This window comes from Peromyscus maniculatus, chromosome 3 (genome assembly GCF_049852395.1).
Source record: "Peromyscus maniculatus bairdii isolate BWxNUB_F1_BW_parent chromosome 3, HU_Pman_BW_mat_3.1, whole genome shotgun sequence".
Lineage (NCBI taxonomy): Eukaryota > Metazoa > Chordata > Mammalia > Rodentia > Cricetidae > Peromyscus > Peromyscus maniculatus.
Genome location: NC_134854.1, coordinates 155,679,841 through 155,824,019, shown reverse-complemented (window position 1 = coordinate 155,824,019; position 144,179 = coordinate 155,679,841). Strand labels below are relative to the sequence as shown.

The 144,179-nt window shown below is 46.1% G+C and overlaps 2 protein-coding genes and 2 pseudogenes across 2 annotated transcripts; 2 read left to right on the top strand and 2 right to left on the bottom strand.

The window, feature by feature from the left end:
* Nucleotides 1-46,264: 46,264 nt before the first annotated feature.
* Nucleotides 46,265-121,512, bottom strand: Emp1 (epithelial membrane protein 1). The gene is made up of 7 exons (XM_006976520.4): nt 121,362-121,512; nt 116,059-116,118; nt 75,418-75,616; nt 52,160-52,270; nt 49,442-49,538; nt 49,206-49,346; nt 46,265-48,515 (listed from the first exon to the last, which is right to left on the bottom strand). Exons 4-7 carry the CDS (start codon nt 52,235-52,237, stop codon nt 48,349-48,351), a joined length of 483 nt encoding a protein of 160 aa, XP_006976582.1. The 5' UTR covers nt 52,238-52,270; nt 75,418-75,616; nt 116,059-116,118; nt 121,362-121,512; the 3' UTR covers nt 46,265-48,348.
* LOC143272256 (non-histone chromosomal protein HMG-17 pseudogene) lies at nt 97,052-106,074 on the top strand (annotated as a pseudogene).
* A 5,279-nt stretch (nt 121,513-126,791) lies between the features above and the next one.
* On the bottom strand, nt 126,792-127,662 carry LOC121828245 (sorting nexin-19 pseudogene; annotated as a pseudogene).
* A 9,142-nt stretch (nt 127,663-136,804) lies between these two features.
* LOC102923172 (phosphatidylethanolamine-binding protein 1) lies at nt 136,805-138,175 on the top strand. Its single transcript, XM_015995427.3, has one exon. It carries the CDS (start codon nt 136,853-136,855, stop codon nt 137,414-137,416), a length of 564 nt encoding a protein of 187 aa, XP_015850913.1. The 5' UTR covers nt 136,805-136,852; the 3' UTR covers nt 137,417-138,175.
* Nucleotides 138,176-144,179: the final 6,004 nt, after the last annotated feature.

The following is a 144,179-nucleotide window of genomic DNA, read 5'->3' as shown; positions in this document are numbered from 1 at the left end:
TTAGATATGGCGTCTTCTACTGGAGTGGGGTCCACTTACCAGGGGCTACACTTTAAGAGAAAACTGTCTCTCCCTCTCCCAGCAGCTAACAGTTGACGATAGTCCCATGACTAGGAGTGGGATTTCATGCCCAACTGTCGTATCTATGTTGGGATTTGGTCTGGCTTTGGCTAGCACAGGTTTTGTGTATACTTTTTCAGCCAGTGTGATTTCATATGTACACCTGTCCTGGTGTGTCCAAAACACAGTTTCCTTGTAGCCAGTGTGCACACCCCTGGATTGTACACTCTTTTCACATCCTCTTCAGCAAATATCCCTGAGTCTTAGGAGGAAGAGGTTGCAGTATACATGCTCTATTTCAGGCTGAGGACTCTGTAGTCTCTTATTCTATGCACCTTGACTGGTTGTGGACCTCTGAGTTAATCAGCATCTCAGATATGGATTGAGAAGTTTCTCAGATGAGAACTAAGAGATGCATTTATTTATGAGTATAACAATAAGTCTTCATGAGTTGGTTTAATATTGTGTCCAATTAGCCAAACAAGAGTATCACTCCTCCCTTAGAGCCTATTACCAATCTAGTCATAAGTCCTTGACCTGATAATGGTGCCAGGTATGAGTTTTTAATCTTATGGAAAAAAGCTTAAATCCAATCAGAAAGTGGTTGGTTACTCCATGATGTTTATGCCACTATTTTACAAGTGGACATACTTTGCCAAGCCAGTCATTAGAGTAGCTCAAAGTGTCCAAAGCTGGGTATGATTGATGGCTATTTTTCTCCTCTGGTAGCCTGCATAGCACCTTCTAGCACTGTGAAAGCTATCCAGAAGGGATGAAGCTTCTAGGTCAGTACCAGCTTGATTTCTTCATGTTCTGTGACTTAGGTATATGATGTCACCCACAATCACATCTTACCATTGTGTTCTAGGGGGCAGCCAAGAGAACGGCAGTAGCCTGTGGTGTGTGGGGTCTATGGGATCTCAGTGACCAACTCCAGACAAGAGTAACTCGTTCCTAGCAGTGGGACTTTTGCTATTCTATGATGTATAGAGGAGCATTACTGCCCTGTGATAGATAAACTCCATTTTAACTCTCTCTCTCTCTCTCTCCTCTCTCTCTCTCTCCCTTCTCTCCTCTCTCTCTTTCTCTCCCTCTGTCTCTCTCTCTGTCTCTCTGTCTCTCTCTGTCTCTCTGTCTCTCTCTCTCTCTGTGTGTATGTGTGTGTGTGTGTGTGTGTGTGTGTGTGTGTGTGTGTGTGTAAACTTCTACAGTAGTAGGTTTTCATGTAGCTTTTCAAAAGGTCTTTAATGTTAGTTGTCCCTCTCCATATTCTCTGCTCTACCTGCCCTCTTCACCCTGACCCCAATTTAACCTTCCTATCCCCTTATTTCCTTTAAGGCAAGGATTGCCAGGCTTGCCTTGCCAGTGAGGAAACTAAGGTTCAAGGGATTTGACTAGCCTGTGCCAATTTTTGTGAGCAGTTGGTGGCTGAGCTGGGTCTGTCTGCCCTGCTGATAGCCATGCTGTAGGGCTGAGAGAGCATGTAAGGAACATGGTTCAGTCTGACACACACACACATACACACACACACACACACACACACACACACACACACACACACACACACACCTGACAGTCTGCAGACACATCCGACTCTCACTGGGGAATTTTTTCCAGTCAGGTGTGTGCAGCCTGGCCAAACAAGACATGATTGGGAACAATTGTGACATGACTTGGTCAGGAATGAGGAACAGATGGGGCTTGAGTGCAGAGAAACCCTCAGGGATCTGATTTCCAGGGAAGGAGACATGACCATCTTAATGATTTCCATCATGCTTTGGCAGAACAGCCAGAGGGAGGGTGACAGCCATAGCTGATATGTTTGGAAACAGCTGAGGCCTAAAATCACCCCCTTCCTCCAACCCTAAGTTATCTTTCTCAAGCTGATCTGTCCTGTATACTTGTTTTTGGTTTGTTTTTTTTGGGGGGGCGGGCACCACCCAGCTCCCAAATAAACACACGGAGACTTATCCCTATTGATGAATGCCCAGCCATAGCTTGGCTTGTTTCTAGCCAGCTTTTCTAACTTAAATTATCCCATTTCTCTTTAACTATGTGTTTGCCTCTGGGCTTGTTACCTTTCTTTATTCTATATAGCTTTCTTTCCTTCCTACTCCATGGCTGGCTGGGTGGCTGGGTGGCTGGGTGGCTGGGTAGCTAGCCATTGACATCCTCCTCTCCGTTTCTTGTTCCTTCCTCCTGTCTCAAACCTAGATTGCTCCTCCTATTTATTCTCTCTGTCTGGCAACCCCACCTATCCCTCTCCTGCCAAGCTATTGGCTGTTCTGCTGTTTATTAGACCAATCAGGTGCTTTAGGCAGGCAAATAACACAGCTTCACAGAGTTAAACAAATGCAACATAAAAGAATATAACACATCTTTGCATCATTAAACCAATATTCCACAGCGTAAATGAACATAACACATCTTAAACTAATATTCCACATCAGTCTTGAGTTTTGGAGCAAAAGGGACTCACATAGAAGAGGCGGAAACCAATGGCCAAGTGTGACTTCTCTCTAGGAATGAGTCCTACCCATGACTAAGACAGGCCCACAGCATTTCAGACACAGCAGCTAAATGGAAGTAAACTGAGAGAGGATGGGACAGGGGCTTTAGAAGGCCAGGTTCCTAGTCACTGCTACTTCCCACAATTGCATGCTCCTGGAATATCTCCCAACTCTTTCTGAGCCAGTACAAGGGAGCTAGGAGCCTTGTGTTTCCAAAACAGGAAGATTTTAACCTAAGCCTACCAAGCATTCTCTCTGGAAGTACCCTTCCTGGAAATCTAAAACAAACATGTCTTCATAAGGACTAGAGGGCTGGACATGGGGCCCTGTAGACAGCGCTTGCTTGACCTGCACAAAGCCCTTGGATTGATCCCTGGCACTATGAACAAAAGCCTGAAAGAAGAGAGGAAGGAAGAAAGTATAGACGGCAAGATGGAAGGCCTTCACCCCACCCCCACCCACCCCCCTGCTGAAAGTTCAACCCCTAATGCAGGGGGAGCAGGGTTCAACAGGGAACTGCTGGAATAGACTGGCTGCTATCTTTCCTCAGCAAGGAGGCTGAGGAATGAGTCATTTCCCTTCCCATCCTGCACTTCAGTCAGAAGGCATTTGACAGCAATTAAGAACACCAGCCCCTGACTCAATGGATTTAAACAACACAGAAAGGGATTTTCTAAGAAATCCGGAAACAGGCCTCTCCTGCATTAGCCAATTCACCCCCATCTTCCTTCTGTCTTTTCCCTCTGCCATCCCCCACACGGCACGGGTAGGACTCATTCCCGCAGAGACATCACTGGGTCCTCCTAGCAAACTTCGTAGAGTCATGAAGATGGCTTCTAGGCTTCTGGGAGCCACAGGCAGACAACGTAGTGTACAGTAGAAGAAAGTCAGCCTCTTCCAACGCATCTTCTTATAAAAATAAATGTTTCCCAGAAACTCCCTCCTGCCTCCAGTTGTGGCCGAAGAAGATTCAGGACTATCCAATAAGCTAGAGACCAAAATCAGAGTCCCATCACAGATGAGAGCTGGATGTAGGATTTGATAAGGATGACAAAGGTAAAGTTTGACTTCCTGGTGCCTTTTTATTGTTCTTCCTCAATAAACCCTGTTGTATAGCTAGGTGGATTATCACTCAGAGTAAAGACTCTATTCCTCCATGTTTCATTCCACCAAGACCTGCGGTCACGTGATTGCGTACTGGCTCATGAGACACAGGTAAAGGAGCTGTGTAGCACTTCTTAAAGGAGAGGAAGGGAGGGAGGAAACAAGGATTCAACTTCCAGCCCTAGGGGTTCAAGCCAGGCTTTCTACAGGCAGATTGGCTTTAATCTTGCCATCCCAATGGCATAAAGGAATAAGTAGTCACTTCCTTCCCTCTTCTACACATCTGCTAAGAAAACTGCCACTCGATTCTGATTTCCTCCTTTTTGTCAAGCATGATGCCTGGGTCTCCATCAGCCATCTTGTGTCATGAGTTTGACCCTAATAATAGGAGCCATAACTAAGGACGGTGTCGTGGTTGTCTTTTAACTGTCAACTTGACACAACCTGGAGTCATAGACGAACCTAGGTTGAGGAAGCTCTCAGATCAGATTGGCCTGTGGGCATGTCTGTGGAGCAACGTCTAGATGATGATGATGATGATGATTGATACTGGAGGACCTACCCACTCTGAGTGGCACCATCCCTAGACAGGTGGCCCTGCGCTGTCTATGAAAGACAGCAAGCACAAGCTTGTGAGGGAGCCCAGTGAGCAAGCCAGGGAACAGCATCTCTCCACGGTTTCTGCCTCTAGGTTACTTCCCACGGTGATGGAACCTGGAAGTTCAACCAAGTAAACCCTTTCCTCCCTGAGTGGCTTTTGATCAGAGTCTTTATCTTTTACAGCAAAGAAAATAAATAAATAAATGAATGAATAAGTAATTAAGTAAATAAATAAATGGAACCAGACTCCAGAGCCACTCTGCACGCCCTAAGCTCTAGACTGGGCATTATTTGTTTGCCTGATACTTCCCACCAGGACAGTTTCTAAGCAATACAGCACCAGTGGTGAATGCTGCACTACCCACTTACATTACTTAATTTTGTCCTCTTATTTTGAGAATTTATTAGACAGGATAAGACAGTGAGAAGTTTTGGAGCAAGCCCATCTGCACACAAATCTGGACTTTGCCGCTTGAGAGACAAGTGGTAATTAACTTAGCTCCTTTGGAAACAGAGCTGGGCATCCCTACCCACAGGAGCTATGTGAGTGTTGTGGTTTGAATGTGAAATGTCCCCCACAGGCTCAAGTACTTGAGCATTTGGTCACCAGCTGGTGAAGAAGGTTCTGGAACTTGTAGAAGGTTGACTCTTGGAGGATGTTAGTCACTGAGAGTGGACCTTGAGGTTTCATAGCCCAACCTTACTTCCTGTTTACTTTGTGATTCCTGACTACAGATGTATGTGACCAGCTGATTCTTGCCCCTGCCACCATGCTTTCGCCACCATGATGAAATTTATCTCCTCATACTGTAAGCCAGAATAAACCCTTCCTTCCTTAAAGCGCTTCTTGATGGGTATATCACCATAGCAATGAGAAGAGGTTGAGAGAGTGCCCCTGAGTGTCTGGTACATATAACCCATGCCCTATTCATAGAATCGTAAGACTCAGAACACACACAACCAAAACTTCCTGCTTCTGTCAGGGAACAAACTGGGGTCTTTAGAACTAGAGTCAAGGCCCCAGAGCATCTCGGAGGCTCCCCTGTTGGAAGACAGCTGTTGTTATTACCACAAATGACTCTTGCATCACTCGGTGCCCTGAGTAGCATCCATACCTTCCATGGGCCTGGGGCTCTCGGACTCTCTTCTGGACACAGCATCTCAGCCCTGATGACAGACAGATGCTCAGCCCGAGCCCATGCACGGAACCAGCACTCTTTTTCCTGGACTGACATCCTCAGTCACATCCTGTGGCACTACTTTAATGGCTATCCTATTTTTGGAAAAATAGATGGCTAAACATAAGCAATTTTCTTCTTAGAATTTTTTTTTGTCACTGAAGCAAAGTGCTCAGTAAATAAGAACTGATTTGCATGACCTTTTGTGTGACTAGCGACGTGGAATGGACAAGGTGATGGGCTAGGAACTTTCCTGGGCATGTTATTCAATTTCTAAACGATTGTTTTGTTGTTGCTGCTGTTAATTCCTGGTAGATTTCCACTGACATTAAAATCAACCACAATTTGGGAGGCCCCTGATGGCTATGACTGAGAAATAGAGAAGCAATTACAAACCTGCTTATGTTTGCTTAGAGAGGTAAAGGGAGCCTTTATTCCAGCACATTCGGCTGTGCGCCGTTTCCAGGAAACGGAGATCCCGTTACGCACCGAGCACTCCAGGGTATCAGAGTTTGAGCCATTATTGCTGCCTCACTGGGGGCCACAGAGCATTCACACTGTGCTGTCCAGGTCAAAACACACCCACGGAAATCAAGGGGAGTAGGGGGAGCCAGAAGTGACGCTGCATGCCTGAAATCTCAGCACTCAGGATGCTGAGGCAGGAGGATTTCTATGAGCTTGAGGTCAGTCTGAGCTACATAGTCGTTTGGGGGTCAGCCTAAGATATAGAGCGAGACGCTGTCTAAGGGAGAGGGAGGGGAAAGAAGGGAAGAGGAGAAAAGGGGAAGGGAAGGGAAGTGGAAGAGACGGGGAGGATGAAGTCCAGACAGGGCGGAATCTTAGATTCTCGCAGTGTCAGCACTGAGTGCAGACTCACCTGCTCCAGGGACAGTGGGTCCCTCGCTAATTGCTAAGGAAAAGCCTGTGTATTTTTCCTCAGAGCACAATCAGAAGGCTCAGTCACCCAGGAAACCTGCTTGTTGTGACTGTTCATGTAACTCCCCCCAGAGCATGATTGCAGAGCCCAGCAATGATGACTGACAAGGAGAGAACAAACAGAATATCACGATCCTTCCCCCCGGATTTCAACCATGCTTTCCCTCCTGGAACGCTGAGTGCCTGCGCCCTCCCTAGGGTAGACCCTAAGATGCTGTTACCCATTTGTGGATGAGGAAGTAGAGGTGTAGCAACTGTCCAAACACTTCCACGAAAAGCTTGTTCACGGGGATGGCAGTAATTGCTGCCATTCACCAGACCCGCCCGGCTTTCACAGAGAAACTGGGGTGTTGGTGGTGCTGTGAATTTTCTAAGACGGTCATCAGTGAAGGCACACCTAGCCTGTCAACCGACAGCCTGTTCACCAGGCTGTCTCCCTCTTCCAGCCCCACTCTTCTAGGATCACTACCCCAAGCCTGAGACTTCCTAGCCAGCATGCAGGAGTCTTGCCTCCCCCAGGGTCACGGTCAGAGATGCCAACAGAATGATCACCAACAACGCAACAGGACAGCACACTGTGTGATAACCCATGTGAATAAAGACTGCTGAAGTCCACGTAAACTCCCTCTCCGTATTGGCCCTGCCCAACCCCTCCTTCGCGCCATAGCCTCCCTCGCTTCACAAGATGAAAGGGTTTCCAGAGACTGTCTGGGGAATGCTGTGGGAATTCAAAACTGCTACCTCTCACCACCTCTCCTCTGCAGGTGTTAGCCTTCCTTCCTGGATATTAACACCCAAGGACGCATAGCCTGGGGGTGCGGGGGGGCGTGTCTCAGCCAGAGAAGGACAGATGAGGCGCCGCAGGGACCAAAGGATTCCATGGTCACTTCATGTGTGGCCTCTGTCAGAACAGTACAAGTCAGTCCATGCTACAGAGTGGGTTCCAGCGCAGCCTTAGCTGTACATGGCAAGATCCTGTCCAATAAGAAGGGAACGGGAGGAGAGGGAAGGGCAGGACAGCCATGACAGTGCACGCCTGTAATCCCAGCGTATCAGAGACGGAGGCAGGAGGATCGGGAGTTCAAGGCTATCCCCAGCTACACAGTGTCAGGCCAGATTAGGCTATACAAGACCCTGGTTCAGAAAAGTGGGGAGGACCTCTTGCCCGCTCTCTTCAGCCTTCTGCACTACCGATCGCTCAGAGAGCCTCTATAGTAAACCCAACCCCCTTCGTCAGAGACTCTCTTCACAGATCACACAGCCTGCCTGGCCTTACTATCAGACGCAAGGATCTTCCCAGGGCCCGGCATCCTCACAATAGACTTTACTTAGCCAGAGAGAGCAGTGCCAGCCTATCATCCCAGATACTCAGGAGATGAAAGCAGAAGAATTACAAGTTCAAGGCCGGCTTGGGCTTCAAAGCTAGTTCAAGACCAACCCGAGCAACTCAGTGAGACCATCTCTAAATAAAAAAATTTTCGGAAAGGCTGGGGTGTAGCTCACTTGCCTGGCATGCAAAGGCCCTGGGCACAGGGCTGATCTCTGAACTCTTTCACCTTTCACAATGCCTGGGTCAGTTCACCTCAATTTTGTACCTATTGTATGTTCCCAGTGAGGTCTTCATGCTTTCCCAAGACAAGATTTTCAAGTCCCTCAGGGCATATACCCTTGGTGGTGTGCCCGTAAGTCTCTGCAGTTCAGTGACATCTGCAGCTATTATGGCACAATGGATGCCCCATCCGCTCCCCCCACCCCATACCCCTGCAGCCAGCCACAGTGGCCTCAACACAGCACTCCATTCTGGACATCTTGGGATGGTGGCGTTAAGTGGATTTTCCCAGCCCTCTGTCCCCTCCTCTCCTTGCTGCTGTCTACATCTGGGCCTGGTCACTGTCAGCACTTTAGATGAAGGATTGAGAAGAATAAATGTGAGAATCTGATTCGTCAGTTTGCTGGTTTCTGGAAGCTGTGGTGGAAGACACATCGCACAATAAGAAAAGGCTATTAGCCATGGAAATCTGCAGATTTCAATTAACCTTACTTGTTGCAGATAATTGAGAATTGACCAAGAAAGAAAAGCTATTTTCTTTGCAAACTTCTTTTCATATTTAAAATTTTTATTTCTGATGTCATCTTTTTGTTGTTTTTTGTTTTTTTGAAACAGGGTCTCTCTATTATGTAGTCCTGACTGTCTTGGAACTTGCTTTGTAGATAAGGCTAGCCTGGAACTCAGAAATCCACCTGCCTCTGCTTCCCCAGTGCTGGAATTAAAGGCGTGCGCCACCACGACCAGCTTCTGATGCTATCTTCACGCTACATTGATCAAAACCCGTTATCAATTGGTACCCTCTGTATGGTATCAGAGATACATGGCTGGCACATGAACCCATAGGCTTAGGGCAACCTAAGATTCCCAGAGTCAGAAGGAAGTGAAGCCCACCCAGCCACCCCCACCTCCCTGTGCTGTTTGTGCCTATGGATTCCAGATTTGAAGTCTTTGAAGTTCACTCAACCCAGCAGGCTGTGTGTTCCTGCCCTCCTCCAGGAACTGATGCCCTTGAACAGACTGCTCGCCTCCCTGCTGTCCTTCCTCTCTTTCCTCTAGACTCCTGTGTGAAATGCCTAGCCTCTCTCCCAAGCCCATGTCTTCCATGTGTGACTCAAGTTCAGAAGAATACCAAAGGCCTAAGACAATGCCACTCATTCTGAATGGCCCGGTGCCTTCCACCAGGACCTTGCTGTGCCCTCCAAGAGAAGGCTAGATGTCAATCCAGTTGCTCTTGAAGAGTCGGGCACTAAGGGCAGCAGCCATGTGCACCCCGAGTTCAAATTCTGAAGCATCTTAGCTTTGTCTGTGCATTGTGTCAGCCTCAGCTTCCTCTCCTGGGCGGTAAGATTTCCAGTAGGACCTTCTCTGTAGGTAGGTTTACTCTGAAACCTAAAAGAGGTGCTGTATTGGCTACTTTTCTGCTGCTGTGAGAAAACACCATGACTAATGTGACTTATAGAAGGAAGGATTTATTAGGGCTTAGAGTTCTAAAGAGATAAGAACCCACCACCATCACAGTGGAGAAGCGTGGCTGCAGATTGGCAGAGCCCACCACCATCACAGTGGAGAAGTGTGGCTGCAGATTGGCAGAGCCCACCACCAGCACAGTGGAGAAGCGTGGCTGCAGATTGGCAGAGCCCACCACCATCACAATGGAGAAGTGTGGCTGCAAACTTACAGAGCCCACCACCATCACAATGGAGAAGTGTGGCTGCAGATTGGCAGAGCCCACCACCATCACAATGGAGAAGTGTGGCTGCAGATTGGCAGAGCCCACCACCATCACAATGGAGAAGTGTGGCTGCAAACTTACAGAGCCCACCACCATCACAGTGGAGAAGTGTGGCTGCAAACTTACAGAGACCACCACCAGCACAGTGGAGAAGCATGGCAGCCGATTGGCAGAGCAACTGGAGCAGGATGCTGAGAGCTCGTATCTTAAACTGCAGGCAGGAAGCAGAGGTAGCAAGCTGGAAGTGGTACCCGTCTTTTCAGCTCTCAAAGCACATCTTCAGTGACATACTTCCTCCAACAAGGCCACATCTCTTAAGCCACCCCAAACAGCATCACCAACTAGGGACCAAGTATTCAAACACCCGAGACTATGGGAGGTGTCTCACTCAGGCCACCACAGAAGACTACCAAGAGCCAGCTAGAAAATAAGTTCTGGAAGCGAGATGCTTTTTGCCAATATTACCAGTGTCCTCAAAGCCATGGTCATGACCCCAGATGCCACATCAGCTATCACCTGAGACCCACTCTGGAGGGCCTCTGGGCCTCCACTATCCTGGTTGTACCCTGGTGCTTTCTAGGGTTCTCAGTAGAGCAGTTTTATGATGTTTATACAGATTCCTATCCCTGCCCTGCAAGATGGAGCCTGCTGTTCATGGGTCTTAAAAGCCACTTCCAAACCATTGGCACAATTAGCAGTTAGGGATGCAGGAGCAACTACGACTGGTCCAGCTGATAGCAACTCCCTCCCTCAGGATGAGTTCTTCCCAGGAGGGTCCTCCATTCTCCTGCAAACAGGCTGCTAGGAGATCCGGCTCATCAGGCTTGTTGACAATCCCAAACATGTCTCCATATACTTAGACTTAATTACAATTAGCATGGAAATTAGTGCTCCCTTTAAAATTAACAATTCATACTTCTAGGACCATTAAAACACAGACCCACGGCCCTGCACAATCCTTCCAACCATTGCTCTCTCCCTCTCTGATTCTTTGACTTTCTACTGGGTTTTGTAGACAGCGCCATCTTCTGGAGAAGAACTCAGCTGCACCTTTCCCTAGTGGGTGGGACAGAGGGCACAAGCGCTGAAGCTTCCTCTTCTGGCCACAGTTCCTGTGCAAGATGATTCTGCTTTAGCTCTGCAATGGCTAATGGTTCCAAGAAGAAGGTTGGGGGGGGGGGGAGGAGAACTGCAAGAAAAGTGAAGAGCCAAACGTAAGATCCATAAATCAATCTCTCTCTCTCTCTCTCTCTCTCTCTCTCTCTCTCTCTCTCTCTCGTGTGTGTGTGTGTGTGTGTGTGTGTGTGTGTGTCCATCTGTCTGTCTGTCTGTCTGCTGTATGTATGTATGTATGTATGTACGTATGTACATATGTACATACGTACGTACGTCTGCGGCACCCATGCACACCCACCACATGTCAGCCTCCAGCTCTATTCACCTTGTTGATTGAGGCTCTGAGACCGGGAGCTCACTGATTAGACTGGCTAGCCAGTCAGCCCTAGGAGTCACCTGACTCCACCCCCTGGGGATGCAAGCGAGCACCCCCACTCCTGGGTCTTTACCTAGGTGCCAGGGCTGGGGATGAAGCTAGGTCCTCAGGCTCGCACAGTAAGTGCACTGCAGACTGAGCCATCCTCAGCTCTTGTCACCGGTTTTCCGTTCTTTCCAGCCACCTGGCATGGGAAGTGTCTGCTTTATTAAACTGGTATAATGGATTTTTGTCTTGATATAAAAATAATTACCAGTCTAGAAACCCTGACTAAATAAAATAGCAGAAAGCCCACAGGTAATGCCCAATAGTATGCCTGGCTCCCTCTCCCAGTTAGATCTTTACATTACAGCAGGAAAAAAAATCATGTTATGGAAAAGTAGCTCCATGTCTCACTGGGTCTGAAAAAAATCAGGATGACATTCTATCTGCTCTATTAATCTATAACTCCTATTTAAAAATAAATCGTCTAAAAACAATCTTCTTTTCCTAAAAAGAGATCTCTGATTACAATTCTCCTCCATCTAGGGTGGGTGGGGAGTGCTTGGCTTAGCATTTGTGGTATGTCATGCTTTGTATGTGAGTAACTGTGTTATTGCTATTTTAAAGTCAACAGAGTTCAAGTTCAACTATGTATGAAAATGTCACCATGGAGCCCATTATTTTGTACCATAACTAAAAGAAAATAATTTCTTAAACTACTAAATAATGATCAAAATTAGTAATGGTGGCAGCTAACAGATACAAAATCCTTACTGAAATATATTTTGCCAAAATTCTTGGCATAGTCATCTTTGTGCTAATTCGAAGTTATGGTGCTATATTATCCTCACCTTAAAGATCAAGACACCAAAGAACAGACAGAATGTATCGCCAGGATCATACAGGGGACTTGAAGCCAGCAGTGTGGATGACTTCTGAGACTCTGAATTGACCCGTGATGACACCCTTCCTTAGAGTAGACCAATATCTGCATGACGATGCATCCGTGAACTCTCTGGAAAAAAATAAAGCCACTCAACATGGAGGCTCTTTCTGCCCTCAGCTTTCCTATCCATTGATCTGCTCGTGTCTATCCCCAACCCTGAACCACTCCCAAACCAACAGTCAAGTCCTTGAAGACAGAGACAGAAGACAAGCAAGAGATGGAAGAAAAGAAGGATGCTGAGGAAGAAAGGGATGGAGAGGAAAAGGGGAGGGTGTTACTTAAGATTCACTTTTTTTCAATTATGTGTGTGTTGAGTCTGTGGGGGAGTATGTGCCCGGCAAAGCATGTGCCCTTGGAGGTCAGAGGGGTCAGGTGCTGTGGAGCTGAGATTACAGGCAATTGTGAGTGGCCTGGCATGGGTGCTGGGAACTGAACTTGGGACTCTACAGCAGCAATATGTACTCTTAAAAATTGTTAATCTCTCTCTCTCTCCAGTGCTGGGAATGAGAAATTTCAACTCAAGGTTCTTCACTTGGGGCCTATGGGGCCATGAGGGCTCTAAAATTATAAACAATGTGTCTCCTGTAAGGTTGTGTTTCTAGAGAAAAAATCTCTAGCTTTCTTCCCATCCTCGAAAGTGCTCATATCCTTGACAATACTGAGTCACCAACCTCAACAGAAAACAAAACAGGGCTGCATCAACCACTTTCCTTGTCCCTCTACTCTGGAGCACCTTCCGTTCAGCCTTCATCCTCCCTTTTGGTCAAAATATGGAAATGAGCCAAAAGGAAACCCAGAGAACAAGAGCACCTTTGGAACTGGCTAACATGCTCCTGTCATGTTCAGTAGTTAATGTGTCATGCCCCAGACATGACCTCAAATGTCATGAAGAAATCGGGCCAGTTCAGACAGAGTTAACTTTGGTTGAAGTTTTCTAACACTGTGTTCTAAGCATTATTGCTGTTGTCCCTGTGTGGTTGATTAGAAAAGGAAAACTGAAGGCTCTGGGAATGCAAGAGTCAGGCCAAGTTCAGGCCGACTCTATAGCATCTGCTCTGGGAAAGACAAGCAAGAACTAATCATCATATGCTTCTCTGATGACATTGGCAATTTGTCATAGGGATGGGCATGTGTATACATACTTACCTGGGACCGAGTGGCCAGGAAGATCCATCAGCTCCACTACTTCTCTGATGTAACAAATATTGGGGGGATTTCATAATTGAAGGATTCAACATCTTAATACTGCAAGGGTTTTTAGTTCCCGACTTATCCCACTAATTCACCATTTTACTCTATGAACTTCGATGAGCCATTCTCCAAGGTGGGCATGGGGTAGGTAGATTTAGTATATTGTCTTGTAATATTGTCTCCAATAAGCTCCAAGGTCCATGCCCTGAGAGAACTCACTGCCTAGCAGAGAGAAAGTCATGTGGGTACAAGAAATCATGACAGCACTGTGAAATAAGTACTGAGGGGCTGGAAGACGGGCCAGTAAGTAAGAACGTGTGGCACTAGCGTGAAGACCTGAGTCTGAATCCCCACTGACCCTGTAAAGCCAGGCAGGGCTGCAGGTGTCTGTAACCTACTGCTTAGGTTGGGGGAACCAGAGACAGGGTGACTGCTGGGACTTCCTGCCTTCCAGCCTTGTGTTTCTGTGAGAGACCCTGTCTCAAGGGAAGAAAGCGGAGAGTGATAGGGCAGGACCCTGTGCCTGCCTCTGGACTTCTTCTGTGTGTGCATGGGCAAATACACAGCACTTACATGTGCACACACACCACACACACACACCACACACACAGACCACACATACACTTGTGTATACACAGCAGCAACAGAACAAAAGGATGTACTGAACTGGGTAGTGGCATGGAGAAAGACCTTAGGAGAACCAAGATGTTTAAGCTGTGCCTTTAAGAATTGGGAGAAGTTAAGAAAAGGCATGGTGGCACACACCTGTAATGCTGTCGTTGAAGAGGCTAAGACGGGAGGGTCACAAGTTGAGGCCAGCCTGGGTTTGAGGTTAGCCTCAAAACACAAAAATCTAAAGAGAAAAGACTTAGAAGGGTTTTACAGGCAAACAATGCCAATGCTTAATGTTACTGAGTCAATAACATTATTAAGCCAATGCGTGATTCTTTTTTTCTTTGCTCAAACATCAGTCTCTATGTTTCTATGGTGAAAATAACATTTAAGTCAGGAAACAGAGTGAAGCAGATTGATTTCCACAAGATGGCTGAGCCTCATCCGAGCAGTTAAAGGTTCCCTAGAACAAAATACTCTGAGCAAGGAGTTCGGCCAGGATCAGCCTGCAGACTTGAGCTGCGACACTAGCTCTTCCTGTGTCCTGAACTGCAGGGCCCACTCTGCAAACTTGGGACTTCACAGCCTCCATAGTGCATAATCTAATTCCTTAGTATCCACACTATGTGCATATCAAAGCTGCTTTGCATCTCTGAAGAACCCTGATGGATACACAAAGTGACAGGATATTGTGAACGGCAGAGGGACCGCACACTGAGGCACACAGCAGCAAGACAGCTCCAGAGACCTGAACCTCCCAGCTCACCCTAAGAGCACTGGAATGACAGATGAGTGCTCCCATGCCCAGCTTTACTTGGGGATCAGAGCTGGGATGTTCACATCTGCATGGCAAATACCTTACCCACTGAGCCACCTCCCCAGGCACCGCCAGCCCCCCTTTTGAAAGAGCATAGATTGTTTCTACTTCCCTAAAGTAGTGAGATTCACTCCAGGACCCGTTCTAGGAGTCCTCGTGAGAACAAACAGAAGTCTCGTCCGCCACTATAGCGAGGGCTGCACAGTCATTCCGGTTGGGAAGCAACCTGTGGACCCGTCTTTTGCTGCCGTTTTAACACACTACCCCCAGGTGTGATCTAAGTCACCAATGTATATTTAAAAAAAATGGAACCAAAAGGGTGTGAAAAGATTTTTTTAAAGGGGAGGGGAAGGGAAGGAAGGAAACACTTTGTGCTTTGATGATTGGCCAGAAATACCCAAGAAATAGGGAGGCCTGGTTGCTAAAACCCCTACAGCTTCGTTCAATCTTGCCAAGTGTCTCTTCTCAAAGATTTGGGCAAAGGAGCAATTTGTTCATGAAGCATTCCAGCAGCCTCAGGACCAAGGACTGGGGTCTAGGGATTGATCCTCTGCCTGGCCCCAGCTCTGACACTGACCTGTCCCTGCCTTTGTGAGACACTCCCACTTCCAAGGTTCTGAGAAAGATGTCACGGGGGTAGGGTGGGATGATCCTCAGGGTCCAACTTCACTGCAGAGTCAGACTTTTACTGTACTGTCACCAGTGGCTCTGACGTCCTGTCATCTGACTGTGTATGCATGGCTTCAGGCCACTCATCTGTGCTCTGGACCGGTGACGTCTCCTTAGCCTTTCCTTCCACCTGCCCTTCTAATGGAGCTGGACAGCCATGCAAAGTCTGTGAAAATGAGGTTGGCCGGGAACAAATTGCTGTGCTGTACAGGGAGGATTTCAATGTAATTCAGAACTAGAAAGCACGGGACTCACATTGAGATTCTTCAGGCTGCAGATTCCCGCTGCTATTGGGAGAGGCATGGTGGCTGGTTAGGGGTGGAGAAAGACCAGTGGCAACCTTATGGGACAGCTCGAAAAGTGTTCCTGGTTATTAGCTTTATGTAATTGGATTCATTAAAGCTGTTTAAAGTATTACTTTTAAATTAAGTTTTTAATTAAGTTTACCCGACTCTGTTTCTTTAAGATTTATTCATTTTTATCATATGTGTATGATTGTTTTGCATGCATTTATGTGTGTGTACCATATGCATACGTGGTGCCTGCAGAGCCAGAAGAAGGAGCCCCTGGAGCTAGAGTTAAGAATGATTGTGAACAAGCATGTAGGTGCTGAGACTTGAACCTGGGTCCTCGGCAAGAGCTGCAAGGGCTGCTCTAGACCCCTGAACCACCCTTCAAGCACCCTAAAGCGTTCTTCTACAAGAAGTGGACATAAATATATATAAAGTAAGGTATGGCTGTACACCATGAAGGGACTGTACACCCCAGAGACCCACTGCCTCTAGCAAGGTCCCATGAGAAACTTTCCTAAACAGTGCCACCAGGTAGTGACCAAATGCACACACACACACACACACACACACACACACACACACACACACACACGCCTGGACGTTTGCAGGCCTAAGTCATCCCCTGCTCACCCATTAACTAGTTATGTACACAACTCTGGTAAGATGGTAAGATGAACATCATTAATTTGCTATATTTCTGTCCTGCTTGACCTGGGGTTCATGGAGGTCAGAGGTCTCTGGGCACATATCTCCGTTGTTGCTTTGATGAAATACCAGCTGGGCAGCAAGTATTCAGTCAGTGTGCTCACTGACTAGATGGGGAGACAGGCTAGAAGGAAGAGCATCCTACTCTCTCTGGTTAGGAATTCATTTTCTCACCTGTGACTTCACCCCACAAAAGGCTGTGGGTTGGCTCTTGGGAACTCTGAGAGGACCCCAAACTGGCCATAGGCCTGGTCCTACCTGAGTAGGCTTAGCTTTGGAGTCTGGGAATATGAATGTAGGTGATACACCCCTCGTGGGTACTGACAACTGGGTGCTGACATCACAGTGATTATTCAGTGTAGACTGCATAGACTTCACAGTCCCTTCCTAGCTCAGAGACCGCTGTAGGGTTTGGTCCTTGCCTGCTGAAGGGAACCTGCAAGTTCCAAGAACCCCCTCCTCTAGGGACACTTCTGTGTCACTGGAACCAGTACAATTCCCCATGAGGCTTTAGATGTCTCTGAATGTCGCCCCCTGCTTCTCTCCCCCGGGGCATCTTCGACTACTGTGAACAGTGTTCACATCAGTCAAGTTTCTGAGCAGCATGCATTGGTCTGTGAAGAATTTTAACCATTTGTTCCTGCTTTTTATTTCATTCTTTCCTAGGCAGCCCTGTGCTAGTGTGTCCTTTTGTGCTTTTTACAGAGTGACAAGTGGTACGTTTTAGAGACCAAAGGAGGAGGGAGGAACAGGACGAGGGGAGGCATGTGTCATTCTCTCCGCTTTCTATGGAGGCTGCCTAGAAAGGGCACGTAGGAGTGCTGAGTTTTTATGGGGGACTCTTGCTAACAGACCCCTCTGCAGCCTAGCAGTGGTGTTAGAACTGTCAATCAATGTTTCTAGCCCATCCCCCACTCCTGCTGAAGAGCGGTCCAGGTGTTTCATTGAATAGATCTCACTGGCCACTCTAAGTGTGGGCCTTGATTGAAACCATTCACAGTGGGCGATTCCGTGCCTGCCAATGAATTGGGCCGTCAGCTCAATCAGTGCACATCAGTGCCTTGTCCGTGAAAGTGAACACAACAATCAAAATGTCTGATGGAAAGAAAAATTATTGTAAGATGACCCCTCTCCAGACCTGGAAGTGTTCATCTTGATGGCTTCTGGGAGTCATTTCTCCATTTATTCCCCCCTCCGCTGTGTTCTGCCGGCACCCAGTATTCTGAGCTCAGCTCAGTTCCTAGTGCTGGGGACACCAAGCCATTGCCATCTTGAGTCTCACAAGAAAATAAATACACTCTAAGATATACTGTTTATCACCGTGGGACACAATCTAAGAAGGAAAATAAAATAAGAAAACACAGGGCGATGGGATGTGTATTTTCAGTAATTTAAGCAATATAGCCAAAGCCGCCTAGAGGGCAATTGCCTTTGGCTGAGGAAAACTGAGAAGGCTTCTCAATAATGGTGACATCTGAAAGAATCAGAGAGAAAATTAGAAAAGAGGCTTAAGGTGCAAGGCATTTGACAACGAATCGATGACCTAAAGACTGATCAGATCTGGAGGTGGCAAGGGACTGATGAATCAAAGGTTATTGAAAAGCGGCATTTGGAAACTGCAGTCCAGATATCCTTAGTGGATAATGAAATCAACTAAATGATCGCAATCCATTCTTCAGTGAAATAAAATGGATTAGAATAAAATACAGCTTAACGCCCATAGTAAGGGTGTGTTCGCTTTCTTGTTGCTGTGACTGAATACCTTATAAGAAACAACTGAAGGGGGAGGGGAGGGGATTGGCTCACAGTTCAAGGGTGCAGTTCATCATGGTGAGAAGATACAGTGGTGGGAGGGACTTCTGGCTGTGGCCGCGGAGGAAACACAAGGCTGCATAGTCACATTTGGATAAAATAGAACCGAGAGAGTAGAAGAGGCAGATCCATCCCACAGAGACCCACCTCCTCTAGTCGAGTCCTACAACCCAGCCTTCTACAACCTCCAAGACAGCACCAGCGAGGGGACCAAGTGTTCAAAGGAGCCCATGGGGGACATTTCATATCCAAGCCACAACAAAAGGTTAATACTATGTTGAGATTTTTTTGTTTCATTTACGTATAGGCTTATGTAAACATAGCCAAGCTATAATACAAATGTATATTTCCTCACAGTGGATCATGGTTTTGCACATTTGAAAGCATTAGCTTGGAAGTTTTAAATTTGTGTGAAGATAGGACTCTGGCACCACTATAGCTCACAATAATAATAGACATCAAAAATGCCCATAATTCTAAAGATGACTTTGAAAGTAAGATTTCTGCTAAATATCTACATGGAACAGTGCAAAAAGACAGCTGAGAGAGTGAGACTGCATGAGGGAAATGTCAACGCTAGCGATAAGAACTTAGAATTCATGTTCTGACAACTGGTATGTGAAGCTTCCACGAGGGGTGGCTATCTAAGGAGAGAGCGTGGCAAACGTAAGGGAAAACGTCAAAGGCAAAGCCTTGGGCCATGAAGACATTTAGAGGGAGGAAGAAAAGGTGATGAACAGTGAAAAATGAAAGGTCCGAAGGACAGGGGGACATTGGAAGGATGAAGCACTCAACAGAGAATGGGCACAAGCCACGCTGAATGTTCTGGAAATCTGGCAGTGAGGACCTAGATGACGAGAACACCACCTGACAGACAGAGCAGATTCCAGAACACTGACAGTTCTCAAGAAAATCATTTCTGCACAATGGTGAAAATAACGCCAGGAAAGTGAGACTACGAAAACGATGTGTTTTGGAATCAAGGGATGAATCTAGATGAGTAGATGAGCATCATTTCCTTAGATGTTGCCAAGGAGCCATGTTCGAGGTCACAGCCACCAAGGCTCAGCTGTCTCTTTACTCAGCAGCCAGATCTTGTTTTGAAGCCCAGATTCTTTTTTTTTCCTTCAAGAGGATTAACCATCAACAGCACCAAACAAGTACATCCCAAGAACCCCCCAAACAAGCTTACCTCAGTCAAACTTATTTTAATATTTTCAGTATTTGAAAGAACCTTAGGATGAGGGAAGCTCCCCACTCCCTGCATTTTTACCCTCTTCCCAGGAATGCAATGAGAATTCCCTCTCTGGAAGACCATTGTCTGGGAAACATTGGAATGGGGCTGAGACTGTACACACATACCCAGTCAGAGCTATAGTTTACTCTGAAATGTCCCCAACAACTCTTGTCACAAAGGCTTGGTCCTGAGAGCAGCAGGTGGGGCTGTTGTGAGAATTCGCTCTGCCAATGACTTTGGGGTTTCTGGCCTGATAGAGGCGTGATTTTCTCTGGGTACATGACCGCTTAAAACTAAGGAGAAGACACATGCTTGCTCTCTTGTGGTGGTCGGAGACCTGACTGCTGGTTCCATTCACCCCAGGCAAAATGGAAGGACTCTGCAACTAGATCTACTTTGTCCTATATCCGTGAGTCTGTTTTCCCCATAGCACCCATTAATAAATTGATACATATTCATATATGCACCCTTTTGGATCTCATTTCAAGTGGTACCCAATGTGATCTCAGCCCCACAGCCCATGACTAGTTTTTGTGGCATCTGCCTCCAGCCTCCAGGGTTCTCATTTCATAGAGCCTTTGAGAAGTGACCCAGTTGTGAGGGCTCTGACTTCATGAATGGGATAACCATGGCTTATGGGACTATTGGGAAATTGTAGACATTTAAGAATGTGGGGGAATTTTAGGAGGCTGGAAGAACGAGATCCTTGTGGGCATATCCTTGAAGGAGATATTTTGTCCCTGGTCCCTCCCTCCCTTGCTCTTTGTTGCTACCTAACCTGGGCAATATTTCTCTGCTGTGTGCTTCCTACTGTGATGTTCAGCTCATGCAGGCATAAAGGTGCAGAGCTGGCTCACTGTGGATTGGAAACCTCTAAAGCCGTGAGCCAAAATAAAGCTCCCCTCTCTCGGGCTGGCTTGTCAGATGCTTTGTTGCAATAACAAGAAGCTAATATGGGTGGAGGACATGAAGACCTTAGGCTTCTAAAGAGCAAAATGGAGAGATGTCATCATCGGGTCAAAGAATGTCTTGCCACTCATCAAACTTTGGCTGCCTTGACTCGGGAGCTGTAGTTGCAGGTGTGAGAAGTAGAAAGGGGCTCCATGAAGAGGACAGGGACCCCTGGCTAAGAAAACACACACCCAAGGGAGACTGTACCAGCAAACACCTCACAGATTCTAGCAGTAATGGTGTCTGCGATTCAGTCGGATTGTTTCTTCCCAAAACTATAGTTTTCTGCTGACCTCAAGGCTTCATTAGAAAGTCTTAAGCACTGAAAACTATGTCTAATAACTAGCATTTATTGAGGCTTGCACATGTCCCAGGTGTTCTCCTAAGTTCCTTCTATGCTGTTAACTCATTCAAGCCTCACAGCAACTCAGGGAGAGAGCTATTATTAGCCTTATCCTGGAGAAACTGAAGGACAAAGACATCAAATAAGCTGTCTAACACCATACAACTGGACACAGTCAGAGCCTGATAGAGCTAGAAATGGTCAGAGCCTGGTACAGGTAGTACAGAGCCTGGTACAGCTGGAAACAGTCAGAGCCTGAAACAACTAGAAACAGCCAGAACCTGGCACAGCTGGAAACAGTCAGAGCCTGGTACAGCTGGAAACAGAATCTTGAACTGCAAAGCTCACCTGGCCAACCACTACTCTCTAGCTATATGTTTCTACTGAAGTGGGGAACAAAGAAAGGACCTGTGTAATCCTTTGAATATGAAATGTCTCCCGTGGGCTCAGGTGGCGAAGACTTGGTCCCCAGCTGGTGGCGCTGTTTGGGAGATGGTAGGAGATGAAAAGCACGGTTGGAGGAAATAGGTGCTTGGGAAGGGACCTTTGAAGAGGGTCTTATCCAGGCCATTTCTACTCTCTAATCCTAGCCAGTGTGAGGCGTACTCTCCTGCATGCCTCTGTGCCATGATAGTCTCTCCTGACTCTGATCTGCACACTTGATCCAGCTAACATCAGGCTGAATGCTCTGAAATCGTGAGTCAAATTACATCTTTCTACCCTTTAAAAATTACTCCTTTGATGTACCTGTCCCAGAGGCAAAAAGAGTCTAGTTAACCTAATCAGCTAGAGCTTGGAGCTGGAATGGATCAGAAATCTTGGTGTGAAAATGAGGTAAAGAAGAGCCCAGCAGAAGAGACCTGGCAGAGTCCTGCAGCCAGCACATGGCAATAACGTTGGAAGAATATGAACACTTCCTAGGGATATCCAGAAGCCATTTGGAAGAACCCAGATTGCTGCAGAACTGTGGGACAGAGCCCCTCATGGGAAAATTGTCATGTGAAAAAGGCGGGTCCCGGCTCCTGTGCAGACTGGTCACCCATGCATGGCTTTCCACTGTGCTTAGACGTCCAGAAGAGTCACCAGTGTGCCAGGCTTGCCCACCATCTCCCATGTTCTCTTTGATGTCCCTGGAAGTACAATCCAGACCTTGACTCAGATTCTTCTCTTACTTTATGGCCAGCAAACTGACTGCCACAAGCCCTCTCTTGCTCTCAAGGCTACTCTAAGCTACGCATGCAGCCTCCTAAGGTCCTTTGCTCACAGAGAGATCATGAAATGTATCCACAGATAAACAGGCCACCACAAAATCAATTTTTCTCCACTAATAGAAAGAATGTAATGTAAAGATGACTTTTGATCAAGTCAGCTGAAAGCAGTCAGGGAAATATGAAATTTATATGAGCAATTTGCAAAGAGGAAGGCGTGCCAGGCTGAGGGCAGTTTCTGTTAGAGTGCCATGTGGTCACTTTGTGCCTTTGGAAGAGGAATGCCAATGAGAAACTTAGGTGTGGAAAGACAAGATAACTGCCTTCCCCCAACCCCACAAAGAAAATGAGCTGCTTATCAGGCCTGGTGAGTCTAGGGTATGTGGTCAGCCTTATTAGCATATCTTAATTGAGAATTAGACTGTCATCAGAGAACACATTGTAAGGCATAAAACTTGGGAGACATATAATCCATTGAAATTCCAAATGCACATCTGGTCTCCTGACTATTCCTTCAAGTGTTTTCTCCCTTTTTCTCTGCCTCCTTCATTATTCATCCACCTTGTCTTCTACCCTCCTGTTCACGGTTCGTCCTCCTCGCCACATTTATATTTGCCACGTATTTCTAGTTATCAGCACTCGTTCCTTCATTTCCATCCCATTTCTGTTCCATATTGCTTCATCCTTATCTCTTCCTACCGTTGTTCATTCTTCATTTTTTCCATCATCTTTCCCCTCCCCCTGCCTCCCTCCTCTCCTCTCTACCCCTCCATCACACTCACTGTTGCAAGTTCCATCTCACATAAAAATTAACTCACAATCAAGAATGCCTTTGCTGGTTCCAAATCCCGTTTGCATAGCATATGCTCTGGCACTTAGAATTGCCTGATTGGCTGCATCTCACAACCTGTTGCTCTAAGCCTCAAGTGTTTTCTTGACCCTCCACATTTCACACATCAGGCAGAATAGCATTATCCATTATCTCCTCAGAGCAGGGACAGGAGGGATACACTGTTGAATATACATGGCCATAACTGCGTCTATATTATGGGAGACATCACTCGCTTTCAGAGCAGAGGACATCAATCCCTGTCCTCTTATCCACTACGTGTATCCCAGTCAATCTGCACTTCCAAGCTCACCTGCAACTGCCCCAGTGGGCAATTCTTCCTCTGCACTTGAAGGACAAGTATGCAAACTGTTGAATTGGACTCAATTACAGTTTGACCATGAAATCTCTCTCACGGGTTGGTGTGTTGAAGACTTCCTTCACAGCCAATAGCACTATTCTGGAAGGTTGTAGAAACTTGAGGAGGTGGGGTCCAGCTGGAGGAGGTGGGTCACTGGAGAGCCTGTCTCCAAGTGCCATACCTTGTTCTGATGGCTTTCCTCTGCCTCCTGAGTACAGGGATTAAAGGCACCACCACCACAATGCTCTCTAGGTTTCTTTCTGATGCTCTGACAAAATACTTTGACCAAAGGCAACTTGGAGGAGGAAAGGCTTTGTGTGGCTTGCACTCAGTCTGTCACTGAGAGAAGTTGGGTAGGAACTCAAGCATGAACCAGAAATCATGGAAGCACACTGCTTCCTGGCTTTCCCTTAGGCTCATGCTTAGCTACTTTCTACTACAGTTCAGAACTACCTGTCCAGGGAATGGTGCCACCCACAGTGGGCAGGGCCTTCCTATATCAACTATCAATCATGGCAAAGCCCCAAAGAAATGTCCACAGGCCAGACTGGTCTAGACAATCCTTCAGCTGAGATTCTCTTCTCAGATACCTTTAGACTATATCAAGTCGACAGTCAAAGCTAACTAAGTTTGTTACAGGAATATATTGATATATGAAGTGCTTTCCATAGCATACATGCAGAGCTACAGGCATGGGTTGTATTTTATTCTCATGGGTGGTCATCTACACTGTTACAGTCATACCAGGGAGCGTATATTTGCCAGAAGCCTGATATCAATGCTGTACTGTCTTCTTGGGTTGTACCCAGAACTTTTGGAATAATTTTCCTACAAATCCACATAGGCACAAATGTGACCCAAGACTGATTCAGGAGCACTTTTTCCTTATGATAGTCTTGAGAATGCCAAGTTCTATTCAGAGACCTTAAAACAACCCCAAGCCTTAAGCCAAACATGACTTGCAAGGTCACTGGCCAACCAAGACAAACAAAAAGATATTATGGACAATCAGGGAGATGCCCAGTTAACTGATCTTCAAAATATCTAAGTTCAAGATTGGTCTAAGTTTATTCAGAACCCCCATAAAGTGTAGAAACTTGCCCCAAATCTATCAAATTTCAATTACTCTACACGGAGATATTAGGTATACATTGCACTAAACCAGGGAACTTAAGTGTTTCCTTTGTGGCATTTCCTGATTACTGATTCACATTATCTCTCTCTTTCTATTGGCCCCCTTTTGGGATAGAGCATGTCTATGACAAAAAACCTATGTCCTCATGAAGAGATGGACATATTAACCAAAGGCAGGCTCAGTGGCTTAGTGTCTGTCACAGACTGCCACCAATCTCCACAGTGATTGGATCTCCAGTTGAGATTGGGTTGAGGCCCTGCCTCTGCAGATATTCTGGAGCTAGCTGTCACTTCTGTGTTCTAACTAGGAAGGGGACCTAGTGACCAGAGAGTTGGTGTCTAATCAGACAAAGATGGAGAAGGTTGTCTTCCAAGTCAGGCAAAAATATCTTCCCCAGTGGCCAAGAAGAGCAGCAGAAGCCATGAGCTCTGTAAGGCTTGTCTTAGGCACAGACACAAAGACAGATCCAAAAATGTACTTCAAAAATATAATGCCTAAGTTAACTAGCACTTCTCTGAAGACTATTTAACTTTGGGGGTATGAGTTCATTGGCATTTACTGAAGACCTAACTTGTTGATAATATTGGAAATCAGATGTTATTCCAAATTTCAGAAGATAAAACTGAGTCAAAAAGAAAGATTCAGAATCTCTATGAGCTGGGAAGATTGCTCAGTGGTTAGAGCCTACACTTGGAATTACAGGTGGCTGTGAGCTACCCTATATGTGGGTTCTAGGGATGCAAACTTGGGTTCTATTAGAGAGCAGCACATGCTTTTAACCACTGAGATATCTCTCTCTCCACTTCCTGCATCCTCAAAAAGAATTTTTAATTGTTTTTCTTTTGGTTCTGTGAAGAATGTTGTTGGGATTTTTGTGAGGATCACATTGAATCTGTAGATTGCTTTTAATATCCTAGCCATTTTTCCAGCATTAAGCCAGCCAATCCATGAACATTCAAGGTCTTTCCATCTGTGTCTTCATCAGAGATATAAGAAGGTGCCTCGGGGGCGGGGGGGGGGGGAATTAATGTATGTAGTGGCTGAATCTCTCTGGCTGTTCTGTCCCTGCTGTGTGCTTTAGAAATTACTGACTCCTGGGTCTCAAAATTCACTAAGGTTTACATCACTGTTCATCTCAGCCACTTGTAATATGCAGCTCTCTTGAGAGACAAACCAAAGAGACAGAAAATTCAAGAAAAATTGTGCAACCGAACATTTTACAGGAGCACAATTTCTCAAACATGTTCATTCATATTCTAATAATACAGGTTTTGCACCTTGTCTTTAATGTCGGCACCTCCAGAAGACATAAGCTGGCCTCTCAACTTCTTCCCCTTCATTCTCTCAATACAAACAAAGAGTTTCAGAAATCATTATGCCATCACAACCCTAAGGAAGCCAATAACCACAGAATTCTGGGGTAGGTAATATTTCTACTATGGAGTAATTATGACTCCTTGAGTCTTCAAGGTGGTTCCAATGTCCAAGTTTCTGTCTGAGTATCACCGTGTGTGGCCTTTCATTTCTCAGATCAACCCCAAAACAAAAACTCCATCCTGGGCATTTACTCCTTTAGCAAATGTTAATGACTTACTATACACACACCACTGTTAAAATAAATGAACCCCACTGAACTGTGGTGGTGAACACATGAACAATGGTCTGTGGCACCATCTGCAGTGTGGTGGTACCAGGAGGCAGTGCGTGGAAGTCGGGGTTGTGAGCTGCCTTTGAGTCCTGTGGGACTTGGCTGCCTGGTGAGAGCAGAAGAGTATTTCAGGTAGAGAGGACACCCGGAGAGCAGCAGGGCTCCGATGGTCAGGAGGGCTCACACATCACTGCAGGAAGGTGGGGAGGGAGGGGGAAGTAGAAGACGATGAAACCAGAAAGGAGGTTGAACCTGGGCTTTGAGGAACCTGGGATGCCAGGTCAAGGAGTGTGGCTTTATTGTCCACATCACTGGGAGCTCGTGGATGCTTTTGAGCAGGATAGGGACCCAAGAGAAACATGACCTTGGGAAAAAGACGTTCTACTTGGAGTTGGGGGGGTGTGGAGTAGAAATCAGTTAGAAGCGGTTTGGTGCTGTTTGGTTGCTTTGGTTTGGTTTTTTGCCCAGGCAAAAGAAAACTAATTCAGAGAAGTTGTCAGGACCCTACTAGGACCAAGATAAAAGATCATAAAAGGGACACATTTCAGGATTGAACAGATATAGGGACCATAATTTTTGTGGTCTTAAACCTTTATCCAAACTTGAGGCTGGCGTCTCCCACTTTGAAATTACTTGTAAATAGCCATCAACATACATATCCTTCAGCAACATTTTCTACAACATGTTATTTCTGAAGTAAACCTGGTATGATGGTGCAGGCCTATAATCCGAGCACTAGGAAGCAGAAACAGGAGGGTCAAAGGCCAACCAACCTCCACTATAGGAGAGCCTGTCTCAAAAGAGGGGAAAAAATGATGTGGCCACCAGGGGGCAGAGTTGCACTAACAACTTTCATAGAGACCAAAAAAAAAAAAAAAAAAGCAAGCAGGCTTAAGGGTGTCCTCAAGACTCAGAACAGCACACAGGTGGGGTAACCTGAGGCCACGCGTGGTGATCATGACAAGAAGCCACAGCTAGAGGCCTGAAATTCTTACAATTTTAGGAAATGAGTTCACACAGTGAGAGAATGTGGGAAAAGGTTGTTTATTGAGCATCGTCTTCTGTTTCTATTCTGCACGTGAATTGTGCATGTGACTCCACAGTCTCATTTTCTCACTAACAAGGTCAAGTCTGAGAAGTTCATTATTTAAGGTGGCTATCTTATACCAAATACTCTTCAATACACAAGAACATGCTTGTAACTTGGCAGGTAGAGGGCGTGTGACGGTGAGTACTAACTGTCAAGTTGACAGAATCTAGAATTTCCTGGGAGACGGGCCTCTGGGCATACCTTGGGGGAATTGTCTTTATTTCATTAATTGGGGTGGGAAGAACTGCCCACTCTGGGAGACAACATTCCCTAGTTTAGATCCTGCTCTGTGTAAATGGAGAAAAGCCGAGCGCAGCCTGCATCTGTGGCTGTGTGCTTCTTGACTGTGGATGTGATGACCAGCCGCCTCAGGCTTCTGCTGCCCTTGCTCCACCCCTGCTGTCGTGGACTGTCCCCGAACTCTGTGAGCAGCAGTAGACTTTTCTCCCTCGTGGAAAGGGTCCTTTTTGTGTCATTGCATTCAAAAGTGGCTTTGTGAGGGATTTTATCACAGCAACAGGAAAGAAAACCAAGATGAGGGGCAGAGAACCCAAGGTCGAGTGGAGACAGACCACTCGGACACTGGTGGCTGTCATGAAGATGTTAAGGAGGTAGCTAACACAGAAATGGTGATGGGGCGGGACTTCATTTTACCATGGGATAAACAGAAGCCCCTCCCAGGAACTAAGTGGACCCCTAAATGCTGAGATGAACCAATCAAGCGAAGCCTTGGGGAAAGAGGGTTTGGGGCTGTGAGGATACCTCAGGCAAAGGCCCAGGCACACGGAGCTCTTGGCATTCTCGTGGAACAGAAAGGCCTGGGTGTGATGACAGCCATGTGGGGATGACTGGTGTGAGGCGACTTGAAGAGGCCAGCAGGGACAGGTCCTTGTATTGGGTTTTTTTTTTGTTTGTTTGTTTGTTTGTTTGTTTGTTTGTTTTGTTTTGTTTTGTTTTGTTTTTGTGTGTGTGTGTGTGTGATTGCAACCACATACCTGAAGAAAGCCACTTACGGGAGGGAGAATTGGGGTTCACGGCATGTGTAGTGGCAGAAGGTGCATTCAGCTGTGGCAGCAAGATGTGAGCCTGCTTGCTCATATCCAGAAGACCAGAAAGGGGGTGGGGGGGGACAGGGGGGAGGAGCAGTGCAATCAACTTCAGTCCCCATCCCCAGTGACCTCCGTCCTCCACTGAGGAGGCCTCACCTCCCAGTTTCCACACCTTTCAAAACAACCCCACCAGCTGGGACCGAGTGTTCAACACCTGAGCCTGTGGGAGACATTTTACATCCAAATCCTAACAGGCCTTGTAGATAGAATGAGGACTCTGGTGCATGTTTTAACAGATAACAAATTCAGCCTAGGCCCAGACTCATGCCCAGCGATGTGAAGGGAAGCCCCAGGCTCTGTTATAAAAGTACTTTGCCATCCACATGGACTGTTCAGAGAACAGTCTTTGAAGAGAGACACAATAGTTGTCACACCTGACAACACCTGGTGGGCAGTGTACCTGGGGAGACTGGAGGAGGCCAACATGCTGTCAGCTAAGACCAGAGAGGAGGGTAGGACAGCTTTGAGAGAGAGGTTCCTAGGACAAGCTCCACTCATGACACTTGTGCTTGTAACAGGAGGCAAGAGTCTGGTTTAACCTATCAGAGAAAAAATAGTTAAAGTATATGAGTCAGCTATTGCTGTGTAACAAAGTGCCCCAAAACTAGTAGGGTAAAATGACGTTAAATACTTAGGATCTCATATACTTTTTTGGGTGAGGAATCCAGAAGTTCTTGGCTGGGAGATTCTGTCATATCTTATGAGGTCTTGGTCAAGATGTCAGCAAAGATTGCTGTCATCTGAAGGCCTGACTAGGTTAGAGGGTCATGACTGCCATGTGATCCAGTTGTTGGTGACTACTGTGGTGGGGTCTTCAACCATCTTTGGAGTCTTCCTAGGCTTCTATGGCTCCCCATAACATGATAACTGGCTTTCCTCAGAGTGGGAAACCAATGAAGGAAGAAGGAGGTATAGTGTCTTTGTGACCTGAACTCAGAAGTCATGTTCTGACACTACAGTGACATCCATTGGTCACAAGGCTGGCCATATAGAAGCTACTCAGCATGTTGCCCCCCAGAGTGGAGATTCTGTGGTGATGATCTGGGACGCTGCCTTCCACAGGGAGTGAGAATGGGTTGGTGGGTAAGAGCACTTCAGTGCAAGCTTGAGGGCCTGCATTCAAATCCCCAGCTCCCAGTGTCATGTGTGCTTACAACCCAGGACTGAGTGACAGAGGCAGGAGGATCTCACGAGTTCCTTGTCCAGCCAGCCTAGCCAAAATGATGACTTCCTGGTTCAACAAGACACCTTGTGTCAAGACAATATGTCAGAGAGCCATAGAGGAAGACATCCAAAGCCCTGCTGCTCTGGCCTCTGTATGTACATAGTCCCATGCAAACATCACACACACACACACACACACACACACACACACACACACACACACACACACAAATATGGAATCTTATTCTCCTATCTCCTTTTACCCTCCCACCGGCATAGGAACCCATTACCACTGTTTCTTGAGAATAAGGTGGAGGCTCCAGGAACCTGTAGCTGTGGCTCACTTGGCAGAGTGTTTGCCTAGCACACCCAAAGCTCTGGGTCTGGTCCTCAGCACCACATAACCAGTGATGGTGGCACATCCTTGTAACCCCAGCACTCAGGAGGGGGAAGTGGTTCAAGGTCATTAAGACCGCGGGAGACCAAGGAAAGTAGGGAGGAGGCCAGTTCACAAGCTGTTAAACAACACAGTGCTCTCTTTGGGGGCGGGGGGGGGGGGGGGGAGAAAAGTCCTGGGCTCCTCGGTGGGAGATTAGGTTGGGGAGGGGGGAAAAGGCAAGTGAAATAAGCTCCCCAGAATCCCAGCCCTGGGGACCCTTGGGCAAACTACTGCCCCTCTTTGTGCCTCGACTTACTTATCTGTAACACAAGACTAATACTGGAACCTACTTAATAGAGTCCCCTTAAGGATGAAGTGGACTGGTTGTCAAAAAACTCATAGAATGGTGCCTCGCCTTCCATTTGCCCCGAGTCACGTGTTTCATAAGTAAGTCAGCGGCCTAGCCAACAGTCAATAAAGTCAATAGTATAAACAGTTCACTCTATTTCACACCCTCCGAGGAATCTTGATCTGAATTGGTTTTGAAACTATCTTTGTTCACACCAATTTTTACCTGAAAGTTCCCAGAGGATGAGGTTGTCTAGACTGCTCCCTGGTGACAAGGAGCTCGCAGCTCGGGTTTGGGGCGGTTTTCCAGCACCCATTGTGAGCCTGCAGAGACTCTCCTTTCCTTTCCAGGTCATATTTGCCTTGTGTGGCATCCAGCTCAGCAGTAAATGAAGGGCACACCCATGTGGTATTAATAGTGCTATTTCGGGTGATGATATAATGGCTTCCAGAAACACCAAGACTCCGGCTTTTGCAGGCGGGGCTGCTCCACGTGTCTGGGTGGGCCTTCCTCACCACAGGGTCCTCCTACCAAGAAGAATGCTTTTCTTGACATTGGGCGGGTAGAAGCCTCGGTATTTCCTAAGCATGATTGAGAACATACTGACTTGAGGGGGAAATGGGCCCTATGAGTAAAGACCCTCTTCAGGCTCCATCCGACCTTCCCTAAAGCCCAGCCTGATTTGGGATGATGCTTTCTTTCTGAAAAAGAAGGAGATGGAAGGGAAGGAAGGGGGAGGCAGAAGCAGAGGGATTGAAGCTCAGACAGGCATAAAAATATGGAGAGCCATCAGGACGGCTGGTTCAGAGGTCTGTTGATTTACATGTTGATATACTCAGAAATGCACCCACGGAGCATGAATTAGGTACCACCACTATTTCAAAAAGTTTGGAAATATTAATACATTTCAACCTTAAAATAACTTCACTAAATAGATGACGGAGTAGGGGAAGGAGGGGTTTGAATGAATGTACCAGCTCAATGGAAAAACACATGATTTTCTACACAAGAAAGCCTGCTAAGAGGCCACAAGCCTTGAAATCTTGCAACAGAACAAAAGCAGGTCAAATTTGAGTTGTTCCCAGTAGGACTGTGATTTTTTTTTTTTTACTTAGTATTATTGAAAATAAATATGTCATTTTTTTAAATGAAAGAATGATTATATGAGACTTAAATAATTTAACTGGTTTGCCTGTTTCTTAATTCACTAATAAAATAGGTTATAGGAACATGGCCATGTTAGATCATCTGTCCTTTTCTTGAAGTAAAACTGAATATCTTTCATAATGAAATTGAAAGTGTACATTGATGACTTTATCCCTCTTCTCCCACAAAATCTATTTTTATGAAATGACCTTGATCTACCTCATTTTGTAAATGGGCTTCAGCGACCTCCAGAGCATGTCTGACAGGCCTGAGCAGGTAGAGGCGCCTTGGCAGGAGAGCCCTGGCAACCCTGGAAACTGCAGAGCCCCAGCTGGAAATCTGCCAGTTGTCAACTCCCATCCCACCTGCAGCCTGAAATGGGGAGAGGCCGGCTGCGGGCTACACCAAGTCTTTCCCTGACATCTAGTGTCAGCTCCTGAAATGACAGGCTGGGAACCAGACACAGGAGACAGGAGCCAGCTAGCCTGGCTGTCACCAGGGTTGCAGAGCAGTGTTCCTAAAGGTTGCCCTTCATCTCGTGGCCTTGCAGGGTCCCCCAGTAGGCAGCAGCTGACTCGCTGCCTCACAGCTTGTCCACGACAGAAGCTGAAAGGAGGAACCTGGAAGATGGCGGGCCGTGCATCGTTTTTCTTCTTGCACAACACATGTTACTGACCAAACCCTGATGAGCATCCTTCATGCTTACTTACCTCTGGTTGAAAAGAAATCAGAGAGGAAAAAGAAAAATGGGAAGAGCTTCTAGCTGTGGCTCCTCAGCATTGCTCTCTCTGGTCAGGCTAAGATGAAGTCTCAGTGGTGGGACCTCAGATCCCTCTCACACTTTAGCCCTTTGGCCACTTTGGTAGGTGGGGCCATAGACACATATGCTGTGAAAAAACATTTGCCAATACCATGCATGCTTCTAGCAATGTCAGGATTGCCCTGCAGGGACCAGAAGAAATTCTGACCATCCAGGAAAATGAGACGCTAGTCAGAAGGGCAGAGGTGGAAGCAAAAGTCTCCGCCATCATCAGGAAGGATGGGAACCTGCAGCAGCCAGTCAGTGCTGTCTCCTGGCAGCCCCCATCCCAGAGCTGTTAACAGTCCAGTTCCAATCATGAGTCTCCTTGGATCGCATGGAACTTCGTCAATAAGCCCTAACAAACCAATAATGTAACAAAGGCGTCCCCTGCCAAGAACTGCCCTCACAGTTTCCCCAGACTCCTGATATTTCAATGTCAGCCAATTTCTCCTTCATCTGAAACCGAGATTCTTTGATCATTTTATTCATTTCGTTTGTTCAATGAATGTTGACTCAATCTGTAAGACAGACCAAGACATGAGATGGATGATAGATTCTGAGAAAACAAAGACGGAAAACATCATAGAACCAAACCCCAGAGTGCTTGCTATCAAAAGAGGTACACTTGCTGCTTGCTGCTGATTAAATCTTATCTCAAGAATTTTTTTAAGGACTAGGGGTTTAACCTAGTCCATCATGCATGCTAGGCAATCACTCTACTGTGGTTACAGTCCCATCCCTGTGAGGACCGTTTTTTGTCTGACCTTAAGTCATAGACCCCTCCCTAAGACATCATTTCTTTACCTTAAAACCATTAAGTCTGAAAGGCTATTGGGGTTGCACCCCACTCGATAATAATTGTTACACCTAATAGAATGGAATGCCCTCTTCTGAGTTTCCTTTTTAGTAATAATTGTTACACCTAATAGAATGGAATGCCCTCTTCTGAGTTCCCTTTTTAGGTTGGACAGGTGACCCTTCAGTCAAAAGGGCAGTGGAACGGGAGACAAGAGAGACTCATTCCTTCTTCAGTAACGTTAATGCCCTAAAAGACATGGTGCTATGATAGGTGTGTTCTTTCTGCAAACTTGTCTATTGAGAGTTTGTTCTAAAAGGTTCCATACAGCTGGTTCAGGTAAGTGTCATATGCAAGTGTGATATGAGCTGCAACTATAAAGCAAAGGATGTCCTAGCAGCATCTTTCAGGAAACAACAGTGTTCTTTTAAGGAAGGGATGGAGTATCCATAAGGAAAATCAACCAACATCAAAGGCCAGAAACTACCATGAGAACAGCCAAAAGCATTTACGGTTTGGACAGGAAATGTCTCCCAAAGGACTTGCACTGAAGGCTTGATTACCAAGCTGGAGGTGCTCTTTGGGAGGCCACTGGATCATGAGTGCATCCACTGATGAATTCATAGTGGTGTGAATGACCAGAGGCTAGGACCTACTTGGAGGAAGTAGCTCCTGAGGGCTGCCTCTTTGAAGGGTGCGTCTTGTCCCCAGGCCCTTGGTGTTTATGCTTCTTGGCATCCAAGAGGTGAGAACCTCTCTGTCACCTGTTCCCCCTACCGTGATGTTCTGCCCCACATCATGCCAATGGAGCCAGCTAAAGATGGATTGATAACTCTGAGTCTATGAGTCATACCAAACCTTTGTACTTTTAAAGTTGTTTCTCTCGGGTCTCATTTGTCACAATGATGAAAAACAAGCATAATGCTTCAAAGCCTTTTTAGAATTACTATTTTCCAGGTATGAATCTTCAGTACATAAAACCACCTGATGTGAGAGATGTCGAACAGATGCTTCTCGAGATTGAGATGGGAGCAAGGCAGGAGGTTCACAGGACTCGGAAAGCTCACAACTTAAAAGACACACATGGGCCCCTTCACAACAGTGTAGCTATCAGTAGCAAACTATTTTCGGGAAGAGGGGGCTCTTCGGAGGACCTGCCTACAAGTTGTGCAGGCATCTCTAGTGGTGTATCTATCCTGAGTCATCACTTATTGGTGGTACAGCTGCCTCGCGCTCCTGTGAATAACCCCAGTAAACTCAGGTTCACCAAGCTAGGCTTGGATGGAAGTTTCTTTGCAGTGTCATTGGTCCTGAGTCTGGGATGTTCATTTACCCACCCTAGGAAAAGCCATATAATAGCAAGACATGGTGAATTTGTTTCTAAAATGGTGGGGGTGGTTGCTTAACCTCACTAGGGAAAAAATGGTTTTAATTTTTTTTTTAATTTTAGCTTTCAAATTTGATGGCTCTGAAATGTATGTTTGGGAGCTAAATAGCAATGACAAATTCCACCCTTGAAACTTAGCTGATTCTTAAGGTTTGGGTGGGTGAGACGTGTTTTTGAAACAGTTCTTTTTTATCATTTACATTTATCTTATGACCCAAATGCTGCCCTTCAGCACAGCTAGTTGCATTTGGAATCATTAGAAAAATTAAATAAACTGAATGGTTGAAAAGAAATATGCAACTAGCACCAGGTAAAATGACCTTTTAAATTGGTCTCATAGATGTCCCCACATGTTTGAATATATATAAAGAAGACTACACCGTAGACCCAAGAGGGGAAAGGGGATTTAGAGACAACTAAGGTTCAGTAGCCCAGTTGGTAAAACAATACCTATCCTTCTCACTGAAGGCTTGTCATAACTCGCCTCAAAGTATCAGCTAGTATTGATTTCTGCCCTTCAGCTTCCAGAACAGCCATTTTTCATTGTCTATCTCTGAGAAGCCCCATGCCAGAAAAACCACTGCTCATCCGGGTTTCTCATAACAGCTCATAAAGAGCTATAGGCAAAGCGGGATCTCAAAGAACTTCCCGAGCCAGTTAGCTTTAAGGATCCATGGAGAGCCCAGTTTTCCTCTTCGGGGTCAAACAGTGCGTTCACATGTGGTCTGGTAGAAATCCTTCTCTACTATCAATCATTTTCTTCCCCTCACTTCCAACTTGGTTTGTTCAGTCAGCTCGGCATCATGGAACTTTCTAGACTGCCTGTGGTGAATCTATTTGAAGAGTCAACTAAACTTTATATGTGAAAATAGCAGCCCAGTCTTCAATTCCTTCACTCAGTGCATTCCAAAGATGTCCTGGTTTGCTCCAAGGGCCATCATCATCCACAAATGAAGTCTGTTTCTCTTGAAATTCATTTAACCCAGGGACTTGGCAGAACCACAGTGTTCAAAGAAGCTTTGAGAAATCATCTGGTACAACCTACATCTCTGAGTGAAAAGTCTAAAGCTGGGGTTGAAAATGGGTTTCTTCCTCAGTAAAAACTTCACCGTCTTCATAGAGATTTACAGAGTTCATTATGAAGGGTTGGGGGAGGGGTGGCTCAAACTCTACAGGAGAAATTGCCGTGGTTAATTAGTGATGGCTACCAGGGCAGGTAGAAGGTTGGCTCCAACCTAAACCACCCTGGAGAGAGCGTTGTCTCTTAAACTCATCCTTCAGTCTTCCCCCATCAAGGGCTTCCATCTTCTCTCGTCGTGGTAACCATTCCCCCATAAAACCCTGTCAGAGTCACGTTTCACCTCACTCTTCCCTCCTGGAGACAGCCACAGCCCTTTTTATCTTTTATCCTGGAACCTATTTTTCCAGCCCTTTAATCATCGCTGTTTCTTGTTTCTCCAGTCACTCCAATTTCTTCATCTCCCTTTGAACAGCGGTGACCAATACTGAAGACAGTGTTCTAATTCAGACTATAATGAGACTGATTCAGAATATAAAGGGGAGATCGCCTCTCAGTTCATGTTTCTTCATCCCCCCTGGGATCACGGGAGCTTCCTCACCACAGCTCTTGACTAATCTCTGTGTCAGGTGTGTAGACATCATCCTGGGTCTCTCGCTGATGAGAAGGCTGCTCAGAGAGGTTCAGCGTCAAAGTAAATTGCCCCAAAGAAGTCTCCACTAGGGTGGGGAGGACTAGGAAATTTGGACAAAAGCAAAGGATGCTTTTAAACTATTTTTAAAACAAAACCAGATGTTAAAAACTGTTGAAAAGGAAAATTCAGTAAAAGGCAATGTTTCTGAGAAGCAAATTTAAGCAGATTAGATATTGTAAACAAGCTTCATGGGATTCAAAATTAAAAGTCCAAGTGTGTCCCAGACCCATGTCCTGTCCTCCTGTCACCCTTCCATGCCCATGAGTGTAGGGTGTGAGTTACAAGTAACATAAACAGAAAATGCCATGCTGATTTGAGAAAGTTAACATCGGCAACAAGACAACTGAATTCCAACAGATGGAAGGAAAATGGTTCTCAAGAATGGTGACCCTGGATGGGGAGTAGACTCCATGAGTAAAGTGTTTGCCATGCAAATATGAGGACCTGAGTTCGAATCCCAAAGGCCCGGATAGAGTCAGACAAAGTAGCATACATTTGTAATCTCAGAGCTCCTATGGAGAGGGGACATAAGGACAGGAGGGTCTCTGGAGGCTTGAAGGCCAGCTAGCCTGGGGTTCACCACCATCAGACCCTGTCTCAAACAAGGACCAACGTCAGAGGGGTTCCCCCTAGGTATGCTGTGGCATGTCTGTACCCGTCCATACACACACACACACACACACACACACACACACACACACACTCACATAAACACACAATAGAAAAAGAAAAGATAGCCCAAAAAGACCTATGAGTCCTGAAAACCTTGCCTTGCCTGAGTTAACACATGGCGATACCCAGCCTCCTAGAACAAGACATCTTCAGTAACCTACAGGACCACTTTGGGAAGGAATCTGTCACAGTCACTGCAGAACATTTTCAGACTCGATCCCAAAGCTGCTAGCTAGCTTTCCTCACCATGGCAACCACCTTCAAGGCTGTTTTGAAGGAGGAGCATCTAGTTTGGACTCAGAGCTTCAGGGGGTCAGTCCACAGTGAGTTGTTGGCTTGAGGCATGCCTGACCATCATGGGAGTAGCATGTGGGAGAGCAAAGAAGAAGCTCACCTCAGGGTGGACAGGAATCACAGAGGTGTGAGCAGGGTCAGGACAGGTTACATGCAGCGCACACTCCCATGGATGCACATCCCGAAACTCGGTCCCACCACCTGCATGTCACCATTTTCCAATAGTTCCGTCATATTGTGAATCTACCAAGGGACAAATACATTGATAGGACAGAACCCTTAGGATCCAGTCACTACCCAGTGCCCATCAGCTAGCAGCCAAGACCCCGACTGCATGACACTGTGGGGGAAATTTATTTGCAAAACATGGCCATCCCTAAATGCCCAGCTAGTTTTCTACTACCATTGATCAATTTATGTTTTTATGTGTTTGAGTGTTTTGTCTGCGTTCATGACTGTGCACCACATGGGTACAGTGCCCACAGAGGCATGAAGAGGACTCAGATCCCCTGAAACTGGAGTTAGAGAGGGTTGTGAGCCTCCATGTGGGTGCTGGGAACTGAACCAGACCCCCTGGAAGAGCAGCCAGTGCTCCTAACCTCCGAGCCTCTCTCGAGCCCATTCTCCCTGAGACCTTGCTGAGACACTGTGTCTCAATCACGCCTTGGGTATTAACCCCTGGAGTCTCCAGCCCACCTGCTTTATCCGCTGTCCTCTTTTGAACCTCTGCCCTCAGCTCTTGCAGCAATCCGTGCTCTCTCCACAGTTTCTTCTCTTCCAGAGGAGCGCGTTCTGTCCTCTGCCAAATTCATCCTCCCAGAACACAAATTTCAATTCTGTGACTCTTTGCTCAGAAACTATTTTTTTTTATTTTAGACAGTCACCTGTAGTTCAAGCCAGGTTCACATTCAATAAGTAGTGTAGCAGGAATCTTAAAAGTTCTTATTAATAAAATCAAACCTGAGGCCAGTTATTGGGGTGAACGCTGGAAGATCAGAAAAGTAGAACAAGCCACAGCTAACCTCACCTGGCCAACTTCTCAGCTGATCCTGTTTCCTCAGACTGGAAGCCTGAGTTCTTATCCAAATGAATCTCCGCTGAACTACTTCTCAAAAGCCTGAAAGCTTAACCAGCTAAAAGCTTCTAGTTTCTGGTCCTCATGCCTTATATATCTTTCTGCTTTCTGCCATCACTCCCTGGGATTAAAGGCTCACTTTCTGGGATTAAAGGCATGAGTCACCATACTTGGCTGTATCCTTGAACACACAGAGATCCAGGTAGATCTTTGTCTCTGGAATGCTAGGATTAAAGGCATGTGCTACCACTGCCTATCCTTTATGTTTAATATTGTGGCTGTTCTGTTCTCTGACCCCAGGTAAGTTTATTAGTGTGCACAATATTTTGGGGAACACAATACCACCACAAGGTAGCTAACAGTGACCTTGAACTTCTCATCTTCCTGCCTCCACGTTCTGAGATTATAGGCATGAACGTGGAGAGCCAACCTCAGGCCTCATTTTAAATGCACGCTCCCAGGGGCACAGCTGGAGGAGAACCCGAGCAAACTGTTCTAAAATAGGAGCAGTATCTGGTGACTTCCACTGGGTGGACCGCCGTAGATGGTTTTAGTAGGACTTGTGACTGTCCTAAATTGTGTGTGTCTGTGTGTGTCTGTGTGTCTGTGTGTGTGTCTGTGTGTAGTGTGTGAGAGTGTGGTGTATGCGTCTATGTATGTGTGCATGTGTGTATGCACAGTGTGTGTGTGTGCAGTGTGTGTCTGTGTGTGTGTGTAAGTGTCTGTATGTCTGGTGTGTATGTGTGCCAATGTGCCATGACATGCTTGTGGAAATCAGATGACAATTTTTGGGAATTGGTTCTCCCCCTTCTCCATGAGATTTGAAGATTGAACTAAGTCCTTTGACTCACACAGTAAGTGCCTTTCCTGGGACCCAAATGCCATCCTGCTGGCCCAAATGTCCCAAACGTAAATATTTTGATGAAGAGAATCTTGAACTGAATTTTTATGATCCCAATGATGTTTTTAAAATGCCAAGGTAGAGACATCCTCTTCCCTTCTCTCTGCATTAGTTGCATTTCAGTTCTCTGGAAGTTTTGTCTCTTCCCCAGAGACAGTGAGTCCTAGAAGGAACAGTGTTGATAGCCATCACAACATCCACCACATCAGGCCCAGCACTTCACCCAGAACCACTCCCACGACTGCACTGAGCATGCTTGCCCGGCCTCGTGCTGGATGCCGAGGGTAAGAAAATGAAGGATGACTCCCCTGCCCTGGTGGAGTTCACAGCCTAGTCTATCTAGAGCGCAAACATTCTGGGAAAGACGGTCTGGTGGAATAGGAATGTGGTTTTTTCGTAAACACCAAGGCCCTTGCCAGGGCAGTCAAACTACACTGTCAGCCATCATGAATGTGCAGAGGAGAGAGGAACTGGAGGCAGGTGCCAGGCAACAGAGGAAGGAAGGACCACACATCAGGACACACCACCAAATGTTGTGTGTCTTTTACCTCAAGAGCTGTGCTGGCTAGCTTTTTTATGAACTTGATGTGAGCTAAGGTCACCTGGGAAGAGGGTTCCTCAGCTGAGAAATGCCTCCATCCCATTGGCCGGCAGGCAAGTTTGCAGGGCCTTTTCTTGATTCATGATTGAAGTGGAAAAGCCTAGACTGCTGTGGGCAGTGCCACCTCTGGGTGGATGGACCTGAGAAGTAAGAAAGCAGGTTGAGCAAGCTATGGAGAGCAAGCCAGTAAACAGCATCCCTCCATGGTCTCTGCTTCACTTCCTGTCTCCAGATTCCTTACCTGACTCCCCTCAATGATGGACCTGACATACAGAAGCCAAATAGAGCCTTTCCTCCCCAAGGTGCTGTTTACCACAGCCATAGAAAGAAAGTTAAGACGTAGGTTCAGTGAGCATGGGGACAAAAGGCAGCGGAAGATGTGTTTAGAGCTTTGAACTTTATCCTGAATAACATGAAGGGAACTATGAAGGATTAAAATCAGGCGATTGGCACAACCACATTTGCATGTTAAGAGACGCTTTGTAGTCAAGTGGAAAAATGATTTACATCAGTGGGTTCTGAGCTGTTCAGCCACTTTAAATAACTGTTATTCCAGGCCTGAGCCAATGTTGTAATAGCAAAGAGAATGGAAAGAAGGGGTGCATATAGAAATACTTGGGAATTAGAATGAATGGCAATCAATTACTAATGAGATGGGAAGAATGAGGGACAAGGAGGAGTCCTGGGTGACGCTTGAGTCTCTGGCTTGTCAGTCTATTCTGAGGCAGAAGGAGGGACAAAAGAAACTCATGGGTCCAGCTGAATTGGTAGTTCACAAAGGCCTGGATCCAGAAGGTTGACCTGAGTCAAGATGTAGATTTTGGATCCATTACAAGATAAATGATCATTAATTGTATAAACTTTAAGCAAACCCTGTGCAGAATGCAGAGGTAAACTAGATAGAAGACTTAGAAGGGGGTGGAGGCTACAGTTTAAGAATATTCACTGGATGTTAAAGAAAGCTACTGTTGGTCAGTCCTTAAGAGGACAATCAAATTGTGCTGGGTATGGTGATGCACACGCTTAATCTCAGCACTCAGGAGGCAGGTGCCTCTCAGTGAGTTCAAGACCAGCCTTTGGTCAACAGAACAAATTCAACCAGGGCTACAAAGTGAGACACTGTCTCAGAAAGATATATATATATATTTGTCATATATATATTTGTCATATATATATGTGTATATATATTTGTCATATATATGTGTATGTGTGTATATATATATATATATATATATATATATATATATATATATATAGAGAGAGAGAGAGAGAGAGAGAGAGAGAGAGAGAGAGAGAGAAATTATTTACTGGAGCAGATGCACACAGAAGAGAGATAATGAGAAACCAGGAGTCAGGCAGGCAATGTCTTCATAGACTTGAACTTCTAAGGCTCCCCTCAACCCTCTAGCCATACCCTCCCAAGAACAAGAAGTCCCAGGAGTCAGGCCAAAGGACCAGATGTACCTTCAACCTTGCTGCCTCCTTCCTAACTATATTCTGATTATCTAAGACCCAAAGTTCCCTGCCCAATCACCACTCACAACACTACCAAGTACACAGTGTGCACACTCCTAGCTCAAAGGACATCAATTGAATAATGGTCCTTTGAAAGAAGGGGAAGGGTGAAGACTGGCCTGGGAACATGCACACACATGCAGCTAAAGCCCCTAAAGCTGAAGACTGGAACAGGGATACAAGCAATGAAGAAGGTGAACTTCCAGCCAGAGACCAATAACTGCACTCCCCCCCTGGGAACCCCGTTTTCCCCTAGAAGTCCAAGGACCCTGAGTATTTTAAATTGGGTTCTGGTCTTCTTCATACACTTAAATGTATGGTACATAGGCCTCTATGTGTGCCCTCATCCTCCTTAGCCCCACACAGGACAGGGCCTGGTGGAAGCGAAACAGTTGACGAGAATTAGAGTCTTAAAATGGAAGGAAGCAAGTTTTTCATTTGTTTCTTTTTTTGCTTAAGACATGAAGAGCATAATCATATCTGGTCCTCAAGAGAATGCTTCTGGAGGGGAAAATGATGGAGATGTTGGGAGACAGAAACATGTCTAAGGAGATCCCTGAGAGCTAAGAGAACACTGGATGGTGGTGGTGCTGGCTGCTCTGAGCAGCCTCCTGAGTCAGGACAGGCAGTGCTGAGAGACCAGAGGCCCAGGCCAAGGTCAGGGAACAGGTGGCTGGAAGGAGCTTCCACCAACAGTTAATAATTGTCTGCAAGCAGCTTTTCTCTCCCTCTCCAGAGGCTCTGACAAGTACTCAACACAATGAGATGGGCAGAATCTGAATTACCCCAGGGAAAGATATTAGTAGTCATTTCTGCTACGCTGTGCTGATATGCATTCTGTGGCGTGGTTCATGAAAAGAAATCTGCCCGAATGGTTTTAATGTTTTTTAAGATAGGATGACTAAATGTCAGATTCATTAATGTCATCCAACTCACTCAACAAAGCAAGGACTACTATAACTCTCAGACTTAGCCTTGCAGTAGCTAGTTATCTCAAAGCTATGGCAAAATACTCAAAACAAGTACAATTTTGACTCACCTTAAGAAAGGTAAATACAAGAGCTAAAAGTGGTTGATTCATGACAGCAATCCCAGTACTCAGAAGCTAGAGGCAGGAGGATCAGGAGTCCAGCCTTAGCTATGCAGTGAATTGGGAGCCATCCTGGGCTACATGAGACACTGTCTCAGAAAAAAATATAAATACATATGTGCTAAATGTCAGCATTTCAGAAGACAAAAAAAGTAATGAAGCAGAATTAAAAATAGCAAGATTTCATAATGTCCCAAAGCTTGTAAATTATAATGCTGAGGATATGGTGCTGTTCAAACATGCCTAAATGATCTGAATTTAAGTGATCCATGTATAAATACAAGGGAGGCAGCTAAGAAGCTGCAGTCTCAGAACACCCAAATTCCAGCATCAAAAGGATGAAGGAGGGAGACGTCTCAATTCGGACAAGGTCATGCTGAACACCACGTTCTTCCGTATTTAATGGAAAACTAAACACTCTTCTGCCTTACTGTAATCAAGACATTCGCCCTCCCTCAATCAGACACAGTCAGCTTCCCACGAGGGCTCGGAAGGGCAACAGAAGAGTCTAGTACTTCATCTAAATCCTATCCCACTGAAAATACACTGAATTTCCAAAGTAGATTACCAAAATCTTTTTAGCCCAGACAGTAAGTGAAATAGTTCTGAATTTTTATGTATTTGTGTCTTTGTTTGTTTGTTTATTTATTGGGAGACAGTTTTGAGACACAGTCTTGTTTATGTCTCTTGCTGGCCTGAAACTCAACTATGTAGACCAGGATGGCTTTGAACTTGTGGCTTCTGCCTCTGCTTTCACAGTTCGGGACTATGAGCACCACTCGTGGCTCGTACCCACCATGTTTAAGTCATTTAGAACTCAACAGCCCCTATTTAGCTCTTATTACAGTAAGGTCTTTCACTTGCCACTTGGACAGTCATTCTTGAACTGTGGGTCACTTTGTAGGTTCTCATAGATCCGATTCACTAGAAGACTGAGGATGCGCCTGCTGTATGATGTCCGTGTTGAGTTAAGCAGAACGGTGCACACCTGTAATCCCAGCATTTGGGAGACTACAGACTGCGTGCTACCGTCTAGTCTGAGCTACACAGCAAAGCCCTGTCTCAAAAGAGCAAAGGGCGCAGCTCATTGCTCCTGAGGTGGGAGAGCATCATGAGGAACTGAAGAACCCAAATCCCTTCAACCCTCCCTGAGGTAATAGTCTCTAGCCTCCCCCTCCACCTGGCCACCCCCCAGCCTCCTATTGTTCTATGTAAGTATGACAGCAATCCCCAGTCTAGATTGGAAGCTGGAGGGAGACAGAGATACACATCTGATTCTTCTTCTATGTTCCCAGCAGGTGGTTATGGCTCCTATGCCTAGCAGTTTACCAACACACATCTGAACAGTCACACCTCTGCTCCAAATGTGGGGCTCTCTGTGGCTCCTAGAGAAATAAGGCCAGGTAGGAAATCTCCCCACGGGATCCATGTCCCCACTGCTGTGTGCTGTGTGTGTGTGTGTGTGTGTGTGTGTGTGTGTGTGTGGCGGGGGTGGGGGGTGTTCTCTCAACAACCAATTGATCTAACAAGTCACACCACTATAAAAATGGCCAGCACGCCCCCTTCCTTCCACCCACCCTCCCTCCACTGTCCACATCCCCCCCGTGCCCTAGAATGGGCCTATCTCAAACTCACGGAAGCGTTTCCGAGGGACGTTTCATCTGCATTGGTATGCTCTGGTGTTTCTTAGCGGACACAGGAGAGCCCCGCTATGTTGTTGGATTATGGAGCCCTGCACACCACACATTTAGCTCACCTATGCCTTCTTTCTAGGCTCCTGTGAAGTTGTCCACTGTGGCTGAAAGCCACTGGGATTTCACAAAGGACCATCAGGACCAAGTCCAAAGCTGAGTGACATAGTTATCTATTAACCATGTGGCACCTGGTGTTTATCATCTCAGTGAATGGGGTGCCTGTGCCTATGGACCTCATTCTTGAGTGACAAGGGAGATCTCTGTGACTCACCTTCTTCACACTCCTCATTTGGACCTGCATATTTACTTAACCACTTTAATTCAAATAGACTCTATCTGAGGCATTTATTTGCTCAAATATTTATTAAGCACCTTTATACATGGAAATCTGAAAACTTTTGCAGGAAAACATTCATATCTTGCGATCTCACTACCATATAGATCTAAATATCAGCTGGAATCATGGAGGTGTCTGCTGTTTAAACTTTCTTTAAATCGTTTCTAAAACAGTTAGAAAGCTAGCACACCTCGTGCTGGATAAGCAGGTACCCCAGTGATGTCTAATTTTATATGTCAACCTGTCTGGGTCAAAGTGTCTGACTGTGGAACCAAACGTTATTCAGAGTGTCTCTGGGAATACATTTGGGGATGAGTACGACTTGGGATGGATTTAAGCTTAAACAGATTGCCCTCCATGGTGTGAGTGGGCCTCATCCGATGAGCTGAACACCTGAAGAAAAGCACATCTTCAGAGGAAGTCCTGCAGAAGATCACTCTGAGGTGTGAATTGCTGTGTTGGCTCTTGTGAGTTTCTTGCTGGATAGCCCTCTGGCAGTTTTTCCTACCACACCCTGTCTACCACCCCAATTCTTGGAGTAGAAGATGGCATCTTGGGAGTAGAAGACATGTTGGGTGGCTCTAAGTGTTTGGTAGTGACTGAAGACCTTTGTGGGGAAGGGGTAGACAGTGAGGAGAGTCAACGTAGGAGCTGGAGTGTATCATGGGAGGAAAAATCTCTAGGAGAGCTAAGTAAAGGAAGTATGCCTCTTATGAAGATGTCCTAGAAGTAGCCTAAGGGATCTTATGGGCAGCCAGGGCTGATAGGGCATACCTATAATCGCACCACTCAGAAGAGACAGAGCTCAGAGGAATACAAGTTTGAAGCCAGCTAGGGCTACATAGTAAGATTCTGTCCATCACCTCCCCCGCCCAAAAAAAAGATGTATGGAGGCATCACAGAACCCCCTGCAATTTGATCTGCTAATATGAAATATACTAAAATGTGTGTGTGTGTGTGTGTGTGTGTGTGTGTGTGTGTGTGTGTGTGTGTGCACTCATCCATCTGTGCACATGTGGAAGCCAGAGGTTGATATAGGGTCATCTTGTTCTATTGGTTTTCACCTTACTTTTTGAGACAGGACCTTTCACTGAATCTGGAGTCCTAACCATTTTTTGCTAGGCTAGCTAACCAGTTAGCTCTGTGGATCTACCTCAGTCTCTACCACCTGCTCCTGGGACTCGACGTACATTATTTTTTATGGGTACTGGGAATCCAAGCTCTGGTCCTCATGCTTGTACAGAGCTGTCTTCCTAGCCTTTTATGTTGAAGTTTCATTTTCAGGTTTCATGGTGTATTTCTTAATACTTATCTATTTTTCTTATGTGAGTGTTTTGCCAGAAGAGAGCACTGGATGCCCTGGAAATGGAGTTACAGATGACTGAGCCTCCATGTGGGCACTGGAACCAATGAGCCATCACTTCAGCCCCTCACAGTATATTTTTTATGTGTTTCTGTGTTTTTTTTTAATTATGTATTTTATGTACATTTGTATTTGCCCTGTATGTACATCTGTGTGAATGTATCAGATCCCCTGAAACTGGAGCTATGGGCAGTTAGGAACTACCATGTGGGTACTGGAAATTAAACCCGGTCCTCTGGAAAAGCAGCCAGTGCTCTTAACCATTGAGCCACCTCTCCAGCCCCTCTGTAGTTTTTTAGTGCAAGACTATAAAGGGCCAGAAGACTACCTACCAATAAGTCGTATTTACCATACTAATGCTGATACGACAATGAGTACAAAATATCTGCCATCGTCAATGACAGCTCTGACTGCTCGCAGAATGGAACCAATCTTGCCTTCAGTCACTGAATCCAGGCAGAGATGTTCCTGTTAACACAATGGGCTTCTGCAGAGAGGAAGTGGCACGGCCCTTGGGAATCACTGTGTACCGTGAAGACACACTTGAGGAGCTGGCTACTTCAACCAAACTATGTAAGTGCCTCATTTCTTAATGTCATAAGCCATTCTTATTAAAGATGATAACAACTTCTTTCTAATCTACTAGCTTATGAAATTCCATTTTTGCCTAAGAGGTCTAATTAAAGCAAGGCAAAGCTATATTTAATAACATTCAGTTGCCTGAAATAATTATTAAAGAAATCCTTGAGGTTTTACCAGAAAGTAGTTTAATGTCTCAAATAAATGTCAAGTTCCCCAAATCAAACCAGTAAGAAATTTAATGAGGAGGAATAAATGTCACCATTCTCTATATCTTCTCATTTAAAAAAAGAAAACAGTCACACAATGTAGGGAATCAGAATTTGTTTTTATATCCCTAGAGTTATAAACATATGTATCAAAATATTTACAATTATAGTATATGAAATAATCTATTAATGAAGAAGCCCGATACAGTACTAGAATAACCCACCAATGCAATGCAAGTTACATGAGACGTAAATGTCACAGAAAAAAAGTAAAAGACGAGGGAATGCATGGCTCACTTCAATCAGAATTTAGCTTTTTAACAAAACGTGACTATATTTTCTGGCTACAGCTGTCTGCTGATATCCTTCTCAACATAAGACAGCCTTGAATATAATTTGGTGATCAAATTATAATTTAAGAGTTTATTATCCAAGTTTTTCCTGGCCAATAACTCTACCCTCGGCCCAGCAATTTAGTAACCCACCTTCCACATTCCCTTAAACGTAATACACATAGAGAAATATACTTAGTAATAGTCCCTTTACATAAATACCAGCAATTATAGCAAAACAACTCCCCCCAATAAAGAAATGTGTATAAGAAATGGATAAGCATACCCCTAGGAAAAGGAAGGTAGGCAAGATGTCTCAGACTCTTCCTAGGGGTAGTCATCTAAAGGCAGTAAGGCAAACAATGTCTAAAAAGAAAGCCCTTTCGGCAGAAATCTGAGATGGCTTGAAATAGCTGCTGTAAACAGAGCTCTGCCCACTGAACCAGGACTGTGACACTACTTCTAAGTCTTACATAGGTGTGCCCATGCGGGCCCAACAATTCAGCTACCATCTGACTGGATACCCCAAGAGTTTTTCCTATCTTAAAAAGAAACTATCTGCCCGTCACCTGGACTCTATTCATCTCATGGGATTAAAAAATGTTTTTCCCTGAGAGCAGGCACTCTGTTCTTATCATAACTGAAATGTAGTATACTTGATACTCCATAAGCAGACAGCACCTTCTCCCTCCCGCCCCCCACCTCCAGGGCTTGTTCTTTGGTTTAGGTTGGTGTATGTTTTAATTGGCTTCCAGAACTACCATCTTCATTTGGAAAACAGTGTGGGGAAATCTGTTGAGAGGGGACTATTTCAGCCAGGGTCAAAGCTACAGTGACCACTGAACTTAGATATTATGTTCTGGTCCCCAGCATTGGTCATTATCAGACAGAACTTCCACAGACGTCCCTAATTCAGAGGAAACTTTACAGAATCATATGCATCCCTTGCCTATTACATTTACAAGAAACATTGTGTGCATTGGGGGAATCCTAAAACCACGACCTCACTATAGCACTGTGATGGGTGTGCCCTTTGACCCTACAGCTTGTGGGGATTTTCATCTTTGGCTCTAGAGAAACTCCAGAAAAGCTGCCTTGGCTTTAAGTGAGAGTCCACAAGAGGACATCCACATGAGGGACATCTCAGTGAGGTGTGACGGAGGCTCTGCCTATCTCCACCTATCTCCCAGGTCCTCCAGGGTAAAAACTTCTATTTCTTGGTTAAGTCAATCCCACCAACGTGGCCTTATAAACCATCTCTCTACTCTTTTGTCAGAAAGTCTACCAAACAGGGGCAGTGGCTGCCTGGCCAAAGCTCCCCCACCCCCCACTAAAGGCACTTAGGATCTGAATTTGGCATTTGGCTTTAGGTCACAGGACCCGGTGGCCTCCAGGCTTAGCTTTCTCAGCAAAGAGGCAGTACCTGCTCTTGCCAGGACTTGGACCACTATCAGAGCCTGGTGATACACGTTTGGAAGACCTCAGTGTGTGACCCAGCAGTCATCCTCAAGAGCGGAACCAGAGGTATGGCAGCTGGTGAGGCCCCAAGTGGTGTTATGTAACTGAGGACAGATGGGGCCATATTTGGTGGCTAGAGGAGGACTCTCTGGTGGCCTCAAGGAAGCATCAGCAGAGTAGCCAACACCTTTCTTCCAAGGGCGGTTGCTTGGTAGTAGAGAATCCCACCCCCAAGAAATGGTTTGGGTTTGGGCCTCTCCCACTGGTCCTTCCCCTCCCCTCCCCCCTCCCTTCCCTTGGTTATTCCTACACAGTGACTTCTGCTTCCCTCCCAGATTAAGCTGCTTCCTCCTCCCCACTCCCACCCCCCTAGGCCCCCATAAGCTTGTTCGGTTTATTTCTTCCTCAGGACCATATAGAGAATGCCAATAATGAAAGTGAAGCAGAAGCAGATCCAGGTCAGGATGAAACAATAGCCGTGGTGGCCGCCATAGACAAAGTTCCTGTCGCTGTGGGCATAATGGTGAGTGTAGATAGACACCCCGACCAGGATGCAAAACCCTGCAAGAAAAAAGGCACTGTCATGGTTGGCACCAAAACTGTTTTTGTTTTAGATCCCACTTCCCTGGACAACAATGGAAAAGGGAACGCTATTTGTTTGTCCCTAAAAGGTCTCTCTGTTGCTTTGCCCAGAGTCAAACTTGATGGTGTGTTGGTAAATTGGAGATGTCTGGGCTCTCATATCTGCACTGCTTTGTGTGTAATGAAGACTAAACCATGGAGCATCCTGCTGGCCACCTGCCTTTCCCACCTGGACCCTGGTATGTCCAGGGATGGTGTTATGAGAGCAACATGGCCTTTTACCAAACTGGGTGTTTCTGGGAGGACAGAGAAGATGGCGCCTCGCAGTAATTGTGCACATCATGGCACTAGCTGCACTTTTCTGAGGACCCCCACCTTCTTACCACTTGGTGGCTCCTAGGGGACATTAGCTTTTGAAATGATGAAACAGAAGGGAGTTGTTAATCTGAGCAGCAATAGCCAATCAACAGACAACTAGAGGAGAAAATAGCCGTGACTGGAGCAATGAATGATGGAAGATCTAGAAAAACATTTCTTGCATGGCTAGGGATGTGTGTAGTTCAGTAGTCAGGTATTTATTTAGCATTTCAAGGCCCTGGGTTCAGTCCCCAACAGTGAAAAGAAAAAAAAATGCTTCCATGTAAAATAGACTCTGCCCTGGATACTCACAGCACACCAACATGGTGGACCCTGAGAGGAAGAATCGGTTTCCCTTCTCCATGGTGAAGAGCTGGAACACGAAGACCACAAGGGAGATTATAGAGAAGATGATGGAGAGGATCATGAAGGCTTGCACTGCCTTGAGAGCATCTGTGAACACAGGGCCAGAGCAGGAGCATTAGATACTGAGAGTCTGGACATCTGAGCACACCCACAGGGCTAGGCATTGACGTCTGCACTCATACCTTCATTGCCGTATATCAGGGAGTCATCACAGCTACCCTGAGTACAGTTCTTCCAAAGCCCTACAGAGGATGATACATCAGAGGAAACCATCCAGACCTGGAACCAGAGGAGATAGAGTCAATTAAGAATTGCTCTTCTGCTTTCAGAAGAAAGCATCATCATGTGTCAGGACTGAATCTTAACCAAAACACCCTATGCAGCTGTAAATATGGTCAAGCCTTGTGTCTCTGTAGACATTAGATCCAAAGTCATAAAGATTCCAAGAGAGAAAACTGTGGGCCAGAAAAGAAGTCACCTTTCCTCTTTGGATTTCATTACTCATGATTCACACACACACACACACACACACACACACACACACACACACACACACTCACACACACACTCACACTCAATCACAATCTCTCACACACATACCCACACACTCACTCACAATCACTCATACACACTCACTCACACACATACATACAGCTGAAGAAAGTTCACCATACGGTTTAAAATTCTGAAGTTCTAAGGAACAAAACCTCTGGATGAGGAAACAAGCATTGAATGTGTGCAACACACTTTAAAAGACTCACATTTAAGTTCCTAGTTAATAAGAAAAAAAAAAAGTCAGGCCTGGTAGCAGCTGCCTATTACTCTGCCTATACATGGACACAGGAGGCTTCGAGGCTCAAGGCTTCAGTTCAAATCCTAAGTTTGAAGCCGGTGTAGGCTACATGAGTCTCAAAAGACTAAAAACAACAACACAGTTAAGAGCATCCACTGCCCTTGCGAAAGGACTGACGCTCAGTTCCCAGCACCACACCAGGAAGCTCCCAACCACCTGCAACTCCAGCTTCAGGGACTGCATCATCTTCCCTTGCTCTCATATGCGCATACCCACACACATACACATAGATCTTTAAGAATGAAAAGAAATCTTTAAAGAACAAAAAACAAGGAGAAATGTCCAGCTGGAGACAACTAAGAAGCAGGAGGGCTACTCGGGAAACAAGAATGAATCTCTACAGAAGGATCAGACGTGGACAGTCACAACATGCAAAGTCATGTCATATCAAAATAGTGCATCCAGGGCTTCAAAGCAGGGCCAGCTAAAAGCACAAGGATGACCAAAATGTATATCCCCAGGTTCACTGTGGTGCCTGCATCCCTTCTTGCCCGAACCAAGAAAAACAACTCCACTCTGAAATAAAAAATCAGTGCAGAGTTTTGTCTGCACATGCACGTGCTAAAACAGGAAGCCGGAGCATGCACAGTCGCCTACTCTCCCTGATGTGGGGCTGACACTGTGTGGATGCGAAGCCCTGTGGGCATCTCGTAATACAGTTTGAAGTTCACCACACTGTTATCCTGCAAGGCATAGGAGTCAGCATTCAGCACTGATAAACTACAAACCGGGAGGAGGCAAGATGGGCTGGGGCTGTGTCCTCTCTCATAACATTTAAACTAGCCTAGCCTGTATTCACACCCACTGATGCTTGCAAAGCCCTTCTCTCGGGACTTTAAAACTTATTCACGCCTTTCATCCCAGCACTTGGGAAGCAGAGGTAGGTGGATCTCAGAGTTTGAGGTCTGCCTGGTCTACATAGTGAGTTCCAGGACAGCCAGAGTTACAAAGAGAAACCCTGTCTCAAAAAAAAACAAAACAAAACAACAACAAACAAAAACTATTCACCTTTAACTGCAGCAAGGACCGTAGCCCATTCTAGAACAATCATTTGTCTCTCTAATGATTGGCGCCTTAATTTCTATTTTTGTTTCTTTGTTTGGTTGGTTGGTTTGTTTTTTTGTTTGAAACAGGGTTTCTCTATGTAGTTCTGAGCTATCCTGAAACTCACTACGTAGACCAGACTGGCCTCCAACTCACTTAGATCCTGCCTCCCACGTGCTGGGATTAAAAGCTCGAGCTACCACTCCCAGAAAAATGTGTAGCCCAGGCTGGCCTCAAAATCATGAACCTGTTGCCTCAGCTCCTTTCAAGCAATCTAATCATCACGTAGGCCTAAAACGAGGACAATACAAGCAAATAGGGAGCTGAAAATGACCACTAGGGGTCAGAGTAGCCCTGGGCTCGGAGAGCAAAGACCAGCGATCTCCATATGATCGGTTTGGTTTTTGGTCAGCGGGAACTGAGTTAGTTAATCCTGCCAAGTTGCATTTCACACACCGATTTCCACTCAAAACTTGGATTTGTCAACCTAATAACCAAAGCAGTGTTCTTATTCTCACAGTCATCTACCTGGTAATCACGAACTTCTGCAGGAGGGGAAAGGCTGGCGCACATAGATGCCTTTAACTTCTGAACTGGGAGAGCATGTCTGTCCCGCAGGGCGCCTTTGCCAGCCATTCTGCCAGGAATGCACTTTCTTCCACTTCCCTTCTTTCTCTAAGGGGAGCCCCACCCACCTACTCACCCTCCAAATGCACCCAACCTCCACCTTTGGTAGAGAGGATCATTCTAGAAGCTGAAGGTTCCTCCTTGTACTTCCCATCTCCCAGCACCCCTAAAATCGCACTCCCCGGATACTTGCTTTGTATACTTTGGTTATTTCATTGTTTGATGTATGAGTACATGTTGGATTTCCTCCACAGCTAAGCTAGAGGGTCTCTGCATTTTGATTTTAACACCCTACCCCCCCCCATTTTTCTAAACATTTTGCAAAAATATTCCAAAGACCCTCCCATGGATGAATGAACAAGAGCATGTGACTCACATTGGAGATGGTGGAGACAAATAGCATAATGGCAGCGGCGATGTGGACCACGAAGATACCAGCCAGTAACACCAACATCTTGGCTTTTTGGTGAGTCGTGAGCAGAGAGTTCTGAAAACAAAAGACAAGGGAGACCAAAAGGTTACCGTCATGCTAAGTAAAACAAATCCCACCTTCTCACTTCGTGGGCTCTCTGTTAACATGAGACTAGTGTGACAATTTTTAAAATTCAAAATTGCATCAAAAATTCCTAAAAACAGCTTTTCACTTATCCTGATTGATAACCCTAAGTGCCTAGTCATCTGTGTAGAGACATGTACTTACTTCTGTTTTGTTCCCACATGTTTATAGATTCATCTCTCTAATATATTTATCTATCCCCCCTTTTTAAGAAAGGGGGAGTATTGTATTTTTCTAAGAGCTGCTAATGTTTTGTTTGTGTTTTAGAGGCCAAAAGTAGGACTTTGAATTTTGAAAAGGATTTTGTCATCTCCAGAGCTCTGCAGAAGCATCATACACTATTCTAGTTTGCGTAAAGAAAGCATCCATGCTCCCAGCAAAATGCTCACCCAGAAATTTGAATAGAGATGATATGTTCTGCAGAAGAAGCCACTATGACTCAATGGCCATAGAGAAAATTGGCTACTAATTTGATCCCGGATGAGACGTAAAATGGGGGAGACACTACTTCTGTTATTGCAATGCTCCTTGGCATCCAGTATTATGACAACCTAATTACAGTGTAATGGTCTGATCACTTACTGATTTAGCGTTCCAGACTAATATTTGCAACACCTGAGCCTTTGGCCCTGTGTGCCTCTTGGTGGAGATGCTGTCTAGGGGCGTCTAGGGCCATGTCAAATTTCCTATGGCTCAACATGAACAGCTCTGGGACTTCAGAAGAGTAAAGCCTGAGATAACACCAGATGTGCCTCTTACTAGCATGTCATGTTTATCCAACTTCAGTCATTTAGGACCCAGCCCAGAAGACAAATAGATGCATAAATCACTGTTCAGAAGACTAGGAACTAATACAAATTAACAATGTGTGTGGATCAACAAAAGTACTCAGCTCTGATTTCAGTAGAGACCACCGATTGTAAAAACTAGAAACGAAGGGAAGTGTGAGGGATGCCGATGGAGGAGCTGTTCTGACTGATGTCAGCTGCATCATCTCTGTGTCATACCCATGACAGTTAGATACAGAGCCAGCCCAGGGAGACATCAAAAGGAAAGGACCAGAGCGGATTCAGCCTCTAGGCAGGGAGTAGGTGAGGATGGCACAGCCTGGGAGATGGTGGCTGGTAGCCTGCAATTGCTCGCTTCCCCGGCTCACTCCACCTGGTGTAATTGCTGCTTTGAGTGTGCTTCAGCCACTTTCATGCCACACTAGGTATTTATTAGAACACCGATGCTATCATTATTCTGACATTTCAGGTGTCTTTTATCTCCTCTTGCTTTCTCATTAGGCACTCAGAAACAAACATAATCTACTGCACGCCCAGGTTCTTGGTTCTTTGTGGACACTGTTTTCCACTCTGCAAAACTCTCTTCCCACTGGCTACTTCCCTTGACTGGGGGGAGATGGTGAGAGAGGCAGAGAATGTTTCTCATTTAACTATGAATAACAAAGTTGATGACACTTTCCTGCTGCCTCTGGGGATAGACTGGAACTCTCAAGTCTGTGAATCCTCTCTCCCACATTCAAGGTCTCTGTTGCCTTACTGGAATTCTTACAGACATCCACAACTTCCCGCTTGGCTTTCAGGGACGGAGAAAAGTTGTGTTTTTGTGTGTGTGTGTTTTGTTTTGTTTTGTTAGAGGTTGTTAGAACGATTCCAAGTGCTTTGATCTCTGCCTCAGTTTCCTCATAGATGGGGTGGGAGGGTGAGGATGCCAATTATACGAGGAAGTGTGAGGATTCAACATAAGTGAAACACCTCACGTTGCGGCTGGCACCGGGCGGGTACTAATAACGGGGTTGTCATGATTGCTGTTATTGTTGCTGTTTTTCTTCTAGGAAGCAGAATAGCTGTTACCAACCCAATCAAGTTACTCAATCACAGGCAGCACCATGTCAAGCACAAGGAATAAGACGTTGGCAGGCTGGTTTACAGCATATGGCTAACGTCATTTCGGTCCTCAGAAATTGTCGTTTTTGTCCAGTCCTTGCCGCTTGAGAACGCTAAGAACACACCCTCCAGAGTCACCAGAGAAAGTTGGTTTTCCTAAGCCCATTCCTCTGACATATCCACCCTCCCTCCCAGGCTTGCCCAGAATGAAGCCAGCTCAAGGAAATGACAAGATTTAAATAATGGGTGCTGGTGTTCAACCCTCCTTAACCCTTTAATGACTTTCTCGTTCCTTTTGCTTATAATTTACAGATAGCTCCTTATAGTGAGAAGTGGTTAAGAAGCCAAGAATGGAATATAATCCACCAAGTGAGGCCTCTTTAAATGAGTTGCCTGACGGGGATGGGTGGGGAGGGGGGATGGAATTCAGGAACCTTCCCGCATCCTTGGATGCCCTGGGACCCTATCCAGCAGAGTCCATCTTGTTTCACCCCACTCACATCCAGTGACCCCCATCAAGTCCTAGAAGAAGCAGGTCCTCTCCCAGCCACTCCGGCTCACTTCTCACCTCAGCAGAGGCCCTAGTTCTTGTCACCTGCCTACTGTCAGGCCCAAGAGCAGGGGAATCAAACTAAAAAGTGACTCTTCTCTGATTGGGGCAGGGGGGGGGCTTCTTTTCCCTATGGTAAGGGAGCAAAATATCTCAGATCAATGAGTGCTCTTCATGAACAAGACACACAGTCCTCCCTGCTTCTGGCTGCTGTGTCTGGCTGCCATGTCTGGCTGCGGCGTCTGGCCGCTGTGGAGGCTGTTTAGTTAGAGTTACTCCATAATATATATAAAACTTCATCTTTCCATTGTCCCAAACTTGTCAACTTTTATCAATGAAATCCATTGTCTGCTCACAGGGGCTTCCTTTTTGTTTGTTTGTTACTTTTTGAGACAGGGTTTCTTTGTATAGCTCTGCCTGTCCTGGAACTCACTTTGTAGACCAGGCTGGTCTCGAACTCAGAGAGCTCCCAGCAACTGCCTCCAGAGCACTGGGATCAAAGGCATGTGCCACCACTCCCAGCACTTCCATTATTTTTAACAGCCCTCTTCCAAATACTGAGAAACACAATGGAATATTTTATGAAATTTCTGTCTTGGATGACTGAAGCTGGAGAGTTTTCTCTCCAGGCCCCGCCAAGCCCCGGCAGTCCGACAGCCCACTTATAAAATAAACACTCAGACGCTTATATTATTTAAACTGTTTGGCCTAATGGCTCAGGCTTCTAGCTATCTAGTTCTTACATCTTAAATTAATCCATTCCTATAAATCTATACCTTGCCACATGGGTTGTGGCTTACCGGTATCTTCACATGCTGTTTGTCATGGCGGCGGCTGGCAGTGTCTACCTCCGCCTTCCTGTTCTCTCCATTCTCCTCTCTGTTAGTCCCGCCTATACTTTCTGCCTGGCTACTGGCCAATCCATGTTTTATTTATTGACCAATCAGAGCAACACATTTGACATACAGACCATCCCACAGCATGGTTTGCCAGCCTCTGTATTACAGAGCCTATCTGTTGCCCACTCAGTCGAGGACAGTAGTCTCAATCTGTGGGTCACAATGGATTGTGCATTTCCAATATTTATATTAAAATTCATAACAGTAGCAAAATTGCAGTTATGAAGTAGTAGCACAAATAATTTTATGGTTGAGGGGTCACAACAACCTGAGGAACTGTATTAAAGGGTTGCAGCATTAGGAAGGTTGAGAACCACTGATCTAGGAAGACAAAACCCTTCAGGTCTTTATGGAAACTACCAGTGGTGGCTGATGAGTGGGTATTTGAGAACGTAGCAAACAGCAAAGTCCATTTTCTTGAGACTTCCACCCACCATGGTCTTTCGTAACTGGTCCATTCAAGAAATAGGACTCAGAATGTGCCCCACTGATGTGGCACTAGCCTAGCATGTCCAGAGCCCTGAAACTGGTCCTCAGCACCAGGACAAAAAAAAAAATTCCAGAAGTATTTAGACAATGTTGAAAGCACGGGCCGCTACAGCTTGTGTCTCACTGAGGCAATAATGGAATTTTCCCTGCTATTTCTCCAAAATGCTGTGGTTGGCATTCCCCAATGGAGAACACATGCCTCATCCTTGATGGTGGACCAAACCCGGAAGAAGAGACCACAGCACCACAGCTCTGGATGGTAGCCCTCCCTCCCCTCTTGCTACACAGACAGACCCAAGGTGTGTCATCTATTGTTGGGGACTCCCATACCAAGAGAGTGACTCCTCATGCTGCTTTTATGCTCCCCAGTGTGGGCCACCACACCTGGTCAATTCACGATGTTTTGAAAGGCTTAGAAGTGCAGTGGTTTATGTGGACACCAAGAACACTTCTCTTACACCTTCCCCACCCGTAAGCACAGCAGTCACCCCATCTGCACTGTGTGATTGGCATGGGTGTGGTCAGGGTCGAGGGAAACTGAGAAACAACCAAAAGACATGAACGGCCGCACTAGAAAGAAGTAACTATTAGGGGAAAAAAAGGAATCAGAGACTTGGAGCCAAGTACAACTGGGAATAACTCTGTAGTCCAAACTAGACTCAAACTTGTGGTAACTCAGCTTCTACCATCCTGAGCGGATAGAGTTCCACAACTCACTTGAGACGAGTGAGACTCTTGCCAATGAGACAGTCTCTATGGATGGCAAGATGGTACAAGATGCCTTCCTGGGACCATGTCTGTGGATTTGGCTGGCTGAAACCAGTTTAGGCACTTCTGGGGGTTGGGGTGTCTAAGATTCTAAGATACCCATTCCTGGTTAGAAAAGAGCAAATAATGGTTCAGCTGCCGCTCCTGCCTCTCCCGGATTTCCTGCCCAAAGCATCACAGTCAGGTGGGAGTCTATCCATATTACCTTGCACTGGATACCTAATAACCCCCTCCCCCCCCATTATCAGGATCCTAGCCTGGACGCTGGCATCAGCCCCTCCCAGGACACTTTCTCTAAATTTCCCCTCCCCGTGCATTCTCTGTAGTGGCATTGGGTTATCTGACCATGTTCCTCCTCAACCTACGAACCTCCATCCTTCCAGAGCTGAGACAAGCACCAGTCACCAGGAAATGAGGCTCCAGGCCGCTGCCCATGGAATCCTGGGAATTTGGCTTCCAAAAATAAAAGCTGCTTTTATGTCCTTCCCTGAGTAATTACCTATTAATTTTTCACACCCAAGCTCAAATTCTGCCTCCTCCTTCTTTCCACAGGTCTGAAGCAGGGTTCTTTTTTTTTTCCCCTCCTTTATGTTCTAGCCCTTGTTCAGTCCTAATAAAGGCACTAATGGCGGCCTGCCTGGTGACAGAAATCTTTATGGACATGTTTGGCTCTCCCACCCTGAGGAGTCTGAGTTCCTAAGGGCAGAGTCTATGACAGGTACTAGATAAACCTCATAAATGAACTAAGGAGCGCAATATTTTCTTCACTATGGAAAAATAACAGCAAAGTGACTGAAGGCCTTATAAGGGATACAGATGTCTCCCTTCTCTCTTTTTTTATGAAAGTTTTTCATTTTTATTTTATGTGTATGGATGTTTTTCCTGAATGTATGTCTGTGTACCATGAGCGTGAGTGGTACCCATGGAGTCCAGAAAATGGTGCCAGATCCCCCGGAACTGGAGTTATAAACAGCTGTAAGCCCAGCTAAGTGTGTGCTGGGAATTGAACCAGGTCCCTTGGAAAAGCATCCAGTGCTCTTAATCACTGAGTTCTCTTTCTTTCTTTTCATGTAACATATACTTTAGTCCTCTATCATTTTTGTAAATTATTTGGTACATGACTACAAGTATGGGTTGGGCAACTTATTATACACAAACTTCATATTATTTATTTCCATTTAACTTTTATAACTACTTTTTGTTAAGTATAGAACTTCCCAGGTAAGAGCTTTAAAATTGCTTCCAAAACCTACAAACTCAACCTGAAGAACTATGCAAATCACAATCTCCTTCTGCCTAGAGCACTACCTACTGATCAAGGTCCTACTAGAAAAGTCCTTCCAAGTCCAGTACATCCGGCCCATGGAATTCAGGCATCACTCAATTGGTAAGAGTAAGTGCTTGCCTAATACAGGCATAATAATCCAGCCTGTCTAATCTGCACACACCTTTAATTCCAGCATTTGGGAGCCAGAGGCAGGCAAATAAATCTCTGTGAGTTCAAAGCCAACCTGGTCTACAAACTAAAAAAATAGTGCTTGCCTGGCACTCAGGAAGCCCTTGGTTCAATCCCCAGCACCCACATACGCAATCCCAGCTCTTGGGAAGTAGCGGTAAGAGGATCAGCCACCCAAAGCAGCTACATTGCAGGTTCAAGGTGAGCCTGGGCTACATGAAGCACACATACACACACACACACACACACACACACACACACACACACACACACACACAGCCCAGTCCTGAGATTATTCTGCTAGAGCCTCCTCTGCTGCGGGCCGCAGAAATATATCATAAGAACTCAGCTGGTTATGGCAAAGTCACTACCTGGAAGGATCAGGGAATTCCTCCAGAGGAAGCCAAATCCCAAGGAGTTTTTGGTGTTACTTGGCTTGTTATATATCAGCTGTATTCTGTTATGAAAATCATGTGTGCCTTCATAGTTTTCCCAATTGACTTTTCCCTAAGAAGAGCTAACAGTGTGGACTGATCACTCTCTGGACATACACATTCCAGGCATTTTGAGAACAGCCTCAGGAAAGGCCTTCTCTGGAATCAGATATCTCCCCTAGCCACTTTCAAGGGCTAGGGGAGACATCACCCAGGTGGTCACCCAATTTCCGAGGATTAACAGTGATAACAGCCCACAGGCGAGTCTCCTGACTTAAGGTAAATTCCACAAGGAGACACCGCCCAAGTCAGGTAGATCATTATTGATAGCATCCAGCCAGGTCCATCACCGGATGGAGGAAAGTACCTTATCAGAGATACCTCTGTACTTTCTAAGAACAGACTTAAGCATCCAGGCCACCTGTTTGAAAAGGCCTGGTGGATGTGCTAATTAAGCTTAACTTCCTCCTTTCCCAAACCTTACCTCCAGTTCCAGATCTCCCTTTAGCTATCACCAGAGGCATCTAGCTGTACACAGGTTGCCTAGAGACTGAGCACACTTTCCCCCACCCTGCAGAAAAACGGCAGACAGCTTGGACAGATAGGAGCCACAGGAAAAAAGAAGACAGTTTTATTTTCTCCCATTGACCTAGCAACTTATAGATCTTTAACATCTTTTACCAAACACATTTAAGACGCACGTAAGACCCCTCTTCTTAGATATTACCCATATTTAGCCTTTAGTTAATTCATTAGTCACTTCCCCTTTGGGTCACAAATGGTAATTAACAACTAGTGCCCTTCTTTGTAATTCTTATCAACCCTCCATTTGATCCTGATAGCGGACAATCACTGTCTGAGGAAGTTCAGGCTGAGTGTCCTGGGTGGAGGGGAGGATTGTGATTTTGGGGAGATATATAACTGTAAATAAAGCAGAGGACAGGGAGGAGAGAAGAGAATGGAAGAACGAGATGGGTAAGAACTTGAGAGGAACAAACTGAGATGGGGAAAAAGTAGATTGAAGGGCTACAGGAGAGTACTAGAGGAACGAGATGGAAGATGAGGAAGAGCCAGATGAGAGAGAAGGAGACGGGAGAGGAGATGATATGGGAAGGAACAAGATGGATGAGAACCTAGAAGGGGCAGAACTAGATGAAGGAATTAAGATAGAACCTAGAGGGGACAGTAGATAAATATAGAGAGAAATCAGACAAGAAAGGAGCTAGACATAAGAACAGAACTGAAGCTGTGTATAAAGGATGTTATGCCAGAGGAATTAAAGCAAGTGGACTATGGAACTCAGTGTGCTGAGATTATATTTCCTGATAATAGTTCTCGCCGTTAGTAGTTCTCTCTCCTGAGCCCCTGGGATGTATAATATTGAGGCTGGTCCCTCTAATATTATACAAGACCTGGCGCCCTTGGGTACCCAGTCTCAGGAAGAGTAATCTACCAAGCACACTCAAAAAGCAGTGGTGTGCTTGGCGGAGGCTGTCCAGAGACGAGGCAGTCTCTCCGGGGAGTCGTAAAGGTGACCCCTGAAGTGCCGGCTACCGACGGACCTCACCAAAGGTGCTGCAGACCGGGAGGAACCCCAGGCCTCTTTGTGGTGAGTAGTTGAATATCTCCCTTCCCTATTAAGAATCCTTGCGGACAGGCGGTGGTGGCGCACGCCTTTAATCCCAGCACTCTGGAGGCAGAGCCACAGGATCTGTGAGGATCTCTGTGAGTTCGAGGCTAGCCTGGTCTACAGAGTGCGATCCAGGAAAGGCGCAAAGCTACACAAAGAAACCCTGTCTAGAAAAAAAAAAAAAAAAAAAAAAAAAAAAAAAAAATCCTTCTTGCACCATGAGTCCACGAGTCAAAAGAGAATCAGTTTTTGATAGAAATTACAGGACACAGGCTTGCGACGAAAGGCATTTCAGTCAGCTCTAGTCTGTTTACAGGCTTAGATAAGGAAGCAAAGACTATCTTAATTCCATAAAGCCCCCCCCTAAAAAATGTAAGGAAAGATTTAGGAGACCCCTAAAAGCCACCAACCTTATGAAATTGATTTACCATCAGAATATGATAAGCGGCAGAGATTTTAACCCCTCCCTTTTAGGGAGAAACCTGCCGTTACTTCATTCAGGGTCTTACAAGGAGGTAACAATATTCTCACACTACCACACCTCCTGAGAGCATAAACCAGAGCTAATGAAGTTCACTATGTTCTCCATAGTAGCAGCAGCGTCCTGCTACAAACAGCCTTTTTTGCTAAAACTACTGGAATCTAAGGGTTAACTTGAGCCCTAAACTTGCCCTGCAGCTAACTAGGAGCTCCGCTCCAGCAGCCTTCATTTAAATTAACGCAAGCCTCACAGCCAGTGCCGATTTAAAAACCAATGGCAACTCGCAGCTCTCCTAAAAAAGTGTCTCTTTCTCTCTCTTTCCTTTTTCTGGGTTGACTATTAAGTTCTTGGTAATTTACAAAAATCTTGGCCAAGTACAAGAACTTCAGTTAACCCATTTCAAAAAAACAGGCCCTGGTTAGGGGACGCCCTACTACGACCTGTATGGATTCATCAGACCCCTGAAGACGTTTAGGGGTCGGAATCCTAAACATCTGCCTTCTTCTCTCTGAACCTAACTATCTGCTATCTGCATCTCAGCTCACTTGGGCTCCACCCTTCTCCTCACCTTGCCATTCCCGGTGGCTATCTGGCTTGATACAGACTGGACAAACAGGCTGCAGCTGCTATAAAAAAAAAAAAAAAAAAGAAAAAGAAAAAGAAAAGGAAAAAAATCCTCCTTTGTTTTACTGTTTTATTGTGCTTATCTCATTTCATAATACACCTTAAAGGATTTATTAAATTGCTACTCTCCTCATACACTATATTTTTGAATAAGAGTTCCTGTTTCTACATTACAATAACTTCAGTACAAACTTAATATTTTTAAGGCTAAACTGACAGGTATAAAACCAAAGTTCTAAGCTTATAAGGGCAACTAACTTATAAATTGTTAAGAATATGTTTACTTTAATTAAAGATAATTAAGAAATAAAACTTGTTGATTGTTTGGCCGACCTAAACTGTAAACTGTTAAGGATAAGTTGTATTTAAGCTATAAGCTATTAGAAATAATTTTCAGGATACAAATTAAAACTTGATCATCATAAATGATCAAATTCCCTAACGTATACAAAATCATATTTATGTACATGCTATGTATGCTAAATTTCATATAATCAATTCATTACTTAGCCCCCTAGCATTTAAAATGTTTAAGCTTTGGACAAAACTGTCATACCCTTTATTGCCAGGGTTTTTTCCAAACTATGCTTTGAGATAATTTAGATTATATTTCCATTTATCAGGTTTAAAGATAATTTGCCTTACTATCCAATTTCAAGTGAAAGATAGCTCACCTAACAGATTTCAAAATGACATAGATGCTTTTGGATGTAAAGTTTTTATAAAGGGATATAAAGGTTTAGATTTAGAGAATGTTTAGGAAAGTTAAAAAATAATTTATGATATATGAATTGCCAGTTATTAGGATAGATCAATGTAACACATGAACATCTAGATGTTATTAATGATATATGAATCTCAGTAATAACCTAGAGATACTGAAGAGGTATGCTTAAGTTAGATCTGTGGATAAAGTTTTTATTGAGGTCTGAGATATATAAGCTTTAGGAATGGACTTTTATGTCTTAATATACGAGTCTGGACCTCCCCAGAAGGGACACTGGGGCTAAATATAGGCTGTAGCTCCTCTGCTGTACAAGGTATAAAAATTGTCCCAGTAAAGGTTGATCCTGACTTTACTAAAGAAATTAAGATTATTGTACAACCCTCTACAAAAACAATTCAGATTCATGCAGGGCAGAGCCTAAGGGAGCTACTGGTGTGAATTCCACTGATATGGCCTTCTGGATTCAGGAAATTAAATATTCCAAACCAACTAAACACTTAAAATACAGGGGGAAAAATAATTGGCTTGCTAGACATAAGCACGGTTGTTTCTTATATTTCAGGAAAAGATTTGCCAAGTACTTAAGATGACTATTACTCCTTTGTCTCTTATAGGCCTAGGTCAATCTAATATTGCTAGCAACTCAAATATTAAGATGGTCAGATAGATAAAATTATGACATATTTTGCCCATATGTCATCCACCATACCTAACACACTATGGGAAAGAGACATACTGTAACAAATGGATGTACCATTAATCTCTGCTATGAACCAATATCATCTCAAATGCATTAGATGGGTTTTAAACTTAAAGGAACTTGAGTAAACAAGCTCAAGGCATAATTGGGCCCTTTATTCCAGAAATCATACATGACAGACATAGCCTAAGGTATCAAAATTTATCCAAGGGGCCACTGTCCACTGTTGACTCCGTTACTTGTAAATCTGATGCTCCTATCTGGGTTAAGTAATGACCTTTAAATGCTGAGAGAATTGTAATTGCTACCTGCCTGGTGGAGGAAAAACTTAAATATTGGGCATATAAAGCCCCCCACCAGCCTTTAAATCACCTCAATATCTTTTTATTTGGGAATATCAGGATTATAGACTGTTACAAGACCTTAAGAAATTAAATATAATTTATTAAAGCCAAGGGGAACCTCACAGCCTGGCTTCCCATCTAACACAGCCATCCCCAGAAACCAAAAAATAATTGTCATAGATGTACAAGATTGCTTCTTTACCATGCCTCCTCACCCTAAAGATTGTCAGCATTTCAAATACTTGTAGCTTGCTACTCACCCTGCCATGATGGAGGCCAAAGCCGACATATAGAACAGGAAATGCGAGTTCTGTTTATACAGGACTCATTCTTTGAACAGAGTTCCTCATTTTATCCATACAGATTAACTTTCAGAACTAACGGTCAGTTATAGCTTCCTCACGGTCCCCCAACCTAATAATTATAAGTGTGTGTGTGTGTGTGTGTGTATCTTACAATAATTTTATTGCACAGATGATGCCAAACTATGAAACTTATGAGTCTATAGATTGGCAAATAACTCTACAGGATATACTGGCACCTTTTCTTATGTCTGTCCAACAATTACAAATTCTTTCCCTATGGAAGCTCACCATGAGGCTTACTTATGATTTATGGTTATGATATAAGAAGTAATACACCATTTATTTTACTGCTTTTCAATTTTAGGAATGCCTAGAACTCATATATAGACAATAGACTTACTTATACTTCAAGAACTCTTAAGAATTGGCGCTTAGATTTTTCATATGTCCCACTACAGGCATTCCTTACTACTCCCAGGCCAAGCCACAAAGTCACACCTAAGCCTCTGTGATCTTCTCACTGGTATTTAAAAAAGTCCTGATGTTTTCATACTGTCAGGAGGAGGATATGCCTACATGTCTTCACAGGACATTGACCTGCCTTTATGAATCCTGGATCGCCTGGTCACACCATATACTAGGCCACTGCAGGACAAAGGCGCTCTAAAGCCCCCAGACTGAATACAGACTGTTATTTACCTCTAGATTCTTAAATATTGAGTGTTAAATATAAATAAATTGATACAATTCCAGATCCTTTTGATGAATTGTTCATCAATGATATAAAACTCATAGAAATATGATTAGAAATAATAATTCTCATCTACAAAATTTACCACTGTTATATTGCTAACATGTCTTAAGATTTTATCCATGAAGAAGGCTCTCACAAGCTTCAGGAGATCAAAATTTGCCAACACTCACAAGCCAAAAAGGACTGGGAGGAATACAACCTAACTACAGTTCTTATCTCCCGCTTACAAAATTTCTTTTTCTTCTCAGGGTGGGGGAGGAGCCTTGCCTCTCCCTGGCCTGGTATCCCCTTCTCTTATCTGCTAACCATGCATTTAATGTCCCATAGGTATGCCTAAGAGAAAAAGTTTCCTCTTTAAAACTCCTCATCTTTAAAACTCTTCGGCTGCATGTTCTACCATTAATACACATATTTGTTTCCAGCAGAAACTCTAACCATTTAAAGAGTTACAGGTTGTCATCCTCTGGACCATGGACATGCTGTCTAGCTGCAGGTCTGCATCCCACCCTCCAGCCCACACCGATGTGCTGTCCGGCCCAACCCTGCATCACGCCCTCCAGCCCTCGAGACAGAAAATTCTGCTACACTGCCTGTCTCACAGAGCCTGAAACAGCCTGCGCTTCCTGGGTTTCCACTGCATCCCAGGCCTCAAGACCCCCAGCTTCGCCCCCATATCCGCAGGAAGCAACCATGAGAGATTTCTACAGCCCCCTTTGTCACGCACCCCTCTTTGTGAACTGAACTTTCCAGCCCAGGGGCTGGACTGCCCTTAAAAAAAAATGCTCTATTATTAATTGTATAAGTTCTGCCCATGATCCTAAAATGTATGTACTATCAGATATTCTCCTCATGTACTTATGACAATTGTTCTGTATGTAAGTCTTGCCATGTATACCCTGACACAGGTTATTACTGTTTTCTCATAACATTGCATTGATTACAAATTTAAACTAGGTAAGCTTCAGCTGCAGCCTTAGTCCCACAGGTGCCCATGACTCAGGTAACTTGTTAACTATGCCTCCTTAAAATACAGGTTAGCCAAATTAATACCACTAACCAAAGAATAATAGATAGAGTTAATGTTTAAACTAACCATTTCTTTTTGATAAGTCACAATCATAGTATTCAGACACTTTTGACCACATCATGCAATACTTGCTAAGGATAGATTTTTATGTTATTCCTCTGCTCCCTTTTTGAGACAGAGCTATTCTAATTATATACAGCTATGCCAATTAGATGGTTAAACTAATCCTCAGCCTGCCATCTATATAGACTATTGGTTATAAATATATATATCATAGGTACAATATTGATTAAATATCAATGTTAATCATCACTATCATTTTTCAGAAATCTCCAAACTTAAGTTTATCTACATGTTCACTGTCCTACAAAAAAAATTTTTTTTAACTAAATGAAAAAAGGGGAACTGCTGCGGGCCGCAGAAATATATCATAAGAACTCAGCTGGTTATGGCAAAGTCACTACCTGGAAGGATCAGGGAATTCCTCCAGAGGAAGCCAAATCCCAAGGAGTTTTTGGTGTTACTTGGCTTGTTATATATCAGCTGTATTCTGTTATGAAAATCATGTGTGCCTTCATAGTTTTCCCAATTGACTTTTCCCTAAGAAGAGCTAACAGTGTGGACTGATCACTCTCTGGACATACACATTCCAGGCATTTTGAGAACAGCCTCAGGAAAGGCCTTCTCTGGAATCAGATATCTCCCCTAGCCACTTTCAAGGGCTAGGGGAGACATCACCCAGGTGGTCACCCAATTTCCGAGGATTAACAGTGATAACAGCCCACAGGCGAGTCTCCTGACTTAAGGTAAATTCCACAAGGAGACACCGCCCAAGTCAGGTAGATCATTATTGATAGCATCCAGCCAGGTCCATCACCGGATGGAGGAAAGTACCTTATCAGAGATACCTCTGTACTTTCTAAGAACAGACTTAAGCATCCAGGCCACCTGTTTGAAAAGGCCTGGTGGATGTGCTAATTAAGCTTAACTTCCTCCTTTCCCAAACCTTACCTCCAGTTCCAGATCTCCCTTTAGCTATCACCAGAGGCATCTAGCTGTACACAGGTTGCCTAGAGACTGAGCACACTTTCCCCCACCCTGCAGAAAAACGGCAGACAGCTTGGACAGATAGGAGCCACAGGAAAAAAGAAGACAGTTTTATTTTCTCCCATTGACCTAGCAACTTATAGATTTTTAACATCTTTTACCAAACACATTTAAGACGCACGTAAGACCCCTCTTCTTAGATATTACCCATATTTAGCCTTTAGTTAATTCATTAGTCACTTCCCCTTTGGGTCACAAATGGTAATTAACAACTAGTGCCCTTCTTTGTAATTCTTATCAACCCTCCATTTGATCCTGATAGCGGACAATCACTGTCTGAGGAAGTTCAGGCTGAGTGTCCTGGGTGGAGGGGAGGATTGTGATTTTGGGGAGATATATAACTGTAAATAAAGCAGAGGACAGGGAGGAGAGAAGAGAATGGAAGAACGAGATGGGTAAGAACTTGAGAGGAACAAACTGAGATGGGGAAAAAGTAGATTGAAGGGCTACAGGAGAGTACTAGAGGAACGAGATGGAAGATGAGGAAGAGCCAGATGAGAGAGAAGGAGACGGGAGAGGAGATGATATGGGAAGGAACAAGATGGATGAGAACCTAGAAGGGGCAGAACTAGATGAAGGAATTAAGATAGAACCTAGAGGGGACAGTAGATAAATATAGAGAGAAATCAGACAAGAAAGGAGCTAGACATAAGAACAGAACTGAAGCTGTGTATAAAGGATGTTATGCCAGAGGAATTAAAGCAAGTGGACTATGGAACTCAGTGTGCTGAGATTATATTTCCTGATAATAGTTCTCGCCGTTAGTAGTTCTCTCTCCTGAGCCCCTGGGATGTATAATATTGAGGCTGGTCCCTCTAATATTATACAAGACTCCTCTGCCCTACATTGGCCAATGCTGTCCCAACAATGAAATTCCCATCTCCTGCTGGCTAACTGCAAATTGGGGTGAAAGCTTTCTCATACCATCTGATCAAAGACCTGGCACTTCCTGCAAGGCAGGAGGGAAGAGAGAAGGTAAAACCGCTCTGACAGGGGTTGGTCATGTGACCTTCAGGAGTCAGCCCTGACTGTGCACATCTTCCCCAATGTGACATCTGAAATGAAACTGAGGCTCCCTGTGCTTCCTAAGGACACTGCAGGGTAGCCTGGAAGTCTGTCTGTCCTCCTCCATGTCAAAACCACTCTGGCTGTGGTTTGGGTTGGGATGTGTTTGTATTCCCACTGAGGATCATTTTAGTTGGCAAGATAGGTGTCCACGGGACATGAAAGCAAACAGAAAAGGAAGCATTGCCCTTGGGGAGCAGTGAGGAGGATGTGTCTGGAGGAGGGCAAGGCTGGGATTAAAGGCGAGCTGAGGGGATGGGACCTTGGATGAGCTTTCCTGGCCATTGTTATTGCTGGTTTATGTCGTGTGTTCTTTTCCATCCTCAGCATTGTTTTTACATACGGATGGAAAGGGAGCCATGTTTCTCTGCGTGGGAAACAGGGTGGGGGGATCCTAAAGGACCAAGTCTTCCTGCTTCTGCTTATGGGATGTTCAGTGTGGGAAGAAAAGGCTGCAGGTTGCCCTTGGCCTTGTGTATCTCCCACGAGGGCTGATGCTTCTAGTCCTGGTAGATTCTGCGGCCCTCAGCAATTGAGCAGTGAAAGAAGCCGGGATCTGGATGATTGGGGGGAATCTGTGATAAATAGTGCAGTGTCTTAGGGGCAAATATAGCCTGTATGGACTGTCACACACATAGTTAGAATATAGAGTCAGAGTGTAAGCTTGAAGAACAAAAGAACCTGTTAGAAGGAAGGATGGGAGGGAGGGAAAGACACAGAAAGAAAGAAAGGAAGGAAGAGAAGGGGAAAGAATGGGGGAAATAAATGGAAAAAGAACAGAAGGGAAAGAGGAAAGGAAACAAGGAGAGAAAGGGGGAAGAAAATATCAGAAAGGAAAGAAAGGCAGAAGAGAGGGAGAGAGAGAGAGAGAGCGCTGCACTCCAATTAGAAAGGCGAGGCCATTTCCCACAAACATTCTATCTGGCTAATGGCCAGAGTTAAAAGATTTTGCCAAACCTGTCTGCTTGATGGAATCTAGGGAGGCAGAGCCCCAAGTGATAAAGAACACAGATTCTAAGTTCAAATTTCTTAAGGGTCGCACGTGGACCTCATAGGGTTAGCAGGAGCGCTGAAGGGCCTGTGCCTAACACAAAGCAAACAATATGTTGTAGTTCATATTTATTCATTAGTGTAACATGAAAGACTCAGGCCAGTGAGGTGGCCTTGCGGCTTCTCTGCAGCCTGAGAGCCTGAACTATGCAAAGGCAAGCAAACAGCATGAATATTGTTTTTGCAGATGCATCCACAGAGACACTCAACCCCAACCCCACCCCCGTCTCTCTCTTATTTCCGTTCATCCTCCATTATGTCCATTGAGTGGGTGGATCTGGACAACATCTGCAAAGCCTGAAGACAGACCTGGGCTGTGAGGCCTGAGTTCAGCCCACGCCCTCTGACTGCAGCTGGCCAGTGTTGGGGAGGATGTCCCCTGGGTGAGGACGGAAGCTACCATTGCCTTCTGCTCTTGACAAAGGAGAAGTATTCCTGCAGCCAGATTGTCTCCCAGGGAGATGCTGCCAAGATAATAACTAGGGTTTAGTAAGAAAAATCAAGGTGTGGCTGGGCCCTGGAGGCTTCTGGGTGCGTCCAACAGCAGATGGCAGTAACATGCTTCAACCAGCAAAGCCTGAGAGAGCAGGAGGGCTGTGGACAGCAGGGGCACCCAAGTATGCTGGGTAGGCTGCTGACTTGGTTCAGTTTCAGAGAAGTTGGCTACTTAGAGTTGAGAGGTATTGGGGGTCTTTCAATTTTAATCATGCACTTTGACCAAGACCCCACCTCCCAGGGAACACAGGTGGAATGAAGCCACTATCTTGGATCCCCACTCCAACTTGGATTTCTATCTTTTGTCTGTGAGGGTGTGCATGCATGGGTGTGTGTGTGCTCGAGCATGTGTGCCTGCCTGCCTGCCTGCCTGTGTGCATGTGTGTTTATGAGATGAGGTTTCATTAGTGGCTTGGAGCTCGAGATTCAGCTAGGCTGACTGACCGTGAGCCCCAGGGGGGCCTCCTGTTTCTTTTTCCCAAAACTGAGATTACACATCCAAGCCACCACATCCAGCTATTCATGGGGGCTTTGGGAATCAAACTCGGGTCCTCTTGTTTCCATAGTGAGCACTTCACCTCTTGAGCTATTTCCCTGGACCCTCCTTTTCGGGTTTTGTTTGTTTGTTTGTTTGTTTGTTTGTTTGTTTGTTTGAGATAGAATCACTGTGTAGTCCCGGCTAGCCTTTAACTCACAGCAATCCCCCTGTCTCAACCCTCCCCTGTGTTGGGATTAAAGGCGTGTGACACCACATCCAGCTCTTGTCTGGGGGTTTGACAGTTACTAGTGGCTGTGTTCCTCCCACAGCTTTTGAGTTGATCAGGGTTGGACAGCCCCTCACAATAGTTCCCGTGGTGCATACAAAGGGTCTTTCAAAGGCCGTTGCTTCTTCCGGTCACACTGCTTTCTAAGGCCCACCCTGTCCAGACAGCTGGCCCCGTCAAAGCCCTCACTGCCAGCCCTGAGACTGGTTTCCATCTTCAGCCCTGGGCCACACCCTCAGCCCTAGCAGAGTCCCCTCCCTGTGGAAGCTCAGCCAGCAGCTGTGAGCAAACGGAAGCCCTGGGCTCAGCTGTGGCGCTTTGTGAACGCTCCCGCATGAGCAAAACTCACTGTTGCAATTTAGCACAATTTTCTCCCCGTCCCTTCTCTCAGACCCCAAGGGAAGGAGCTTAGGTTTCTGGACGCAGAGGTCTAAGATCAAGGTCCTCACTGGACTCTCATCTGAGCCTCTGGATGGAGAAACACTGGAATGCTACCATGAAACCCAATGGCCCCAATCATGTATCAACCATGCCAAAAACTAAGAGGGTAAAAAGATCTTCATGGGGACAAGAACCGAATTTTGATCCGAGGGCTATCCTAGGGCAGTGAGCGTGGATGGCTGTCAAGGGGTGGAGTCAGGAGTAAGCACAGACTTGCCATGTCTCCCTTGCCCATTTTCTCTCTCTGTCCACTTGCTCTTTCTAGACTTTTCTGTTTGCCTCATCCCCAAACACAGCCACCCGCTCACTCCCTCTCCCTTCCCTCGGGTTCTCAAAGCTTCCCTTTCCTCCCAGTGTGTCCCCTTAGCTCCCACCACACACAGCCACGCCTTGAGAAGAGGGCAGCGTCTTACTCAGGACCAGGTCAGTTTCTGAGCCTGATTTTGCTCAGGGCCCCTCCTGAGATGGTACCATTTGTTTCATAAACCAAACCTCTTCTCCCTTTCCAAGTGCTGGGTGGTGATGTCCAGGGCTGTTTCAGGTAAGTTCTTTGAATACTATGCCCAAACATTCTTGCGCGCTCGCGCGCTCTCTCTCTCCCTCCAGTACTTGCAAATGAATGCAGAGTCACGCACAAGCTAGGCAAGCATACAGTGAGCAGAATCTCTAGCCCCTAGTTCCATTACACTAACTTTTATGGATTAAGTTAGCCATTAGTGTGAACTCGTGGGATTTCTTAAAATAGAAGTGGTAGGTTCTTAGATTTTTCAGAGCCTTGGGTGTCTTGGTGACCAAATTGTTTCTTCTTCATTTCTTAGTGACTGGTTTCTGATCACAGAGAAGATTCAAGGCAAGACCACAGCCCCATCTTCCTACTCAGTCATCACATCCTCACCACAATTATGAACATAATTTCAACATGTGCCATCAGTGCTATATTATAACTGCCTGTTTGAAAGAAGACCCCAGGAGAGAGATTCAGGAAAGTCCAAATCAGCCCTGGGTACATAAGGCCGAGTGGCAATAAGGAATCTCTTCAGTTCCTGAGAAAGTCTCTTTCCACAATGTGGAAGAAAACATTGACCCCTGATATTTTGCTTAAAAGGAAGATTCAGAAGCAGCAGTGTCCGCGTTTGTATTTTTTTTTTCTTTCTCCTTCAGTGTCAGGGAACAACCCCCCACCCTCTGGAGGCCCCCCACCCCCCACCCCGACTCCTGACCCCTGTCAAATTGAGGGAAGTATCTCATAAGTCAGGGCATCAGGGACTGAAGTGTCCAGAGTTTTCTTGGGGCCTTATGTTTAGAAAATGAGTGTTAGAAATCCAAAAAGACCCTAAATGGACCTGTGGCGTTCTTTGATTCTGGAAGAACAAAGATAACCCAGAAATTCAGGGTAACCAGAGAAGGGTATTCCAAAAGCCAGACTTAGGTCCAGAAAATTCTAGTTCCGTGGTGATTAAGAATTATAACCCTTCAAGGAGTGGATATTCAGATTGCTGGCAGTAGACAGAGGTTCCTGTGATTGGTGGACTGTCACCACGCCAGGTTGTAAAAGTGTGCAGGTATACACGACAAGCACTATAGATCAAATCAGGAGGGACAATCTCCCAAAGGCTATTAGATGCTGTTTCAGGGACTGGGCTGGTTTAACTATGACCCAGTAGACAGCAACATTGGGTGTGTCGTCCTGTGACCATATAAGAGTCCCAGAGGCCTCTGAGCGCGTATGTTAGATGGCTATGTATACAGACGTAGTGAATTACAGAAAAGACCACAGCCATGTGCTTAGAAAATGAAAGAGCTAGTAATCAATACTGTAGGAATGATTTGACTAGGTGGATAATTTTAATATTTCAAAATGCTCTTTCTGCCCGCAGTAGTGGTATACACCGTAACCCCAGCATTCGGGGTAGTTGAGGAAGAAGGATGGTGAAAGTTCCAGTCCCTACCTAGCCTGACATTCACATAGAGATCCTGGCTCACAAAACAAAAGCGCTGAGCATGGTGGCGTATGACTTTAATCCCAGCACTCAGGAAGCAGAAGTAGGCAGATCTCTGTGAGTTCAAAGCCAGTCTGGTCTACAGAGTGAGTTCCAGGACAGCCAGGGCTACAGAGTGAGACCCTGTGTTTAAAAAACAAAGGAAAGAATAAAGCAAGATGTTGTGGGTAATGCCACTCCACCAGACTAATTAAATATCAAATGAAGATGAAGTATCCAGAGGAACAGGAGTGTGGAGCGTTGGGTGGGGCAGAGGCAGAACCAGAATCAAACACTTTTTTTTTTCTGGGTCATTTCAGGCCTGAAAAACAAGAATTTTCAGAGAAGCCATTTTTGCTGAATTTCAGAAGCACTGTCTGATATGATTTGCTATCCAGCAGAGGAGGATGAGTGTGGGTGTGCGTTCTGAGGCACTTACACTCTGGGTGCCCCCTCCCTGGTATCCCAAGGAGCTATGAGCCACGGGACAGCCATCTGTCCACGATGACATAAAAGTCAGATTTCTGCATACAGTAAGAAAACAAGATTACCTTCACATTTTTGTCGTTTTGTTTTTAAGACAAAGTTTCACTATGTAGCCAGGTTAGCCCCAGGTTGGCTTTGAACCCTTAACAATCTCCTGCTCCCTGAGTCCTTGGATTACAGGTATGAACTACCAAGCCCAACTTCCAAATTTCAGATTCTATGAAAGCAATGAAGAATGGAAAGGAATGGGTCTAAGTCATCTTGTGTCTTTTCCCTTGGCCACATCCCAGGTAGAGACCCCTTCCGGGTCTGTGAAGGCTACAGAAAGTCAGTTACCTCCGAAGAAATGAGCTCTGCTTCCCATCTGCAGTCCCAAAGCTACCTAGAAACAGCTAAGAGGCCCTGCATTCCGGCCAGCCTCCATGGAGCCCTTCCTCAGGGCTGGAGACTGGCCTAATCCTGTCTCCAGAAGACTCGTGAGAAAGCCAGCCAACCTTTCTCAAGGTCTGGGGGCAGACGTCTGTCATCTGGCAGAGGGCTGCCCCTTACTACTGGCCAGAACAACGGTCTTAGGACATGATCTGATCCAGCTGGACCTTGATGGCCTCCTGCCAACTCCCAGGACAGTGTAGTAGCCTGGAACAATGCAAAATCTGGGGGCTCTCTGACAGAGGTGCCAGACCGGATGTCCAGCAGCCCTGGACAGTGCTCTGCCTCCACCCTACTCTGCAGACTCAGGGTGAAACTGGAGATTCCTGAGGGTGAGAAGCTATGGTGTGTGGAGGGGAGGGGAGTAAACAGCATCCTTTTCCAGGATGGTCGAAGACTTAGAGCCTGGAAAAGCTCACAGCCCAGGGACTCTCGCACTACTTGGGGGGAAAACAGCAGGAGTTCGAGCAGCGATTTAAAAAAAAAATTGTCCTCCAACTCCATTGGGGCAGGGGTAGGAGGGGGACGCAGGGGCGGGGGGAGGGGGGAGGGGGGCCCGGGGGACAAAGCATTATGTTCTCATCTATCAAGGGACAATGGAATTTAAGACAGCTCCGCAGGCCAGGCCGAGCAATTGGTGGCAGTTTACGGCCCCAGTGTTCTCTTTTTGCTGACTTGTTCAAGGCAGCCTGCCTGGTTTCAACCAGATCAGAAGGACACACAATCATGTGCTATCTTCACAGGAAACTGTGGCTGTGGACTTAACAACGGCTTCCCTCGTTCACACCCATGCAGTCTGGAAGGAATAAACACTGGGAGCCGGAGCAGTTGTTCCCTAAGTCTTGAGAGGGGATCCTAGCCCTCACTCATCACCCCCACCCTGGGGGGAGGGGATAGCTTTACAGAGACTTGACCATTCAGAATGATTTCTTTTAAATTTTCTCCTCCAACCAGCGACCTGCATTTCTGAAGAAAAGTGGGGCCTCACTTCGTAGGCAAGCTGAATCCTGTCACTCTCCTTAGACTTGTTTACGAGAGGGAAAGAAAAAAAAAAAAAAAACCCACATCTGTGTTGAAATGAACCACACCTCCACAGACCTTCAACCAAACGCTAAGCTAATAAAAACAAAAGCAAACAGAGCCCGGTGTCTTGGTTCATGTTACATTTAGCACATGGGTTTGTAGTTATACAGTATTTGGGGCAAAAGCAAGAAGATAAATATTCCCATTCGACCACTGCCACGCTGGAAAATTCCACATCCACTCAGAAAAGGCTTTAAATCGTTTCTGATAGATCTTTTCAGTTGGCTCTGAAATGCAGCTGGCGGGAGCGAAGCACAAAGCCAGTCAACGGCTTTACAGGAATGCCAGAAGTCCCCCAGCCCCGCCCTCTCCTCCTCCACATCTGGCCAAGGATTCTGGGATCCACACCAGTCTTCCCATCCCACCGAACCAACCCCTCCCAAGCTTTATTTGAAACACCCTTGCCTCCGTTTCCCTAACGGTTTTTCTTTAAACAAACCAATCCCCTCTTCCCGTCCTGTTGGGGTGGGGGGGGCGGGGGCGGGAGAAAGTAAGAAATGAAATACTTAAACAGACAAGAAGGGGGCAGGAAATGCCATAGCGAAAACAGACTGAAACCCAGACATTTATCCACCATCACCCAAAAGTATAAAAGACCAACCAACGGCCCACAGAGCAAAGGGAACTTTCTTTTCAAGGGTTACCTATTGCAGTTAACCTTCGCAGAAAAGAAAAAAAAAAAAAAACAGTTAAGTGTCCTCTTAAGATACCTTGTAGATTTCACCTCAAAGAATTTAAATCAAAACAAAAGATTTGGGAACATCTTTCGAGCTTGCTTTTCGTGCATTTTCAAAGAACGCAGAGTTTCCTCCATAAAGAATATTCCACTCAGGTTTGTTCCAAAGTCCCTGTCCCTTCCACATCCTCAGAGCAAGAATCCAGATACCAGCAAGAGAACTTGATTACAGCCAGGGCCCGCTGATGTCCCAGATTTCCCCCACTACTTTGAGCTAAAAGTTTCAAGGACTCTGTTCTTTGAGAGCCACAGAAGGCTAGCAGAGAAAATAAGAGAGCAAACGTCTTCAAAGCGCTTAAGCGGCGCACAGGAAGGAGCCCCGGGCCTGCAGGGTTTCCCCAGTGTGAGAGCGGTCGGTCCTACCTGGAGTGTCAGGCGACGGAGGCGGATGCCCTGAGTGGTGGAGCTGGCTGCTGGTCCGGTCCGCTCTTCGGGAGGTATGTGGCCACAGTGAGGGGAGGGACCTGCCTCCCGAGGTTATAAGTTTCCTGGGCTGGTGTGCTGGGGTGTGTGATGGGCGGTTTCTTTTCCCAGTGTTTTAAAGGAGTTTCTATGAATCAGTCTGGATTTAAAAAAAAAAAAAAAAAAGTTGGTGAGCTACGCCCTGCTAAGTTGGCAGTCAGTCAGACGTGGCTGGGAGTGAGCCATCAATTCAAAGAACCCTGTTGTAGCTCCCTCTGAGTCAGACGCACAGACCACAGTGGAAAAACGAGTGACATTGCTTCAAATGAGTAATAGGAGTCACACAAATAGATCTGTTTACTGAAGCCCATTTCTGCTCCCCAGAAAGGAGATTTGGTTGCCACGGACATAAGGCAAAACACAGGTTAGGGTCAGGAGGAGAAGGGGCGGGGCGCGGGGGGGGGGGGTTAGGGACAGTCCTGTGTTAATTAAAACCCTAGCTAATCATCAAACAGGATTCCCGTTCTTCCTCCCCCATCACACGTATCAGCAACTGCTCATCACCAGGAATTATCACATTCGTTTCTCATTGGCTTCCCTGCCTGACCCTCTTGCCCTGACCTGTGGGAGGCAGTGGGATGAGGCCCACGAAGCAGAAGAGCAGCCAGCAAGGTCTGAATGTTGGGGTACTGATTGACAGTATGCAATCCCGGGTCGTTAATTACGCTCTCTGGCCCTTATAGATTGTACGCATTGCTGGAAGAAGTCTTCGAATTAAGGACTTTGCACTCCGATCTTCATGTGATAATCACTTGGACCTTGCTCCACAGTTGGCTTTTGTGAAGGCAGCCAGGGACCTGATCATCACAGCTTCCTCCAGAACCACTTCCCTCTTAATCCTAGAGTTGGGGGTGGGGTGGGGGGCTGCAGAGTCCCCTAATCTCACAGCTCTGGCTCACAGAAGACTTTCAGGTCCTGGATGCCTACATTTAATCCCAGCTCTCCTTAATAGCAGTGTGACTTTAGGCAAAGTACTTACCCTTCCTGATTGCTTGTGCATGTAATGGGAAGAGTAGGTACCTAGTACACACATGTGGCAAGAAATACATGTATCAATAAGGTGCAGTGGATCATGCCTGTACTCTCAACATTTGAGAGGCTGAGGCAAGCCGGGCAGCGGTGGCACACGCCTTTAATCCCAGCACTCAGGAGGCAGAGGCAGGCAGATCTCTGTGAGTTTGAGGCCAGCCTGGTCTACAGAGCGAGTTCCAAGACAGGCACCAAAACTACACAGAGAAACACTGTCTCAAAAAACCAGAGAGAAAGAGAGAGAGAGAGAGAGAGAGAGAGAGAGAGAGAGAGAGAGAGAGAGAGAGAGAGGCTGAGTCAAGAGGACTGCTATGAGTTCAAGGTCATCTTGGGCTACATAACAAGTTCCATGCCAGCTTGGCTACCGAGTGAGACTGTCTCAATTGAGAGGGGGGGCTAAAATAAAAATAAATACATATAGACAGGGTGACACCTAAAATGTCAGTGACTGGTTGGTAGTGGAAGGGGAACCACGAGTTCAAGGTGAGTTTGAGGCCAGCCTGGGACACCAGAGACTCTGAGTGAATGAATGAAGGATATAGAACCTGTAAGGTCGTGCACAGTGGTCATTCACTATTAGCTCCAATGATTATTTCCCTGAAGACAACTTAATTAGGAGAAGCGACTTCTCAGAGAAGGTGTAGGAAGAAGCTGTAGCAGCCAGACCCCAGGAACCCTGATCCTGCTGTCCACTTCAAATCCTCACATCTTCCAATCCAGGGCATGCCTCTTGTTACTTATTCATTTACCCAACCAATATTTACTACATAACCACCTTCCCAGGGCCCTGCTAAGAACTGGGCTAGCAGAGTGGCCTGGATTCCCACCCTCTTGGAACTTAAATTCCACAGAAAGACAGAAAGTTAGGTGGTAGAAGCTGTACGTAAATTTCAGTGGTGCTGGGTTGCAGGTCTGTTTTTCTCCAAATCTTATAGAAAAGAGACGATTTTTAAGTGGATGATTGAGGAAAACACACACATGCCCGACTGGATACTTCCCTCTTCACAAGTCCCTGAGAAGGGAATTCTACCCCTGTAAAGGTAAAACGGTCCAGATTTTTCATTAAAAACTGATGATGTGACAAAGATTACATCGGTTTCTCATGTTTTTCCTCACCTCCCACCTCTACCATCACTCATTTGAAAATAATAAAGGGGGCGGGGCTTGTCTGGGAGAAGCCACTCCCAGCGGTGGGCTGGGGCCCCAGGGAGCTACCCAGCCCGTCCCGGGGAGGGGTGGGGAGGAACCCTGTGAGCTGTCAGTACTTGCGCCCCGAACTTCGTGCCTTCTGCCAGCTCTCTCTTCCCTCAGCAGAGTGTGAAGGAGAGCTGGGTTCCAGGGGTCAAGTCCTCAGACGCTGGGAATGTGGGCCGGTTGCATTTTTAAGAAGAGAAACCTGGGGCCTGTGCACAGAGGGAGGGGCTCTGAAAGCACACACCGCGGGAGTTCTAGTTTTTCTTCTTTTGCCTGGCACTGGGGGGACCAGAAAAGTGCTTCCTACATTGCAGCCAATGTCAGTAGCCACTGCGGCTTTCCAAACAGACCTAAAAAATCTCACTGAGAGAAATGTTAAATGTGTTGAGCTTTTACACACACACACACACACACACACACAAAGCCACACACACACACACAGAGATCCACATAAAGACAAATATTTATGTCGATATACTTTAAACATAAATGCCATCTAAGAATCCTAATATCTCATAATTATCCCTCGGGCATCACTGAGCTGGTTTATAAAGTAATTTCAAATCTAGGGAAGAATCCACTCTATATTGGCTGCAGGCGCCAAGTATCAAACCTCTGGATGTATGAAAACATGTGGACTAAAGCCCAGTGTTGTGGTGCACACCTTGAATTCCAGCACTCTATCGGCAGAGGCAAGCGGATCTCTGTAGGCCATCCTGGTCTATACAGACAATCGGAACAACCGGGGCTACATAGAGAGATCTTATCTCAAAAAGCAAAAAGTGTGACTGCGCTGAGAATGTGTGGCTCAGTTAGCAAAGTGATTGTCTAGTGTACATGAAGACCTGGGATCAATTCCCAGCACCAAATAAAACTGAGCACAGTGATGCGTATCTGTAACCCTTGGGAGGTGGAGGCAGGAGAATCAGAAAGTCATAGAAGATTGGAAGCCACCTGGGAGACTACAGACCCTGCCTCAAAAAATAAAAATGAATCAAATAAAACATAGCACCTAGTTCTTGCCACAGCCATGTGGGCACAGTTGTGACTTTGGACCATGACTCTGTCCACAGGGCTACGGAATAGGGTTCTCTCTAGCATCTAAAGGGTTGTCTCAAGCAATTCAGAGTAATCTACTTGGCTCTGCTCTGTGGCCATTTCCCTCACTAGGAAAGTGGATCAAGGGTGTTCATTCCCACAGAGCCAAAGAGCCAGGCACAATTTCACCGGACTTCAGGAAAGGCCTATAATCTTGGGAAGGAATGTGCCCTCTTGCCCAGTGAAACAGTGTACGCTGGCACTGGGACATGTCTCCTCTTCCCGCATCAGTAAGAATCTCTTCTGGCACCCTGCTCTTTAGGGCAGATTTTCAAGTCTGTGCTGGTGTAAACGCTTTTAATGAATGTAAACGCTTTTAATGCTTAAATCCGGAGCTTCCGGTGTGTGGCACAGGGTTCCGCTACTTGGGGGTCTGCCCTGCCCCCCACAGCTCACAGGAAAGAGAATTCATAAAGGCTTGAATTCTGTGAGAATCCATCCAACAGGAATCCTAATCTTAGCTACACGGTCCCTCCAAGGTGGTACGTCAGGGAACATCGTTGTTAATATCAGCAAACACTGTTTCAAACAAAATAGGTTGCAACAAGCATGTAGACTTACGCAGTTTTCCCCAAAGTTGAATGTCTGCTCCTTGCTATTCCTCTTTGAGATTGGAGGATTTAGCAACAATTCCCCTTCCTTCCTCTTACTTCCTCCCTTTCCTTTTCCTCCAGGGACCCCCCCCTCCCGTCTTTGTTTTTCCCTCAGGCACTTCTCTTCCTGTTCTTATGGTGTGCTTTCTTATGCTCCTCTCTGTAAAAGTAATTTTAAATCAGTCTCATAACACAAGAAGTCTCCCCTCATTTCACGGCTCTCTGAAAATGTGTGCTGAAACTATTTTGGAAAGATAATATGGATGGAATTCCAAGAGGGCTCCAAGTATGTGGGCCTGAAGCCTCCAGCTGTGCACAGGAGACCTGCTTGAACCGGCTTGCTGATATTTCAGAAGGAGGCTGGGTGGACAAAGACATCTGATCTCATAGGACAGAAGTCCACCCTGGTGACACGGGCCAGTTGTCAGATTGAACCCAACCATGGAGGCTCGTTTCTTCAGGAGATGGGGATGCAGAATGTACACAGATGGTCCAAATGGCTCAAAGAACATGTCCCCTTTTGGAGTGCCTCCCCTAGGGCATGGTTTTATGACCAGAAAAGAACAGCAGCACATAAATAAGAAGCGAAATAAAATATAAAAGCAAAATGAAAATGTTCACTCTTTTTCCAGCTCAGGTTAGCTGCAATATTAGAAGGTTTATACCAAAGGGGTCTTGAATAAGTGGGGTTTCTTTTGTACTTTGCTTCTCCTATCATGAAAGCATCCTTCCTACTACTCCATGGACCATTTCAGGTAAAAGACTGAATATTCCCAAGTAATGAGGAAAAGACCATCTCTGCTGTGCTTGCAATGGTCAGCCCACACAATGAGCAGATGCCGCTTTCATAGTGGGTATTCAACTAAAATCTAGCACACTCCACCGACAAGCCTCTGATAACCAAGCAAATGAATCTCGTGTTTTCCTTCAAGATTTGTTTCTAAAACTTAGAAAATGGTCACAGCAGCCCTCTAGCTGAGATCCCACCACTGAGGGGAAAGCAATTGGTATGTGTTTTCAAAGCTATCTGAAGGAAATTGTCACGGAAGAGGACCCAAGACAAGCAGTCCAGCCTGGAGATCTTCAGATGCATTCCCCATAGGGACTGCACAGACAGCAAAGCTCAGAGGTTCATGCTAGACGTGGTCTTTAAGACCAGCTAACACTCAAAGGCGGGAGGTTTTGCACAGTGAAAACTCATGGGATATTCATGCTGGTTAAGTGACAGCATCATTGGTCCAGTTTTAAAAATATGAGAAGAAAATGCCCATCATGTTTGTGCATCTGCACACGTACACACACACACACACACACACACACACACACACACACACACACACACACACACACGTACACACACACACACACACACACACAAATACAAAAACAAGTTTTAAAAATTTTACATATATGAGTGTTTCGCCGGCATGTATGTATGTGTGTGCACCACATGCTTGCCTGGTGTCTGTGAAGGTCAGAAGAGGGCACTGAGGAATTTCCTGAAACTGAAGTTATTGATGGTTGTGAGTGCTGGATACCAAACCTGGGTCCTCTGCAAGAGCAACATGAGCTCCTAACCGTCTCTCCAGACCCTAAAAACAAGTTAAAAAACGGTTCCAGTGCTGACCTGGGTTCAAAAGCAAATACTTAGGTAAAATTCCAATAGAACTTCCAACAGTTTCTGAAGTGGACCCAAACATCCTTTTGCCATTTCAAATGATGTATTTATGTGAATTGACATTTTCGGGATTGATGATTATATAACCAAAATATCTACCATCCATAAAAATGTTGAAGGTGTTCTTTGTTCTGCAATATCAACTACTCAGCCAAGATTTAATCTTTTAAGCATATATACCTCACTAGCATGTAAATTTGCTTTCTTGTTGAGTAAATAGTGAAGTTAAATATGTAACAACAGACTTGTTTTAAAATGTTTATCTATGATTTATTATCAGTAAATGTTTGATTTGTATAACTATTTTACATACCTCTATACCTGGAGTGGCAGAAAAAATTATCAGGTAACAACCAAAAGAAAGTTCACGGAACTAAAGAGATGGCTCAGTAGTTAAGAACACTGGCTATTCTCCCACAGAACCTAGGTTCAATTCCCAGCACCTGCATGGCCTCTCACACCTGTCTGTAACTCCAGTCCCAGGACTTCTGACACCCTCACACAAACATACATGCAGGCAAAACACCAATGATCGTAAAATAAAAATAGATTATATATGTATGAAAGTTCACAAGTGGAAAAGGGTTAAGAAGATCCATTCTGTAGAACTCTGTGCATGGCCAGGCAGTGGTGGCATACACCTTTGATCCCAGCACTCGTGAGGCAGAGGCAGGTGGATCTCTGTGAGTCTGAGGCTGACATGGTCTACAAAGGGAATTCCAGGACAGCCAAGGCTACAACAGAGAAACCTTGTCTAAAAAAAACAGAAAGGAAGGGAGGGAGGGAGGGAGGGAGGAAGGGAGAGGGAGAGGGAGAGGGAGAGGGAGAGGGAGAGGGGGAGAGAGAGAGAGAGAGAGAGAGAGAGAGAGAGAGAGAGAGAGAGAGAGAGAGAGAGAGAGAGAGAGAGAGAGAGAACTAAGTGTCACGGCATGGGTGTGGGGGTTCACTTGGATCCGTGGAAAGAAAACTCAGAGGCACCTTAAGAATGAATTTAGCCTTTTGTGGCTGCAGGGGAATTCTGCATTTTCCCTTCTCCCAGGGCATTTTTTTTCTCTATATTTACAGTTTTAGCCAGTTGATTTCCATATGTTCAAAACAACCTGAAAGAAGTTCCCAAAAGTACAATGCCAAGTGCAAATTCCTCCATTCATCAGGCACCATCGTTTTCCCGGTTTCCTGAACCAAATTTTGCATAGGCCTTGGTATCCTTGGGAGATTCTCAGACAAGAGAAACAAACGGTGTCTGCTAAACAAAAGATGGATTAGGGCTAGGTGCTGCTCTCTGGAGCCAGGCCAGGTGTAGCCCAGTGGGAATGCAGCCACAGAACTCTGTGCATAGCATGGAAATGTCTCCATAGTTTACGACCTCCAGCTTCACAGCCCTCCTTCCCTGGAGAGGGCAGGATAAACACCGATGAACATACACACCTCCCCTTTATAGATGATACTGACCCCTACCACCACCTACAAATTCAGGGACTTTGTTGCCCATCAACACTGTATCTTCAGCCAAATCACAGAGCTCTCTGATGCCAAGATTAGTAGCCATCTTTCCATTGCAATTTCTGTCTAGCTGTGCCGGCCTGTAGCTGTACCAGTTGTCTCAGAGTTGGGGACTGAGTTTCCAATGCCGCCCCTCTGGGACTTCTTGTAGAGTGATCTTCTCACAGAGACTCAGACCAACTATTCTATTCTTCCAAAGTTTTACTCGTGTGTGTGTGTGTGTGTGTGTGTGTGTGTGTGTGTGTGTGTGTGTGTGTGTGATTGTGTGGGTGTGTGCACAAGAGTACAGGTCAGATCCCCTGGGGCTACAGGTAGTTATGAGCCACCCAATCTGGGTGATAGGACCCAAACTCAGTTCTCTAGAAGAACAGGAAGCACTCTTGCCATCTCTTCGGCCCCCTTTACTCTTAAAGGGAAGTTTTATCTGGAAAGTCTGGAGTCGTCTTAATCTACACCCTGTACTAACCACTTGCACTTAAAGATCCAGACCATCACACCTTCCATAATGCCCTTTGTGGTGATATATTGTGTACCCTAATAAAATTCGCCTGAAGATCAGAGAACAGAACAAGTCACTAGATTAAAAATAGAGGTACACACCTTTAATCCCAGCACTTGAGATCTCATGCCTTTGCTTAGAAAGCAGACATATCTTTAATCCCAGCACTAAGAAGGAAGTGATATGGATGGGCGGAGAAAGGTATATAAGGCAGAAAGAGACAGGAACAAAAGGCTGAGGAGTCCTAGAGGTAAGATGTGGCAGTGGCTTGTTCCTTTGTCTCTCTGATCTTTCAGTATTGGCCCCAATATCTGGCTCCGGATTTATATTATAAGACCATTTAACATTCGTGTTACAGCCTTCCTCTGCTTAGCCTGCTGGGTAATAGTTTCTTAAATACTGAAGGGAGGGAACTATAAGCCAAGTGGATGGGGTAAATTCACTTTTATCATTCTCCAAACCTCTGACACTGCATGCTGGGATTCAGCCCTTAATCTGTTTGATTGACCATACATAATAACAGCAGATATAGGACCAATGTAGGTGTTCATTAAAGGATGGTGAAGTACACACACACACACACACACACACACACACACACACACACACACACGCACTATTTAGCCTTTTAAAAGAAGAAAATCATCATCTTTAACAGTATGTACGAGCCAGGTGTATACACTGCTAAGTGAAATAAACCAGACATGGAAAAGACCAATGCATGTTCTCATCCATATGTCCAATCCAAGCAAAGTGTAACTCAGAGCAAGTAGAACTCTGGTTTCCAGAGGCTGTAAACGGGGCTGAGAAGATGTTGGTCAGAGTCTACAGCTTCAGTTGGACAGAATGAAGAAGTTCGTCTTCAGCCAAAGCATGAAACAGAGTGGGGAAGCCTATGAACTTTGATAGCCCTCCTCCAGTGATGGACTTCCTCCAGCAAGGCTATACCACCTCCCTAGACAGTGTCACCACCTGGGGACCAAGTGTTCAGATATCTGAGCTGATGAGGGACATTTCTCATTCAAACCACCATACTGGATTAATAATAGAGTATTGTTTGCTAGAAAATCACTAAGCAAGCATATTATAAATATTCTTACCATAAAATAACTTGTTAAAAATTAAATATTTTAAGTTTATTTTTAATAATTTCAAACACATGAACAATGTATTGTAATCATATGCACTCCCAAATTCCCCCTTCTACTCCCCTCAAGAATCCCCAACATGTCCCCCTGCCCAATTCGTGTCGTGTCCTCTCCTTTTTTCTGGTGGTTAATGACCCACTGAATCCAATTAGTTTTTGCCTGTTGGAATGTCGACTAGTTTTGTTGACTTTATCTTTTATGAGTGACTATAGCTACAGTGAGGTTGTGTGCACAATGGCCGTGTCATGCCCAGGAGACAGAATCTCACAGTCCTCTCCCCATTCTCTGGCTCTTATATTCTTTCTGCTCTCTCTTCCATGAGACTCCCTAAGCCTTGGGGACAGGGGGAATTGATACAGGTGTCCCATTGAGGACTGAGCTCTCAGTAGACACTCATTCTCAGCAGTTTGAGTCTCTCTCTGCCTTAACTGCTGACCACTGCAGAGAAATGTAGGGGAGAGACAGAGGGTAGTGCTGATCTATGTGCATAAACATAAATATGTAGGAAATCATTTGGTAGCATGTCCATTTAGCAAGACAACAGTAGTAGGTTCTATGCCAGCCCTGTGAGAAACAGTCACCAGGGAGGAAGTTTTTATGTCAGTTCCACCTTGATTTCTCTCTGGCCTTCTACCCTTCTACATAGAGTTTAGCCAGAGGGTCTTGCCAACTAGGTCTAATGGGCAACCAAGAACAATAGCAAGCCTGTGCTGCGCTGGGCATTGCTGGAGCCTCCATCATCAAACTCCTAGGGAGAAACCCCACACCTGGCATTCATTTTGACCCATATCTTCTGGGGGATCCTAGTTTACAAAGTAGTGATTTTGATTTTTATTTATTTATTTTTGGTTTTTCAAGACAGGGATTCTCTGTGTAGCTTTGTGCCTTTCCTGGAACTCACTTTGTAGACCAGGCTAGCCTCGAACTCACAGAGATCCACCTGCCTCTGCCTCCCAAGTGCTGGGATTAAAGGAAAAGTTTTTCATGCATCCTTAGTTTTGGTTAATCCACTCCCAACCCCTCCTCTCCCCTGTAACCTTGACCCATTCCTGCTTAAACCTGTGAATCCCATTATTCTTCCCCCTCCAGTGTCATATCATGTGTGTTCTACCGTGCCCTCGCCCCTAAAGTCGGCTTCCCCTGCCACCCTCATGCGCCCTTTCTAGCTTCCTGAGATCTACATATCAAATTAAACACACAAATATAAACATTCAAAGCTAATATCCACAGATGAGAGAAAACCCATGGCACCGGTCTCCGAGCATGGATTGCTTCACTTAGGATAATACTTTCGGTTCCATCCAGTATCCTACAAATTTCACCATTCTTTAGTGCTGAGTAAAAGCCCATCGTGTGTAGCACCGCGTTTTCATTATCCATTCATCAGCTGATGGGAATCTAGGTTGATTCCATTTCCTAGCAATTATAAGTGTGCACATAGATAGCGAGAGTCTCTGTGAGAGGGTATGGTCCTTTGGATATGTGCTCAAGAGATGGACCTCCTGGTAGCTCTAGTCAAAACAGCATCTTTGAATATCTTAATAAAAGCAAATAAAATGGCATACAATCTTTGAACAAAATTCCAATAATGAATCATTTAAATGTATATAAAAGAGTTAAAATAAGCCAGAAAGCTGGCTCAGTGGTTAAGAGCAATTACTGCTCTTACAGAGGATCATGGTCCAGTTCCCAGAACCTGCAAGGTGGCTCACAACCATCTGTGACTCCATTCCAGGGGATTCAACACCTTCTCCTGACCACTGCATGTACACAGTACACATACTACATACATGCAGACAAAACGCTCATATATTTAAGATAAAAATTAATGAATCTTAAGTGTGTGTGTGTGTGTGTGTGTGTGTGTGTGTGTGTGTGTGCTGAAGAAGAGGTTTAACTCAGTGTCAGAGCATTCACCCAGAATGAAGAAGGTCCCAGATTCAACCTCCAGTACTCAACACACACACACACACACACACACACACACACACACACACACACACACACACACAGTAAAATAACCCATTAACCTCACTTTTAGGTGATTCTTACAAGCATCCTTTCTTATGTATGTGCATACACATCTGGCTTTCTCAAGAAGATCTACATGTTGCACTGATATGAACTGTTCTGTACAACAGAAAGTCTCCAATATCCTCTAGCAAAGCCCCTTAGCATTCCAACGAGTGTAGGCTTGGCCATTATTTGTAACAGCTACATAGTATTCTGTGAAATAAAGTGTTTAGATAATTCCTATTGATGGGGCTAGGGGTGTAGTTTAATCGGTAGAGTATTGACCTAGCATGAACAGGGCCCTAGGTGTGATCCCCATATAAAAAGTGAACACAGCAGTACATGTCTGGACTCTCAGCAATTGCCAGGTAGAAGCAGGGGGATCAGGAGTTCAAGGTCATGCCTCCAAACAGGAACAACCAATCCCTATCTGTGGGTGGTGGACACCATAAGCAGTACGTGAGTGAAACTCCTTGTACATAGCACATCCATACACACAATATCACATCTGACGTCTCATCTAAATATTGTGTTGCTCATCCGTTGGCCTGCCAGATGGTACCGATTTCATCATTTAAGAGTGTATAAGCTTAGAGAGCTGATTTAAGCACTTCTCAGTGTATTAAGATCTCAGCTTCTTCCAAGGGGGTGTTCCTCAGGACCTCCGGTGCCCCCTCTAGTATTGGCACTCGATGGTACCTTTGCCAATCCTGCGAACTCACGGCAAGTACAAACAAATGGATGAAGACTAGCCTTCTCTGGCTTCCCCATTCTTTTTATCTCATGAATGGTGTTTGACAGTTCACACAGTTACCTGATCTTTCACCCAGGAAGACCATGCTGAACAGGACTGCCAAACCCTAAAGATACAGCAGGGGGCTGGCTGCCAGCTCCCCCGTTCCCACCCCTGCTCTCAGGCCGAGCACACCTATCTCCCTGCATTCTACACTCATGGCATCATTTTATCCTTGTTTTATCCCCTAAACCCCGTGGTTCAGGATGTGACCCTCATCAGCTCCACATCAGACTCACAAGGGCAGCAAGCCATGCGCTGGCAGTTTGTCCCCGCTGAGTGTCCAGACCCGGGAATCCTGCTACAGTCGCCGTCCCTCTGCAGCCCCGGTGAAGTGAAACAGCCAGGCCTGGACTGACCCAATCCCTGCCAGGCGATTTCTGGCCTTAGCTCAGAAGCAATAAAATGTGAGGTCCACACTCATTTGGTGGCAAGGTGACAGCTGTACAGATTCCTCAGCCTGGGCTGGCTGGGGGCTGGGCTGCTGGGGTGGGGCTAGGTGTGCCTCACTGGGCATCAGCTCTTGCCCTGCCTTTGGCCTTCACAGGGACAAAAGACTATAGACTCAAGTCCAGGTTAGTGCGGGCTCCGGTGAGGTCAGCCCTGAAATCATGTACACACAAGCAACACTGAACGGACTCAGTGGGTTGTATTTATAGATAGATAAATAGATAGATAGATAGATAGATAGATAGATAGATAGATAGATAGATAGATAGATAGTCATGAACTTGAGAGGGAATAGGAGGGGGTACCTGAGAGTTTGAAGGGAAGGAAAGGGGAAAATAATAGAATTATATTTTAATTAAAATAAATAAAATTGCAACAATAATAAATAACAACATAAACAACACGTCTGCATATGGACAATGACACACATTCCTTGCATGACAGCCTTTCTGTTTCATTTATTTGTTTGCTAGGTTTTTGTTACTTTTGTTACTGTTATTTTGAAACAGGATCCACTCCATAGCCCAGGCTGGCCTAGAACTCACTAGGCAGCCGAGGCTTGCCTCAAACTCATGGCAATCCTTCTACTTCAACCTCTCAAGGGCTGAAATCACAGTGTGAAGCACCACTTGCCACGTTTCTTCTTTCTTTGTGTGAGCTGTGTGTGGTGGGGTGGGGGGATCACTGTGGTGTAAGGCACATGGTCATGTGGGTGTGGGGGCCGGCATGTGAAAGGGCTTGCCCACGTGCGTGCTCACGGAGGCCAGAGAAAGACGTCAAGTGGCCTCTAGCCTGTCCCTCTGCCTTACTCCTTTGAGACAGCATCCCTCACTGAACCCAAAGCTAGGGTGGCAGCCAGCAAGCGCAGAAATCCTCTGTCTCTGCCACACATGGTGCGAGCATCACAGGCCATGCCAGCCACAGCCAGCGTGGCACCTGCATGCTGCGTCGGAATGCAGTTTCTTACATGAGGGCAGCAAGCGCTCTTACCCTCACAGCCCTCTCCCCAGCCCATCTTTTTTATTCTTTTTAAAACATTATTGGGAAGGTAAAGTTGAGACAAGACTGCTTATCAAGGCCACAAAATTCGTAGGAATAGCATGCTTACCTGTTCTTAATGTTTTTTAACTTTTTTTTCTTTTTCTGTAACTGTTTTCTTTCCTTCACAATGCTGCCTGCCATTTTGTAGCTCATTGGAAGCTATGAAGGATCTGCTATTGACCCAGGGTGACCACCACAGGTGGAAGACTTTCAGCAATGTGGGTGGGGGGCTTTGAACTTGGCTGGCTGGGTGCCATCCAAACCACTCCTAGCTCCTCACAGAATGGTCTATAGCCCCAAGAGGTCCCTACACCCTTTCTCTCTGCATGAGGAACGCCCCCCATCCAAATGATCCCCGTAGCAGCCTCTGGGTTCCTCGATCCCCACTTAGCCGTGTGGTTAATGACAGTGCTTTATGAGCAGTTAAACTGCCTTCTCTAGGGAGAAGCCCCTGTTTTCAGCGTATGTAGAGGAACAGTGACATTTTGAACCTGGACACACCACTTCCAGTTCTCTGCGGGACAGCACAGTGCCCACTGCTGAGAAGCTGACATGCTATGGGCAACCAAGCCAAAATGGAATGGAGAGTTCCAGCAATGGAGAGAGCCACAGCCCAGGTTCAGGGTGGACAGAAGAAGAAGATATTTTCCTGGGCAGAGAGTGTACACATTCCCTAACAGCCAGCTCAAAAAGGCTAGGTCCCTGAGGCTGCAGCAAATTAGGCTGCCTGAGGGCAGAAGTCTCTTCAGCATCTCTAGCTGCAGCCCAGGTGCCCAGAACAGTGTCCTAGGTTGGCAGGTGCCAAGTCAGTATATGGTGAATGAACAAAGCAAAATTTTACCTGTGTTTGAAAACAGAGTATGTGATCACACTCAGGGGAAGGAAGTAGAGTAATTAATGGCACAGGGTTTCATCATTCTTTCATAATTAATCCACCGCAGAATAACACTAGTCAGATCACTCATCACAATAGCTGTGAACAAACTTTTTTTTCTTTTTTTTCCAGACAGGGTTTCTCTGTGTAGCTTTGGTGCCTTTCCTGGAACTCACTCTGTAGCCCAGGCTGACCTCGAACTCACAGAGATCCACCTGCCTGTACCTCCTGAGTGCTGGGATTAAAAGCATGCACCACCACCACCCGGCTGTGAACAAACTTTTAAAAAAGGAAAGAAAGCCCTGGTCATCTTACAGTATCACAGCACCTCAGATGGCAGTAACATCAGCATCCGCACAGCATCCTCTAGATGCACCCATAAGCACACCGAGGCTAACTATTTTGATGAGGACAGGAGAAAAACGTGACAAGGAAGGAGTAAACAAGACTCCTGGCCTGTCAAATGTCATAAACTAAAGCATCACAGGGTACCAGGTGGCAGCGCTGCACAGCCTGAAATGATGAAATGATGAGCCTGCTCCATGCATCCAAACCCCTCAGGGCCTTTCTTTCTCTCACACCTGGACTTCGCCATTTATCGGTGTGACATTTCCTAACCTCATGCTCCCCAAGACAAGGCAGATGTTCTCTCTACATGTCCCTACAGCTCTCTGCTGGCTTCCAGAAGACCTCCTCACTGGGGGCTCTGCTCCTTCCCAGCAAGCTTCTGAGTCTTACTCTTTGCTCTGTCTTAACAGCCAATAACTTGGATATAATCGATACTCAATAAGTAATTGTCCAAACATGAAATGATTTGACGGCTCCATCACTTGTGCTGTGTACTTAGACACTTTCCATGTCTAAATCAACCAAGTATGAATTTATTTAAGATGTGGCTCAGGCAGGACTATCCCTCTGCATCCTGGCTGCCAAGACATTGGTTCAGCCTTCATTATCTACACCATTAACAGTGAGCCTCAAACACTGGTTTCTTTGTTCCCAAGCTCCATTTATCCAAACCCATACTCCCTACTACAGCTGGTCAAAGTTTCTAAAAAATAAGCATTTAAAATTAGTTTCTTACTTTTAAGAATTATAATTGGGCCAGGCAGAGTTGGTGGTGCACACCTTTAATCCCAGCACTCAGGGGGCAGAGATAGGCTGATCTCTGTGAATTCAAGGCCAGCCTGGTCTACAGACTGAGTTCCAGGACAGCCAGGGATACACAGAGAAACCCTGTCTTGAAAAACAAACAACAACAAATTATATTTGGTAGCAGTCCCAGGGACTGAACCCAGGACTCTGCACATGTTAAATTATACCACTGAGCTATATACAGCCCCAGCCCTATCTTATATTTTCAAATCAGGAAACTTTATATAATTTGGGATTTCTAAAACTTTTTCAAAAACTAGAGAAACCAGATCCTGTGCCCCATCCCGGTGTGATAAGTGCAGCTTATAACATCGTCACCCCTCATCAAAGGAGCTTCTGGTAGGAGACCATTGCACTCGAGGCCGAGGAATATCGGACGAGAGGGAAGAAAGAGGAAGCGGAAGTGAGACTGGGCCTTCCAGCTACGTCACGGAAGCTGCACCCGTGAAGCCTCGATAGCATGGCTGCCTAAACGAGACGCGAACCCATCCCAACACCAGTTTGGCATCCCGGTGTGGATGGGGGAAATCTCACAGAGTTTGACTTCTAGATGAAGAGCAAGCAATTAGCACTTTGAGAGAGGGAGAATCAGTCTTTCCAGGAACAAGCCCCGATTGGTTATCCACCACCAAGTGGGCAGCACTAGAAACCTACAACACGAGCAAAACTGAATAGACTCAGCACCTTGTATTTCTATGGTTTTTTTTTTTTTTTATGTGTGTGTGTGTGTGTAACAATGATTAAAGAAGAGGAGAGCGTGAATTTGGGTTGAAGGAGGGCAAACATGGAGGAAGGGAGAGAAAGGAGGGAAATACCTTAACTAAGTTGTTTAAATTAGAGAGAACAACAGATAAGGGGTTGTTATCGTTTGTCACAGAGCAGTGGTCATCAGGGAGGCTGTGGAGGCAGGGAGCTTGCCACCTGTGGCAAGGAGAGACCCTCCTTCCCCCTGATCTGCGTCCTCCACGAGCTTTCTGAGCCTGGCACCCTGTGGACAATGACCTCAGTGGCTTCTGCTGTGTTGTCCCTCAGGATCCGTGTGAAACACAGACCTGATCTAATCAGACCGTGTGGCTACTATCTAGTTCTGCTAAGGACATAAAACCACGGGAATCACATCACACTCTGGTCCATGTACCTTCCACACTCTCTCCTTCCTGCTTCCTTTCATCCACCTTACACCATGAATGAACCGGGCATCTTCCTGTCTCTGAGGCTCTGCTCAAGTTCTATGCGGTGGGGTAGGGAATGAGCTGAAGTCATATCACTTAGGCACAAATCCTCTCCAAGCCCTCTCTTCCTCGTCTATAAACTGAGGATAATACTAGCTGACACCTCATGCGTTATTACAGGGAGGAGCGGATAAATAATATTTGTAAAGTTCTTAAGACAGGGCTGTGGAGCCAGGACTTAACTGTGGTACAATGACTGTCGTCCCTGGCATCTCTCTGGAAGAAATGCAGCTCTGCCTCTAGAGCCAGTTCAAAAGTCACCTCCTCCATGGAGCCTTCGCCCTCTCCCCACCCTACTATAGCTGGATGAGTCATCTTCCCGATGAACCAGGATGCTATGCCCATGCCCACCACACCTTCTCACCTTCCGTCTCCTACCACAGGCTCCCCAAGGGCAGAGTCAGGCATCTTTGAACACCCAGCAGGTTCTGGGCATTTCCTGAATGGGTTGGCCTGGGCATCAAAGCAGAAATAACAAGGAGGTCGAGTGATGCAGTCCTCAAGTCTACTTACTAACCACTGTCATGTGGTGCCATTTGCCACCCAAGTGCAGGGTCAATAAGAGACTATTAAAAAGATAAAGGATGCCAGGGTAGTGGTGCACACTTTAATTGCAGAACTCAGGAGGCAGAGGCAGGCAGATCTCTGCAAGTTCAAGGCCGGCCTGGTCTACAGAGTGAGTTCCAGGACAGCCAGAGCTGCACAGTGAAACACTGTCATGAAAAAAACAAAGCAAACAAAAAGGCGAAGATGAAGGTCAGGTGTGGTGGTGCATGCCTTTAACCCAACACTTGACAGACAGAAGCAGGTAGACCTCAGAGTTCAAGGTCAGTCTGATCTACACAGCAAATCTAGGTTAGCCAAGGATACATAGTGAGACCCTGGCTCCAAGCAAAGGAAACCAAACAAAATGACAAAGAATGAGCTCACGAGGGTAGGGCCAGGTGGAGCCTAGTGCTCTCAAGCCCAATGTGTGAATAAAGACTCTTGCCCACCTCACTGGAACCTAGCTGAGGATAAGAAAGAAGGAAGTGTGTGTGTATGTGTGTGTGTGTGTGTGTGTGTGTGTGTGTGTGTGTGTGTGTGTATGCACACAGACACTCATGTGTGTATAATATGTGTTTGGGTACATGTAGAAGTCAGAGGTCAATACTGGGTATCTTACTCTATCACTTCCCACCGTATTTTCTGAGACACATTCTCTGAGTGAGTGTGTAGCTCATAGATTCTGGTAGGGTGGCTGGCCAGAGAGCTCCAGGGGTCGGTCCTGTTGTCTTTACCTCCCCAGTGCTAGGACTACTAATACCTACCACCATGCTTGGATTTTCACATGGGAACCAGGCATCCAAAGTCAACGCTCTTTACCAACTGAAGAAACTGTTTTGTGAACTCCAAAGCCTTTGCTCCAGTGCCTGGCACAGCCTTTGGCCTTACTTCATTGTGAGAATTGGAGGGTATAAAACTGCATTTCTTAAATGACCCAGATTACTAACACAGTTATAAAGCAAGGGTGTGGGTGGAAGAGAGAACGATTGGGGACTTTTTTAAGTGAGTACAGATGCTGGGCTAGATGTGAATCCCAGACTTGTCACTGTGACAGACTCTGGATCCATTCTTGACATTTCTGAGCCTCAAACTCTTCATTTATAAAGATGGAGGCAGTAGTCTCTGTCCCCGACAATGGAAATGCCACAGCAGGGGTAGGAACCTGGAACTATACCTGCCACATAGGCTCTCTATAACTGTAGTCTCTATTAATTATAACTAAAAGGCATTAGCCACAAGACGAACATTCCAACCTGAACTCAAACACACGGTAATTACACACACAGCCCCTGGTTTGGAACGGAGAGGAACTAGGTGTTGAAATCCCTCTACACAAGTCAACGGCCCTGCAGCCCTGATCCGTGCTCATTCTAGGGTCTCTACACTCACTTGCTCTCCTGCCTTTCCACTGCAGGCCCCATTCTGATGCTGTGTTTGGTTTGGTTTTGAAGCTAGGGTCTCACCCCACTAGGCAGCCCAGGCTGGCCTATAATTTGCTATGTAACCCATGCTGGACTCAGCCCCCCCTTTCCAAGCGGTAGGATTGCAGGCGTGTGCCCAGCCCTCTGACCTTTGTCCTCTGTTCTTAGCTGGTTTCTAAAGCTGCTACACCAATCTCTATGGAAAGCAACTCGGTGGTACTCCATTGTTTTCAGGCTGTGGGCCACTATCTGGCACTTAGGGGAGACTTTTTCATAGCCTGGCCTTAATGACTTTACTAGCCCCAACTTCCACCAATCCATCACCCCCTCATGTCTTAGCCATGCCATCAGCCAGCCGCACAGAACATTCTCTGTGCCAAGCCTGAGACTCCAAGCCGTCAGAGTCTTGCTCTGAGGCTGGACCATTGGCCATGGCTTGGAGTGTAATGCTGAGTCTAGAACCTGCTTCCACAGAAAACACCCTCTGCTTTGAGGGTCGGTTGCCTCTCGGTGGCTGCTCCAAAGCCCCTGAGCACACTTGCCTTTCTGTTGATCACAGAGAAAAGCCAGCATGCCCTTACTCATCTACCCCCCTTTCCATCAGATGGCAAGCTCCTGGAACGCAATGATTGATGGTTTGGTTGTCTGTTGTTTATCTCCAAATCTTCATCAGTCCCCAACAATGCCTAAGCATGGCTGATGCTTTTTACAGTTGAAAGTATGTTTATAGAAATAATACGGGATGGCAAAAAATGTTTTGATGTAACCCTAATGTCCTGTCAGTAGATTGATCTCCCTATTCCACTCCTCCCAACCCACCCACCTCCATACTTTAGGATCCCACTTTAGCAGACATAAACAAGTCAATATTTAAGTAAGCGTGTATATTGATGCCACCGTGTTTAAGGCACAGATGTTGGTGTGAGGCAATGGCTGAGTTTGCACGGTGACCCCACTGCTTTCTAACTGCGAGAGCCAGGCATGCTATATACCCTCACCAAAGCTTCTTCCTTCTCAGCAAAACAAATATGAGACCATGCATCATAAGTGTTCGTGAGGGGAAAAAAAACGAGATGATGCATGCAAGACACACTGCCTGGAGTATAGTAAGTGTTTAATAAACATTATAAATAGATCAAGAGCTGAGAAGTTAGTTAGCTGCCTCAATGATCAATGAGTGAGTAAGCATTTCAATGGCCTGTTTGTTACACTGTGGGGGAGAGAAGAGAAGCCTGGGTCAACGTCTTGATGTAGAATCTAAATTATACAGATTAAATTATATTTCTGCAGAGGGCAGCAGAAATACATGGCCCCTTGCTGAAAGGAAGGCCAAAGGGCAGTAATGAGCAAGGGACACCCGTGCCCGGGAACTAAATACGCCAGCTGCAGGAGAACCTGGCCTCCCCGTCACCCACGGTGTTCTCGTCCATTGCCCTCCTGCATCGTGTTCCATGAACTCTCAACTGCCTCTGACCACCCACTCCACGCTTCATTTCTCACACACTGGCCTTCCTGACTCACTATAGACCTTCATCAGGCCGGTCTTAAATGACCGAAACTCCTCACGGTTTACCAGTGAGTGATCAGATTTTTTACATAGCTACTGAGTACTGACTGTCAGGATCAAGAGGAGATGGAGAGAAAGGGTGCAGGGGGAGGGGGAGGAGGGCAGAGGTCTCAGTGCTTTCCCCCAGGTTCATCCTAAATGACACCATCTCCAGGGTATATTCTGAAAGGAAGATTCCCGCTCATCACCCTTGACTGATGTCTCGTTCAGACCTACTCTTTGCTCAGTCCCATGCTGTGGGACGGTCTATATGTCAAATTGCTCTGATTGGTCAATAAATAAAACACTGATTGGCCAGTGGCCAGGCAGGAAGTAGGTGGGACAAGGAGAGAGGAGAATTCTGGGAAGCGGAAGGCTGAGGCGGAGAGACACTGCAGCCGCCGCCATGACCAGCAGCATGTGAAGACGCCGGTAAGCCACCAGCCACGTGGCAAGGTATAGATTTGTGGAAATGGATTAATTTAAGCTATAAGAACAGTTAGCAAGAAGCCTGCCACGGCCATACAGTTTGTAAGCAATATAAGTCTCTGTGTTTACTTGGTTGGGTCTGAGCGGCTGTGGGACTGGCGGGTGACAAAGATTTGTCCTGACTGTGGGCAAGGCAGGGAAACTCTAGCTACAGTCCCACCTGCCTCTTCTAGAGGCCCCATGGCCCAGAAGTCACCTCCAAGTTCCTTAAAGGGTTATTCCTTTGCCGCCCCAAGCTCCAGTGTGCATCACTTAACCTTTCTATGTCCCTCACTGAGTCACTTGCCCCAGGCTGAGAGTTCTGTGATGACTGATGTTAACATCCCCGCCACCTAGGACAGGATTTCACAACAACTAGGTAGCCACCGTTTTATTTCACATAGTTGTATGGTGATGGTAATAATAGGTGTGCCTTGCTTAGTGGTTAGTGCGCACCTACAACCACCCTGGATTTTCTGTTTTAAAAAATAAGCTAATGCTCTAAATTTAGAGAGGAGAAAACTGAGGCTCAGGGATGTCAATGGGCACCAGGTCACAAAATAGGACGTGACCAAGTAGGACTTGAACCCAAATCCCTCTGGCTGTGGACACAGCCCTGCCTTCTGACCAGACTCCTCTCCCAGGAGTACTGCTAGAGTAAGAGACACCACACCTGTGCTGCCCCAGGTACACTGATGGGGACAGCCACATGTCACTAGAAATTTCTGGATGCCTGTGTATCTCCCTAAATGGGGTAATTAGACAAAGCCCTTTTAGGGTGTGCAATGCATGGCCACATTCATGCCCTGGGCTAAAGTTCATGTTTGACTGTTCATGTGAATGGCAGCAATGTTGCTCCTCTCGTTCTTTCCTTTAACCAGACAAAGCTTTTCCGGCTTTCGGGGTTTAGATGATGTCTCACTCTGGTATGATTTCCTCTTCCTATTCACGGATCTGCATCTTATTAAGAGTACGCGGAAGAAGCAGAGAGAATGACCCCCATGGACCAAACCCACATGGACCAAACCCGCATGGACCAAACCCACGTGGACCAAACCCGCGTGGACCAAACCCACGTGGACCAAACCCGCGTGGACCAAACCCACGTGGACCAAACCCGCGTGGACCAAACCCACGTGGACCAAACCCGCGTGGACCAAACCCGCGTGGACCAAACCCGTGTGGACCAAACCCCCATGAACCAAACCCGCGCACGCACCACTGCATCCCCTCGGTCAGCACCGTCCCTCCGCCATGCCCAAAAGAAAGGCCGAAGGGGTTGTTAGAGGAGATAAAGCCAAGGTGAAGGGCGAGCCACAGGGAAGATCTGCAAGGTTGTCTCCCAAACCCGCTCTTCCACAGCCAGCGCCCAAGCCTCAAAAGGCCCCTGCAAAGAAGGAGAAGGTCCCCAGCGGGAAGAAGGGGGAAGTGGATGCTGGTAAGGATGCGAACAATCCTGCAGAAAATGGAGACACCAGAACAGACGAGGCACAAAAGCTGACCGTGCTGGAGACGCCAAGTGAGCTGTGTGCATTTTTATAACTGTGTACTTCTGAAGACTGCACCGTTTGAAAGCCTAGTTTTTATCAAATTTCATAAAAATGGAGAATTTTACTTTACTTTTTTTTAAAGCTGTGTTGTTAGCACACAGAACACGTCATTGTTTTTTGGGGGGAAGGGGGGAGGAACTTGTTTCACTGACACAATGTCTCCCAAGCTGGATTGGTGATGGTTGACGTTGGAAAACATCTTTCCCTGATGATTTTGAAAGACTCTCTTGGCTCTCAGGGGAGACGTTCTGGTGTTGACATATGTGGCCACCATGGCACAAAATGCCTGGTGTGGGGAACTCTAAATTCATTTTTGTGTCTTCCTCCCCTAGACCATCAACATAGACTTAGCTCCCTTCAAACCAGAGACCTGTTGGAACCTGACCCCCAAAATTGGTTTTGCTGGTCTATTGGGCAATCTGGACTTTGCAGTGGTATCATTGTGTCCTCAAAAGAGCAGTGGTTCCTTTTATAAAAGACTGTGGACCCTCAGACTGATAATTCTGCAGTGTTTGTTTGGTTTCCTGAAAGTCAGGGTCGGCTTGTGAAAAGTTGTTAAAAACATCCTCAGTGTGAACTGTCGGCCCTCACTCTAAGCTCTCCACCTTTTCAAAGCATCGAATGAAGACTCATCAGGTTTTATAGTGGCTTTCTGATTTTGGTAGTCTATACAAGAGGGGAGTTTGGAAGTTCTTGTATACTGTTAATGATTGTCTGCCCATGTCCTGCCTGAAAAACCGTGATTGTTTATGGAAAATATCTTTAATAAATCTGGATGCAGCGGACTTGGGAAAAAACAAATACTCATCCCTTATCCTTCAGCTCATGACTCTCGGGGTGGCTCTTTGGGAACTCACACAGGGAGGCCAGCCTTCGCTTCAGGCAAAGATTCTCCCTACCTTGTTCCCCTGCAGCAGTCTCCCAGCTCCCGCAAGATTATAAAAACTTGGGTTTGAGGGATAGCTTACAGGGTAAAGGGGCTTGCTTCGAAGTCAAGTAACCGGAGCTTGAGCCATGGACCCACATACTGCAAGCGAAGAACTGACTGCCACGTTCTCTTCATCTTCCAAGTACATGTCATGGCATCCCCCACCTCACAAAATAAATAAATTCAGTAAGAAAAATGTTTAAAGGAGTACTTATCCTAGCTGAACTATATAATTTTAGTATAGTCAACCCTCTGTACCCACAAGTTCTGGACCTACAGATTCAACCAATTGCAGATGGAAAATATTGGGAGTAGAGTGTACCTCACATACAGAGGTCTGTTTTTGTTTTGTTTTTCTTTTCATTATTCCAAAATAGTATGGGGCACATAAAATTTACACTTTATTTTTTACAAATTATCAAAAAAGATTATTTAAAGTATATAAGACTAGGCAGATGACTCGAGGGTTAAGAGTGCTCACTGCTCTTCCAGAGGAGCAAGTGCGGTTCCCGGCGCTCATACGGGTGCCTCACAAGGGCAACTGCCTGTAACTCCAGCTTCATGTGATCTGATGGACTCTGCTGGTCTCTGTAGGCACCCACACATATGGCCTACACACACACAAAGGAAAATTAAAAATAAAGTATAGGCAAAGCAGAATATATTGATAGATATCTATAATTCCAGCACTTGGGGGAAGGCGGGGAGCCAAAGTAGGAGGAATTCAAGATTATCATCATGAGTTCAAGGCTATGGGTAGAAATATGGTTAAATAATCATAATACTGGGAGTGTGGCACATGCCTTTAGTCCCAGCACTCCACTCAGGAGCAGAGGCAGGATGGTCTCTGTGAGTTTGACGCCAGTCTGGAGTAATTGGAAAGTTCCAGGACAATCTGAGTTACATAGTGAGAGCCTGTCTCAGACAAACAAAGTAAACAAGCAGGAAATCAAGCAATAAATAAGTGAATAAATACAGCATATGAGAGGCTTGCATGGGTTATACATAAATACTGTATTGTTTTGTGTAAGGGACTTAATTATCCGCAGATATTGGTGTATCAGATGCCCTGGAACCGGTCCTCCTGGGACTTTGAGGACAACTGTATTTGTGACTTTCACATCTTTATTCATACCACCCTCTCCAGAAGAAGTTTTCTATACTGGCCACCCATTGTACTACTTTCCTTTCTTGCTTTCTCTGTGTGTGTGTGTGTGTGTGTGTGTGTGTGTGTGTGTGTGTGTTATAGGCACATATTTATGTGAGTCTGTGCACCTGTGCAGGCATGTAGAGGCCAGGTCAATCTCTCTACGTCTTTTTTCTTTCTTTCCTTTTTTTTCTTCTTTTTTTGAGGCAGGCTTCCTCACCGAACCTGGAGCTCATCAATTATATTAGATTGGCTGGCCAGTGAATTTCAGGGATCCACAGCATTGGGGTTACAGCTGCATGCTGCAGTTCCCAGCTTTTTCCATGGACACTGGGGTTTTGAAGTCAGGTCTTCGTGGCAATCACTTTACTGACTGAGCCTTCTCCTCACCCTCCTGATTGTCATTCTTAGCAGGTTTTTAAATTTATTATTTGTGTGTGTGTGTGTGTGTGTGTGTGTGTGTGTGTGTGTATGTGTGTTTCAGCACTAGGGATCGAACTCAACACCCTGTGCATGACTGGAAATGCTCTGGCACTGCACAGCATCCCAAGTCCACCCTCACCTACCTAACCTTGATTCTTCCCAGGACTCCTCTCCCAATCTTTCTTTCCTTAGAACTTTCTCTACCCCGGCAGACCGTACATGCTCCATCTTCATACTACCTACAGCAGTCTCCTACATTACAGGAGGGTAGGCATTTATTCTCAGTTCTATGCTTAAGATGTGCCCTGGAGGGCCCAAAGCAGTATGTGTGTGATAAGTGCACAGCGATTGTTAATTGGATCATAGTCACTATGTTTGTGGCTAGTTTGCCTCTGCTGAGTTCTCTCTCCTTATCTAAACTGCAAAAGCCTTTGTCATAGCTCAGATCTGGAATACCTGCCCAAGGCCACGTATTAAAGATATGTTATGCTATCCATGTTATGGAGAAGAGTTGGAGTGATTGGTTCTGTGCTTTATAGGGGGATAGCAGGACCACAGCTCCTTCCTCTTCCGCTAGTTTTTGTTTCCAAGCATGAGATGAGCAGTTTTTCTCTGCTGTGCACCACTGCTATGAAGTCCTGCCTCATCACAGACCCAAAGCACCGGACTAGCCAGTCATGGATGGAAACCTCCAGAAACGTGAGCCAAAAGAAACTTTTGTAAATTGTCTCAGGAAATTTTGTTACAGTAACACAAAGCTGGCTGATACTGTGTTCAAAGATGATATAGAGATCTTATAGTTTTTAAAAACTCGTGTGTGTGTGTGTGTGTGTGTGTGTGTGTGTGCGCGCGCGCGCGTGCGCGCGCACTCCCGTGAGAGTCCAGACACTTGTTTTCCATGGTGTACAAGTGGAGGTTGAGGACAGCCTGAGGCGCCAGTCTCCGGCTCCACCCAGCCTGAGACAGGGTCCTACTGCAGTCCATGCACATGGCAGCTGGCAGGCTTGCGAGCTCACTGTGCTTCTGTTTTCTCTATCTCTCACCTCCCGCAGGAGCCCAGGGATTGCAGACATGTGTGCAACCATGCCTGGCTTTACATGGACTCTGGGAATTCACACTCAGGTCCTCCTGCTTGGGCAACCAGCTCTGGACCCACTAAGCTCCCCCACCCCTAACATACTTTCTGTGTCTTCTGAATCTTGACAACATTTTGGAAGATTCCTAGTACACACAAGTCACCTTAAAATCCACTTACCTGATAGAGTAGCAAATTTGTCAAAATCTAGGACCAGGGCCATAAATTGAGGATGCTAATCTTTCCATCATTATAAATTAACCTCTACTTTGGTGGGGTGTTAATACTCCCAGCGGGCAATAGAGCAGAACACTTCGTGATAAAAATTGATTTCTCGTCTATTCCCTGTCTGTGGCCTTCACATGCCTTCTGAAACCATTTTTCTCTTCTCCTAGCCTTATAAGCCAAATGGTTCCCATGCACCACATGCACTACACACAGGCAATGGGCGTCTGGGATTTCATCTCCCCTACAGTGCCCATGGGTGTACATGCATGGCCAGGCAGCCCTGTTTGATTGACCTCCTTCCTGGCATAGGCTGGCTTCTGGGAGATAGATACCCAGGGTTGAAATTTTGCCAAGGGGATCAGCCTTCACCCCGTAAGAATTCTCATTATACCCAGTCAGAGGATTAGCTCCCTCTGCAACCACCCAAATCTGTGGCTAGACAATGAAATCATCCCCTCTTTTCTTCTGGTTTTGCTCGTTACTATTTTTAACTGTATTGAATGGCCAGGAAGAACCCGTGGGGAAGGTAGCCAGGGCAGCAAAGACCCATTTCCTGGCTCAGGAGCCCACAGCCCTGGGATGATTTCCTGTTTGCCAAAGCAGACCTGGGTTTGTGCGTTGGGGGAGGCTGGTATTCCTTTACAGTTTTAAGGTTTTGCAACACCGTTAAGAAAGGAAAACAGAAATTGACTCCGCCAGACTTGTGCCTCCAAGCAATTCCTTTTCTGCTGGGTTGGGAGGAGAATGGTGAGCAAGAGGAAGCGAAGGAGAAGGGAGAAGCAAAGGGAAGAGAAGTCCGCCTCGGTGGAACAGGATATGCACTTAAAATTCTCTCTGCCTGCTATTCATCCCAGAGCTGGCCTCTCCAAGGGTGGAGGAGGCCCCTGCAACCTCATACATATTTATAGTGTCAGACAGATTTGCAGAGCACAGCCCTGAAGATGTATTTCAAATGAAGCTAAATGAAATGCCTTCACGGTCCATGGGAGAGTCTCAATTTGTTTTTAATTTATTGCGACAAACTGTGGTGTAGAGACATGGTGCTGGCTGAGGCATCATGGGTAATCACAATGTTCAAAACGGATGTAAGTCTGGGCAAGAGCCAGATAACCAAGACCAGAGTGGGACGTCCTGGAAAGGAGCCAGTGGCTCCAGCAGGAGGACTCTTCCCAGACTTGGTGATCCGGGAGCAGGGTGCTGTTACAGGGTCCCGCTGCCCTCGGCCTACAGCGGTTTCCAACTCTTTGGAATGTGGTGGCTTTCTTGGGACTCTTTTAGCTTTTGGATGCCCCATTGCTGAACAGTTTACTGTCAACTGAGGTCTGTGGGGACTGAGGTGAGCAAGGTCACGATTTTGAAATCAGAATGCAGAGGTCGTACGTCAGACCTCAGGGTTCTGTTTCCACTCATCTTGTGGACATATTGCAGGAACTTCTGTGTCTAAGACATCAACTATATTTGCTATTTTCTAAATATAGCATAGGCCTACCAAAACTTCACTGCTCTGTGGGACACAACTGTCCTCCCTGGGCCTTGTTTTTCTGAATGATAAAATCAAGGATTGAACTAAGAGCCCTTCTGATTCAAGCACCCTGCTCTACCACAAAACAACAAAAGTTCATGAAAAGTTATTCTTCCAATCCTGTATTCATTATTCTTTCTCTCTTTCTTTCTTTCTTTCTTTCTTTCTTTCTTTCTTTCTTCTTTTTTTTTTTTTTTTTTTTTTTTTTGAGACAGGGTTTCACTATATAGAATTTCAGGTTCAGAACTCACTCTGTAAACCAGGCTGGCTTAAAACTCACAGGGGCCGGGCGGTGGTGGCGCACGCCTTTAATCCCAGCACTCGGGAGGCAGAGCCAGGCGGATCTCTGTGAGTTCGAGGCCAGCCTGGGCTACCAAGTGAGTTCCAGGAAAGGCGCAAAGCTACACAGAGAAACCCTGTCTCGAAAAACCAAAAAAAAAAAAAAAAAACTCACAGGGATCTATTGAGAGTCACTGGTAGCAAAAGTCCATGGAGTATACAGCAGTGATAATTAGAGTTCAGAAGGTCAACCTATCAGAACTAAGGGTTCCGTTAGAGGAAACCATCATGCAAGGCGTTATGGAATTACTGACTTTTGAATGAACTGGCTATCTCTTGTTGTAAACTTCTTGTGTAATAACAGCTATGATTCTCCCCATTTACTGTGCATCTCCATGTTATGTGTACATGTAATCTCATGATTACATCTCAATCTTGGGCACAACTCTTCCTACACATTTGGGGTAATCGGATGGCTGTCCCCAGATGTGTTTATTTTTATTAACATATATCTGGCCAGGGCCATGCTCCAGACAAAGGTATTTCAGCTAAGATACCTTTTTAACCAAGGACAAATGCAGATAAACATAGCTTATCTCCCTTGCAGATAAGAGAAAATAACCACTAGCAATTAAATACCCAACTCCTTACCTTCATCCCGGGTTATTTACACAAGACCCTGACTTAAGAGATTTACTGCTCACATTCCTGAGATGATATTTTAGCCACTTGCTAGATACTGAGTTAAGGTGGGTACTTCCCACTGACCCCAGGAGATTGCCTACAAGGCCAGACAGGTGATAGGTGCCAAGCTTCTTTCTTGTACAAATTAAGTTTTAATTCTTCCTCAGCCAGGTGCTATTCCGAGATTTTTCTCCTCAGCAATTACTCTGAGCGAAAGTGCTTTTACTAACCAAATGCTACATGCTCTGACATAGGTTGCTTAGCCACCTAGCATATGTCCCCCTCCCTATCAGAAAGCAGCTGCAGCCGGGACGAGATAGAAAAGCGGCACCAAAGACAGTTTACTTTCTTGTGACTTATCGATCCCTAACATTCTACCTAGCATTTCTAGACTATAGTTTGAGCACATTAATTCCCTGATTGATCTTAGCCTTTAGCTGACCCTACCAGAGAACTCCCTTTTAGTCACTCCCCTTTTGGGTTGTAATTGGAGGCTGACAATTATTGCTTTATGTGTGGAGCCTTATCACCCCTCTCTGTGACCCTGAAAACATCAAGCCTTGCATTGCTTTGCCAAAGAATTACTGCGTGTGTGTGTGTGTGTGTGTGTGTGTGTGTGTGTATACATACATACATACATACATACATACATACATACATACATACACATACTGGTTCCCTTAGAGCATTTGGAGAATGGATTTAGAAGAATGAAGATGAGGACAGAGATGGAAAGAACTAGATAGAGACGAGAGAACAGCAGAAGGGACCGACAGCAGAAGGGACAGAGCAGAAGGGACTGAGAAGAGCTAGGTGTGAGAACAGAAAAGATAGAATTGTGTAGATAGAACTGACTGAGAAGAATAAAGTGAATGGACTGAAGAACTCAGTGTGCTTAGACTCATTTGACATCCCTCAGATTAGAATCCTCAGCTGGTTGGTAGACTCTTCCGAGGACCCTGGGAGCAAACAATAAAGGCTGGACCTTTTATTGTTTTTGGTAGGGATCCTCCTGCCTCTGCTTCCCAAGCGCTGGGATTAAAGGTGTGCGCCACCACACCCGGCTCCACAGTTTTTTCTTGATCGAGCTCAGTTCATTACTATTTTTCCTTCCTCCTGTCTGGGGGTCTTTTCCCCCATCACTACAGAAGTATCCAAGGTTGTTTCAGCTTCTAAGGTTCTCAATGCTGAGCTATGAGTATCTCGTTCCTCGTTTTGATTTTTTTTTTTTTTGGTTTGGTTTTGATTATCTTCTGTGCTAACTCGCGCCACACGCAGTTACCGAGAACAACCAGCTTCAAGGGCCATTTCCTATGTGGTTCTGAATCTGTCCATGGCTCCCTACTGCCTGCCCCACCCCACACGCCCTTCTTCACGGTCATCACAGCTGCACAGCACAGCACGGTCCGAAGGCTAGGAGTATACTCGGTCTGCACACATACATGGAGGAGCCGGAAGGCAATTTCACTGTTGTTTCAGGGGTACCATCCACCTCCGTTTTATTTTTTGGTTTTTCTTTTTGTTTGTTTGTTTGTTTGTTTTAGACAAGGTCTCTTAGTGGCCTGGAACTAAGTCGGCTAGGCTAGCTACTCGGCAAGCCTTGGCGCCCCTATCTCTCCCTTCCAGAACTGGGACAGCAAATGTGCCGTCACCCACTGACCTGTTTGCATGGGTTCTGGGGATCCAGCATTGATCCTTGTGCTTCCAAAGCAAGCACTTGGTCAACTGAACGATCTCACCAGCCTGCAGATGCCTTCCCTACCTAGTCCTTCACTCACCAGAAGACTGTTACCCCATTGTCTTAGGATGGTATTTCTCTGTGGCTTCCCTGTCTCTGAACCAGGCCTTTTCCACCTAACTGTTGGGACATGACTATGATGTCATATCACAATGTCCCCCACGGGCTCGTGTGCTTAAACCCAGCTGGTGTCAGTGTTCAGGGAAGTTGTGGAAACTTTTGAACACGAGGCTCGGGGGTAAGGAAGTGGCATGCTGGAGGGTAACAGAGTTGCCTGGGTTCTGGCTGAGCCCCCTGCTTCCCGACTGCTACTGGGATATAAGGAGCCACCTCACATTCCCATTGGTGGGAGCCACGGTGCCAACCGCTGCCATGTCTACCACCTGCTTCTTGCCAAATATTTGTTTAAGAAATGAGAAAGGCTGCCGGGCAGTGGTGGCACACACCTTTAATCCCAGCACTTGGGAGGCAGAGCCAGGTGGATCTCTGTGAGTTCGAGGCCAGCCCGGGCTTCTGAGTGAGTTCCAGGAAAGGCACAAAGCTACACAGAGAAACCCTGTCTCGGAAAAAAAAAAAAAAATGAGAAAAGCATTAGTACATTGTCCTTCACAACTCATGACATTGGCTCTCCTTCCCTGCAGAGTTCCCATCATCCTCTTTTCGTTGCCATTTTGGTGACGTTCTCTACATCGGTCTTCAGTGACTTGGCGCTTATGCAGAGCTCAGTTATCCCTGTCCTACTTTGTTTTCTCCTGTGCTCAGTGTGTCGAATGCCTACCCCTTGTGTTGTCTCCTGATGCCAAGTGCAGCACCTGACCGGCAAAGGGTGACTGTTCATGATGAAGGAAGGTAACTGACCTGGAGCTGCTGCTAGTCCAATAGTTTGACTCCCTCATCCTGCTTCTGCTTTCAGACTGGCTATCTGTGCCCATCACCGTTCAGCCATGTACTGAGGGTCGGGGCTGAAGGCCAGGCTCACACATGGAGTCCATTGCCTGGTCACAGGCCAAAGCAGAAGGAAGCAGAACATTCAGCTTGTTCTGCCGGTGACGTCTTCAACTAGTGACCTCTCCTGGTTTTTATTTCCACCTCTGCAAATCAGGGGGAAGGTGACTCGGCCATGAAATCTCATGATGAGAGACGCTACATGGGTACCATCTTATCTTCATAAACACCACAGTGTCTGTAGAGTCAGCTGGGAAGACAATTAATACATCATGATAAAGATGACAGGATGTTTGCTCATATTCCCTGAGCGAGCAGTGCATACAAGTGAGGAATAGGACGAGCTTGCCTCCCTCCTGGGACCACATTGAATAAAGCGTGGGAGGGCAAAGAGGAGCTCAGAAGGGGGCGTGTCTTCATCCCTTTTGTTTGTCATCAGTGAAGGACGAGAAGGCGCTTCTCTAAAAACTTGTTTTGAGGACTCAGAATGTAATACTTTTCCTCTCGTCTCACTGGATCCTATAATGGTCTTGATGCCCTAGGAAAAGTTCCCATGCTTCCTCCTGAAGACTATGTCTTGAGGTAGACTTTAGAGTTGTACTGGTGACTCGAGGTGTTGAGGTTTCAAGATACTGCTTTGATTTCCTCCAGACTGTCTATAGAGTGCCTGTCTATCCACAGAGTGCCTGTCTATCTATAGAGTGCCTGTCTGTCTACAGAGTGCCTGTCTGCCTGGTTACAGAGTGTCTGTCTACAGAGTGCCTGTCTGTGTGTCTACAGAGTGTCTGTGTGTCTACAGAGTGCCTGTCTGTCTACAGAGTGCCTATCTGTCTGTAGAGTGTCTGTTGGTCTACAGAGTGCCTGTCTGTTTACAAAGTGTCTGTGTGTCTGTCCACAGAGTGTCTGTCTGTCTATAGAATGTCTGACTGTCTACAGAGTGCCTGTCTACAGAGTACCAGAGGCATGGCAAAGACATCCTTATTTTTCTAGGAAGAGGCAGAATGAGGATGCAAATGCACAACCAAACACATTTCTAACCATAAACAGCATGCGGATTGGTCTTCCGGTGGCACAGACTGGTAGCTTTTCAAGGTGTCAGGGGTAGAGGATGTACACAAGAAAACCTGGAGGGGAAATGGTCTGTACTTTTTCTACCAAAAATACTGTCACAATGAAATTCCATACTTTCAGTCATCTGATCAAAGGATGACCAGGTCCCCATCACTGTGTCTCACCCTGACTCCCCAAATGACCAGGTCCCCATCACCGCTGTATCTCACCCTGACTCCCCAGCTGACCAGGTCCCCATCACTGTGGCTCACCCTGACTCCCTAAACCTATCAGGTCCCCATCACCGCTGTGGCTCACCCTGACTCCTCTGGCTCTTCCTTTTCTTACTCAGAGACTACCAGGTAAAGATCTGCCTCTCCAGCAGCAGGGTCATGAACCAGGAAGGGACTCTGTTCGGTCAGGTTGTGGTACAGGGTTAAATCAACCCACCAAATTTAAAGGGTAGTGTCAAGTTCACACAACAATGGCAAAAGTCACTCCCAGGGAAATGTCTCTTTACAAGCCGAGGGCTTCCTTTAGTATGGTTGGGTGACTTCCGTGTTTCTGCTTGTGACTCCATCCTTTCACCTCATTATACCGCCTCCCGGTCAGATGTGCAGTATTGTTTTTCTTAATAAAATGAATGAAAATAGATTGGCTTGGGCATTTCAGACGTTCTTGATGCTATAGCTGAATCAGAGCTGGGAATCCCTGGAGTCAGATTGACTGGGTTTAATTTGATTGCTGCAGGGACTTGAGCAAGGGACTCAGCCTGAGTCATTTTCTCATGTAAAAATGGGGATGATACTACCCATCTGGATAGGTAGCTGGTTACCATAAATGTGATGCATGTATGTTACTTGGCACACACACCCCAAGCAATAGTAGACTTCATGTGATGTGCTAACATTTGAGGTGGTGTCTTGGCATGCAAGAGATCGACTTGCAGGTTGAACAGTTTCTTCCTGAGGCATCACTGTTACTCCAGTCACTAAAGGCTTAGGAATACCAAGCACAGAGGTCCAGGGCTGAGCCCAACAGACAGTTGAAGGCAGAGAGCAGGAAGGAGCATTCAGAATGAAATCACATTCTTGGACCCCAAAGACAAGGGCTGGGTTTGCTAAGCTTTAGTCATTGTTGGGGGTTACAAGTTATAGAGTACACAGCTACAATCCCCTCTCAGGCAGGCACTGTATCTGGCTGGACCCCCCACTTACCTCAGGGAAACAGGTCAATGAAAACATCCTCTCTCCAACCTCAGAGCTGGGGGGCAGGGGGCAGAAACAGAAGACATGAGCCCTCATGAGCAGACACGCTTATCTGAATGCAGTCTTTAGGATCTGACAGTGCAGCGTGTGGAGGTGAGGTGAGCTATTGGTAGCATCAGGTCTTGTGGAATCTTCCAAATAATAATAACTACAACCAACTTATAAGAACAAAAGACACCTTTGCTGTGATACACAACAAATGTGGAATCTGTTCACTTCAGAGGCATGAACACACCAAGCTTATGGTTAAAAAGCAGAATGAATATATGTATTTTTCAAAGATTGTCTGTGGAACTAAACTCAACTTAATCCCTGAGCCTTGAATCAATTCAAAGTGAGTTTAAGAATAATAAAAATTTGTAATGTATTCTTCTAGTAAGCCGGGACAGAATCAGTCCTACAAAACTAAGAAGTGGGCACTGGCTAGAAAATCACGTGTGTAGACTCAAGCTTAAGCCATCAGCAGCTTCAGGATTCAGTCACATTTTCACAATCATTCACATTAAGGACAAAAGGGCACGAAGAATTTCTAGTCATGGAGATGGTGATGATGCCGTGGATGGAGACAGTACTCTACTTCCTGATGCCTGAATCTCAGAGCAATGACATCTGTCTCCCTGACACTGCACAGATACTGGTCCTGAACTCAACCCTTCCAGAGATCTCAATGCCGTCTAACTGGAAAATCTGCCTTCTGACTGCTGGGGCGCTTGAGAAACGTGTTGGGCTAGAAATCTCAGGGAGAATTAGTCTCTGAATAGCCAAAGAGAAAACAGCTACCTAACTCTTTCAGCAAAGCAATTATTTCTTTTTTTCTCTCTCTCTTAGATTCATTTATTCTTATTTTATGTGTATGAGTGTTTTGCCTGCATGTATGTTTGTAAACCACTGGCATGTCTGGTGGCCATGGAAGCCAAAAGAAGACATCAGATTCCCCTGGAACTGGAGTTACTGATCACATGGGTGCTGAGAATTGAACCTGGGTCCTCTAAAAGAACAAAAAGTGCTTTTAACCTCTGGGCCAACTCTCCAGCCACAACAAATCAACTATTAAATGTATTATCAGCATATCAACCAGGGATTATACCAGTTGGTGTGTGTGATAAATGTGTAGGCATTATTTACATGTATACATTTTTAATGATGCAAATGACCCACAACTTCAATGCATTTGTTTGGTTTGGACAAATCATTTAACCCCTGAGGATCCTTAGAGAGAAATAAAAATGTTAACACGCGTCACTAGTCACACCAGTGCAGTGTGTTAATTATGTTGACTGAAAATATAGAGGTGGCCAGACATGGTGGTGCACACCTTTAATCCCAGCACTTTGGAGGCAGAGATGGGTGGATCTCTGTGAGTTTGAGGCCAGCCTGGTCTACATGGTGAGGTCTAGGTCAGCCAGGGCTGTATGTGGGTTAGGGGCTGGTGGGACAGCCCATCACATAAAAATACTTGTGTTGCAAGCCTGATGACCTGGGGCCAAACCCCAGATCCTGTGTTGGAAAGAACAAACTCCCAAAGTTATACTCTAACTTCCACAAGCACATGTTCTCCCTCGCACGCGCGCGCGCGTAAATAAAATAGGGACTTTTCAGAGTGTTGGGGAAATAAGGACTGTGAGATGGTCTCTTAATGGAAAAAGTCGGGAAGATGGTCACATGGGTCGGTGAAAGCCTAGATCCATTATCTGGCAGAAGATCCTGGCAAGGAGAAATAAAGCCAGCTAATTGCATGCAGCCAGGAGCTTGGCAACAGCTCAGCTTTGCAGAAATGTGGCAAACCAAGTTGACTTGGCCACACAGCCTTCTTTTTGTGTGGGTTGCAATTTACTAGCTTGAGAATCATGGGACCTTCTAGCCATTGTAAAAGGACAAACTCAGTGATCCCAGAGAGAATGGTTGCTGGTTCAGAAACTGAAGAAAGAGAGGACTGTGCGATTCCTGGCTCCTTCTCCTTCTGCATTCTGGGCTCCGTTCCCTTCTCCTCTCACTATGTCTCTCTTAGCCTGTCTGGCTGGCTCTGCTCTGGACTGGGAGGCTCCTCCCAGAGGCCCAGAGCAGGTCTGCTCAGGTCTAAGAACAGTGAGTTCCTACAGGCACTCTCCAACAACTCTGTGAGGTGTGGCCTCCATGCATACTGCATTTTTAAAATATCAGCCTGCATCAACTACTGCTACTTTGCTTCAGCCTTCAGTCCAGCCCTCAGTGAAGAGTTTAGCTCGGGCGCCATTTCTCTTCCTCTTGTCCTACTTTCCCCTGTGGCTGAGAGAGATTTTTCCATTTCATTTTGCAGACATGTGAGGCATCTGATTCCCCCATTTCTCCCGCCCCATTTGTCCACACATCTGGAAGAGCCATGTTCACATCTGGAGACCATTCTCATCTGGAAGATTTCTTTCAACATTCTTTTCTTTGAAACTCAAGCCATGTAACCTCTTGTTCAAAAAGGGCCTCTCAACCTACTGGAATCTTCGCAGAGGTTCAGGAAAAAGTCCTTATTTCAGCCCTCCGTGGTGGAATTTATGACTCAAACCAAACGCAGCATTATGTTTCTGATTTCTTTCTTTCTTTCTTTCTTTCTTTCTTTCTTTCTTTCTTTCTTTCTTTCTTTCTTTCTTTCTTTCTTTCTTCTCCTCCTCCTCCTCTGCCTCCTTCTTCCCCTTCTTTTTTTTTTTTAATAATTACTTTTTTGAGCTTCATGTTTTAAAGGACCAAAAGTTATGGTCTGACTCACATACACAGGGAAGTTGGAAACTCAGAGATTCAGCAATTACATGGGTGAAACTAATTAGGCTGGTAACCTCGAGCAAATAGGTCACTTCCTTATCAATAAAATTGATCTCTAGAATCCATGCTTCATGATCCCCTGGAATATCAGATGAAGTGAGATAACTAAACATAATTGTCTCACACCAGGATAAGGTAAGGACAGAGAGAGAAGTGCGCCGGGGGTAGGTTCGGCCGAGGTAGTCTCTGCATTTACACACCCACTACCAGTGAACAGGGAAAGGCAGAAGACTGCTGACAGCCATGTGCTCAATCTCACCAAGTCAATAATAGGCTATTTGATCAGTGGGTCTCAAATGTAACGTGCTCTCAAATAAACCACCCAGCCACTGTGACAGAAGGCAGATTCTCTTCTGGTGGTCTGAGAAGGACTTGGTGTCAGCATTCCTAACAACCCCCACTCCTGGGGTTGGGGGGGGGGGGTGCAGTATTGAGAGTCCTGGGTCACATCTGAGTGATTCAGCATTAGAGAAACGGACTCCACCTTAAAAAAAAAAATCCAACCTCCACTAATCTGTGAGCTTGCCATTCTCTGTCTTGTCAAGGGTGATAATTCCCCCGCAGGTCCAGTGGAAGGCCAGTGGAGGGAGGGGGACGAAATTCAATTCAATTCCTCAAGTACACTGACCCAACACTGCTCCGCCTATGAGCTCTCCTGCCTCGAGGCAGGAACCACGTGGCCTCCTGGGTGTGAAGGGACCGGGAACTGCCCTGCTTCACCCACTGAAGGCCTGCAGTGTTTCCCTTCTTGGGTCAAGTTTATGCCGGGGTGAGGTATGGCCATCATTGACCTCCAGCACGTGGCCCGATGCCTAGCCAGACTACACAAGGGAAAATGGGAAGCTCTCTGTCCCTGAGCTATGTTGCCTAGCAACCAGGGGGTAGAGGGGAGGGAGGGGAGGAGGAAACAATGGCTCTGGAGAGACTGGCTTCTGAGGGCTCCTCCTCACAGGAGCACACGGGATGCTAATAAGTCTCCAAGGGAGGGTGCCAATGGGTGTGAGCCTAGAAAGCAGGAGGCTAGAAGCATAGAAGTGCTCATTGTTTTCCATTTTATTATTTTTTTAAAGTATTAATAGTAAAAGGAGGAAGAAAATCCCTAACTTCTTACATGAACTAGCAGAGCAAAGGGGAAAAACTGAAAGAATACTCATAAACACCGAGGGAACCATTAAAGGGTGTGGAGAAAAGCTGCTAAGAATTGTGTTAAAAACTAAGACATGTCCTGAAAAGCGGCCCAAAAAATAGTTTGTAGAAAGATCTAGCAAGATGAAATGAAACGCAGCCACAGTAGGCTCCTGAATGAGGAGGAGAGGCAGGCTGTCCACGCCGGCCTTCCCGCCGCAGTCCCGATGTCCAGGCCGGCCTTCCCGCCGCAGTCCGGCTGTCCAAGCCGGCCTTCCCGCTGCAGTCCCCTGCCAGCTGCCCCATCAGCATCTCCAGGGACGGGTACATCCAGCTCTCAGGAGGTGTTGTATGGCTGACTTCAGGCCAGGGAGGTGGCTAAAGTTTTTCTTCTCATTGCCATCTTGGGAACATCAGTTTCTACACAGGGAGCCTGTGAAGGCTGTAGGCCTCTGATGAGACCGTCCAGCTCCCTGCCATCTCCACACTCCAGCAGCCACGACGCATTGCCACAAGGGCAGTCCTTCTGAGACGCAACGGAATCAAGCTGCCCCAAATGCTCTGTAGTTCCCTCACCAGCAGAGGAAATACCAGACTGGCTGTGGCATCCAGTGCGTTCCACTGCGTCTCTCAACCCTGCCTGCCTTCCCTGAGTTGTCCCAAGATCCACCACCTTACAATCGAGCCACAAAATCACACAGTTCCTGACCAAGGCACAGACACTCTTCTGTATTTTGCACATTGACAGAATTGCCTATTTGGCTCATCTCCTGAAAAAGTTTTATTACCCTTTCACATCCCAGCCAGGCTTGGTGCACACCTCTAATCTCAGTTCTTGGGAAGCAGAAGCGTGAGGATCTCCAGAACTTTTTTTTTTTTTTTTTTTTTTTTGAGGACAGCCTGGGATACATAGTGAGACTCAGTCTCAAAAAATAAAGAAAAAGAAAAAGGGAAATGAAGGGGCTGGAGAGGCGGTTCAGTTAGGAGCGCTTGCTGCTCTTCCTGAGGACCAGGGCTCATTCCCAGCACCCAGGTCAGGTGGTTCACAGCAACCTGTGACTCCAGCTCAAGGGGATCTGACTCCCTCCCTGGCCTCCAGCACCCGCTCCCTGCACACACATAACAAAAATAAAATAGCTATTTAAAAAAAAAAAAATAGGAAGGAAGGGAAGGGAAAAGACAAATAAAAACGAAAATTTTAAGTTTTTCAAAGTAATACATCCTCATGGCTCTTGAGGGGTTGTTTGTTTTAGTGCAGAATATGTAAAATGCAAAGCAACGATTCCCTGCATTCCTCTTCCCCCTCTCTTTCCACTCCTGCTAAATCCCCGTCTTTTCCCTCCTGCCTCTGCCTCCGCAGTCCTGGGGTGGCATAGTGTTGTGCGTCACTGGGCCTGGTTAGTCTTCATTTATCAACCTTACATTCCCAACTCTAACACACGCTCAGCACACATGGAAACTATTACTCTTCATTTTCCTGACGGAGATCTTTAATGACTTTAAAATACGTTACCTAGACAAATGTTGTAAGGGCGGAAGTAACAGTTGCTCATGTCCCCACGTCAGTCAGGTGCGCACAGATGGCTAACTGACTCCCGCTGGGGGATTCTAGATCCCCTGAGCAGCTCCACCAGCAATGGAAAATGTAGAGAAAAGAGCTCTAAAGAGGAGCGAAATCCCCACACTTCAGCATCGGCCCACAGCCACTCCGCAACTGACCCACGGTGCTGTACAAAGGCATCCAGAGTTCAGGTGTGAATTGTTGGGTCCCAGACCCTCTAGCTGCCACTCTCTGGGTCTCAGGAATCAGGCACGGCCCACTCCAGCCTCTGGCAATTCTTTCTCTTCCTCATACCTGTGATGTGGGAAGCCCAGCATCTCCTTCGCAGCTGCAAGGTCCAGGCTTGGCGTATGTGCTAGGCCAGACTAAAGCATGTGGTGTGGAAAATCTCCACACCTTTGAAAAGCTGTAGAAATCAGAAATGCCCTTTGTCCCAGAGATTTGGGGGCTCTGTCTCAGGACTCCCACCATGTTATACACGATGGCTGTCTTTCCTGATGTGGCTCCTCTCTGGACGTGAGGGCCTGCTTTCCCCCTTCCTGGCCCTGTCTCCGAATGCTGCTCCTCTCCAGGTTTCGATGGGAAAGCACTCTCCTCGTGGCTCTAACATGCAGTCTCCATGGCATGGTCCTCTAGCTCCAACTGTTCTCCGACTTCAGGGCCAGACCATGTCCACCTCCCTCCATGGTCACAAGACTCTCTGTGTCCAAATACAGGTCCTTCTGAAGTACAATTTTATTTTATTTTATTTTATTTTTTGGTTTTCGAGACAGGGTTTCTCTGTGTAGCTTTGCGCCTTTCCTGGAACTCACTTGGTAGCCCAGGCTGGCCTCGAACTCACAGAAATCCGCCTGGCTCTGCCTCCCGAGTGCTGGGATTAAAGGCGTGCGCCACCACCGCCCAGCTCTGAAGTACAATTTTGTATCGGCTCGTTTCCCCAGCCTGCTGCTCTGGGCTACATTCCTTTACAACACTAACAGTCTCAGGGCCTTACACAAATGGCCGGTCTCAAGAGAGACAACATAACTGTAAAATTGACTATGTAAGACAGTGAGAGGCCTGTTCATCCCCTCAGTCAGTCATGGGCCCACACAGGAGTCCCAAGGTGATTAGACCAAGTAACTTCTTCAAAAAAATCCCAGCCCCTTCAGAAGCCAGATTCCGCCTCTGGGAACCTACTCACTGCATTTTTGCAGAGTTTCAATACATTGTCTCTTTGCCTGCGCTGGTCTTGGTGAATTTTTGTTACCACACCTAATTCTTAATTCCTGCCCACTTTACCTTACTCTGGCACTCACTTAAGCATGTCTGTTGACATCTCATGTGACCCAGGGTTGGAGAGAAAACTAAGAAATCAGGTGGAGGTAAGGTCTTGTGTTTCTAAGGGAAACATTATTTTAGCAACAAGGGATCCTCCTTCATAATCAAATGGATCAACTGGACAGAGTGAACCCCCCCCCCCCCCCCCCCCCGCAGATAAGACCAGGAAACAGTGACTTGAAATGCTGCAAGAGGCAGGTGATAGCTCAAAGGTGAACACAGAGAGCGGATGAAATTACAAAGAGCATTTTTTTTTAAAGTAGTGCATCATTGGCCCCATTCTTCTCATACATGCAGGCACCAAGCCCTCCAGTTGCCCGTTTCCTCCCTGTTTTTACCCTGTGGATTGGCTTTCCCCGGGTCACCACACATAGAGACACAGTGCCCCATCCCCCTTATCTCCTTTTCCATCCCACAAGTGAAGACTTTACCCCGAGGCCTTTCAGAACTTCCTCCGGACCACAGAACGGTCCCAAGTCCTTTCCAGATTGCATGTCCTCTACTGCTGGCCACATGGTCGCTGAACTCAGCTACCAAGCTTATACAGTGGGCCAAGCCACATACTACGGCTTATCCATACTAAGGCTTTAACAATGGAAGTGAAAGAACCAGGCACGGTAGCACACACCTGTTTGCTCAGCACTAGGGAGACTGCGCGGATCGGGAGCTGAAGGTCGGCTTGGTCTACCTGAGAAAAAACACAAGGAGGAGTAGGCGGTATAATCTGGGTGTGGCGGTACATACCTGTGACTCCAGCACTCAGAAGCCTGAGATGGGAGTGTGGCCACCAGCTCAAGACCAACTTGGGCTACAAAGCCAATGTCAGGCCAGGCAGGAACACATAGCAAGACCTTGTCATCAAAAGTCTGAAAAAGAGTGGGGCAGTGGTGGCACACACCTTTAATCCCAGCACTCAGGAGGCAGGGGCCGGCAGATCTCTGTGAGTTCGAGGCTAACCTGGTCTACAAAGCAAGTTCCAGGATGAGTTACACAGAAAAACTTTGTCTCAAAAAACCAAATTGAAAAAAAAAAGGGGGGGGGGGCGGGGAGAGGCAGGAGAAAAGGAGAAAGGAAACAAGTTAACAAGTTATAGGCCCTGCCTTGAAAGTCAATGAACAAGTGTTTATGGGTCACTTCTTCTTCGGTGACAATCATTGCTCTGGCACTCTCATTAGACTCCTTTGTCTTCATAGTGACTGCAGAAGTTAAGGCCTGTTCTCCTTATTTCCAGAGGAGTAAATGGAGGTTCGCAGGGGATTGGAGACAGGTTGACGATAACACCCGGTAGATAACAAATCTATGTTCATAACTTAAACCATATTCATGGCTCTTCTGTAACATCCTAGTCACATTAAAGAGACTCCTTCCCTCCTGGAAATCCAGAGCATTGTGCTCTGAAATAGGTCTCTGTATGAGAAAAACTCAGTGTCTCTCCGCCCCTTCTAAGGAAAGGAGCTGTTCAATGGCAAGCATCTCTAAAGGATGGAACTCTTGGGGCTGGAGAGATGCCTCATCTGTTAAAAGCACTTGCTGCTCTTGCAAGGGACCTGGTTTTTATTCCTGGCACACACATAGCAGTTCATAACTGTCTGTAACTCCAACTTCGAGAGGTCAGATGCCTTCTTCTGGCCTTGGAGGGTACTTGTATTCATGTATACATGCCTTCACACAGACACACACACACACATGGTTTTAAAATAATCAAAAGAGATCTTTTAAAATTAAAAGGTAAAGGAAGGAATTTTTCTGATCCAATTTGAAAGAGCTGACAGCTGTCCACTGACAGAATTAGCATTTTCTCTCCAGGTTACTTAGACATTCCTCCTGGTGTGAAATGAATTTTCCTCTCTGTCTAGCCGAGAAAGAGCAAGTATGCTAAACATGGCAGTGTGGATTCGAGTTAGACATAATATTTCCCCTGGCAGGGAGGTCAGGCACCAACCTATTTCATTCATGAAGATCCCCACCCTGACCCGTGATTTTGGTAGCTCTGAACCTCTGAATTCTGTGCATGGGTGATAACTTTATTACACGCACATAAAAAAGGGCCAGGGCAGCCTGCAGAACAACACACCATTGCCCAACCCTGGGCCCTCCCAGAGAAGCGCTGCACAGTCAGTTCTCACCTTTCCTCCCAGGTTCCCATACCCTGTGACAAGCAGGAGCCAGAGAGGGCCTGAGTCACGAGTCACATGACTGAAAGTGCACATAGGGCTCTCTCCACACTTGGCAGGGCGGTGTGAAACTGTCCTGCAAACAGAGAAGCAAGCGCTCGGCAGGTACAGGTGTGTGTCACGAAGCATCTTCGGGCTGTTGTCCGGCCAGCCAAGATCAGAGAAAACACATGCTTGGTGATCATTCCTGAGCAGTTCAGATGGCCACAGAAGTTCCTGTTGTTTCTAGACTTGGTGGGGGGGGGGGGGGCGGTTTGCCAGAAGCTGTGGTTCCAGAGGACTTCAGTTTCCATGGTCAGATAAAGGGGCTAATTACTAACTCCCTGGCTGTATTCAGGTTCCAGTTAGCTAATTAGTAGGTTAGCTGCCTAGTTAGTTGGCTCATTGGTTATTTGGTTTATCAGCTAGTTACCTGAGTAGTCACCTAGATAAATACCACAGAACATAATCTACCCTTGAGAAAAATGGCATTATTTCACAGCCTCTTAATCCTCAGAGAAGAGGTTTCCAGGAAGAAATTGTTCTTCCCATTTCAGCAATTTCTGCTTTTTTTTTTTAAATAATATATTCTTGAAGGAAGAAAAAGAAAAAGGGGGATGATATAATTATACCATAATCTCAAAAAGTCAAAAAAGTAATTAAAAAAAAAAAGTTGGACTCAGAGATGACTCAAAGTGGTCAGACCTTCAGAAGTACCTAGTGCAGCAATCACATCTTTTTCCAGGAAAGAACAAGCCCAAGAGATGAGGTGACCTGGCTAGGGTCACATGTCTGGTCAGCGCCCTTCACCTTGGGGTGGGCCTGCCAGCGTCCACAGTGAAGCAGGAGGAAGCAGGCTGCTTCCCTCCTCATTCAAGACGTGAGGTTTGCTCGAGATTGGCAAGTGTAGTTTTAGACATTTCTCTTTCCTGTCTCCGTCCCAGTCCCTAACACACACACACACACACACACACACACACACACACACACACACACACACACACACACACACACGGTATGTGCATGATACCTGCTGCTACTGTCTATAGATACCATCTATTCTTCCAGCAGAAGTGTGATTGACAATGAAAACTCAATTAATACACACTAACTTCAAAAAAAAAGGTTAAAAACTTATGCTTGAAAACCACAAGAAAAAAATAGATTTGGCTTCCTGACTCATAGAAGGCACAGGAAATGGCTCTAGTTGGCAGGCTCCAGCTGCTGGCAAACACTGGCCTCTTGGCGTTCTGGTTCCGCCATGCAATTGTTTTTCCATTTTCATCTAATCCCACAGTTCACTGCTTTATTGCCAAAATGCATCTATCAGGCAGGCCTAGCCACCTCCCCGTCACCAAAGCAGAACAGTCAGATGCAGGCGGTGTGACATGCGTACAAGAATCTGGCTTTCCAACCAAAGACCTAAGTGTGACTTGGTTGCAAATCATCTCACCCAAGGCATTTATAGACTGGCAGCTTCAAAGAGAGGCCGACATTTCCACAGTGCCCTGAGAACGAATGAGGTCACATTCTGGGGAAGCCCTCGGGACATTACTATGGGAGTAAACGTGGGGAGCGCTCAGGCCTGACCACGCACCGGGTTCTCAATCCGAGGGGAAGGCTGCCGGCAGCTGGGCGGGGCCAAGGCAGGGCTGGAAGTTGGAACTGTGATCTGCCCACCTGTGTACACAGGCAAGCTCCTCTTCCCACAGCCCTAAGAGGGGGCACCAACGGGGCAGGTCACAGCTAGGGCCAGCTGTGTGCACAATCTTGGAACGCTCCCTGTCCATTCCTGAAGCTGGTTTTTTGTTTTGTTTTGTTGTGTTGTGTTTTGTTTTCCTGGTTCTTGGTCTTCTGCGACAATTTAAAGAGGCCCTGACACTTCTTTCTGGCAGACAGGTGATTGCTCAAGGGCGGCCACTCCTTCCTTTTCCCAGCCTGAGCTTGTGCAAAGGGAGAGCACTGGAAAGCCAGATGCCTGCTCTGGCACCTTCTTCCAGCACTCGGTCTCCCTGGCCACTTCAGTGGTATCGACAGTCTACAGGGAACAATCAGCTCCCAGCTAACACTGTCACCTCGCCTTCCTTCTGCATCTCTAAAGCCTTCATCTCCTCCAATGGGAGAGCATCTTCCTGTGCTCATGACACACACACCCCTCTCTCCTCCCTTGCCAGGCCCTGCCCACTCTCCTGACCTCAACCAATAGCTCATTTTATTTCTCCTCCTATCAGGCTTCTGCTGTCCTCTGGCTGTCTGGAAAATCTCCCTGGACTATCTTTCTGTTGCTCATCCTGCTCACAATCCCATTGCTATAGTCCCTCCATCTCTGCGCCCCCTAGGTCAGGGTACCAGTTCACGTTCTTGACTGCAAAGGTCACCAAGGAACTAGAGAAAGGTTGCTGCCTGCCTTTGCTCCGCACACTTCCCCTGCAGTAATAGTGCTCCATGCAGCGGGGTTCACCTCTTCCGGGACTTCTGGGGCAACACGACCCTTCTGTCTCCATCTCGCCCTCTGTTCCTGCATGCCAGTGGTCAGTCAGCTCCTCTTACCTAATTTGCCTCTGGACACAGAATCCGCCACACTCTATTACCAAAGCTATTGTCCCCTCCCCTCCTCTCTTGTGTTCTTTTCTCTTGATTTTTAAGTGTGTGTGTGTGTGTGTGTGTGTGTGTGTGTGTGTGTGTGTGTGTATGCCCTCAGAAGCCAGAGGCATCAGATTACCCCCGGAGCTGGAGTTATCGGCAGTTGTGAGCCACTGTGGGTGCTGGGAACTGAACTCAGGTCCTCCACAGGAGGAGTACATGCTCTTAACTGCTGAGCCATGTCTCCAGCCCACACATCTGCTTTCTTAACTAGGTAGTTGTTTCACTTAGGACATGGGTCCAAACTTTATTATCCCTTTGGTGTACAATTCCTCTCAGCAGACAATGTCCTCGGGCTATTGCCCTCCTCTAGGTTGTTACAGTGATCTCATTATCTAAGCTTCAATCCGTAGTCTTTCTGGATTCTCTATTTCCAGTAAATGGTAAAACTGTTCCCTTATTTGATTATTTAAGCACTAAGCTTGAGAACCATTCTAACGCCCCAGACTCTTATCCCTGTGTATAATCAGCCACCAAGGCAGTTCTTTCTAAAAAAAAAAAGTTCAGTCTCCTTTCTTCTTGACCCACCATATTACCACTAACATCATCCTCTCTAGTTCAGATCAATCATTCTGTCGTCCCCCTTCAAATAAATCTGCTTTAAGAGCATTTATACTCTGCACTAGGCTTCGAGCCACAAACAGCGGAAACAAAACAGCGAGACTCCCCTTGCTCCACCAACACAGCGTACAGCTGTTGGAAGAGACGAGCGTTGCTCGAGAGGACACCTATGAATATGCAATTACAAGTGCAAGTGAGCACGACAGAGGCAGAACGTGATTAGGAGAAAGGAAGTGTGGACCAGGATAGCGGCTCAAGCCTGCCGTCCCAGCCTGGGCTACATAGTGAGTCACAGCATGGCTGGGATGACAGAGTGAGACCCTGTTTCCAAAAATAAAAAGGAGGCCCGTGGGAATTGACTGAATAAATAGAAATGGTCGCTGAGGGTAGGAAGGAGTCACTCACACAATTGCTGACACATAGCCCAGTAGTCTATTTGGTCAAAAAGAACATGAGATAGCAGGACACTCAAAACACTGGAAGAAGCAATGGGGTTGGAGCTGGAAGGGGCTAGGAAGAGGCTGGAGAAAGAAGTGGGCAGGGCCAGCGTGGCTGACCAAGGTATGTGACTTGCCTGGGTCAGACCCATGAGGAGGAGCCTTGCTGTGACTGCAACGGTGGCCTCCTCTGCTTGAGCCTCTGGCTTTCCTAGCTCTCCACCTCTGCCTCGCTCATCACAAGGCTCCCTCTAGACTCTTCACCCAACACCATCTTCAACAATCTGTGCGTCACGGCCAACGGCTCTACGCTGCGGTCCTCGGCTCTACGCTGCGGTCCTCGGCTCTACGCTGCGGTCCTCGGCTCTAGGCCTCCGCGCCCCCGACCCCACCTTCCCTGCCTGTAATCTACAGGCCCCCTCCATCTCACCTTTGACGGCCTCGTGGAAAGCTCTCGCTACTCACCGAAAATGGTCGTCCCTGTGCTCAAGCACCTAGACCCTCGAGCTGTACCAGTACAGGATGGGCTTCTGAGCTGGAAGGCCATCCCTAGAATCCTGGGTTTGAACAAATCATTTCACAATGGAAGCCCCGATATCTAATCCATAGAATAGATAAAAATCATTGTTCTTGTAAAGCTGTTGGAGAATTAGGTCTGAATACATTTCTAAGTAACTGCATAGTTCCTAGTAAACATAGACTACCTCCTATCCATCCGGCTCTTTCACTTTCTCGTACTGTCCTAAGGAAACGGCAAAGTTTTCAGAGGAAAGGGACTATGTACTTTTTATCTTTGTATTTCTAATTGATGCCTAACAGAAAAAGTATCTAGTCAATAATGCTGAATGATTCAAGATGTTAAACATTGAAAAGTGTTGAAAAATTGTTTAGTTGAATGGAATAAAACATTTAAAATATCTAATTATACTTTTAAAAAGTTTTTTTTTTCAAAGACAGGATATCATATTGCCCATGCTGGCCTCACACTTGCTTTGGAGCTCAGGCTGGCCCTAAAGGCCTTATCCACCTGTCTTCAGTTCCCAGTTGCTAAGCTAACAGGTATGCGTCACCACATACAGCTTTAGATTTCTTTTTTAATTAACACACCATATTAAAAGATTTGAGGGGGAAATCTGCATAGTTGTGAAATAGCCAACGTTCAGCTCATATTGTTCACTCCGATTAGATAATCAAAACGTATTTTTCTTGATGATACTCAACATTGGCAAAGCTAGGATCCCATGAATTCATATGCTGCCCGTAAGAGTGCAAATTGCTAGTAATGCTCAGGAAAACTAGTTTGCAGTTGGTATAAAAACCTCTATAATTTTGTACTTAGTAATTAACTGAGCCTCTGGGGATGCAACAGAAACAAAGACAGGAATGTAATGAAGGTTTGTATTCTGAGAAGGTCTTTGCTACACTGTTCATAACAGCAACAAAAGAAAAAGAAAAAAATGGCGTAACCACCCAGGAACAGGAGAGTGAGTCGTAAATTAGAGGTTAGGATTTATCCACAAGAGGGATCGGGTAGTCGTTTACTCGTGTGTTTCTAAGGAATTCTTAGACATTGAAAACTCTCTGTGATGTGGTGCTAAGTGGCCATATGCCACACAAGCCTGCACTACAGTGCCATGCCAGCTTTGGAAATATACGCAGGGTTCCTTTCACCAACATCCTCAACATCTAAGGTTTTGTGGAAGGTGGGGAGTTTAGGAACTGTGCAAACGCATACCTGTCCACGAGCAAATGGGAATCTGGTTGTGGTCAGCAAATCCTCAGAGAGAAGGACAAAAGAGGCCCCCCAAGAGGGGGATGAAGGCACCTGCTACCAAGCCTCACAACCTGAGGGGCCACCGAGCCTCACACCTGGAGCTGCATCTTTGGAGCCCATGTGACAGAAGGAGAGGACCTCTCCCTTATGTCTTATGGTTTCCAGATGTGAATCATGACATGCATTCTCTCTCTCTCTCTCTCTCTCTCTCTCTCTCTCTCTCTCTCTCTCTCTCTCTCTCTCTCCCTCTCTCTCTCTCTCTCTCTCCCTCTCTCTCTCTCTCTCTCTCTCTCTCTCTCTCTCTCTCTCTCACACACACACACACACACACACACACACACACTCTAAATAAAGTGTAACAATTTAGAAAAACAGTAGAGGCCATGACAAATGAACCTACTCATGACTTGTCTGTTGAAGTCTTACTGGAGGCCATTAAGGAAAGTGACCAACAATTTAAACATCTCCACAGAAGCCTTCCTCATTATGACTGTGCTACAGAAACTCAAAGTAAAGATGTTTTAAGCTTCCTTGTCTTTGGAAAAGTCACCCTCCCACTCCGCCCTAAGTCTTTATTGATTGATACTTTCTTGTAGGATGGTATACAAATGCACATCATATTTGATTTTTATGGAAATGGGCATACGATCAATTGGTGTATCTGTCCCCTATCACCTCCTATAGAAGGGAACAGAACCTGAGGGAGAATTGAGCCCCTGAGACCTGGTGAGCTGTAGCCTGGCTCCAGAGACGGGCACCCTGACTGGTTTCTGGTGGCTGAGTAAGTCTCCTGACATTCAAAGAATGTGTGAATAACTCCAAAGGGAGACACCTAGCCTCTGGGACTTGCCTGAGGTATCTGAGGCAGAGGTGGTTGTGTCAGCCTCTTCAACAGAGACACTGACATCCAAGAATTCCAGGACGACATCCCCAGAGCCATAAATGAAACGTCTGTTGATGAGAGGTTGACCTGACTCTGGCTCGGCCAGAATCTGTTTGCTCCTGGGCTGTCTATTGAAAAATATGATAAAACTTCAGACTCAGCAAAGCTGGGTTCTCCAAAGGCACATTCGTGCGTGTGTGTGTGTGTGTGTGTGTGTGTGTGTGTGTGTGTGTGTGTGTGTTGCATGTTAGTGTGCACAGAATGGCAGGTAAAAGCTAGAGGTCAATGGGACTTCTTCCTGAAGTGCTTCTCCACCTTTTTTTGAGACAAGGTTTCTCACTGAACCTGAAGATACTGTTTGGTTTCACTGGCTGGCCAGTGGCCCCCAAGATCTGCTCCCAACGCTAGCACTGGGAGATGCAGGCCCCCATGCCAAAATTTGACTTGGGTGTGAGGGATCTGAATTCTGGTCCTCATGCTTGCTTAGCAATAACTTTGCCCAATGAGTCTCCTCTTTACACTGTAGTTTTTGAGCCAAGGTCTCTCACTAAGGAGCTCCTCGATTTGACCCAGCTGGGGAGCAAGCTCCAAGGGATCTTCCTGTCAGGGCTATGATTACAGGTGTGAGTTGCCACTTAGGAGTGCTGGAGATCCAAACCTGGGTTCTCACGCTTGCTCAGCAAGCACTTGACTAATGGAACTGTTCCCTAAGCCCTGTTTCTTTTGTTTGGCTTTGTTTCATCCTGTGGGAATATTGTTGTTTTGGTTTTTTGAGGCAGGACTTTTTTATGTAGCCTGGACTGGGTTGACACCGATTTTGTAGCCCAAGCTAGACCGGAATTCAAAGCAATCCACCCATCTCAGGCTCCAGGGTGCTATAATTACAGATGTATACCACCATATCTGATTCAATCACCATCTTCTGCTCCTGAGTCCTTGTAGGCTGTGGAAACTTGGGCCAAAGCCCACCAAGTCAGGAAGATGCCCAAAGAAGCCAGGGATACTGCACCCAACTCTGTAGACACATTCCATTCCCCTGCCCTATACCTCCAGCTACCTCTGAACTAGGCTCCAAAAGACCTGTCTATGACTCTACTAACAGCAAGAGAATCCAAACCTGTAGCTAATTCTACCCTGTTCTGGGTCACGGTTGAGGTCTTGAACTAGCATGGCTGTATCTGACAACTGTCCACATCATCTTAGAGATTCTTTCTGGATTTCTGTCTGGGCCCTGTTGGGCTACAATGCCACTACCTTTATGTGCTGTCACTTTTTAAAAGTCATTTTTAATTGTGTGTGTGTGTGTGTGTGTGTGTGTGTGTGTGTGTGTGTGTCCTAGGATGCTAGAGAAATGAGATCCCCTGGAGCTGGCATCACAGGCATTTGTGAGCTGCATGGTGTGGATGCTGGGAACCAAACTCAAATCGTCTGCAAGGGCAGTGTGAGCTTTTCACCACTGAGCCATCCCATCCCTCCACTCCTCGCCACCTTTCCTGTGCTTTTCAGTGATGAATACTGTCCCAGACATAGATGGGATCTCTGAGTCTACATTGTGTCCCTGGAGACTCTCATCGATGGGCGTTTGTCGTGGGGCCAGAGAAGCTTTACTGGTAGGAGCCTCAGTCTGGACTCCCAAGCCTTCTTGCCTTCCGTCTGGAGCTGCTGTCCATTCCCAGCATTGTTCAGCTCCTCTGTGGGGCTCTGAGACTTTTGTCTTCAAGCTGTGTCCACAGTAGCACTCAACATTATCATGACCATAGCGACCAGGGACAGACATTTTAACATAATTTCTTTATTGATTCTTTGGGGATTTCACATCATACAGCCTAATTCCAATCACCTCCCAGTCTCCCCATATCCAACCCTCACCCCTGCAGCGCCCCCAAAAGAAAATTTTAGAAAATCAAACCAAAACAAAAGCAAGCAAACAAACCACAAAAACAAGAATAACATGAAACAAAACCAGATAACCCTCTTCGATTCTCCATCTCTCCCACCTGTCCCACACCTCTTCATCAGTCCTGGTGATGTTGGGTGGTGAGGGACAGAATCTTGACAGAGGCAGTAAGAGCCATCTGTGTTTAGAGCCAGGACCTCCTATGTGTCCTCTCTTACTAAGAACTTCAGAAACAGGCTGGGCATGGTGGCACGTGCATCCATGCATTCATTCACTCATTCATTCATTTTGGTTTTTAGATACAGGGGTTCCTCTGTGGAGCCTTGGCTGTCCTGGAACTTGCTCTGTAGAACACCAGGAACAATGCAGAGTGTCACTTCAGGAGTGTTAATCCATGACATCTTTGGGGGCTTCTACTCTGTCACTGTCCATGTTTCCAAATGGATGATCTGGAAAGAGCTTTTAAAGACCCTTTATGTTTTGATAAGTTTTCACAGTATGGGCTGTCTTCTAGAAGGTTCTGTAGATTGAAAACCTCCAGGGAATGGTGATCCACGGTGTGGAGGGCCAGCTGTTGGACAACACACTGTTCTCAACATTGGGGGCTGTCTCATACTTCTCAGTGTAGATTGTGCATGGGTGGGGTCTTGCAGGGGTGATGGTGCCAGAGACATGAAGGTTCTGGATGACAACTGTGTCACCTGAACTCCTGAGGGACTCAAAGCTCAATGTGGCTGAGCTAAAGTGACTAGGAAAAGAGGAAGAAAGTGCACCCAGAGGCACAACAGAACTCCCACCGTTAATGAGAGCCTTCTCTATGTATAAGGGAATGGCTGACTGGTGTTCTCCAGGATCTTAATCAAGACCTCCCACTTCAATGAAAGCCCTTCCCCCTCCTTTAATCCTATGCAAAGACCCTCACAGACACTCGTAGAGGTGTGTCTCCTAGGTGACTTTAAATCTAGAAAGTTAACAACGAAGACCAACCAACAGAGAGATGGCCTCTCCTTGATCTAACTCTTGTCTTCCACACCAATTTGGATCTCTGGGCAGGAGTTCAGCATGGAGTCCAGCAGATCTGTGTCTGCTCCTTCAGTGTCCTTGACTTCCTCACTGTTCTTGGGCTACAGTGTTCTGGAAACCCTCTAGGGGACCCAGGGAATCCTAGATTTTGTTGGAGAAGAAACTGCATGGGGTCGTGGAGATGATGGTTTGCTTGTCCATTTGGACAGTGGACACTCGAGCTCTGAGTCTTCACATAAAAACAGAAGCCTCGAATATCTGGCTGTAGAAAACAGAATGAATTGTTTCCTGCTTTTTTCCCCCAAGCAGCCCAGCTAACCCCCCCCCCTGCCCCCATAGTTTCATGGCCTTCCTCAACCTCTGTGGGTGGGCTAGGCTCACTGCAGTTTAGGAGCACTGGAGCTATGGCTGGAGAAGGGGCTCTTCCTCCTGGAAGACTCTGCCTCAGCGATTAGTAGCAGAGATGACGGCCACCCCAGGACACAAGCCAAGCTGAATGGTTCAGGCGCATGGAAAAGATACTCATGAGTACAAGGTGAAGCAACTGTTGATCAGTGGTGAGGTTATATTGCAAATCATGAGCTCCGTCACACATGGTGTGCTGTCCTAGTCTACAGTACATGGGGCTTGGGCACTAGCCCTTGAAGCAACAAGTTCAGAATGCCAAGTGTATGGTGGTGTCAGGACCAGAGCAGTGTTCATCAGGATGTGGGGAGGTATCCTGGCAGTGTGCCTCCCACAGCTGGCAGAGCTGAAGTGGACGTCTCTGCTTCCTGCTGTGGCCGTCTTTGCCTGAATGGAGCTCTGAAGATGACAACCAGAGAGAGTCTGAACCCTCTGGAAAAGAGTAGAGTTGTTCATCGTGCCCATCTACCGTGGAAACTGCCGACTTAGCCCTTTCATGCACGCCTCTGTCTCTTCCTCACGGGCTGGTTGACCCATGGCTCCCTTAAGTGAGAGCAGGATAAGACAGAATCCACATAATCATTGGGTGGCAGCGAGGGCAGGTAGCCACTAAGATGAAGCCTTCTCCGTGAGATCAACCTGAAGCCCAAACGGTGGCCCTGAAGCCCAGCCATCCTCCAGCACCACTAGCAACCCAGATAGAAGACGCAGTAGGTATGGCCGGAGAGGTGACCTGGGGCTAGCCAAGTGACTCCTGCACAGCCATCAGCTTCCAGCTACTCCACAGGTAACTGATAGTGCAGCTGGACTCTTCTAGAACAGATGAGGAACATGGCTACGCGTGGATGAAAGGCTGAAGTGTAAGAAGGCACGTTCATAATCTGAAATTGCTGGGAGGCTGGAGATGTACTCAGCTGGTAGAGTGCTTGCCTCGAGTGCAAACAGTTCTGGGTCGGATCCCCAGAACTACATAAACCAGGAATGGCGATGTATGTCTGCAGTCTCAGCTCTCAGGATGTGGAGGCAGGAAGAGCAAATGGTCAAGGCCGTCCTTGACTACATAGGGAATGTGAGACCAGTCTGGGCTACATGAGACCCCGACATCATTGACATCATCATCATCATCATCATCATCATCATCATCAATAAAATTACTTGAAAATATAGCATTCAAAAATCCCAAATTTTTAGCTTTTTTAAAAAACTTATGAAAGGTAATGTTTTTCTGTATCTTTCGTGTTCATTTTAAATATTCAAATAACACTTTTTCTTGTTTCTCTGAATGTCTATTGCATTTCATTTGCTTTGGCTTTTCTGATTTTCTCATCAAATCATTTAAACTTTTTCCATCCTGCTCACTGGTATTCTGGTGAAGTTTCTGCTTCACAGATTATTTCAAAGTCGCTCTCAACCCTGCCAAGTTCACTTAGTATTCTACCCTCTGCTGCTGTCTCATGGATCAGGGCATTTTTGCTTCTGTCACGAGACATATACTGTTTTCTTTTGGAACAAGCAGTTCTCTTGGGCTTCCTTGGAGAGACGACGCAGCAAGAAGACCTGAGTTCAGATCCCAACACTCATGTGAAAATCCAGGTCTAACCCCAGTGTGGATGCAGGGCTGTGGGGAGTAGGGTGGGTATGCAGAGGGTCAGAGGCAGGAGGATCACTGGGATTTGATGGCTGCAGTCTAACTCCAGGTTCAGTGAGAGGCCGGTGCCAAGGGAATGCCATGGGCAGTGAAAGAACAGGACAGCAGTTGCCCCCCACCCTCCATACGCCCACCCATGTGCACACTCCACACAAACACCACACTCACACGATAAATAAATAAATAAATAAATAAATAAATAAATAAATAAGCGAGCAAATAAATCCATAAAACTAAGAAAAAGAACACCAAACCAAGAGGGAAAAGGTAGAAAGTCCTGAGAAAAGATCCCCCAGGTGACAATTTATTAAATATTCAGTCTGTAGATGCTGAAAGCAAATCCCCCGAACATCTGCTCAGGAACCTTTCCAGGCCACCCGCAGAAAGCTAAGGATCGTGTTGCTTCTTGGAGTGGGAGTAGAGAGCTATGAATAATAATGTCTTAATACAGGAAGTGGAAAAGCAAAATACAGAAATTAAGATTTGAGGTAGAACTAATGATCTATTGTATTCCATATGCATTGTGTGTGAGAGGGGAGGACCCTACAGGCTGGATGTGGTTATCTGGCAGAGTTCTTGTTCGTTTATATCCTGTGCTGTTCTGGGAGGGCTTGTGGGAAGGGGACAGTCGGTCTTAAAATATTAACATTCTACACAAGTGCTCCAGAGCGTAGGAAGGCGGGGAAGAGAAGAGAGCAGAGAGGAAGAACGAGGCAGGGGAGAAACGGAGGGAGGGACTTCACTTCAGCGTATTTAAATTTTAGAATAAATTTGCCAGAGGGGAGGAAAGAGAGACTATTGGATACAGTTTATTTAGACAATAACTGTTAGGTGAGGAAGAGGCCACAAGACAGGAGCAGCTAGATCACTACATAAGAGTAATTCTCTGGCCTCCACAGGCCCACAGAGGAATGGCAATCTCAACCCACGGCCAGAGGGACAGAGGGGCAGGGGCTTGCGCCACGATCAGCCCAAGCCAAGCTAGGCTCTCTGAACAATCCCAACTTAAAGGAGCCTCCGAAGATGAGAACAGTTCCAGAGCTCATGTGGGCTATTTTTGTGTTTCTCTCTCTCTCTCTCTCTCTCTCTCTCTCTCTCTCCTTCACACACACACACACACACACACACACACACACACACACACACACACACACAGCCCACAGCAGAGGACAAACCCAGAGCCTTTGTTACTCAAGCATTCTACCACAGAGCTAAATCCCCAACCTCTAGAGCTCCTCCTGGGCTTCAAGAGCTTGCTGAGAATCCAAAACTGGCTTTTGTCTGTGTTATCCTAAACTCATCTTGTAGGAGTCTCCGGGCAAGTTTCCCTGTCCTCTCATTCACTGCAAAGGGAAGTCCTGGGTCTTCTTAGGATGGCCACCAGGGCCAGCAAAAGCATTATCAGCACTCTCTCCCCTAAGAAAGAGCAGATTTGCTATGAGTCAAGTGGAAACCCTGGTGTCTGTGGCAGAAGAACAGAGAAAGTGAGTCGGGAGGAAACTTGGGGAGCCAAGGTTCTGTAAGCTGGCCTCTAGCCCTGCACAGCCATACATGAAGGATCTCCCTTTCATGGGTCAATTTTTTTCAACCTCCAAAGGATGAAAGCATCACCTACATGCCAGGATCCCACCAATAACTAAGCCTCCTGAATATTCCAGAAAAATTGAATAGGATGGTACGCAAGTTTTTTTTTTAATTAAGAAATTTTCTATTCAATTTACATACCAACCACAGATCCCCCTCTCCTCCTTCCTCCCACCCTCCAGCCTCCCGCCCCCCAACCCACCCCCATTCCCACCTCCTCCAAGGCAAGGCCTCCCATGGGGAGTCAGCAGAGACTGATACGTTCAGTTGAGGCTGGTCCAAGCTCCTCCCCGCTGCACCAAGGCTGCACAAGGTGTCCCACCATAGGCACTGAGCCCAAAAAAAGCCCACTCATGCACCAGGGATAGATCCCAATCCCACTGCCTGGGGCCCCCTAAACAGTTCAAGCTAAACAGCAAGCTGTTTTTTAATTAACATGGTTTGCTTGTTTTGTTTTGTTTTGTTTTGTTTTCATGCATGGGCACTGATCTACGTCACTGGAGACCCACCCTCTCTTCCATCTAACTCCTCCCATTCCAAATTCATAATCTCTTCTTTATTTCTGTTACACACACACACACACACACACACACACACACACACACACACACTGTGTGTATGTATATGCATATATATGTATATATAACCTACTAACTCCATTTTCTTTTGTTTGTTTGAATATGTAGTAAGTGTCCAGTGCTGACCACTTGGGACTGGATAACCTGTGTGGAAGCTTGTCCCTAAAGCAACTGCTTTTCCCTCTCTCGGCAGCCACTGACCATCTGCAGCTCTTCATCAAGGAGTAGGACCACATGGAATTTGCCCTGTCTGCACTGACATGTCCACTAACATTGCCATTTTGTGGGTCTTGTTCAGATAAGCGATTTATAAAAGCATGAAATCTCTCACACAGCTGAGTGAATCAGCCGGAGCTAAATGAGTGTGGACACTTCCTAAGAAACCCTTGGAGATGATGTACCAGACTCTGAAAGTGAAATGGAAATACATAGTCAATTAAAGAAATGTCCTAAATGCCAGGAACCGCAGTTAAAACTGTGCTGAACCTGAACTCTACAGGCTGCCTGTGAGACTCCTAAGCAACAGAGGCCAGGAAGCAGTCTGAGGTTCACAGTGGCCCTGGAGCTGGCCTCTAGGGTTCAGAGTGCTGTGTTTCCAAAGCCATTAGCATGGGAGGGAGAGGTGGCTGAAAGGGCAGGGAGCTAGGGGATCACAGACATCTGCCTACCACACCCTCATCTCCATCCTGTCTGAAACCGCACCCCTGGGACTGGCCTGAAGCAGAGCCAGCTGCCACACAGCCACACAAGTGGGGGCGGGGGGTGGAGTGCTTCTCCCCAGACTCACCCAGCATGTCTATCCTGGGTTTGCTCTTTCCTTCTGTTAATTTTGCAGCATATTTCCCAGCCCACATAACAAAGCTGTGAAGAGATAAATCCATGTTGACTTCATGAGGGAGGCAAAAAGGCCAAAGAACTCTGGGCTTTGCTCCTGGTAAATGCTAGAATTACCAGCTTCCCCTCACATCTGTGTTTCTTCCTGTCAGCTAAACACCATTAGAGATACACAGTCTCCAAATTATACCTCAAGGGGGCCAGGGAGATGGCTCAGCAGGTCAAGGCCACCAAGCCCAGTGACCTGAGTTCAGTCCCTAGGATACACGGTAGAAGGACAGTGTGTAAACTGATGATATGACGGCTCTATGGTCTAGTTAAGGGTAAAGCTTTTATTGTAGATATGAGAGAGAACAGCCAGAGGCATCTGGAAGAGTCCAGAGCAGAGAAGGAAGTAGACAGAACATGGCCAGCAGACTGGACCTGGCCAGGAGAGAAGCAGGAGCAGAGCAGAGAGAGGGGAAAACAGAAACAGAAACAAAAACATGAGAGATGGGGAGTAAAGAGAAGATGGGTGGGTGGGGGAAGAGCAGGAGGTCAGAGGGGGGAGGAGGAAGACAGAGAGCACAGCCGAAATAGCAGGGTTATAAGGAAAAGGAGTAGCTGAGGGTAGGGAAGCCTGTGAGCTGGGGAAGTCTGAGGAGGGGAGGAGGGGAGGAGAGCTAGGAGGATAGCTAGCATGATCTTTGAAATGTGCAACAGGGACTTGTGATACTGAGGGATCCTAGAAGCCAGCATATACTTTGGAATGCTGATGGGTGTTCAGCTGTAACCTCCAGCTCTCCCCTGCATGATCCAGAAAGCCCCATTCCTGTCTCTCTCCAAGCCCCACCCACTCAGAGAGCCTCCAGACAAAGGAAAGGCACAAAAGGCCCAGTTCAGCATTCTTGGAGGCTACTGCAGCTTCCTCCCCTGAAGACGACAGCCACCCAAGTCCCCGCCTAAAGTGCTCAGCTTTTGACCATACTTGGGCATCAACTCAGCTTATGGCAGACACATCATCACCTCACACCTACAACCTATAAAGTCTCCCTGTGGATGCAGCTTCTCCGGCCTCGATCTCTGGGACTGGAGACCCTGCTCAGGAGCTGCTTTGCTCAAATAAACCTGTTCTTGTACTTTTTCAACTCGGCTTGATCTGGCTTACTGCATCGGTGGAGAAATCTATTGGGGCCAGAGGGTGGGGGTGGGGGGGCAAGGGGCTGGAGGGGGGGAGCAGAAAACCTATTAGGCACCACAGGTAGCCATTTGTCCCTTCTGCCTTTTGAAAATGGAGTTTCCTTTGGACTTGACAGAAAGACCTGACTCCCACAAGATATCCTTTGGTCTCTAAACACACACACTCATAAACAAACAAAATGTGCCGGGGTGGTGGTAAACACCTTTGATCTTAACACACAGAAGGCAGAGACAGGGAGATCTCTGTGAGTTTGAAGCTAGCCTGGTCTACAAATCAAGTTCCAGGACAGCCAGGGCTATTACACAGAGAAACTATGTCTTGGAAAAAAATGTAAATTAAAAAATTTTAAAAAATACCTCATTTTTCAGGGACTAATAGTCCCTGAATTCTAGGACTCTATGAGCTCCTCCTGAGTAAAGCAATAAACACGAATAAGCCACATCTAGCTTTCGACCACCTAGGTCAACAATAAAATGGATATTTAATATTTACTTAGCCGGGCGTTGGTGGCGCACGCCTTTAATCCCAGCACTCGGGAGGCAGAGCCAGGCGGATCTCTGTGAGTTCGAGGCCAGCCTGGGCTACCAAGTGAGCTCCAGGAAAGGCGCAAAGCTACACAGAGAAACCCTGTCTCGAAAAACCAAAAAAAAAAAAAAAAAAAAAAAAAAAAAAAAAATATTTACTTGCTGGGTTCACATTTACCAAGTGTCTTATACTTACTGCCCCAGTTCATAATGAAAGCTTCCGGCAAGGCAGTGCCATCCAGGCTCCAAATGGTTCCAAAGGATCGCCAGCCTTGATATTGTCATCATTGGTAAGCCGCTCCACACTGCCAGGACTGGCCTGCACAGTCATCTCTGCAGTCATCTCCAGGCTTAGGCTGTCTTGGGTGCTGCACTTCTCGCCTCATTCTGTCTTGGGTCACTCCCTCCGGGGAAGACAGCTGCTGTCTGTGAGTACCTTCAGTGTCCCAGGGGAGAAGCCCACATAGTGAGGAGCTGTGGCCACCTGACAACAGGCAGGACCGCCTAGAGAGAAGAACCATTCCCCCAGGGAGCCTTCACTGCCAATGTCTTTCAGGTTTTTGTTTGTTTTACATAACGGCTTTAAGGAAATGCAATTCACATGCCAAATAATTCAGTCACTTAAAAGTTACATTTTGGTGATTTTTTGTGATAGTCAGAGACATGTAAGCCACCAACACCCTGAAACTGAGAATATTTTCTTCATGACAAAAGGAACCCTGTGCCCTTCAGCTGTCTGCTCATTTCCTCAGCTGCCACACAAAGCCGCCACTGAAGAACTTCTAGATCCGTCTTCTGAAGATTTGCCTTTTAAAGATATTTTATAGAAGTGGATTCATATAGACTGGGTTTTTTTTTATCTTAAATGTATTTATTGGTGTGTGTGTGTGTGTGTGTGCATGATTCAGGGGCGGGGGCTCACGTGCCACAGTGTGATTAGGGTCAGAGGACAGCTTTCTTTGTCAGTCTGTTCCCTTCGTCCACGCTGTGTGGGTTCTGGGGATGGAACTCAGATCACCAGTCTTGTTTGGAAAGTACCTTTACCCACTGAGTCATCTCATTGGCCCAGAGTGTAGCATTTTCTAACTGATCCTTATTTACCATCATGTTTCCAAAGTCCATCCATGTTATAGCATGTATCAGAACTTCATTTCCTTTTATGGCTGAGTGGAATTCTGTTCTCATTGTATATAAGTATATTTTGCTTATCCATTCATCCATTCATGGACATTGGTTTGCTTCCAACTTTGGGCTATTGTGAATACTGTTACTATAAACACTGATATACAACTTTTTATGTGGATATATATTTTCACTTCTCTGGGGTGTATATACAGAAGCCGATGCTGGGCAGTAAAGTAACTTTTATGGGCAGTCACTTGGGAAGCAAACAGTACCATTTCTCCTCTCCACCAGGAGTCTTTGAAGACTTCTATTTTTCCATGTACCCTCTGGCACCTACTGTATTTGACTTTTTTTGTTTGTTTGTTTGTTTTGTTTTGTTTTGTTTTGTTCTAGCAGATCTAGGTGGATATGACTGACATTAAGATACTGGTTTGCATTTTCCTGATAACTTACAATGTCTACCATCTTTTCTTGTGATCTTGGTCATTTATGTCTCTTCTTAAGAGAAATGTCTGCTCCAGGCCTTAACCCTTTGTTTAAATTAGTTGGAATTTATTATTAAATTGTAAATATTCTTTTTCTTGGGTGGGGGGAGAGTTTCAAGACAGGGTTTCTCTGTGTAGCCCTGGCTATCCTAGAACTCACTCTGTAGCCCAGGCTGGCCTTGAACTCACAGAGATCTACCTGCCTCTGCCTCTCAAGTGCTGGGATTAAAGGCTTGTGCCACCACCGCCCGACTTGGTAATATTCTTTACAGACTCCAGATATGACTTTTATCAAATATGTGATCAGCAAAATGTTTAAAAATCCATTTTATATATTGCCTTCTATTTTTTTTTAATAACATTTAAAATTTTTTTATTTAGTGCAGATGTTAAGGGGGATGTGCTACTACATGTGTGCAGGGGTCAGAGGACAACCTATGCAAGTTAGTTTTCTCCTTCCACCATGTGGGGCCCGGGAATCAAGCTCAGATGGTCATGTTGGTGGCAGTCTCCTTTACCTAATGAGCCATCTTTTTTGCTGGCCCATCTCAGCCTTTTCCATTGTTTTGGAAACACAGAATATATTTTCATTTTAATGAAGTTCAATTTGTCTTTTTCTTTTGTGGTTCATGTCTTAGTGTATTTTATTTGTTTGGTTTTTTATTTGTTACCTTTTTTGTTTGGTGTAGTGTGTGTGTGTGTGTGTGTGTGTGTGTGTGTGTGTGTGTGTGTGTGTCTGCCATGGCATACCTGTGGAGGCCAGAGAACAAATTCCACCACCTGGGTCCTAAGACCGAACTTAGGTCCTGAGGTTTCTCAATGGGTGCCTTTATCCACTGAGCCATTGCCACCTTGAATCTTGGTGTTATAGCTAAGAATCCATTATCAAATCCAAAGTCATAAAAATGTAGCCGTATGTGTTCTTCTAATAGTTTATAAATTCTTAAGTTCTTGTTCTATTTCACATTAACTTATATCTGGTGTTTAGGTTGGGACCCAATGTTACTCTTTTGCATGTTGACGTCCAGTGATTTCAGAATCACTTACTGAAGACTGATTTCTTCCCTGTGGAGTGCTTTGCGTCTTTGTTGAAAACCGCACAAAAGCAATGCGCAGATCCCCGTGTCTCCCATTGTACCAGTATGCCACTGCCTCAATTATTACTGTTTTGTGCTGACCTTACATCAGAAAACACGTGAATCTTCCAGCTTTGTTCTTTTGAAGATAGCTTTAACTGTTGTGGCTCCTTGCAAATCCATCCATACGAATTTTAAACTCAACAGTTTCTACAAAGAAGCCTACAACGGTTTAGATAGTACTTTCATTGAATCCACACACCATCTTAAAGGATGCTTATTTCTTGTTAACTCCTAAGTCTTACCCACAAACATGGAATGATTTTCATTGATTTAAAGCCCATTCAGTACCTTTCAACAATCTCTTGTACTTTTCACACTATGGTTTTCATAATTTTTGTCAAATTTGTTCTTGAGTATTTTAATTTTATCACTTTAAAAAAAATTGAATTGATTTCTTAATACCCTTCTTTGAATCATTCATTGAGGTATGTAAGAATACAAAGGGGTGTGCTCCCCGCGGCTGCAGGGCTCACGTGGTCAGCAGGCAGGTCTCAGCACAGCACGTGGGTTCCAGTTGTTCGTACCTAACGGCCACCACAGCCTCTAGCCATGCCGGTAGACATCAGCAAGTGGGCCGGGCCCCTGAGCCTACAGGAGGTGGATGAGCGGCCCCAACACCCACTGCGGGTCACCTATGGAGGGGTGGAAGTGGACGAACTCGGCCAAGTGCTGACGCCCACCCAGGTTAAGAACAGACCCAGCAGCATTTCTTGGGATGGCCTTGACCCAGGGAAACTCTACACGCTGGTCCTCACAGACCCCGATGCTCCCAGCAGGAGAGACCCCAAGTACAGGGAGTGGCACCATTTTCTTGTGGTCAACATGAAGGGCAACGACATCAGCAGTGGGAAGGTCCTCTCGGATTATGTGGGTTCCGGGCCTCCCAGTGGCACCGGCCTCCATCGCTACGTCTGGCTGGTGTACAAGCAGGACAAGCCCCTCAAGTGTGACGAGCCTGTTCTCAGCAACCGGTCAGGAGACCACCGCGGCAAATTCAAGGTGGCGGCCTTCCGCAAGAAGTACCACCTGGGAGCCCCGGTAGCCGGCACGTGTTACCAGGCGGAGTGGGATGACTATGTGCCCAAGCTGCACAAGCAGCTGTCTGGAAAATAGGGAAGTCAGTCACTTGACGGTCCTGGCCACCCCCCTGCAGTGTCTTCTGAACAACAAGTGGCACGACTCTCCTCTTCTCACTCCCATCCTGCAAACGGGAGACTCGAGCTGTCGTAGAGCGGTAGTTTAGGGTGACTCTTTCTTGTTGTTTGCCCTAAAGACTCTAAATAACTGCATGTCCCAGTTTGTTTTGATCAAATTTAAGCTCCATCTGGTGAATATTTGGCACTATGATGGGGTTGTTATATTGTTAATAAGAAGATAGTAACTCCAAAAGCAGAGAAGAAAAAAACCCAAGTAAAAAGACCAGGTCTACAGGAAGATGGCTAAGTATCCGTCCTTATGAAGAGACAGGTGCGATGCCTCAGCCTCCATTCTGATCAGGAGCTGTTTCACAGCTGACCCCATCTGATGAGACTCGTTCTAAGTCCTGTCTCCGCCAGCACAACCAGAGACTTCCATCCTGGATAATCCCAGACAGTACAGCTAAACAAATATCTGTGTCTTGTGGCTCCATTAAAAAGAGCTGGGAAAAGCAATGAGGAAGATGGCTTTGCTGTGACCTGGCTTGGCCGGGGCGCCCTGCTGCAGTCCTGGATTGCAGTCCTGGATTGCAGTCCTGGACCGTCAATGGGAGTCCTTAACTCAATTCCTGCTAAGTCAATTGCTCGTCACTGGTGCAAGAAGAGCTAATCTGGAGCTGCTTATGTTAATTCTGTTTGCTTATTGTCAAATAAAAATTTAAAAGGGAAAAAAAAATCCCCATACAATGGATTTTTTTGTATTGATTTTATATCTCAAAACCTTGTTGAACTCATTTGTTGGATCTACTTTGACACTTTGGTTGGTAGATTGATTTCTTAAAGTTTTCTGGGTTCTTACTGTTTGTTTATTGTTCTAATTTTGTTGCTTGAAATGGTGCCTCTTGTAGCCTAGGCTAGTCTCGAACTTCTGACCTTCCAACTTCTATCTACTTAGTGCTGGTATTATATGTATGTACCATCATACTTGTTGGTTTTGTGAGGATTTTTGTTGTTTTGCTTTGGTTTTTGAGTGTTCACACATAGAGCAATAGAAAACATATAGCTATCAGAGTGTTCTTAGTGTTCTTTCTGTTGTTGGGATAAAACACTGCTAGTATGACCAAAAGCAACTTAGGGGAGGGAAGAGGGGTTTGTTCGGCTCACACTTCCAGGTCTCAGTCCATCCTTAGGGGTAGTAAAGGTAGGAACTCAAGCAAGAACTTGAAACAGAAACCACAGAAGACTACTTCCTGGCTCGCTTTTGGGTTCATGCTGACCTTGCTTTCTTATACAGCCCAAGATCACTGGTTAGGGAATGGAGCCACCCACAGTGGGCTGGGCCCTCCTACATCAATTATCAATCAAGACAATGCCCCACAGACACACCTACAGGCCAATCTGATCTAGGCAATTACTCTACAGGGCCTTTCCTCTCAGGTGACTCAAGGCTGTGTAAAGTTAACAGTTAAAGCTAACTAGGACACTAAAGTTGGAAAGAAACTATCTCCACAGCTTTCACTGAAACCCCTGCAGTGAAAGAATGAGATTCAGAACTCTGTTTCTCACCTTTTCATGTGATCAACCAGACAGGGTACACATATGCCTCCAAGCAGCTGCCTTGGGGCTACAGTCTTCAAAGAAGCTGAAACAATTTTTCTTACAGAAGCATATAGCTGGGAGAAAGGCATGAGAAGGGAGCTCTTGAGAAAGCTTGGCGTGGACTCTGCGATGGCTGTTCATTGTTTCGGGAATCATTAGAGCAGGGAATCTCAGAGTGTGGCAGAGTTCAGGTTCACTTCAGAACACCATGTAGGAAGAATTAATGGGCCACCCACAACCTTATCTGACCCTACAGTGTCTGCAGAACTGAGCAACAAAGTTCAACCAAACAGCCTTTTCCTTGCAAGCCTCTGGTGCCAAGATCCCTTGTGGCCCGGCTGTAACTCAATACAGGAGCCAAGGAAATTAAATGGAATTTGGGGAACTTGATCCTTGTGTGCCGAGGGCAGAAATATTTGTGTTGATAGAAGCAGGGCGTGGGTCTGTTTGCTTAGGGTCCTTTTCTCTTTCTCTCTCTCTCTCTCCAATGTGCTCACTGGTATTATAGGATCAGGCTGGTCTCAGGGCCCCTGGGGGGAAAAAAACAAAAAAACAAACAAACAAACAAACAAAAAGGTCTTGGTAAACTGTCTCAGACCTTCACCACTCACAGGGGAGCCTATGGAGTGTATCAGCCAGCAGCCCCTCTGTGAAACAGACTAGCTTCACAAACTAACCAGGAGAGCTGGTCTGTGACAATGATAAGGAGGTTGAAACCTTGAGAAAGAGACTGATGCAGGGTCCTGATAAGCCAGTCAAGTAGGCAGTTGCTGCATTTACAAAAGGCACAGGAAAGAGTGTGAAGCTACCCCACTCTTCATGACTCGGGGATCTGAAAAAGCCTAAACATAGGAAACCTTCAGAAGGATGAGTTAGATGAGACAGGCGGGTGTGTGTGTGTGTGTGTGTGTGTGTGTGTGTGTGTGTGTATGACAGCAATCTGCACTGCCAAGTCCGCTGTGCTAAAAAATGTCTCAGGAATGGAGAGACAGTTCAATCCATAAAGTGCTTGCCTTGAAAACACGAGGACCGAGTTCCAGAACCCAGGTGAAAACGCCAAGGCGTGGTGGTGAACCACTGTATTACCAGAACCGGGAGGTTAAAAAGGAGAAAAGTCAGCCAGGAGGTGGTAGCACACTCCTTTAATCCTAAGACTCAGGAGGCAGAGGCATGTGGATCTCTGGGAATTCGAGGACAGCCAGGGCTATACAGAGAAACCCTGTCTCGAACAAACAAACAAAAAAAATCGAAAAGTTCCTGGGGCTTGATGGACAGCTAGTTCCTTGGTTGAGCTCGATGCCAGTGAAAGATGATAACATGTCTGAGGATGAGACATGACACAGACACAGACACAGACACAGACACACACACACACACACACAGACACACACACACACACACACATTAAAAACAAAAGAAACACCTAAAGCTTTAGTGAAGCATACCTGTGGAGGTACCTGTGACAGTGTTTCCACACAGGATGAACTGAGGGGAGCAGGCCTGTCCTGAATGAAGGAGGACCGTCCCACATACCAGGAACTGGGTGGGGAAGAAGGGGGAAGAAGAAAGCGAGTAGAGGGTTGGCATCCTCTTTACTTCTGGTCTACATGCTATCAACAACATCTGCCACATGTTCTCCCTGCCATGCCCTGACGTGCTCCATCATGCCTTTCCTGTCATGGTGGATTGTGCCCTCCAAATGTGAGACCAGGTCTACCCAGTCTACCCTTAAACTGCTTCTTGTCATGTTATTTGGTCATAGCAATGAAAAAGGTGGCTGACATAGTGATGAGGACAGCTGTATAGACAGATGGATGACAGTTAGTTAGATAAATACATAGAAAGATAATAGACAGATGCTAGAGAGATAGATAATAGGTAGATAGATGAAAGTGAGATAGATGGTAGATAGATAGATGCTAGAAAGATAGATAATAGGTAGATAGATAGATAGATAGATAGATAGATAGATAGATAGATAGATAGATAGATAGATAGATAGATAGATAGATACAGACAGATAAAAGTGAAAGGGGGAGGAGAGAAGATAGAGAACATCCAGCATGACAGACTCTAGTTGGGTAGCAAGATCACAGAAGTAAGAGAAATACCTTCTGATTGTGCTGCCACTGGTCCTGATGTGAACCTGGCCTGTAAGATTCTTTTTTTTTTCTCTCAGTCTAGTGATTCTCCACATGAGTTACAATATATCGAAGGACCTCTAATTCCAGCATCCCATCTGTGGGTTCTCTGACTACGAGGAAGGTCCATAAGGGGCCCATAGTTGCCTATAACAAGCTTGGAACCTGCCCTCAGTTCTCCTCATGGGAACAAGGGACTTTATTTGTACATATGGTGAAACCTGTTAGTCAATGCCACGCTAGAAGAGCCATATGACCAGGCACAGAGAGTGACATGGAAACAAAATCCACACCCAGACTCCAAAGACGTCACACCAAGCATTGTTATACTGATACTAATACCCAATACCAACACTTGTTAATACTAACACTAGTACCCAAGACATTAATACAAAAATCACACCGTTCCAGAGTCAGACACAGGGGCCAGCATTTCACACAGATTCTCAATCTCCACAAATCCTGGGGGGGGGGGGGGAGGAACTATGTATCATTCTCATTTTACAAACAGGAAACTAAGATCCAGATGTTTTCCATGGCTGGTCAGACATCCGGCCAAAGGCAAGAGCAGAAACCAACTTCAGCATCTACCCTACGCTGTACAAAGTGGGACCGGGTGGGCATGGGGCTCAGTGGAGATTCTGTGGATATTAGGAGACCTAGGAGGGAGGAAAGAGGAGCTGTGAGCGCGCTGTCTAGCACATAGCAGTAAGAACAGAGAGATTGAGAAATGTCACAGAGAGACCAGACACGGGTACCACTGATAAGAAGTGGTGACTCCAAGGGTCAGAGGTGGAGTAGACTGAAAATAGCTTCCCCACCCACCCCGAGAAATGGTGAAATAGGTCCCTGACCATTGGCAGAAGGCAAGACAAACAGTCAGGCCCCTGAGACAGGGTGAGGGAGGCACTGGAGCAAAGTCAGCAGTCAGAACTTCCTGCCAAGTGTCCCATAGTCTTCCTGTGTTGCTCCATAGTCCTACTACTGTGTGACTTCGGGGGGAAGGGATAGGGAAGGATTGGGACTTGAACCTAGGACCTCATGTTTTCTAGGCAAGTTGTCCACCACTGAGTTACACTCCCAGCCTTTTTTTGTGAAAAAAAGAGAGGGACACGAGACAGGGGCACTGACCCAGTGTCTCAGAGATCGCTCTTCCCTTTCTGTTCTCCTACGGGGCGTGTGCAAACCCAGTCTTCCCCGGGCTCTTGTGCCCCTGTGCCTCGCTCTTTCAGAAGTCTGCATCGCCTTCCTTTCCTCCCTCAGCAGCAATAGCTGCCTGACAAGCAACCAGGAAATGTTCCTGTGCTCAGGAAGAGCATGGAAAGGCTATTCCATGGAGTGAGGAGAACAAGGCACTGGGAAGGGGCCAGACCATCCAAGAGCAGATGATCCCAGGTGCACTGCCCGCTACACGCAAAGGATTCAACTAATGCTTGCTGCAAGGAAGGAAGGGAGAGAGGGAAGGATGACCTGGATGACAGACACATCTAATCTGAGGATTTCAAACCTACGCACCACACTCAGGTCTTGCCAGCAGCTCTTCAGAAAAAAAAAAAAAAAAAAGACCTTTTTAATAAAATGAATCAGATGATGCATGCTTTGAGGACCCCGGTACCCGTTCTGCATCGCTCTACAGCCCTAATTCTAAATTCTCCAGAGGGGTCCTTCCCCCTTCCATCCCCCTCAGCTTCCTAAGATGAACCTCTATCAATGACCTCACTTTATCTGTGTGCATCATCTTCTCTTATTGCCTTTGACTGGAGTTCTGTGTGTGTTTCTGCCTCTGCAGCTGAAAGATAAACTTCTGGAAATGACGTGTTAAATTTTGTATCTGTCCCCTGAGGACCACTTTCCATTCTTCCTCATCTTGGCCTCAAAAGGCTTTGGACTGAGTTACCTAGGTTTCCCTGGAGTTTAAGCTTCTGGGCTACAGTGAACATGGACAACAGAAGACAGAGGCGAAAGACTGGGGGTCAGGGCAAGAGATTTGGGCATTTCTTCCCTCCCACCCCCGTAACCATAATGCCTCGGGGTCTAATGACCACTCCCTCCCTTTCCTGTTTGGAAGATGGTGGTTTCCACCATTTCCTGTGTATGCTGTATTGTTTGCCTTTTCCTTTTCCTTTTTTTTTTCTTTTTTGACTTGGTTTACTCTGTAGCCCAGGCTGGCCTAGAAGTCACTGTGTAGACCAGGCTTAGCCATGAAGCTTTGTGAAGTATTGATCATTGCATTTCCTGCCATGTGATGATCTATTGCATATTAATGACTTAGTATGGAGTGACACTGGTCTAGACATACAGCGGTTCTGTGTAATATCAGTTTAGGGTAAGGAGCCCTCATCTCTCTCCAGTCTTCTCTCCGGGGTCCTATAGCCTCTCCACCGTAGGACTACTCCTGCCTCCTAGCTCCCACCAGTTATTTTCATTTAGCTGGGAGCTACCAGCAACTAATGTATCTTCAGCTTTAGACTTGGACCTTTCTCTTGCAAGCCTGGCTTGGTAGTACATGCCCGTGATGCCAGCAATCAGGAAGCAGAGGCAGAAGGATCACTGCAAATTCAAAATCAGCCTGGTCTACAAAGTGAATTCTAGGCCAGCTAGGGCTTCCCAGTAAGATCTTGTGTACAAAAATCAAAGGAAGGAAGGGAGGGAGAAAGGCCGGTGAGGGAGAAAATAGAGAAGAAGAAGAAGGAAGGTTCTCTTGCAACATAAATATGACTTCTAGGAAAAGCTGGATATAACTTCAACCGTGGAAGCGGATAACTTTATCACATTTATTTGCAGGAAGGAGTTGGAAATAAAACATCTTGTGAAAACTTACAGAGGCCAGGCGGTGATGGTGCATACCTTTAGTCCTAGAACTTGGGAGGCAGAGGCAGGCAGATCTCTGAGTTTGATGCTAGCCTGGTCTAAAAGTGAGTTCTAGGACAGCTAGGGCTGTTGCACAGAGAAACCCTGTCTCAAAAAAAGAGAGAGAGAGGGGGGGAGAGGGAGAGGGAG

Coding starts and splice junctions, on each gene's coding strand:
- Emp1 (XM_006976520.4), bottom strand. CDS start 52,237: ATGTTGGTGTTACTGGCTGGTATCTTCGTGGTCCACATCGCCGCTGCC. Junction 49,539..52,159: donor TTGTCTCCACCATCTCCAAT/GTGAGTCACATG, acceptor CTCTGGTTCCAG/GTCTGGATGGTTTCCTCTGA. Junction 49,347..49,441: donor CCTGATATACGGCAATGAAG/GTATGAGTGCAG, acceptor CTGTGTTCACAG/ATGCTCTCAAGGCAGTGCAA.
- LOC102923172 (XM_015995427.3), top strand. CDS start 136,853: ATGCCGGTAGACATCAGCAAGTGGGCCGGGCCCCTGAGCCTACAGGAG.